Source organism: Furipterus horrens, unplaced genomic scaffold (assembly GCF_987537825.1).
Source record: "Furipterus horrens unplaced genomic scaffold, mFurHor1.1.pri manual_scaffold_2, whole genome shotgun sequence".
In the NCBI taxonomy this organism is placed as follows: Eukaryota; Metazoa; Chordata; class Mammalia; order Chiroptera; family Furipteridae; genus Furipterus; species Furipterus horrens.
The window spans coordinates 210,206,771-210,350,949 of NW_028327172.1; the positions used below are offsets into that span (position 1 = coordinate 210,206,771).

General features: G+C 46.0%; 2 protein-coding genes across 2 annotated transcripts; both read left to right on the forward strand.

Moving 5' to 3' along the window:
• The first annotated feature begins 12,525 nt into the window (after nt 1–12,525).
• Nucleotides 12,526–105,381, forward strand: PROM1 (prominin 1). Its single transcript, XM_090267054.1, has 25 exons — nt 12,526–12,705; nt 18,943–19,365; nt 49,113–49,168; nt 57,375–57,580; nt 65,690–65,810; nt 67,657–67,720; nt 68,394–68,483; nt 72,514–72,731; nt 74,508–74,582; nt 76,859–76,922; nt 80,918–81,077; nt 83,555–83,707; nt 84,951–85,074; nt 86,681–86,784; nt 88,465–88,549; nt 89,992–90,138; nt 92,782–92,853; nt 93,760–93,852; nt 95,560–95,613; nt 97,301–97,381; nt 97,499–97,567; nt 99,817–99,909; nt 103,931–104,046; nt 104,542–104,565; nt 104,966–105,381. The coding sequence occupies exons 2-25, from the start codon at nt 19,140–19,142 to the stop codon at nt 105,018–105,020; spliced, it is 2,550 nt and encodes an 849-aa protein (XP_090123180.1). The 5' UTR covers nt 12,526–12,705; nt 18,943–19,139; the 3' UTR covers nt 105,021–105,381.
• A 9,695-nt stretch (nt 105,382–115,076) lies between these two features.
• LOC150020336 (fibroblast growth factor-binding protein 1-like) lies at nt 115,077–118,197 on the forward strand. The gene is made up of 2 exons (XM_090268208.1): nt 115,077–115,155; nt 117,099–118,197. The coding sequence occupies exon 2, from the start codon at nt 117,119–117,121 to the stop codon at nt 117,842–117,844; it is 726 nt and encodes a 241-aa protein (XP_090124334.1). The 5' UTR covers nt 115,077–115,155; nt 117,099–117,118; the 3' UTR covers nt 117,845–118,197.
• The last annotated feature ends 25,982 nt before the right edge of the window (nt 118,198–144,179 follow it).

Sequence of the window (144,179 nt, forward strand, 5' to 3'; positions counted from 1 at the left end):
AAAAGACCTGGTACCTTGGTTGGTTGTGGGGTCCACGGCAATCTTTCCAGGGAAGGAATGAAGGTTGTTTTCCTGAAAGATGGCTAGAAGGGACCTTAAGGCACAATAGAAAACCTGAAGGACTTGGAAAAGACAGGTGTTTACAGGCAAGGCTGAATGGCAGGTATGTGGCTCAGCTTCTGTGCCCTGAAGGGCGGACTGAAGGTCACCCTAAATGTTCCTTGCGTAAGTTCCAGCAAAGCAGAACTAAAGATCATAAGTGATCATTTGCTGCTCTTGTTGTGTTTATGTAAATGAACAGGATAAATTAAAAATGGACTTAATGCAGTCCCTTTAATGACAAGGAGGGTAATCTTAGGGAGAAAAATCGTGATTCAAGGAAAACCACAATGCTCAGTGGTAGACTATAGAGTAGTGCAGCTAACCGTCTTTAAAGTTTATTTTTATTTAAAGTTTGTTTTCATTTGAAAGTTAAGTTAGGTCTGTGGCATCATCAAAGATGCTTAATTTACAGGCAAGAAGAATGTCAAATGCCTTGCAACTGGATGTCTTCCCAATAAGACAGTCTTGCAGATTTAGAGACTGGTTTGTGGGTTATGTTGCATAAATTAACATGTGTGTTCTGTTTCCATAAGGCATAAGCCTATGATCTTATTACCTGGATGATTATCTGTATGTATAGGCCTCACTCAATCCTGTCTGCAGCTCTGCCTCCTGAGACTAAACGGTTTGGCTGAACTAAGTGGCTGGGTTGGTGAAGTATGGGGTGGTCTGTGGGCTTCACTTTAAAACTGGTTTCTCTTTTCTATCCTAATGGCTTGGACAGAAAGGGCCCAGAGGTCTGAGAGGGGAGAAACCTAAAATAGTCCCCTCAGCCCAAACTAAGTATAGTGGGCAAAAGGGTTTTGGACAGGTGAGACGTGCCTGGCACACCTTCCTCCAAAGAAGCCTTTTTTTCCCCTAATGTGGGACGTTGAGAAATTAATCCCTGCCTTTTGTCATCTAGTGGTTATGGATTTAACGATGCTTTTAACCCTGTTACCAAATCTGTTGCCCCAGATTACAACAAAGATGCCAGCCTGTTAAACCAAGCACGCCATTGTCCGGGGACAGCCAACTGACCTGGAGTCTGCACGATCCTTCCCCATGTGGGAAGGCCACCCTCCATTCCACACCCCCACTCCTATTAGGGATTCCTGGACACAAGGGTAGGTAGGACGACGACCATGCCCAGCTTGAAGCAGCTAGAGGAACATGAGACTTCACTCATTGTCCATTATAAGATTATAAAGGGTCTTAACTATGAGAGGGGGGAATTGTTACAGAGTGGGAGCCCCCCCCAAAATAAAGAAATAAATTAGTTACTTAAAGAAAAAAGAAAAGAAAAGAATTAAAATGGGCACGGTGTGCTACACACTGTGCTAATAATGTAGTCACATGCTTTATCTCCCCAAACCCTTATTTCCAAAAAAACAGTAATCTTACAGGGTGTGTATTACCTCCCCTCTTTTATAAATAAGGCTCGGAGAAGCTGTGTGAGTTTCCCAGGGTCACACAGCTAGTTAGAAGCAGAACCAGGGTTTAAAGTCAGACTTACACATTTAAAGACAAAAATGGCTTATAATCAGTTAAATGGCTTATATTCAGTTAAATTATTTTTTATCTCTATAAATTCATCATGGACTTCTGGATGATGATCCAGCTAGATATAGACAGGCATGGATTGGTAAACCTGATTCTAACACCCCAAAGGGTGAATTAAAATAGGATGTCCTTTTTCTGCAAGGATGAGAATAACTCTGTATCTCCTTTCTGTTTGAGGTGGCTCTGAACTACACCGACACCCGCTCAGATGAATCAGAACTGCTGGCCACAATGAGATCCCATGAATTGGTGATGCCTGATTAACAATTTCTGGCAGCCAGACAACATGTGGAGCTTACCCAGGGCTTCAAAAGGCAAGAGAGGGATTCATAGCAACAATAACAGCTGATTGCAAGAACTTGTATGCCTATTACATTTATTCTAGGAAATCTTAACATTACTGAGTTCAGTAGCTATCCCATTGAGCTCATCAGCTGAAGCCGCTGTTTATGATTTACACATTTAAAGCCTCCATTGAAGCTAAGAATAGAAGAGTACGAGAACTGCCCTGGAGCTGTAGCTGATGGAAGATTTAGCTCAGCTCCTGAAGAAATAAAACTTTACAACAGTTTAAATGGAATTAAAAAAAAAAAAAAACTACCCACAAAAAGCATCTTTCCAAATAATGCCTTCTGCCGTTTAATGGGGCTTAATCACATGAAGATTTTTCTTTAAAGCATTCCCATGAACTCCTTAAACTACAGACTTCCAGAGTGAAAATTAATGCACTCTTAAGACTTCATGCTTTTTTTCAAGAAAAGTTGGTTACCAAAATGCATCACCTAAAAATCTGACCGACAGAAAAACTGTCAAAATTTTCAAGACTTTCAAAAATATATTAAAAGAGGGCTGGGTGGAGCTACCTTTATATACTACAGTGATTTTTTTCCCTCCAAGGAAAGGTTTCTTCTTTTAGCGATGGAGGTGCAATTTTCTTTTTAAAGTAGAAAATCTGGAAAATTTTTGCAAGAACAAAAAGGTACAAGACTTTGGCCCCACTGCTCCCGGAGACAGTCATGGCTAACATGTTGGTGTGTCTCCTTTTGCTTTGCTTTGCTTTGCTTCCTCTAAGCTTGCTTGTTATTGTTTCTGAGTTTGCTGTTATTTATCGCTCCTTTTGTGCTAAACAGTGCTGGTCACCTGGCAGATGGAGCTCAAGGCAGGGGCAGGAGGCCGAGCTGCCATCCACGCAATGATCCCTGGGATTCTAGGTGAGTTGTTTCTCAGCTCCAGGCCTGGCCTTTACACGGGTCGGTTGTTGACACAGATTGGGTGTTTACACAGATCGGTTCTGAGAATCTGAAAAAAAAAGCAACAAACCTTCTGTCCACAATTGCACAGAGACCCACACACCCTGCATACAAGTTCATCCCTCATGTCCAAACCCCGTAACCAGTCGGAGCCTCAGGTCCAGGCCCCCTGATCTAGGTGATTTTGCAGACCCCCGTGACAGAGTACACCTCTGGCTTCTCGGGGAGGTTTTCAAAGGCCCCCAGTTTTTTTAAACCCCTGTGAGTCCTGAGTAAGAGAAAAGGAGGAAGGAGCCTCCCTAGCACACTGCCTGCACCACCCCCTGTAGCCTGCTTGCTCTCTGTGAACCTGCCATCTGGCTGCAAGAAAAGCAGGCTTTCTGCACCATCCCGAGTCCGCACTGCTGGGGACACTCACATGAAAAAAACAGTCTGCAGTCATGGGCCGCCTAATGACATTTTGGTCAAACACAGATCACATACAAGACGGTGGTCCCTTAAGATTATGGTGGAGGTGAATTTCCGGTAAGAAATGGAAGGATCTGTAGCTCAGGAGGAATTTTTTTTTTTTTTTTTTTCTGAAGGGAGCACTGTTTGTGGGGCTTGGATATAGATTCCCTCTCACAGCACCTCAATTCTGAGGGCACTGGTCACATCCCGATCAGCCAGCCACTGGCCAGGCTCAGCCGCAAGGAGCCGTCCCCTGTGCTACACATTCAGAGGACACCGTAGCCTCCCTGGCCCAGCTCAGGGTCCTCAGAGCACAGTGCTCCACGTTCCTGGTTGAGGACCTAGGTCCTGGGCCAGGACTTGGGTCCATAGGAGCTACGTTACACTTCAGTGGCCCTTACTACTTGTAATGGTGTAAAGCGTTTTAGTTCTTCCATCAGCTCAGGGCCAGAGAGAGCCCTTTGTGCCAGGCAGGGCCAATAGAACCAAAACCAAATTTCCAAAGTCAGGACGTTGAGTCCTCAGTTCTGCACCCTCTCCACACCAAAAACCCTGTTTTGTAAACGCCTACCACAACGTTCCTTAGTCTGACCACTGCCCCAACAAGCAACAGACAAATCCACATTGCCATGACAGTCCCCTGTGTCCCTCTGTGTCTCCATTTGATTTCTGATTCTGACAGACCCTCAGGACACCTTTCAGTCCTCCCTGACTGTCGCTGTAATGGTGACCTATGCTTCACTCAGCCAGTTTCTTTCCAATATTTCCACTCAGTCCAGCCCACATCCCTGGTCATGGGGCAGCCCTGATAGCTTTCGTGTTCTATTTCTGACCCTAGCAGGAGGAAGCAAGGGGAAGGGCTGTGGGACAGTGTTTATAAAGTCCACAGCGGTGTCCCATGATGTCCTAGGCCTTCACAGCCACTCACCCTCACTCACTTCCTCACCCAGAGCAACTTCCAGTCCTGCCAGCTCCATGCATGGTGAGAGCTCTATTCTGGGGTGCCATTTTTTATCTTCTATACTGTATTTTTACTGTACCTTTTCTATGTATATATAAATGAACACTTACCCTTGGGTTACCGTTACCTACAGTATTTGGCGCAGTGACATGCCATAAAGCTGTGCAGCTGGAGCAGAAGGCTGTGTGCCATATGGCCTAGGTGTGTAGCAGGCTATACCATCTCGGTTTGTGTAAGTGCACTCTATGATGTTCACACAATCAGAAAACCACCTAATGACATATTTCTCAGAACGTACCCCTGTCATTAAGTGGCATACGACTGTCTTGTGCCAAGGTCAAGAGTAAAGGAACCATCCGTTGAGGTGTAAAATGGTCCTGATTCGCTACATGTCCTGGTATGCCTTCGATGCCACGCTGGCGTGTTGGTCACACCCAGCCCCTGACCACACAGTCTTCAGAAGCAGCAGGACAATGACTAAGATGCAAGAGTTTCTCCTCAGCCACAAGGTATGGCCACCATGGCACACCCTGTCTGCTGCTCCGGGGACACAACCAAGCCAGCTCCGGGGCAGCACAGAAGAAGAAAGCTACTGGGGACAGAGCTGGGTGCTGGCAGGCAGGGCAGAGGGCCTCGAAAGGCATTTTGGGGCCCAGGTTGAATAGCGCCCTGGGAGCGACTTCTGATTGAGAGTCTGGAAGAAGGGGGAATGGGGCGGAAGGGAAACTCCCCCTTTAAGTACTTACTGCGTCCAGTACTATGTCTACAGTAAGCCTATTATTCGGGCTTCTCAATACACCTGTGAAATAGGTGTTGTTCAGCTATTTACCCAACAACCACTATGGCAGGTGACACTGTCCGGGAACCTGGAGACATGGCAGCAAACAAATACCGAGCTCGCCCTCCCGTGGAGCTCATGTGCTCGTGGGGGAGCAGACAAGAAAGAATTGGATGAATAAGCATGGGACGACAGGTGAAAGTGACCCAGGGACAAACTGAGCTACCTCAAGTGACAGCAAGGGGTGTAGTCAGGAGGGGTCTCCACTGCTGTGCATGTCGTGGGGCTGAGGGCCCAGGCCAAGGGCACCGTCAGGCACAGCCTGAGGGGACATGTGCTCAGCCCAGGGAGGGGTGGTGGGTTATTACAGGCCCTGCCGGGCACTTTGGATGTTGTGTTGAGTGGGGGTTGATATGGGGACCATCGTGGGCTTTTAAGCAGAGGAAGGACAGGCTTTGGCTTCCATTATGAAAGCATCGCTATGGCCTCTGGGTGGTAAATTAGATCACAGGTGGTCAGGAGTGAGAGCAGGGGGCACATTATGACCCCTCGTTTACAGATGAAGATTTGGAGGCTCAGGAACATACTTCAAAAATATGATCGCACCATGACCATCCCAACTCTTTGGGTGAATGCCCTTCAGCTTTAGGATCAAGCATGAGCTCACAGATGAGATCCCACAGGGTCTGCGTGCGCCTCCCTCCCCCGATCCCCAGTGACCCTGCTGCCTTGGGCCTTCTTTCTCCTTAATCCTTGAGAGGTCCACATTCCTGCACTTAAGTGGCCTTTGGACATCTTTCCTGATACCTGCAATGCCCTCCTCCCACCTGTTCACCTGGCTAAGTCAAGTCTTTCCTCTTCTGAAACATCTTTTCTTAGGGAAGCCACTCTTGTCCCCATAGACCAGGCCAGGTGCGCTGGGTACCTCTGTAGGGCCCCTTCGCCAATGTGGCCGCATTCTCCACCTTCGGGCTCTCTGCTCACTGTGAGCCCCACCCTGGGCTCTGGAGTACCCAAGGGCAGGCTGGCTCCTGTCCTGTTCACCCGTGTGCACTCCTGCCAAGCACCTGATCTGACATATGATATGAACACTTGATAAAACGACTTAGTGAGTTGAAGAGAACACTTGCTTCAAGATTACACAGCTAATAGGTGAAAAGAACAGGATTCAAACTATATTTATTTATTTCCTTTTTATTGACTTTATTGGTGTGACTCTAGTTAACAAAACTGTATGGGTTTCAGGTGCACAAATTTTACAACACATCATTTGTACAACATATTGTGTGTTCACCACCCCAAGTCAAGTCTCTGTCCATCACCATTTATCTTTCCCCACCCTTTACCTTCCTCCATCGGTCTCCGCTCTCCTGCTCCCCACCCCTGGCAAGGACCACACGGTTGTCCCCATGTCCGTGAGTTTTTCTCTCTCTTTCTCTCTCTCTCTCTCTCCTTTTTTTTTTTTTTTTGGCTCAATCCCTCCACACCCCCATCAAGCCATCCCCCGTCCCCAGAGAGCTGTCAACTTGCTCTTTATCTATATGAGTCTGACTCTATTTTGCTTGTTAGTTCCTCTTGTTTATCTTGGAGTCTCTAGTCAATGGGGGTGCTGTGGGGAGGGGATTGGAAGAGAAGTGGATAGGAACCTTTGGTATGAGTCTTGCAGAATCTCAGTCCCAGTGAAGAGGCTGTTATCACAGTATTAGAGTCTACTCAAAGGTTTAAAGGTAACTCTGCATTTCCTACTTCCAAAACTATTTGCATTTTAATTAAAAAATAATTAATCTTTAAAATTTGCTGTTTGCCTCCCTAGAGATTATTAGCTCTATTAGGGCTTCTACATTGTAATTTTCAAGAAATTAAAAACATGATTTCCATGCAAATATATAGTGAACACATGTCAAAGATTTTACTCCATTCATTAGTTAATGAGGGAACAAGTAGGATGTTATGACTAGTTCAAACGATCCTTTGAAGAACAGACATTTATATATGAAAGCCGACATGAATTTTTGCTAATTGTAGCAAAACTTGTCACTATCCTATAAGGCAACAAATTTTTACATTTAGGATCATGTTTTCTACATGGTAGAAATGAAATGATCTCTACTGGAGAACATTCATTTGCATTGTCATCAGTTTTCTACAACGTAACTTCTATCCTGAAGAATTGTAATATAGCCTAGTCAACAGAAATACAGTCAAAGGAACGTAACTCTGTGGAATCGAATAATTTCGAGAAGGTCTGTTTGATTATGCCCCTCACTCCACCGAAAACATGGCCAGTCTTCTCCTTTGGTCATTTCAAAGTCTTGGAGAATTTCTTCTGAAGGACAGAGGTCAGAATACGTCCAGCTCCTTTGGCCTTTCTGGCCTGGAGTCTTGCAAATTCTTGAGATACATTATGTAATCTTTGTGGGATAAAATGAAAAGGGGGGGTAAGGGCGAGAGAAAGTTTGACAGAGAAATAGAAAGTATAGAAATAACAGGCGTCATTTACTCTGTTGCCTGGTGCGTGTGCCAGGCATATAGCATGTATCCTAGCATTTAATCTTTGCAAAATCTCTGTTTTGTAGGTGAGGAAACTGAAGTTCAGAGAGGTGAAGCACTGACTTGGTGGCTTTAAAGTTTCATGTTCTCCTCTGTAAGGGGGAAGCTCTGGGTTTCCTTTGATTCTCTGCCATATCTGCGTCTGGGCTACAGAAGGTGTTGAATGCACGTATAAGTGAGTGAGTGAGTGAGTGAGTGAATGAAGAAATGAATGAATGAATGAGGGAATAGGGTAGCAAAGCTAGGGCTCATGCTCAAGTCTGTTCAAACCTCTACATCCCACGCTTTCCCCTCTATACCTTAAAAAATAACTGTTCTTTGTAAGTGCCTGGATGGAACTATAATTTTTTTTATGTTGTATTATATATTTTTATTTTATTTTATGTTTTCCAGTTTTATTGAGACCTAATTGACATGTGACATTGTATTCGTTTAAGGTATAAATCATAATGAGTTGATATATATATATATATACATATATTATAAAATGATCACTGCAGTAAGTTTAGTTAACATCCATCACCTCACATGAGAACTTTTAAGATATATTCCCTTGGCAACCTTCAAATGTGCAATACAGTATTGTTAGCTATAGTCATCATGTTTTACATTACATCCCCAGAACTAATTTATCTTATAACTGGAAGTTTGTATCTTTGACCGCCTCTACCCAATTCCATGGCTCCCGAGCCCCAACCCCTGGCAACCACAAATTTAATCTCTCTTGCAGGAGTTTGGTTTTATTAGATTCCACATAGTAGTGAGATCATATGGTATTTGTCTTTCTGCGGCTGACTTATTTCATTTAGCGTAATGCCCTCAAGGCTGGAGGGGCCTATTATTTAACCCCTTAATTGATCTGGCAAAAAAAAAAAAGTGTTTTAATTAGCAGAAAGTTTACTGGATTTAAAATAAATATCTAATTATAGTATTGGTAGCAGATAAATTATGAGGCAGAAGAGAATTTCGCAGACAGTGCTATTTAAAAAGTCTCCCAATAGGGAAAATATGCACCGAGTAGTGAAAAAGAAGAAAGACAGCGTCTGATACAAGACTTTTTTTTTTTAAATAAGTAAGTTCTGAGTCAGAGTAATGGTGACTGTAGCTCCTGATCTATAGTAGGCACTGAGTAAATATGACCGACTGACTGATGCCTTGTAAGAACTTTCTGAGAGTGGTAAGAAGTGCAAATCAGTAGTTATTCAGGGGAAGCTAATAGTAGTAATTATTTCCAGAAGGGTAAATACTGCTTAGCAAAGATTAAGTTTTACTGTTTTATAAAGTACAAATTCCTGGGCGACCCTTTTATGGAACACGATTAAAGAACAAAAAGCTAGAGACTCAGAAATTGTGGCATTTCCTGCCTCCCTCCTCTGCGACCTCTCACTAGCATTTTGGTCGAAGGAAGCTCACCTTCCTTGAGATAATGAGACTGAGTGACCCCATGCTTTATCACTCTCTGCCCTGCTGCCCCCTCATCTTTCCCGCATGGTGACTGAATGCAAGCTATACGTCACTGTTTGAGTCACTGCATGCGAAAAATGAAGTCAGAGGCACAGGCAGAGATAAGAGCGAGCCCTAGAGGTGAGGCATTTCTTTGAAACAGTTACCAGAAGACGGATTCAGCACATAAAATGTGAAACTAGCCCACACCTACCCCCATTAAAGGGGGACAGAATTTTACAACTTCTCCCCAGAGTTTGCGCTCAGCATTCAAGCTTTGAGGCAGCTGGCCTCGGGGGGTCCCCTCTCTTCCTTCCCCCCCTATTTTCCAAACTGGACTGAAGTGTTCCTTGTCTGCCTTTGAATTAGTATGTAATGGGCTCGGTGGATGACTTACAAACCTTATCTGAAATGTCCCGAAGGACAAGAAGAACGTTTCCGTGACATTTGGTTATCAAACACCAGCGATGTTATTTTTGGTATTAAAGCCCAGAGGGAATGGGGCAGAAAGCAAGATGAACAGGAAATCATGAGGTGATATATGTATAAGAGAATCCTGGCCTGCATGAGGCCATTCCCTTCAAAACTAGTAGAATTTCTATTTAGAACACCCTTCCCCCCGTCCCCCACCACCCACCCCCATCTGTGTCTCTTCACACTTCTGCTGGTTTCTCCCTCTCTCCTTGGCTGTCCGGTTTTGGCTCAGTGGACTGAGCGTCGGCCTGCGAGCTAAGTGTCGCTGGTTCGATCTTCCAGTCAGGGCACATCAGAGAAGGAAAACTCTGACTCCAAAAAACCTCCGCTGCCTTGCGGCATACCTCTTCAGGGGAAAGACTAAGGGAGTAAACCCCGACAGAAAATCCGGAGCCGGAGTCCCTAAGGCGGTTTGACGTTGTAGTCAACACCGGCAACTCCTGCGGCGCACCTGAAGCCAAGCTGTATTGACTCCGTCTTTCCCTTGGACCCCTCAGCTGCGAAGAGAGGGGGCGTCTGCTGCATGGGCAACAGCAGACCCTCCATATCACCCTGCCCAGGCTCTGTAGCTTCAGCTTCACTGGAGAGGACACTCAGCGTCATCGCAAGATGTCGATTCAACACGGGAGGAGACAGATAACGTGTCACTCCCGAGTCGGACTGCACAGCCATTCTCGGCGGTGCAGATAGACTCTTAAGAAGCTACACCATCGTCTCTCGAGACGGACGGCTGCCGACGACGACCCTTGGCTGTCTCCTACACACATTTCAGGGCTCCAGTCTTAAGAAGACAAGCCAGGGGCAGCTGAGCTGACACAGTCCTGTTTTTCTAAAGGTTCATATGCTGCCATGTTTGTTGGTTGTTTTTTTTTTTTTTTAAACATAGCTGTTCATGGTAGAAAATGTCAGGTTAATTAGAGTAATATACTTGCTAACCTATTTTGTTTTAGTCTTACTGACTCAGAGGAATAGAGCCAAAGTTTTTCACAAGGAACGTCTCGTCAAAGACGTCAGATTGTTGAATGACCGAGTGTTGGCTACTCTGACAATGATTCATCTCAACGCTTCAGTTCGAAGGTCACATAATCCTGGTAACTTTGTTGAAACTCCAACTTCCTAACCCAGTCGTATTCTAATTTTTCTTTATCATGGTTCTCCATTTAACCCAGCACTGTCCAATGGCCCTTTCTGTGATGACAGAAATGCCCCAGGTGAGGAATGCGAAGCCTTGGGGGTTTGCGACTTATCAGCAACCATGTGACTTACCAAGGGTCATGCTGGCAGTTAGTGACAGAATCGGAATACAACTCCTGTCTCTTGCTAGGAGGCCATGCTACCTCATGTTTAGATTTCATTTGGGCAGGAAAAAAATGAGGAGCCATTTCAGAAAGGGAGACCTAATTTTTGTCTGTAAGGACTGAGTGTGTCTATGGGGATAACAGGGCTGGGTAGGATTAGGACCCAGAGCCAAAATGAACAGAACCAACCATGAGGTCCCTTCACTGTCTGCCTAAAACTGTTCAGAACAGATCTGAACAGATGTTACGTTGTGTTCTGTATATGATTGATTCACCCACTGATTGACTACCTATGATGGTCTAGGTGTTGGGAGTAATGAAAATGGATAAAACCAATTGAAGCACTACATTGTCCGCTGGGGAGCACAGCCCTCCGAGGTTTTTCCTTATCCTCGGGTGTGCTGGTCTGTTACCGCTGTGGAGGCCAGATCTGGGTTCGAAATCAGTGCTTTGTTTACTCGCTCTGTGACCTTGGACAATTGGCTGAAATTAGTTTAGCCTTCTCCTTAAGAAGACGAGAGAAAATGCTGCTGTCGTTGCTAAGATTCCATAAAATAGTGCCCTTAAAGCATTCAGCATACTGCCTCCTCCACAGCAAGCACTCATTAAGCATTAGCACTCACCACTACTACTGTCGTCGGTACTATTATTATTAGAAATAAAAATGAGCCCTGTGAGGCCTAATTCTCGAGGTAAAGCAGCCAAAGTCAGAGTGATGACAAGGGCCAGGACTAAATTTGAGGCAGGTTGGAGCTGGCTGCTCTCAGGCAGGAGAATTCGCCTCTGGGGCCCACCCAGAGAGGGCTGCCTCTGTGCAGGAAGGCAGGGGCTCTGGAGGTGTGCAAGCAGAGCCCCCTGACCAGCAGGGTCTTCCCAGGTGGAAACGGCAACCTGCTGAGAAGCCTCGTCCAGGTCCCACCTACGCCTTGTCACGCCTGCAGTGTGACTTTCCGAAGTTTCCAGAACTAGTATTCCTTGTCCTGGAAATAGGACATGATGAGTGTAAACTATAAACCCAACAATGCGGTGGCCCTCCCCCGTTTGGACAGATTCTGGAGGACGTGAAAGAGCCATTGAGTTCATGCTCCTGACCATCATTCAAAGTTCCGTCTATCCATCCATCTATCCACCCAGGGCACAAACATTGAACACCTGCTGTGTACCACCATCCTGGGGCACTTTTCCTCATACGTCTTATTTTCCCCATTGGACAGTGTTCTCAGTTCAAGGTAGAGGAGGATGAGCGCGACGTGAGACGCAGGTCAGTGAGGGCAGAGGGCAGAGGGAGTGAGTCCTCCCGGCAGATGGTCTGCAGGCGTAGCCGGTCGGCGGGCAGCTCAGGGCCCGGAGCGACCGATATGAAATGATTAATTACGGGCGGTGTGTTTCCTGTGCAGCGGATGTCTGTCTGTGTGCGGGGCTGCTGTACGCCGTTTTATTGCTCCAGCCACTAGCATTGTGATTGGTACACACGAAGGAACCAAATGATTTGGGTTTTGTTTGGGTAAATAGTTTTTAAAAGTCTGTGGGAAGCCGGCAATAAAAGCGTCTGCAGCGGCGGGGGGTCCACCGAGGCAGGCCTGCGCTGGAACCAGAGGTGGAGTCTGTGCGAGGAAGCGCCGCGGCATTCCCGGCGGAGGGCTCCGGCAGGGAGGAGGAGGCGTGGGAGCGAGAGTAGCGCGCGCCCCGGTGAGCAGGAAATGTTTGCTGTCCAAGGCCCGTAGGTGCCTGGGGGCAGCGCGGCGACACTGCCCTGCTGGTCCAATGGGAGCGCGTGCAGAACCGCAGGCTTAGTCTTTAAAACACGCAGCTGGGTCCCCACCAGGTACTTCGCAGCGCGCAGCTGTCCCGCCTCAGGTGAGTATTGAGTAGCTTTAAGGAAACTTCTGACTACAGGTGGCTCCACCCGCAGGTCCGGGTCCGGGAGCAGAGCAGGCGGCCACCGGTTCCCCGGCCACTGGCCTGGCCAGTGCCTTTCCCGGCCCGCCTCCTCCCGGAGCCTCTCCGGAAGCCTCCCCGGTGGTCCCCGAAGGAGGCTCGTAAATCATTCATGAGCCGGGGCGGGGAGCAGCGCTGCGAGCGGAGAGGGCAGCGGCGGGCCGCGTTGGCCAAAGCGGGAGCTGGACCCGGCGCAGGGTGAGTGGGTGCGTCCTCGCTCGGAGCCCGGGAGGCATCGGCGGGTGCTGAGCACACCTCCTTCTAGAAAGCTGGGGAACTGAGGGGTTCTTTCTGCGCCCTTCGCCTCCCAATCCTCCGAAACCCCGCCCCGACACCTCGGCCAGTGATGAGAGCCCGAGAGCTGCCAGAGGGGCTGCAAGGCGGGCGAGGTGGTCCGGCACCCCGCCAGCGGGATTCTCGGTAGGGCGAGATGCGCGCGAACTTTGCTGGCTGCCTGGTGGGTCTTCTTTTCATCCACGGGAGGGTAGCCAGCGGCGGCTGTAGTCCCCAGGCTCCGGGCGCGAGCAGGCGGCGGGACAGCGGGCAGGACCAGGACCGGGACCCCAAGGCCGTGGGCTCGATCTCCGAAGGGCAATGGACTCAGGGGAATCTCTCCAGGGGCTTGGGAACTACTCTGCGGCGAGGGCGTACAGCGGTGGCACCGGGGGCGCGGGGCACGGAGTCTCCGGATGGGTACGGCAAGGGATCGCCTTTCCCTGGTTTGCCAAGTGGAGTACGCTGTGCAAGCGACCACAGCATGCGGGGGTTCGGGGTGCAGTGGGGGCCACCTTCCGGCTTCCGCAGGGGAGCGCACGAACCCCCGACTTGAAGCATCCCCCTAACTCCTTCGGGTGCATCGCGCGCTCGGGGACCTTCAGCGATTTCGGGGTCGAGAACTAGGTGCCGGGCGCCCCCGGCGGTAGGCGCCGGCGGGGACAACAAAGGAAGCGTGGTCCGAGGAAGAGCTTTGCGGTGCGCGAGAGTCGGGACCCGAGGTCAGCTTCCCCGAAAGCCTGTTCCGAGAGGGCCAAGGGATCCGGTCCCAGGGGAGATACACCGCTCTGGGCTCCCTTCTCCCCGGTGACCTCCGATCCACGCCAACGCCGGCTGCGAAGCCCACGTGCTGGCTCCGCTCCAGGCAGCCAAGTTAGTCCGGCAACCCCCTCCCTCTGGAGTCTCGCTTCCCGACCCGCCCTGCAGCCCATTGTTTTGTGTCTGGCTGTCTGGAGAGGCTCCGGCAGCGGAGGGAGCCGGGGCAGAAGCGGGTCGGCCTGGCGGTGGCTCGGAGGGAAAGCCTGAGGAAGCCAAGGCCCTAAGCTTCCTGCGGCAACAGGTTGCGCCTGCAGCCCGGGGCGGCTGCTGACGATTCCCTGCCTGGCTTCCAGAAGTTTTCCCCGGAGCCCTGTAGGCTGCGGGCTCCTTTGTAAGGATAAGGTGCGTGATTGGTTTCCTTCAAGCTACCCCCGCCCTGTGCTGCAGCGCAGACCCCCGGGGAGACGCGATCAACTGCGACCATATGTTGGGTTGAACTACGTGAAATTTGCTGGTTTTTTGTTTTTTTGTTTTTCGGTGGGCGGAAGACTTGAATATCGGCAACTTCATATGATTCAGCTTGTGGGACCTTACCACCTTATTTCTTTTCTCACTCACCTGTGAGTTTTCTCTTTCAATATCCCTGGAGCTGTCCCGTCGTGTTAGGGTGAGAGCGTTGGCCAGCAGCAGCAGTGCAGACCCTTTGCTGGCTGCCAGCTGTGTGTGCCAGGTGCCAGGTGCCGAACCCATTCCACCTCTAACCCTCCAACACTACTGGGAAGCCCGTTTTACAGATGGGCAAAGGCAGGCGCGCAGAAGGCAAGCACTGTCACAGAGGTCGTAAGCCAGACGACGGTCTCCATCCTCGCGGTCTCTTCAGTGGTGCCTTTCAGCTTTGTTTCCTTAATGTCTCATAACATTTTTAATGAACTTTCGTGTGATTCCATGCCCACTGCTTCTGTGAGTCTAGGACCTGGCTTTAGCCAGTGCATCAGAGGATACGTTAAAATGGGAAAACTTTAAACCAGATCCTGTTTTGTTGACTGTTTAAAACATGAAGGAAACAGGTTTTGCAGGGGAAACAAGAGCTGCCTCTGAGATCAGTTCAAGGCCGGGATGCTGGGTCACAAATGACAGAAGCCAGCTCTGGTCATTGTATTGGGTGGTTTAGAGAAGTGGCAGGAAGGCTGGCCAGCCAGGCGCAGGAGCCGCAGGGAGCGGGCCTCAGGACAGGCAAAAGAACCCCTGAGTGGTGTATGGCCATGCTGTCACCTTGATGGGACTCTGCTGGTGGCTGCCGGCGCTGCACATGAATGAGATGCAGTCTCTGCCTCCACGTGTCGCTCCATGCCCAAGCCCAGGAGCAAGCATCTGATTGGCTGGCCTCACAATGAGAGGCAGGGCTTGGCAACCACAGACTCACAGAGGTGGGCTCAGAAGTTGGGCAGCTCCCATCACGCCCACTCCCACCCCCCAAAACCCCAGATGACAAACATCCAGTACCAAAGATTCTTTTAAAGGAAATTCCATCAAAAGAAGAAGAGAAAAAATGAAACTGGATGGTCACCATGTTTGCTTTTAAACCAGGGTTTGTGGACATGCCACACTCTGGACTCTAGGCTCAGAATCATGCGAGGTATTTGCTTACAATTCACATTCTTGGGCCCCTCCACCAGTTTGAACTCAGTGCATTTGGACTGAAAACCCGGAATCGTCACCCCCATAAACCAGAAAAATGGTGAGACAACTTTATTGATCAGTAATCCAGTTCCTAGGCAAGGGATAGCCCCTCAGAGAGCAGTTTCCAAAGCCTGCGAAGTCGGGGGTCCGAGCAGAAAGTATGGCCCCCCAGAAGGGTAGACCAGTTGTCCCTTGCTGACTGTAGTGAAGGGACAGCTAGCTGCCTGTGTTGGAGGAAGTAGCCAGGACTGCCCATAAACAAGTGCTTGACACAGTTTCGAAACAGGTAAAATAGACCATACTGTGAGCCCTCCCTCCACCATGTGATTCCAGCAGTCGGTGCTGAGCGTCTACTGCGTGCCTGACTCCGCAGGCGCAGAGATCAGACAGTCAGACACCCCACGCAGCTGGGCCAGTTCAGTGCACATCAGAAGGGCGGATGCGGAGCCTTTGCCTCAGTACTTCTGTCCTCGTGTGGCTGTGTTTGGGAAGCCTGAGGTGTCTGGGAAGTGGCGTAAAGGAGCCCAGCCGCAGTTAGGAACAGTGTTGGTTCTCAATCTCTCATGTCTTAAGAATCACTCACCAGGGGAGCTTGTGAAATATGCAGGTTAATGGCCCTCATCTCTAGAAAGTAGTTCCAATAATCTGCATTTAAAGTAAACACCCCCTTTTACTCCAACGCAACTGTCGATCCCTGGGGGATTTCCTGGATTTCCCGCCAGCAGTTCCGGGAGCTGCTCCCGGCCACACCTGCTACCTGTATGTGGTTTCCTAGCGAAGCACCTGGACTTGGCGCCGCTGATGAAAACGGAGTGAAAAACATTTTCCTTTTGATTTGACTTTTATCAATTGTCTAGTGTTTCAGACGTCATGGGATTTTAATATTTTCTTAAAATTTACTCTAAGAGGGACCAAAACTCTGGAGCAAGGTGAAAGGCACCCAGACCTGGGCTCCAGGTGCTGTCTCAGCCCAATGACACTCCCAAGTCCTCTGCAGTGAGAAGCAGCAGCACCTTTGGGACCTCCCTCCTCTGCTGTCTCAGGGAGGCAGTCTGAAAGTCTGTTTATTGCTGCCTCTCCCACCTCCCACGGGCCTCCTGCCACTTCTCTTCTGTTGTGTGTCTCTGTCCCTGGCGGAGGCTTGGTAGCATTACCAGGAAGTCAGCCTTTCTTAGCAGCTGAGCCTTGAATCCCTCTGGCTGCTGTGCTCCCTGCCTGTCCTTTAGCAGAGAACAAGGTGTGAGTGTGTGTGGTGTGTATCCAACCACAGGTCCACAGCTGTGCGTTTTGTGTGTAGTGTGTTAGTGTGTTAGGTCTGTGCATATGTAGTGTGTCAGTGTGTGGTGTATATGCATGTGGGGTGAGTTAGTGTGTGCGCGTGTGGCTGTGTGATGTGTGCACGTGGTATGTATTGTGTGTGCCCCTATACGTACATGGTGGGACAGAAGTAGGTTTACAGTTGTTTGTACAGAAAATAATACAATAATTAATAAATATCAATACAAGAATAAACTGTTTTGTATATTCACGACTGTATACCAACTCTTGCCTCATCCTGTATATATATATATATATATATATATATATGTGTTAGTGTATGTGGTGTGTGTTAATGTGTGTGGTGTGTGTGTGTGTGTAGCATGTCAGTGTGTACTGTGTATGTACATGGTGTGTATGTGCATGTATGATGTGTGTGCACACACCTGCCTGCCTGCTTAGACGAGCCCTATCCTACCTGAATAACCACGCACACCTCTCGTTTCATACCTTCCTCCTACCGTTTACTGCCCTGGAGATTCCTAGACCCAGGGGCCTTGTAAAAGCCGACACCTTGTTTTCTTATTTGTTCTCTCTGGAAACGATTTAGTTACTGAATAGAGCCCTGATTTCTTGTTAGAACCAGTGAAATGCTCAGGCCCTACAGAACCATGCTTGGGAGGGAGATTGCCTCTTGGAAACAGGGTCAGACATGGAAGCTCAGGGTTTGCGAGTTGGTACTGGGAGTCACTGGGGGATCCCAGCAGCCCTGAGTTGATACAGGAAGGGTTTAGGGTCATTCTGTTGTGGCTCTTTGCAGAAGTAATTGGAGTGGGGCAGGTCTTAGAGCCAGGCAGCCTCCGAGGGGATTCCGTAGGAATTCACATCTTCATTCAGATAGCTCATGAAATCCCTCCTCCTTCTTTGACTTGGTGGAAGGCAGGTAGTAGGTCCGCTGGCCCCTTGTACAGGGTGTCACTTTCTTGATGGGCCCCCCTCACAGTGTGTGTTTCAAGAGCACCTGGTCCTTATTTTGAAAGTTAGTATGTGTCTACTATATGAAGTAAAACCCGGGGTTCCCAACACCAGGACAGAGGGGGCCAGCAGAGCATCCAGTTCCTCTGGTAGGTTGTTTTGGTTCACTAGCCTCATACAACATCCCAAGCAAGTCAGCGATTTTGGCTTAGTTATTTCAATATTCAACAGCACTTTCTGAGCCCCTACTGTGTGCCCTGCCTTGTGTTCAGTTCTGGGGAACAGGGGCCACATTGGGCATTCTCAGTAGACACGGGGTACGTAGCTGCTTTTAGGATTCCTTTTTTTTCCTGCCTCTCCTCAAGGGTGGGCAGGAGTCCCCCTCTGCCCTGCCTCTCATCGCCTGGACCCCTAGTTGATTGGGTGGTGACTTGGGGGCAAAGGTTTCCATCAAGACCACCTGGTGACTGTGTGAGACAGATAAATTCCAGTGTCCCCCAGCAAGTTTGGGCCTTGCCATTGAGACCATGCTCCTCCAGTTGGGGTTGGGGGTCACTGGAGGGGTGATGTTTGAAATGAGATCAGTGAGCAAGTAAGCAGAATAAAAAGCACAGTACAATTTATCACCTGAGACAGGGAAAACCACACAAACATGGAGGGAAGAAAGCATCCAGTCTACTGCTGGGGGCCTCCGTGCCTCTGACTGGAGCCCGAGAGGGAAGCTCCGCAAGGAGAGTCTTGGTGTCCTGAGATTGGACTTGAAAGGCAAACTACTGGGTTTGAGCTCTGGCCTCACCTTGAATCAGCTGTGACCTTGGGCAAGCCACCAAGATCCTCTCTTTCAGTTTCCTCAACTGTAAAATGGGATAATGCCTTAAACAAGGCCCCGCCTGTATAGCATGTATGACAGTGTCCTGAATATAGTAAGTGCTTAATAAATATTCATTTCTGAGACTGCACAGCCACTACTACATGACCTGGTGTTTCTTGAACCAATAAAGAGTCTGAGTGTATCTCCTTGTGGAGGAGGGAGCTGCTTCCCACTTTACTGTCCCAGTGGCTCTGAGCTGGCTTCTCTTTGCTCCTTGTCCCCCCCTTCCCCCAATCCAGATTAGGCTGATAGGCTTGTTCTAAAGCCTGCAGCTTCTTCTGGGGCAGATCCTGGTGCAGACAGCTGCTGTGTTATTGACTGTCATCCCTTCTCTCTGCCAGGGATGCTGCCTTGAGTGACTGACCCCTCTGGAGATCGTGCATGCCACGCTGGCCCAGAAACAGAGGACTTTGCAGACCCAGTCCTCCCCACGCCTCTCCTACACAGCAACACACGCTCCTGGCTCATCCACAGCTTCCAGAACCTCTGAGGCAGGAGGCCCCCACTTCTACCTTATGTGTGGGGCATCTTGTTAGCCATGACCCCGACACTCAGCTTCCTGCTGCTGCTGCTGCTGGGGCTCTGCCGGATTATCATTTCAGAGGGGCCTCCGTCATCCTCAGGGAGTCCTGATGGTCTGGAATTTGAATTGCCCTCAATGAACTATGAGACCAAAGACTCTTACACACCTGGACCCATTGGTGTTCTCTTTCAAATAGTGCACGTCTTCCTCCACGTGGTGCAGCCCAATGCTTTTCCAGAAGGTAAGTGACGATCTCAGGAAAGATAGAATTGTTCTCCAGTTGTGCGCACACACGCAACGTTGTTTGTTAATGGCAAGATGACTGATACACATTAGAGTCAGTATTTTCCAGTATGAGGGTCAGGGTGATTGAACTGCACAAAAGCAGACCGTATTTAGACAGAACTTAAAAAAAGTTGTGCCAGGTAAAATAGGTTGTCAGGAATGTGACGATAAGGAATGAAATCAAACTATGGTCTATGTTGGCTTTCCAATTCTTTATTCTCCTTCTCGAACTCCTATTCTTTTTCCTTTTCTTTTTTTCTTTGTGGCTAGAGCAATGAATTATTCTCAACTACATACCAAAGGTAAAAATGACGGTAAAAACACAAATTCTCTGTCATCAAATGAGAAGTTAATAATTACGTCATCGTTTAAGAATTTAACTCCTCTCCACCCACCACAAAATGCAATTTTGACATTGCTTCGAGCAAGGACAGGCCTGACGCAACCTAGATTCCTGAGTCCCTGTGTGTTTCGGTTCTGAGAGTTAGTGAGGAAAGAAGGATGGCTCCTTTGGGTAACGTTCGTGGCACACGGGGCTGTTGCTCTTTCTACATGCAGCTTCTTGGCCTTCTGCCCATTGCTTTCCCTCTGGGTCGTACTCAAAGTCTTTGGGGGGGGGGGGGGTGTTTCCAGGCACGGGATTATGAAAATTACAAGGGTCTGTGGGAAGTGTCTGCTGCCAGGGTTTGACAGTCTTCAAATTTTCATTGTCTTCATGTTAGATCTGTCCTATGCTTGTTATTTAAACTACAAAGATTTGAACACTCTTATGATTACTAAAAATTATAAGATTGGTAGAAATATTTATCATTTTCCTTAGCTGGTCAGCTAGGTTCATAAGAGGTGCGCGCACGTGTGTGTGTGTGTATGTGTGTGAGAGAAAGAGAGAGACAGACAGACAGAGAGACAGCGGCAGAGAGACAGAATGTATTTAGTAAACTTCAGGCTTGTTTATATTACGGGCAGTTTATGGATTTTCACTAAAACACATTTATATTGGAATGTTTTTACATTTATTTGTCTTAGATTAAACAGTTGGAACAGTTTTCAGTGTAGTTCTCAATGTTTTGTTAAGTTTAAATTTCGATTTAATGAAATAAATGACTTTGAGCGCTATTGTCATTGAAGAGATTCCCGAAGACTACCTACTGTTTATGTCATTGCCTAAAAGACTAAATTTGGAAGTCCAAGAGGCAGAAGTAGAAAATAAGCTGAGCGTATTTATTTACTTTGAATAGAAATTCATTGTTTTTGATACATAGCTCTATTTGTAGGCTTGATGTAAATATTACTGAATAAACACATACCTACTGGTATTTCCACTGGCTTCTTTTTTATGTACAAGGCATAGAATTCAATTGCTGATCATGAATTTACAGTGACTTCTTAAAAAGATTGTGCAGCGCCCATGTGTCATTGTAAAGCATGCCATGTATCGAGTTAATCCTGTAATCTCTTTCCATATGTTGCTTTTTTTCCCCTTTTAGCTTTCAGAGGAAGACTTCCTCATACTATTTTACAAGGGAAAAGCGGCACTTTAAAAAGTCTTCTTTCAAATGATCAGGTCAAAAGATATCCAGTTGCCAATGCAGTCCAAGGTTTTGAGCGCCAACATTGTTATTAGTCTAGAAGGAAGAATCTGAAGAGTTTAAATCCTATGGTAATCTGAGGGAGTTAGCCTTGCTTGTCCCCTTGACCTTATTCAATACAGTACTTCCTACTTCAGAGAAATTCTCAGAAGTTTCAACAGTAGACCAGAGCAGACCAGGACTACTCCACTCAAAAAGCAAGTGTTAGGGCTATTTAAAGAATATAATCTTGAATTCTTGAATCAAGAATAAAATCTTGGAGTGTTGTTCTTTTCTTCTTTTTTCCCATTGCCCCACTATTTATATTCTTTCACCCAGTGTCTAGAGTTCATCGTAGTCTCAAAGTGCCCATGAGAGGCTTTGCAACACGGAAGACACACAGTGACCCGCATGGCTTTCCATTTGGGACCAGTGCATTTCAGGGTGGCCTCATCACAGGTAGCTGTCTGCGTAACTGATGGTGGAAAAATAAAAAAGAGGTGGATTCTTAGTGATTAACTTAACTAACTTAATATACCATCCTTAACAGAAGTCTTTAGGGAGAGCCCTCTATGGAGTAACATCTTCAGAGAAGATACCCTGTAGGTTTAGTTCCATTTGAAAGAGAACAAGTGTTTTGAATGGAGGTCCCAGTGCAGGAGCAGAAGAGGAAGAGAGGGCCCTGGAGGCTGGGCTTCTGCTCTTACGCCAGCGGACTGGGGAGTTTTCTACTTTTACATCCTATGTGCAACCAGAAGGCTATACTTTTTTTTTTTTTTTTGCATTTAGAGCTCTCTAAACAGATACGTATTTCTGATACTTAGCTGGGACCTGAGACACAGGGCTCCTTAACTTCCTGGGAGAAGAAGAGCTTAGCTTCGGTAAGACCGGGAAGATGAGCCCTGGCTGCTGTGTCTCAGTGGATTGAGCGGCGGCCTGCGAGCCAAGTGTCGCTGGTTCGATTCCCAGTCAGGGCACATGACTAGGTTGCACGTCAGGTCCCCAGTTAGGGGCGTGAGTGAGAGGCAACCACACAGTGATGTTTCTCTCCCTCTCTTTCTCCTTTCCCCTCTCTCTAAAAATAAAATAAAACAAATAAAGAATTTAAAAAAAAAACGGGAAGATGGTACCCTGAGGCAGAATGTGCTCTGGAATCCAGTGAGGGCATTTTATAAAGACCTGCTCTGGTCTGAGGCTGCAGGATGATGCAGAGTTTGGGGACATGAGAGGAGGAGTCGCTTGCCCCCTCATTCAGCTCAGAAAGGGTGTTGATGGCAGGATGACCGGCAGTATGACCCGGGGTGTTGAACACCCTTTGTTCCAGGGAGGGAATGGCCTGTCTGGAGAGTGGAGGAGGTCGTGTTTCATGGCGGACCCCTGAGGTGCGTGTTCCTGGAATAAGACTGCCCCGGTTGGGGAGCCAGAGCTGGCAGGCAGGTCAGGGGTTTTGTGGAGGGAAGGAAGCTGAGGCAGCGCGAGCGGAGGGTTCATTCATTCAACAAGCGTTTATGGACAACCCCTGCCTGCTGCGGAGCTGGGTATCGTGAGCCGGGGCAGAAGCGGAGTTGGGCTTGGGGAAGAGACTCTGACAGCAGCTGGTAGGGCAGGCCCCAGGGAAGTAGAGGCTTCTGTACTGGGTCCAAAGGGAGGTAATAATGAACTAACTCAGAACAAGTTCAACGTAATGGGGAACACGGAGGCCAGATCCACTGTCTGGCCCAAGGACTTGGTTTAAATCCTAGGTCTTGCCTTTTACCTGCTGGGACAGCTTGGCCAAGTTGCTTCATTTTCAGAGACTCTGTTTTCATAGATGTAATATGACTATAATCGTAATGCATTTCATAGTGTTTCTCTGTGAGGCTTCAGTGGATGTATTAATATTTTTATTTGAGAGGACACGTTGGCCAAACTCGATGCTGAGATTAGTTTCAGGAGGGGGCGTGGGAAAAAGGAGGTGTTTCCAGGAAGGATCATTAAAACTCCTTGCTGCTGCTCCTTGGGGGGGGATGTTCCTCATGGAGCTGCCTCGGAAGAGGCATTGCTGCTCCTGAAGGTCAGTGGCCGCGTCCCCTGGCGAGCGCCAGAGCAGGAATCGGGTGAAGAAGCCAGGGCTTGGACACAAGGCTGGTGTGCTGAGTGGTCTTCCCCCCTCCACAAAGATATCTACACCTCACGAGCCCTGTTTCCTCTGCTTTCTTCTCTCCTGCTGGCCCCCGGAGCTGCTGCGAGGTGCCCTTTGCTAGTGTTCGCTCATTTGAATCTCCAGGCATCTTGAGAGGTAGATGATGGTGGTCGATGGTGGTCTCATATTTATTCTTTATGTCCGCCCCCTTACAGATTAGAAAACGAAGTTGGGACAAGATTACATGTTCAGGGCACGCAGCGAGCCAGTGGGAGGTTGAGAAACCGGTCCCCAGGACTAGCTCCCGCTCCTATATTTGCCTGGTGGATAACTTATTTCTCTTTTACTTTAGTATAGTGCTTGTAAAATGACCGTGGGTTACTATGAAACAATAGTAATTTTCGACACATTAGAAGTGTGCCTTGCAGAAGACTATCTGGCATAGATGGTGACCAGTGCCCTTTTCAATTTGCTGCATCTGTGATGAGTCTCACAGAAATTGGGACCTGGATTACAGCCATTGTAATGGAATAAGGGAAAAAAAAAGAATTTCCCTCTGCTTTTATTTTTATGGAAATTCTCTAAAATTCTACGCCTTGTTTTGGTATATTTTATGTTAGCGTATAGGATGGCTGGTCTGCTTCTCACAGTGTTTTAAGCTAATTGGAGTCGCTCCTGGGGTTTGGCGGTGTGAGAGTGGCCTCGGGGAAGTGGTATCGTGGGAAGAGGGACGAGGGACAAGGGTTTCTGCAGGATCGGAGAGGCCATCGGGATGCTGGGTCACGTGGGAGCTCTCTGGTGCAGGTGACAGGGACCTGTAGCTAAGGCGATCACAAACAGGAGTTTATCATCAAGACTTCACGTCATCTTTTAGTTTTACCTTGTCTGGGAAGCTCTTTATCTGCCCTTCGATTCTAAATGATAGCGTTCCTGGTGAGAGCAATCTTGGCTGTAATTCCTGCTTTTCCTGACTTTGAATATTTCTTGCTGAAGGCATTCATTATCACCAAACCATTATTATATGAAATGTTAAAGTGACTTATTTAGGAAAGAGGATCAAAACTATGAACAATAAAATGGGGGAAAAAATACAAATCTATCAATAATTGGATCTAGAAAAACAAACTAAGCAAACAAGAACAGAGACAGGATCATGGGTTGATTCTGAGAGCGTTTTGATGGTTGCCAGATAGGAGGGGGTGTGGGGGAATAAGTGAAGAGCTGAGAGGATTAAGAAGTACAAATAGGTAGTTACGGAATAGCCATGGGGATGTAAAGTACAGTATGGGAAATGGAGCAGCCAAAGACCTTATATGCATGACCCATGGAGTTGAACAATGGGGGAGGGAGCTGCCTGAGGGAGTGGGGGGTACTGGGTGGAGGGGAGCAAAGGGGGAAGAATCAGGACAACTGTAATAGCGTAATCAATACAATATAATTTAAAACAAAAGACTTCACGTCATCTCACACCCAGGGAAGGGGTCAACCACCCAGGGACTAGACCTGGTGTTCTTAGAACTTTCTGCCTCCCACCTGGGGGCTCCTCTCTGTGCATAACCACTTCATTCCTCCTCCCCCGCCCCCACCTCAAGGTTGCCCAGCTCCTGCAGCCTCAGGGTGGAGAACCAGGTTGCCAGTGTTACAAGCGTCAGGCCGCTTCCTGGAGAGTGGCTGGGCGTTTTTTCCCTCAGTTCCGAAGTCCCCATTCCAGGCCTGCCTGAGCCAGTCAGCACCCATGGGCCCACTGAGTGACGGTGCCAAGGCCCCAACGCCTGGGCCTGACACTGAACCATCACTATCCTCACCGCATCACCGGCAGGGCGGTGGCTCCCACGCAAGGGTGGGCAGGCCGACAGCCAGTAAGCGTGTCTGCGCCGATATCCACGTAGAATCAGGATGTTATATTCAACACCTGCGTGTTCCTAATTCCGACAAAGCCAGCACTGTGCTTCAGGTCACGTGACTCCTACTGGCCAAGGGCCTGGCTCTATAAGGTCATGAAGGGAAAGAGCTAATATCTGTTGTTCCTCCTTCCTCATGTCATTCATGCCGGGCAGTCCACAGCGGTCACTTCTTTCCGTCCTACCTGTTACAACAGCAAAAAGCTATTATATGCTTACATGCAGAGATTTGAACAACTCCACCCTCTGCAAGCTAGGTACTGTTACAGCAGTCCCTCTCTATATCGCGGTTCACTTATCACAGCCTCACTGTATCGCGGGTTTTTTTAAAATATTATATATAATTATTTATCGCGGATTATTCGCTCTATCGCGGCATTTTGCGGTACTGTATACGTATGTTGTTAAAGTTACGTAGGTTTAAGAGTGCAGAATACGTTTAAGAACATAAGTAGTGTTTATAAAAGTGCGGAAAAGGTTAGTAAGGGAGTGGGAAAGGTTAATAAGGGACTGGGAACGGTTTATAAGTGTGTGGGAAGGGTTCGTAAAGCCTCAACATATACATAAATACTAAAATAAATGTAAGGTTCCTACTTCGAGGATTTTCACCTATCGCGGGGGGTCTAGAACGTAATACCCGCAGTAAGTGAGGGATCACTGTACTTCCATTTTACAGAAGAGGAAGTTCAGGTCCAGAGAGCCAGCTAACTTGACCAAGGTCGCGTGCTGGTCAGTGGCAGAGACAGGGTTTGAATCCAGGCAGGCTGACTGGCTTCAGAGTCCAGGCTCACAGTTGCCATTTTTATTTTGCTGATCAGAAAAGTGAGACTCAAGGAGGTTAAGGGACTATTCCAAAGTTACACACGCTGATGGCTGAGTGGCTGAGCCAGGGATTGACCAAGGGGTCTATGATGCCCGAGCCTGGGCTCATCTCTAGTGCTCCAGGTTGCCTCTGCGGAGAACACCTGCTGTTCAGACTGCATTTACATGTCCCTAGGGACCTGCGGTTGTGGGGTGGAGTTGGCCGGAAGGTGACAGACGTGCCTGCAGACTGCAGCCGGGGTCCTTCTAATCCTCCTTATACATCTGCTTCGTAGTACAGCTATTTCAGCTAAATGAAAACACTGGTCCAGTTGACTACATTCCCACAAGCTTGTCTATGAAGTCCTGCTGCACTGTGCTCCTGCCTTTCCAAAAGGAAACAAGGGAGGCAGTGTCCACGAAGGGAACTGTGCGCCTGTCCTGGAAAGACACGAGAAGAAAAGCTTCCTGTCCTTTTAGGAGGACTTCAAAACACGTGCAGGAACTGAGAGATTAAGTACAAACGTGAATAAACAGAGACCACCCCAGGAGCTGCTGGCTGAAGTCAGCATGGTATTAAGTATCACTTGTCCGTGGGGGTTGCGTGGAAGAGAAGTCCTAAAATTTGCTCTTGGAGAAGTAGCTGCAAAGTGTGGTCTCTTCAGGGCAGTTCTGGGTCAGAACCGTGAAGGGTGGACATGGCCAGGAGAGACGGCCCAGGCAGCCTGGCACACGCCCTCTGCTTGGCTGGGGTCTCGATGCGGAAATGAGCCGAACGTCTGAGCAGCGGGGAAGAGCTCACATTCTGGAGCCGCTGCCCGGGTTTGAATCCTGGCTCCGATGTTTACCAGCTCTGTGACCTTGGGCAAGTTACTTAAGCTGTCTTTGTTTTCCCTCTCTGACATGGAAATAATAATAATGGTACTTCTGGGGCCATCATAATATTTAAATAAATAATATTTATAGAATAATTACAACATTGCCTGATATATACATAGTGTTACATTAGTGTTTGTTAAATAAACTATGAATGTATACAATCCATATTCATTTAAATGTTTTTAAATTAATCTCAGGTCTTAGTGATCAGATGGACTAAAGAATAAGCATTTATTTGACCCCCCACTGTATTGTTTTCCTAGGGCTGCCATAACAAATCACAAAGTGGGTGGCTTAAAAACAACAGAAATTTATTCTCTCACAGTTCCGAGGGCCAGAAGTCCATGGTCAAGGCATTGGCAGGGCTATACTTCCTCTGAAGGCTCTAGAGGAGAATCCTTCCTTGCTTATTCCAGCTTTTGGTGGCTCTAGGGTTCTGATTTCTGCCTGTCATCACACGGTCCCCTTCTGCGTCTCTGACGCAAATCTCCCTCTGCCTTTCTCATATAAGGACAGCTGTCGCTGGATTTAGGGCCTTCCCTTTGTCCAGGGTGATCTCAAGACATTTAACTTAATTACACCTGCCGAGACCCTTTTTCCAAATCAGGTCACATTCACAGGTTGCCAGGGCCAGGACTTAGACCCATTATTTTGGGAGTCACGATTCAGCCCCCTAAACCTATTACCTCATTCTTCTTACCTTCTTACACCACACACAAAGAAGAAATTCAAAATGGATCAAAGACTTAAATGTTAGACCCGAAACCGTAAAAATCCTAGGAAGGGGAACTCTTGCACTGTTGGTAGAAATGCAGACGGGTGCAGCCACTGTGGAAAGCAGTATGGAGATACAGCAAAAAATTAAAAATGGATCTGCCTTTTGACCCAGCAATCCCACTTCTGGAAATATATCTGAAGGAACCTAAAACACCCTAATTCAAAAGAACATAAGCAGCCCTCTGTTCATTGCAGCGTTATTTACAATCACCAAGATATGGAAGCAGCCCAAGTGTCTATCAGTAGATGAGTGGATAAAACAACTACGGGACATTTACATGATGGAATTCTACTTGGCCATGAAAAAGAAGAAAATTGTACCCTTTGCAACAGTGTGGATGGACCTAGAGAACATTACGCCAAGTGAAATAAGCCAGGCAGAAGAAGACACATACCATATGATTTCACTCATATGTAGAATCTAATGAATAAACTGAACAAACAAGTGAAACAGGCAGACTCATAGGTGGAGAGCAGGATGACAGCTAGTGGAGGGGAGAGGTTAGGGGGTGGGGGACTGAGCAAAAGGAGAAAAGGACTCATGGGCATGGGCAGCAGTGTGGTCATTGCCTGGAGGGAGGGGGTAGAAGGGGACTAAATGGTAATGGAAAAAATACAATAAAGATTAAATTTTAAAAAACATGAATTTTGGAGAAACACAAACATTCACTCCATGGAAGGGCCATTATGCAGAGTGTGGCTATGAAGATATTTGTATGTGTCTTTTCGTGGTTATATATACCAACCAAATCCTTTAAACATTTTTTTTTTTTTATTACTGAGGAGAATCTGGTGAGTCCTCACTTACCCATCACCCAAGTTTCAGCAGCTTTCAACTCAAGACCAACCTTACTTTGTTTCTACCTCTACCCACTCCTTCTACTCATCTCTTCCTTTTGAAGCAGATCCTAGTCTTTCTGTCATCTGTAAATATTTCAGTATATGTCTCTAAAAATAGACACACTATAATTATACTGTAGAAAGTTAACAATAATTCTTCAATATAATCAAATACTCAGGAAGTATTCAGATTTTTTAATTGACTCATAAACGCAATTTTAAACAGTCTGTTTGAAGCAGGACCCCAATAATTTCTATACATTGCAATTGGTTGATATGTCTCCTTATGTTTCTCTTGAATTTATAGGATGCCCCTCCATGTCCTTTTTCCCTTTGCAATTTATTTGTTGAAGAACCTAGTTACTTTTCCTTTCGCATTTCCTATAGATTAAAGATTGCTGATTGTGTCATCATGATGTTACAAAGACCAGATGCACGTTCATTTTGGGTCAGGACAATTTATAGACAGTTTTGCACATTTGCACCAGGAGACATATGTCTGGTTGGCTCTCTTCATAATGGCCGCAGCATTGATGATCACTGTGCATTTATTCATTCATATCAGGTACAATCCTTTCAAAATCATTTGCAAACATGCTTTCGAATCTATTGAAACTTTTAAGAAAAAATGGGATACTTCACAAATTCTGTAACTTGAATATTTCACGTAATGAATTTTTCCCAAAAGGATGTTGACTAAAACAAACAGATTTTTTTAGCAAGGAACCTAGAACATTCTTTCACCAATCTTTTGATGTAGGGCCAAGGGCTTAACATTATTTTTATTATGACTTAATTGTTTGAAGTGGTATGATTAGTGTTTCTGCTATGAACAGCATGCACCCAAAATGCATCCTCTTTGTAGATTTATTGTTTTGGTTTCTTTGAAATGGCACAGAACAGTTGGAGCTCAGTGTTTTAGATTTGTAGTTTATTGTTTTCTCCCAGGCTTTTATGGTGTGCTCACACGTGATTTCATCCAATTGACTGGCTTTTAGTAAGTCTTAATAGAACATTTGACTTAGTTTTCAATGCTCATTTCTTATGTTCTTATTTCTTCAGTTTGTGTGATATTTAACTACTTATTAGACACGAAGAGGCAGAAGGAAACTTGGGAACAGACCCAGTGTTGGGTTGAATTGTCTCCCCCACCTAAGATCCCCACGTTGTGGTCCTAACCCCAGTACCTCTGAATGTGACCATATTTGAAGATAAGAGTGTTGAGAAGGTGAGATCATGCTGGCATAGGGCGGGCACGTAATCTGGTATGACTATGTATATCTTATAAAAGGGGGAATTTGGAGACATATGCACACACAAGGAGGACTCCATCTGAAGACTGGAATTATGCTGTCAAGAGCCAATAAACTACCAGAAACTAGGAGAGATCTAGACCAGATCCTTCCCTGGGGCCTTCAGAGGGAGCATGGTTCTGTCCGCATCTCGCTCGGTCTCAGACTTTGTGCCCCAGATTTGTGACGCAGTAAGTTTCTGCTGTTTGAGCCACTTCATCTGTGGTGCTTTGTTACAGCAGACCCAGCAAGCTCCTGCATCCTCTAAGTGCCCAAGGGAACAGAAGACAAGTGGACCGAACTTTTTTCAAGATCAGACACCTCATTCTGCTGCCTCTTGTCCCTCACGTGCCCCCTGGCAAACTGTTCTTTCTTGAACATACATATTCTGAGAATCTGGTCCCTGCTATCTCACTGTTTTGTCTGTACTGTTTCTGTTTTATTTATACACTTCTACTTTTGCATGTTTAACACGGCCTTTTAGTGGTTGGCAGTCTCGCCCTGGCTGGTGTGGCTCAGTTGGTTGGGGCATTGTCCTGTAACTGAAAGGTTGTGAGTTCGATTCACGGTCAGGGCACCTGTGGCAGGAAGACAACCAACCGATGCATCTCTCCCACATTGATGTTTCTCTCTCTTCCTTCCTCTGTCTCTAAAACCAATGAAAAGAATGTCTCAGGTCAGGACTGAAAGAAATAGTTTGCAGTCTTAGCTTATAAACTTATTGATGCCAGCCGTGCCGGGAACATCAGAGATGCTCTGTAATCACTAGCTTTTGTGTTAATGTTTTTGAACTTTTGAAGAGATTGCACTCTCCCACTCCACCACATTTCTATCCCTATCCCCTCAACAAAGGTTGAGTATTTGCGGTCTGTACTTTCTGAAATACTGGGGTCACGATGCTACCACTGACCAGTCGAACAGTGACAGCCTCAGGGCCGGGAGCCTTTCTGGAGCACGCTGCTCTGCTTTTACATTTTCTTCTAATACCTTCCTTTCCTGTCAGGTTTTCAAGGACTTTTCTTTTTATTTCTCTGCTGTCAGCTGTCAGGCCATCTCTGCTTTCTTCAAACCCCAGAGCCTCACATCGCGCACCTCACTTCGTGCAACTCTCTGGGATGTTGCCGTGGGCGGCCCCGTTTTTCCTGTAGAATTCAGAGTCTGTGGATTTTATGGTAGCTATTTATATTTTAGAGACTTGAAACTTTATTTCCATATTAGTGCTTATTTTATTTTATTTTACTTTCATGGCAAACTCAGGCTTATATTTTAGCCAAGGTTCCCAGACTCAACGGTAATTAAATATCTGTGAAGAGTTCAGGGGCAAGGAACAGCTGTGATGCGAGGACCATCTTGTGGGTCTTCACACTGAAGGGGACAAGGCATCCTGGGGACACCTGAATGGAGAAGGAATAAGTATTGAATTAAGTGCAAATCATCATATGAGTTCAATTACATGCATTGTTATTAAATGGTTATTAAAATAAAGTTTCATTAGTTATTAAAATAACTTAAAACTAAGTTCTTTATATTTTTAAATATAAAGCAATATATGTACATACAAGGCAAATGACATTTAAAGGTAATGATTGCCTGCCAGATTTTTATGGGGCCATTTACTCACTCAGTCATCCAGGGGTTGCCTAGCGCGTGCTTTCCAAGTGCCAGACTTCGTTCTAGGCTCTGCGGAATCAACATCCACAGAATGTTTTGCACGCGCGCACACACACGGACACACACACACACGCACTTACACACATGCACACACACACATGCACACACTTTCAAAAGGAATTATTTGACATAGCTCCTCTGCTCTTGCTTTTAAAACAACATATCCGATTGTTCTAGACATCCATTTTATTTCTCTTTAATTTCACAAAATGCAGAGAAGTACCAAGAAAAAAATTCATAAAACATCAGAGTGCAGTTAGTCTTCCAGAATGAATGTGTAGTGGGATTGTTTTAAATAAAAGAAAGCAAATGTTTGTGACAAAATTGGAGTCCCCGTTCCAATTTTCTTGATCCTGTTTTCTCTCCTGGCTTCCCACCTTCCCTTATCCACAGAAGCTTGTACTCTTTCATGCAGGCTTTTATGTACCCACTGTATATCAAGAGAGCATTGCTTTGTGTCTCCTTCCTCCCTCCCTCCCCCCCCTTTCTCTCTTTCTCTCTTTCTTTCTCTCTCTCTCTCTCTCTCTCTCTCTCTCTCTCTCTCTCTCTTTCTCTCTTTCTCTCTCTCTCTCTCTCTCTCTCTCTCTCTCTCTCTCTTCTTTCTTTCTTTCTTTCATTAACTCACTGTTATGTTTTTGGTTTCTATCCATGGTGAAACCCATGGATTCCAACCCATTCATTTGAGCTGCATGCTGATGTTCAGTTGCAAGAGTAAGCCACACTGTGTTTACCCCGTTCCCTGGCAATGGTATTTTAGTTCTTCTCCTCTTCTTTGTTACTGCTGCTTACTTACTGTTCCACTGATTAGATAATGCATTTTACTGGTATATTGGCAGATATTTGGGTTTGCAGTTTTTTTCAAATACTCTTACAAAGACTGCTCTTGCATGTATGTAGAGCTTTGGGAAGCTGGGCAGGCACAACCGATAGGATGTATCTTAGAAAAGGAATTACTGTGGCAAATGGCATGCGTGTTCAGAATTTTGATCGATTTACCAAATTGCTCTCTAATTTGTGCACAAATGTGTGCTCCCAGTATTAAAACATGACAATGCTTGCTTTCCCATACTTTTTCCAATGCTGGTTGTGAAGACTTTTTATCGTTGCCAACCTGATGCGTTATAGGAAAAAAGTCATGTTTTAATTTGCGTATCTTTAATCACAAGTGAGTCATATCCTTCTTCCATTCATATTTCTTTATTCAAAGAAACTTCCTGTTTGTTGTCTTTGCTCATTTTTCAGTCGAATTCTTGGTATTTTCCACTTTGATTTGTTGAAGTATCTCGCCAAATGTTGCACTTCATTTCTTCAATAAGTGACATACTTACCTCACTCAGAGTTTAAAAGTACAAAACGATATGAGTGTAACGCTCTGCTCCCTTCTTGATCTCAGCCACCCCACCACCGTTTTCAGGTTCCATGGGTGCGTTTGTGTATCTGTGTCTTTTCAGGTGTGTTTTCTACCAGCAACTATGTGTATATGGTCTTTTCTCCACCAATGACAATATGGCGTATATATTATTTGACATGTGGCTTTTTTTTTAAACCAACAACTTGGTCCTTACTTTATATGAGTACACAAAGAGCTTCCTCAATCTTTTCTTTTTTAAATTGCTGCACAGCAGTTCAGTGCTTCTTAACTAGTTCCCACTATTTTCCTGTTACGAGCGCTGTTAGAAGGAACGTTAGTTATGTCACCAATGTGCGAGTGTGCAGGATAAATTTCTTGAAATAGCATTGCCAGGCCAGTTTATAATTTTGCAGATCTGCACTTCTAATAGATATTGCCTCGTTGCACTGCATAAAGATCAAACCACTTTACTCCTGCAAGAGCCATGCAGCACGATCTCACTGGATTTTGTCCCGTGTCCTGTGACGTGAGCCTCATCTCTCTATTACAAACAGGGACATGGGGCTCAGAGAGGGGAACTCACTTGGCGGGGGTCACACCGCTTGTGCGTGGGCAGAGTGGGAATTTGCGTTCAGACCCATCTGATTTCAGCATCATTTTCCTTTCACGTCTGCTCCTTAGACCAGGCTATTGGCTAGTAAATACCTTGTTGTGAGATCGAACCATGCACGCACCTCATGGAAAATGCTTTGTAAGTTCTCCTCCTTCCCGGAAGTCTAGAAAGCAAGACAGGTAGAATGATTGTAAACGTTTGCTATAAAGGCTCAGTCCAGGTACTACTGAGTGGATCTTAGAGCGCTTCTAAGGGGCCTTTTCAGACACTGTACTGCGTGTTTCATAAATACGTCTTCCCTGCTGGAACAGGAATAGGTTCCAGAATTAAGGGCTGTCCTTTACCGGCTCCTAACATGCCTTTAAATGAAACATTATGTTCATTTTGTTCAGTCTGTTTTTTAGTAACTCTTCCCCTTTACACCTGGAGATCTGCTTAATTTTCTTTCTTAACCTTTTGATTTAGACATGTGGTTATCTCTCTCTCTCTCTCTTTTTTTTTTTTTTCTGTTAAGTTTGGCTTATAATTTATTTGATGGACACTCTTCCTAGGGCATTCGTGAATTTTAAGTCCCAGAATAGAGTAAGACAGAATTTTTGGTTACAGTCTGTATTCATCTCGGTAATAGCAAGTGATTTCTTTCTTTCTTTTTTTCTTTCAATGTTATTTTGTATCTGTTTGAGGTGGACAGCATAAGGGTTACACAGTCATATACTTTTCGGAGTGCTCACTCCGGTAATACCAGTGCCCATTTTAATTCTCATTTCCTAATAAAAGCATTTAAGTATGAAATTTCCTCTGAAGACAATTTGGCTTTATCCTGTAGACTTTGACATTTTTCTAATAGTTTATCATTTCAATTTTGATCTCCCCTTTTACCCGGTTCGATTACCGTCAACTGAGTGAATTTTACCTTTTGAAAAGGATTCAGTGACAGAGACTAGGCATGAGTCATTACAGTTTGTTTATTTAAAAATCTCCCGTCTTCAGCTGTGTATCCTGCTCCCCACCTGGCTTTGTCCAGAGCTGTGAACTGTGTGCCCAGAGGGACCGCTGACCAGCCCTCCCACCATCTCTGCTCACTGCTTCACGAAACTGCGCAATGAAACGCGTTCCTTTCTTTGGCTACCGTTTGAGGATATTGTTGACAAAGTTGCTGATTATATTCTCTGAGTTTCCTCTTGGTGAAAACACATGGGAAAAACCTTTCTTTCTAGTGTTGTTTTTCCAGAACAATTGGCCTGAGCAATTTTTTCTAGGAGGCATCTGGGGAATTTCAGGGCCGGGCTCCCCTGTAAGCCATCTGGCGCAGGACTGCCCCTTGCTTCCTGAGTTCCTTTTCTGCAGATGCCAGGCGGGGAGGGAACTGCGGCCAGGGACCCTCTGCTGTGCAGACCTTAGGAATCTCAGCTTCTGTCCCTGGGCTTGCTTTTCTTTTTTCTTGCTTCTTATTCACATTCTCTTAATTGTAGACATATCCCTGTTAGCAAAGATAGAATAGGAATTTTAAAAAATCCTAAAAGCCAAATTTGTATTGAGTGGGATTGAAAATAACTAATGAGAAAACTAGAGGAGGGGGTGAGGAAGACTCCCAGGGCAGCAGTCTGGTGAGAGGAGTCTCTTTAGCCTCCAAGGACAGGAAGGGTGACTAGTTTGCAGAGAGAGAGAGCAACTTGGGGTGCAAGCCTTGGGGAGGAAAGTTCTCGGTCAATACTGGGAGCCGAAAGGTGGTGAAAACAGCTGTTTATTGGTGTTTGACCTTTCCTTACCATTTATGACCTCATGTGGAAATCTGTGAGTTTCTGAATGGTCATTTAAAACCATTTGAATTTGATGGTGTCACTGATGCAATAGGTCATGTTTATTAACTGAGATGAAGGCTCTCTTCGAACCTGATTGGAAGTAAATAGCCTTGTATCCAGGGAAAGAGGAGGCTGTGTATGTTTTCATATCCTCCTGGAAATCGGCTGACCCAGAAACTCAGCCTAATGAGATTTGGGCAGCAGGCTTCTAAGAAGGAGCTGGATTGGGACATGCTGTGTTTAATGCAGGCAAGTCTACCATGGTGCAAGATGATCGGCTTCCCCGGGCTGCCTGTGCTGCAGGGAATGGCATTTCTATAGGGAGCCGTTCCAACTATAACCTGTGCAATTGAGGTGAAGCTGAACAGAAGAAATGAATACCTACTCTGAAATTTGAGTTAATAGCGACTTCAGAAGCAAGTGCTTCCCAAGCGTTGCATCGCCGTAACAGAGCGGAGTAGTCTTCTTAAAGACCAGTCTATTTACTCATGGGTAAATCCAGATGTTCTACCATAAGGTTTCTGCCAAATCTGCCCACTTCCCTCGGCCAGGACTGTCCTCCTAGCTGAGGCTGCCCATCACCGGACCACTGCAGGGATCTCCTAATGTACACAGACAGTGGGGACGGGTCTGCATAGTAGCCTCCTGGCAATCATAACGGTGCCACCAGCTGGCCTCCCGGTCTTCCTGGAACATGCCACACGATGTCCTGTCTCAGACCCTTAGCATCTGATTGTTCCGTTTGCTTGGGTCCTTCTTCTTCTGCATGGCTCGTTTTTCATGTTGCTTGAGTCTTTGCTCACCTGTCACCTCAGAGAGAGTGTCTCTGGCCATACTCTCTCATTCAGGACCCCTCCCCACTCCCCCACCTTGCTTCGTTTTTCTTTGTAGCACATTTCTCGGTATTATCGTTAGTATTTGTTTGTCTGGCTTATTAGACTCTGAACATCTCCGGGGTAAGACTGTATTGTGTTGTCCCCTTCAACCCTGTATCCCAAGAGCCTGGACCAATGCCACGCTCGGTCGATGGTGTTGTGTGCATTAGCGGACACACTCGGGTGCCCCCCGCGTGCTCACCGCGCTGCAGGCACCCTGGCCTGTGAGCGCCTAGAAATCTCCAAGCTCCCTCCTGGCACCGGTGCCTTTGCACATGCTGTGGCCCCCCATCTCCAAGTTCTTCACCCTCCCAGTAGGTGGCTGGCTCCTCTGTGTCTCCAGATCTCTGCCTAGGTTTTCTCCTCAGATGGTGGCCTCCCCCAAGAAAATGTAGCACGCTGCCTCCTTGCTCTTTCTCCTCCAACTCAGCGCTTCCCTGTCTCACGCTCAGAGCGACCCGCTTCTTTACTCCGTCGGCAGGGGCCCATGGTCCTGCGCTGTGCTTCTCTTCCGGCAGAATCCCAAGTCTCCTTGCACCATTTCCCAGTTTCCTCATTGTCTGATTCTATGTCGGAGCGACTGCACGCCCCTAGAAATGGTTGCCGTGGGGTCTGCAGGGCTCGCTTTAAATGTGGGTCCACAGGTCTCCGGGACACGCACCCGCCCGGCCGTCTGGCCTGCTTCTCGGTAAATCCCCCTTTCCACTCCTGACTTGGCGTGTTTTCTCTCCCTTCTCACATTTCTGCCTCGAACGCCCCTCCACCCACCAGTGACCTCATAGTTCACAAAGGGAAAGGATGGAATCACATGGAAACGGATTCGTCGCTCTCTACTTTTATTTCCAGTTTCTCTCTAGGGCGAGTCATGCATTTAGAATTCTTTCCCCCTGGATGGAATTATTAATCAAAAGATAAGATCCTTTTCAAAGTTTTTAAAGGGATTTCCAATGTACCAGAAGGTCCTGTAATTGTTTATACCACCACCAGTAATGGGTTGGGCATTTTTAAAAACAATCAGTTGCAAGGGGCATAACATCTCGTTATTTTAATATACATTTTGGTTACTAGTGAGATAGATGGTTTCCCATGGTTTTTTTTTACCCCCGTTTTGAGGAGTTTGTCTATGAAAAATGCCTTTTGCCTGGTTACGTAGCAGAATCTTAGTCTGTTTGCTATTGATTATGTGACATCAACTCCTTACAAAGAAAGCCTTTGCCTCATCTGTTTACTGTACATTGGCATTAGGCCATTTGGTTTTAGAGAATTTGTCATTTAGGGAAGATCATCTAGTCAGAAATAGTCACCCAATTTCATACTTCCATTTCACGGATGAGAACACTAAGGCCCAGAGGTGGGGGGCTTGCTCCTGTAAGAACTTATGGTCTAGTAAGAGCTGGTGAGATGAGAAGCAGGCAGGAGGAGGGCAGTCTTCTTTGTTGACTGAAATTGGATTCCTGCCGCTTGGAGCATAGCAGGAGCTCTTGTTGAATAAATGTGCTCTTATTGACTAAGTAAGTGAACTATTTAATCATTTTTTGTGATGTCATTTATTGCAAACACAACAGACATACCTTTCTTTGTTTCCACTTTATAACGAGTATGTGCCGATACGAAATGCACAGAAACAAATAAAAAGGACCCAGCTGTAAGAAAATCAGATTTTGTCTGACGTTTAGTGTACCACTGGAACGGCTGGGGTTTTCAAGTTCAACAATATGGTGATTTTGGATTTTTTTTCTTAGTTTGTAAGAGATCTGATTCCTCATCCCCAACCCTTTGGGGCTTAATAAAGAAGCTGAGGTGAAGGATGATGGGCCAGAACTTCTTGAAACAAAAAAGACCAAACTTCTTAAGAATAGTATATTTCTAGATTTTTTTTTTTTTCTTCCAGGAAAATATTCTGGCCTCAAAGAATGTTATCTTCTGAGATCTCACTTAGCTGTCCTGTTCAGGACATGCATGTTTTACTGAACACTGGCCACAGATGCGTAGCTACCAGGTTACAGGTTGTGAGATTTACGTAGGAGAGAGAACATTTTCTACTTTAAGGAATGGACAGGCTCTAGATGGAGAGACAAAATGTATTTACGGAGAAGAAGGAGTCTAGGGAACATGTAAGCCAGACAATTATTAAATGTGATGCATGAGTGACAGGCTCTAAGGGTTTAGCGGGAGGGAAGTCAGCTGAGGACCTCAAGTGTTTACTTAGAAGGATAGAGTGAGGGTTTTGGTGGGTGGGAGAGTAGCATGAGCAAGTCTCAGAGGGGTCATGATCAAGTCAGGTTTTGTCTGGAGGACCAGGGAAGAGATCTGGCTGGATCGGAGGGGTCTTGCTTAGAGGAAGATAGCAAGCATTATAGCAACTGCCTATTTATTGTCCCGTGTGGGTCTGGGCACCTGTTCAAGGCTTTTCACATATTATTTCTTAATGATGGATATTATTACCTTCATTGCATAGGTGAGAAAATCGAAGCCCAAGGATGTTAAATAGATTTCCAAGTATCAGATTTGGAATCTGAACTTAGGATTGCCTGATTTAAGGTGACCATTTCATTTTTCAACTAAACGGGACATATTAAGAATAAAAGGAACGTTGGCAATCATCAGGCCAGAAGAACAGGCCTCTCCGGGCAACCTGGACTCTCTGGGCAACTCAAGATATATATTTGGTCACCCTGACTCCAAAGCCAAGGCTTGCTTTGATTGAAAGATAATCAGTAGAGGTGACATAAAGGGGGTTGTAGGGTCATTAATCTGACAGTACTGAATACAATGGGGTGGAGTAGAAGAAGAGAGACGAGTGGCCAAATAAATAAATTAGTGGGTGACGCCATTAAAAGCAGGTTAGATGTGATGAGGATCAGAACTAGGTGGCAGAATGCTAGGGAAATAATATTTCCTAAAAATTGTTTACAATAAAAAAAATTTAAACATATCCCAAACTGGAAAAAATAATACAGTGAATCACTATGTATCAGTTGCCCAGATGGTTTGGCTAACCCTGGCTGGTTTGGCTCAGTGGATTGAGCGTCGGCCTGCGAGCTAAGTGTCGCTGGTTCGATCTTCCAGTCAGGGCACATCAGAGAAGGAAAACTCTGATTCCAAAAAACCTCCGCTGCCTTGCGGCATACCTCTTCAGGGGAAAGGCTAAGGGAGTAAACCCTGACAGAAAATCCAGAGCCGGAGTCCCTAAGGCGGTTTGACGTTGTAGTCAACACCGGCAACTCCTGCGGCGCACCTGAAGCCAAGCTGTATTGACTCTGTCTTTCCCGTGGACCCTTCAGCTGCGAAGAGAGGGGGGGTCTGCTGCATGGGCAACAGCAGACCCTCCATACCACCCTGCCCAGGCTCTGTAGCTTCAGCTTCACTGGAGAGGACACTCCAGCGTCATCGCAAGATGTCGATTCAACACGGGAGGAGACAGATACCGTGTCACTCCCGAGTCGGACTGCACAGCCATTCTCGGCGGTGCAGATAGACTCTTAAGAAGCTACACCATCGTCTCTCGAGACGGACGGCTGCCGATACGAGTTGCTCAGATGAAAAAAAATTATCTGATGTTTTCTTGTTTCATCTGTCCTCTTCTTCTTCTTTTTTTTTTTTTTTCCTTGAAATTTTTTTGGTCTGAACATTTAAAGGAAACTCGGGCATAATATCATTTCACCTTCCACCTCAATGTGAATTTCTAAAGAATATGGATATTTCTTACTAGCTACAATATCATTACCAACCTACCAAAATGAATACAAAATCTAATTTTTTACTATTAACTTTAATTATTCAGGTTAATATCCACATTTCCCTAGTTAGGTGTTGTACTGATTTCTTTCTTCCCTTGAATTAGAATCCCAGTAAAGAAGGAAGAAACCACAAAACATTGTGAGTCCATAAAACTGAGTTCAAAAGTTTTGACCTGAATAAGGACAGTAGGTTAACTGGCTAACTGGGTATCGGAGGTCAAGTTCGGTTAAAATAGTTTGGAAAAGTTTCTAGAGAAAGGTGGGGAGAAATCTGGGAACTTTTTACCTTCTGGGTATTTATTTTGAATAATTTTAGATCTTTAGAACTGTTACATGAACAGTACAAAGGAACACCCGTATGTCCTTTCCCTAGATGCACCAATTGTTAATATTTGGTCTCCCACTGAATACTTCAGCACGCAGCCCAGAAGAGTAAGTCATTTTCCTACATAAGCACATGCAAGGATGATATTCAGAAAACTGAACAGTAGGATAGCACTTTTATTTAATATATAGCGCTTACATTTCTATTTCTCAAAATTTCCTATTAACATTCATACTCCCCATTCCCTAGATCCAGTACTCAGCCAAGAATCCTGCTTTAGCTGTGTTGATGTTGTTCCCTCTAATCTAGAACAGTTCCCTAGCCCTTTCCCCCCAAAATATCTCCCAGTTTTGAACTTATCTTAATTTTTCATGATTAAATTCAAATCAGATATTTTGCCAGGGATACTACACAAATGCTGATCCTGCTCAGTGGATCACATCAGGAGGTTATTGTTGTCATTTTGTCCCACTACTGGTGAAATTAAGTTTGATAATTTAGTTAAGGTGGTGTCTTCCAGATTTTTCCATATCCTATCCTGTTTCCCAGCAATCATTTGCCTAGGGCTGTTAGCATCCACAGATTATTCTTGTCTTAATAAACCATCACTAGGGTGGGTATAAAACGCTAATGTTCTGTTATTTCTTTTTCATTCATCAGAGGGCTTTCTGCTGCTTCAGTGAGTGTTCTGGTACCAGCATGTTACAGGAGTTGGGGAAACCCACATAGTCGGGTGTGTCTCGAGGATTCATTGGGGGCTTTGTGAGTGGCCTGAACAGAGCTCAAGGGTGTGGATTCTGTGGGAGGGCAGTGAATGTATGTTTATACAGACGGCTGTAGAAACGACTGGGGAGGAAGGCCGTGTGCATCTTCTGTTGCTGCGGAGGCTTATTAAGTCCCGCCTTCTAAGTGCGGAGGCTCAGCCATCATAAAACGTTCCTTTCAATTGCCACCTGGCTGCAGGTGTCTGATCCTGGCGCTAATCAGCAGGCGTAGTTATAGATGCAACAGAAGTTGGGTTGCTTTGTGTTTAAATGGACAGAAGATGGCCCTTGGGCATTTCATTCCTTCTTTCTTCCTTTGGGGTTTACGCGGGAGGGATTCAAAGCCAACAAGCATATGTCCTATTTGTATTGGGTTTGGGATGCTGGCTTTTGGGGCCACTGGGCTCTTTCCAGTTCCAGTCTCATTCTCAGTTTCTAACTCCGCTGTTATCTCTTCCACAAGGAATAAATGGAAGACTTAAAATGCTGGGTTCACTAAACTGGGGTCAGGAGTCGGATCCCTCTGCTTGTGTGGCTTTGAGAAAAATCATTTTGTAACCAAAGAAAACCCCGGGCTTTGACCACATGGTCCCGTCAGCCAGTGTGGGTCTGCTATTGATCACAGCGAGGCGGGACCTTGTCTGGAGTCTGCACTCCCAAAGCACATACCATGAGGCCTTACATCCCACTTGACCCATGGCCAGGCCAATGTCTCCCTACTCAGTATCCTAGGGTATAAAATCAGATCATTCGGGGCTCAAGTGAGGACTTGGCACGCAGGAGGTACACCTTTATTTCTCAGAATGATGGATATTTATAGCTTTTGGGGAGCTCAGAGCTAATCATTCATTAATGACCCTCCAAGACTCAAGCTTAACATTTACGGATGAGGAAACTGAGGCACAGAATGGGTAAACAACCCGTGAAAGGCCACACAGCCATTAAACGGCAGGGCTGAAATTCTCTGCTCTTAGCCACTAGGCTCATTGCTGTCTCTCTTTCCTCATCTCCCAACTTGGATATTTTATTTAAGCCACGCCAATTATTTGTAGCTCCTTTAACCAGTCATGCTATCTCATGCCCATGTTCCCTTTTCCTGAAGTTTCTTCCTCTCACTTAATAGTTGGATACATTTCTACTCCCCTTTTCAGATGGCTCAAAGATCACTTGCCCTGGTAAGTCTTTCCTGGCTCCTCCCAACACCCCCAGCCTAGCTCGCTGAGGCTGAACCTCGCATGGCCACATCTTCCCGCAGAGCACACCTGCTTCATCTTATTTATGTATCTGTCTTCCCAGTAGACTCTGAGCCTGTTAACAGCATGGATTGCACCTTTTCTTCTCTGTGTCCTTAGCACCCAGCACAGGGTCTGGGAGAAGAGGCGGCTTTCTTAGTGTTCTTACACTTCTACACTTCCTCCCCAAGGCAGCCACCCTCTTGCGTGGAATCTGTCTTGGTCTTACGGGTAGAGAGTTTTCTGCCCCGTTTATAATGGCGGCATGCCTATGACTATTTTCCTTCCCCAGAAGCAGAAGGGTTTTGCTTCCACCCTGTCCCCCAGCAGCAATGGGTCTTTCCCTGTGTCCTTCGGGCAGGAGGGTTTGCAACCTCATGCCCACCTTAGACGCTGTAGAGCTTTGCCTTGGCTCTGGGGCCCAGAGGGTCCGCTGCCTCTCTCTCAGTGCCTTATGGCTTTTGCTTCATCTGAGAACAAGGTCTAAGGACCTAGAAGGGGGCTCCGTGCCCGTCTCTCAGCTGCAGCCCATCACCTCCTTCGTATCCTTGCCCCCCCGGGGACTTTCTCCAGGCACCTCCCTGCCCCCATCTCTCTTACTTGTACCCAGTGGAGGCTTGCAAGCAAAGGTGAGCTTACGGTTTCCAGGCCTCCCAGACCTTCCACGTGGACATGTTAGCCCACAGTTGGCCTCTAAGAGCTCGTGAACATTGTCAGTGATTTCTTCTTTCCTCCCTGGCACTCTCTGGAATTAATTGCTTTACAATCTCCGCTCTTGGGTGGGCCCAGGAAAAGCGATAACATCACTTGCTCTCTGGCCAGTTCGCCTTGCTGCTGGGAGGAATGTTGTTTTGCAGATTTTTATCTCCTAATTCCCCAGTGAACATTCTTAATATTGGCGAGTGTGACTCTCCTGATAGGATTGCCCCAGCAACACAACTTCCATGGTTTCCAGTTTGGGGTTTATTCACGTAACAAGAATTTGTGGTGTCCGCTGAGGCTGATTTTTTTTTTTTCTAGTTTTTCCTTGTTTTCTCTCTGAGTTTTTTGAGTTGCCTCCTGTACATTGAATCCAACTCTCTTTTTTCTTTTTAAAACAACGCCTCTTTACTGAGTTTTTAAAAACATCCCATGTAGAATGTATATAAACAACAACTTTCGCCTTTTGTAGTCACATTTCATCTGTTTGCATAGTATTTGAGTAAACGGTGTAATCACATCAACAAATACAACTAGCAGAAAGCAGTTTGGGAATGAACTGGAGAAACTCTGGGAGAGCCTACAGCTCAGCTGGCCCAGCGGGAGGGGTGGACAGACACACGGACACCGGCACAGCCACAGCGGCCCTGGTGCATTGTTAACAAAATGCTAGAGGGAAGCTATTTTGCCTGAACTGAATGTTTTGTGGGACAAAACTGGGCTTTTCCAGATCTTGAATATTTAATTATTTCTTTTCTAATGATCTTTTGTTGGGAAATCTCTAAAGTTTTACAAATTTCAGTCTCATTTCTTTTAAGGTTTTTTTTTATTTTTATCCTATACAAGATACTATAAAATCTGATTTACAGTTCTAGGAAGTGAAAATTCTAACTTGATAATGTTAAGAATTATGTTTTTGGGAGGGAAAGATATAGAAAAGTATGTCAATAAGAGTTCCTTTCCTCTTTAAAAAGCTTTAAGTGTTCTTTTAAAAATTAAAAGGGAAGTTAAAGTATACCCAGAAAGGAAAGTACCCCTTCCCTCTGCTCCCACCTTCTGTACCCTGTTGTGGGGAGGCGACTGTCAATAGCTGAACCTTCTGTCCCACAAAGAACAGAATAGAGTTTCATTGATTCCCGTTCTCACAGTACTGTGTGTGTGAGAGCATGTGAATCTCGGGATGGGCCCAAAAAAATGTGATTCAAACCACATTCCTTTCAGAGATCCTCCAGGCAAACTTTCCAGCTGAGACAACGGCTATAAACATAATTTGCTTTCCAGGAATGTTTTAGGGGAGGAAACCAAATACCACAGCAATCCACAGATGTTTTGCTGAGTTCCCTGCCCACTCCCTGGATTCGCCAGTGGTGATAATGCAGCTGCCTGACTTGTCCGAGGTCCCAAGTCCTCTTCCCAGCCCTTCCCATCACTAGGGAGACCCTTTGGCCCTGCGCCCTCAGGGAGGACTCCCAGCTGTCTGTGTCCAGGATTCTGAGCTCCATGAGACCCCAGAGGTCTCCGTCTTGTGCAACCTGAGCACCTGCTTCTTCTGAAAGAATCTGAAATGATTTAAGGACAAGCTGGGCCACAAACATGCTCGGCTGCCCGCTGCAAAGGTAAAATAAAACCCCAGCGCACAGATTGGTGTGCACATGTGGCCAGGAGAAAGCTATGAGGACCAGACTGGTCCCAGATGTTTTCACAAGGAAAGCTTCCCGTGCGGCGCTTTCCCCGAGCGTTTTCCTTGGTGAGAGTGTCAGGGCTGCGATTGATTCTGGTTCAGGCCTGTGTGCACCAGTGCGTCAGCCTTTCAGGGAGAAGCGGCTCTGGTCAATCACAGGAGGCCCATGCAGTCACGTGCTGACAGCTGTCACGAAGGAATAAAGCACTTCAAGGGGGCCTGGCTTGCCTTTTTAATAAAAGAAAGGGGTTTGCCTGCCCTCCAGAATACTCGATTGTATACTTGGAGGCAAGGGGAATAACTTCTGGGAAGTTCTAACGAACTCAGCTTGGCTTCTAAGGTCTGAAGCATCAATTTGATGATTAAAAAGAAACCAAACCATGACTCTTGTTCAGTCTTGTTGACGGAGGCTTTGAACTGCAGGATGAAGGGCTCCCAGAAACCGAAGAGTACAGGATGGTTGTTGTGTGAAGTGCTCATGAGAAATGCCTGTCACTCAAGTACTAAATGCAGACAGGCTCACCGCAGCCAGTCCTTGGGGGACTCAGTGGACTCTAGGACCCAAGGCCGTCACATCACTTGGGTCCCCTAAATCACTTCTTTGTGCTCAGCCTCACCTCCATCTGCCCCAGGAAAACGTGAGCCCCTGGCAAAGGTCAGCGAATGCACCCAACGGAGCAGCTGCTGGAAGACAGGCTTGCGGTACGCATCCTTCAGAGAAGGGACACTCCACCTTTCAAGTGACAAACTAATTTAGTGCGGTCATTTTTCAATGGAAATCCTTTCAAAACACATTTATGTGCCTGCCTTTTAATGCAGCGCACACCAAACACAAGTCACTCTTGGGTGGTGGTTAAGGGTCATCATTCCAGATTAGTTGTCCTCAGAGACTGTGTGTGGTCCCTGGCCTTGCACCAATCAGGCCGCTAATGTGGCCCTTTGCTCGGCAGGGGCTCGGGCTGTCAGGAGTGGACATTGATGGTGGTGAGTCTGTGTGATTACGGGGAGCAGGGCTGCTTGTGCTCAGACGCGCTCTGCCCCGACATGCTCACTGCATCCCTGTTCTGCGGGTAACGGGACCGGCTTAGGCAGAGTCATGGTTAGCTCTCTGTGGCCCTTGGCCAGGCTTTCGTTCTCAATGATTTAATGAAACGCTAATCTAGGGGCTGCTGTGGAAGTATTTAGTAGGTGGGGTTCACACCTCCATAATTAGTTGACTCTTAAGTGAAGGACATTGCTTTTAATAGTGTGAACAGACATCATCCAATTTGTGGAAAGATCGTAAGAACAAAAAACTGAGATTTCTGAAAGAAGATATTCTGCCTCAAGACTGTAGCATCAACCTCTACCGAGTTTCCAACTGGCCAGCCTGCCCTAAAGATTTCATTCCCCACAATTCCTTAAAATAAAGCTTTCTGTGTGCCTGTCTCTCTCATCTCCAGCTCTAGCCTGGTCTCCATCAGTCTCTTATTGGTTCTGTTTCTTTGGAGAACCCTGACTGACACAAAGATCCCAATGTTCTGGGGATTAGGGTGGGGGAGGTGTATTTTATTAGAGAAAAGCTTAGCCCCTGCCCCATTCCAATCCCTGGAGAACCAAATAAACCAGGTCCTCTGGTATCTTCAGGCAGAAGCTATAATCGCCAAATGCTTTCTCTGTGATACCCATGCTGTGCATAGATGGTGTGACCCTGTCAGCCGATGCCATTTTCATCAGCCCTAAACGGGTGGCTAGGAGATGGGCTGGTGGGCCCAAGTTGGCCTTTAATAATTGAGGAGCTTTCTTTGATCAAAGGTGCTGTCCTAACTCACCTCTATTCTAGACAGAGGACTCCTACCCCAAAACACATCCTTCTCATCAAATGCTGGCTAACAGATATGTATTAATTTGTCTTAAGGTAAAATGTCTAAGGCATAATTCCCTGCTTTTTCTTTTTCAGCAAAGCTCTCAGCGATCAGTACTGGTCACACCTACTATGCTGATTCAGTTACATTTAAATATTTTCATGCAATAAGTCTGCTCCTTAAACATTTTTCTTGATAAAAGGTAAACTAAGTCAAATTAGCCATATAACCAGAAATTTCCAGACTTGTTTGAATTAATGAGATATAGTCCTGTCAAGAAACAATTTTCCTTTTGGAAACCTGAATCAGGAATTTCCAAAGCATAGAAACAAAACCCCGTAAGCCTAGACCGATGAAGGAAGACCCGATTACTGCCATGAATTACCTCTGTTTATAATGTAAGATCCCTTCCATCTGGAACCTCTGGAGAAAGTGCTGGGGGCCACACGCAAACCACGTAAATGTTTATATTTTCACCAAGAAACTTTGCATCATGATTGAAATCTTTGTTCTCCTTCAGAAAGAGCAGCCTGGATCTGGAAGCTGGTGCTTCCCACCCGTCTGTGCCGTTCTGTGCCCATGACTCTTGGAAAGGGTACCGAGATCTCAAGTCAGTTTAGTCTTAATCCTTTTGGGATGCACATTTCCCAGAATAACACTGAAATCTGAGAGCATTTTCTTTTGATATTTTGGCAGTAGAGACATGCTTGAATCTGTGGCTTAAACTAGTGATGAATATGTATTTTGTAGAGTAGGGAAGAGTCATATGGATGGTGAAGCTTTCAAAAGGCTTATGGGCATTTAAGACAGGCCTACAAATGGCTACTGAAGCTTTGGAGACCCATGAATGAGAGCAGATGGAAAGAGTGTTTTACTTGAGTTATGCTGCGTGGCATTTTGCGGTGATTTTTCTGGGTTCCAATGCCTTTGCATGCATTGGGGTAGGAATATAGAATTTCAATCTTTTAAGAGGATACTTTTTAAAAATCTCAGTTTACCTTAGGGTGACCCTATTGGCGTCACCAAGTCTCTGTCAGCTGTGATATATACATATGCATACGTAGACCCTCTCCTGGGAAAAATGAGTTAATTTTGTTTGGCCACAGTCGGCAGGACAGGCTCCAGGTAGAGGGTGCGTGCAGCAGAAATATGACGGGCGTCTCAATGGCCAGAGCTCTTTTAGTGAAAGGGAGTTGATGCCATTTGTTATGACAAACAAGCCCAAGTTTCAGTGAAAAAAAAAATGCTGCTCTCTTACTGTTCATCCAATGTCAGAGTGGTAAAATAGAGAGGTCTACGCATTTGGGGTCACTCTGTCTAATGGTGCCACCACTGCCTTGGACTTCAGAGTTCCCCACTGGATCCTCTCTATTCTGGTGGGAAGTGGGTAAAGAGGATGAGCGTGAAGGGTCGGTGGAAGGTTTTAGAAGCCGGGCCTGGAAGTGGTGTGGACACGCATCTGTCCACATGCCACTGGCCAGAACTCAGGTCCCACGGTCCTGCCTCTCTGCATGGGGGCTGCGGGACCAAGCAGCAGGTCCAGGAAAATGAGGCAGCACATGGGTTCTGCTGACATTCATGTTCTGTGCCACAAGCTGAAGGACTGGAAAGGGCATAGGACAACGCCACCTCAGTTCCCTTCAAAATAGGCACCTTGGGACCTCACACAGTTCTCCCAATCACCATCAGCTGCCCCATCATATTTTCCTGAATTTCATCAATGCTCTGAAATCTCTTCCCTTTCAAAGGTGATTTTAGTTTGGGGAAAAGCCAGAAGTCACAGGATGCCAGATATGGGCTGTAGGGAGGCTGAGTCACCTGGGTGATCTGATGTTTTGCCAAAAAACTCTGCATGAGACATGATGCAGGAACAGGCATGTTGTCGTGATGAAGCTGCCAATCACCAGGTGCCCATAGCTGTGGCCTTCTGAATCATCTGAATAGTTTCCATGAAGGACTGTTCAAGCTTGATGCAAAATTTGATGCAGATCCGTTGTTCTACACACTCAGTCATTTTGAATATGACGGACACACAGTACTCACGCTCACTCAATGGTGTCTACCTTCCCCACTGACTAGTACAGTGAGGTTGTCATTGTTCATGAATGTGCATTCCAGTTCACTCTCTTTGGCTACCAGGTTACATCGATGTTGCACAGACTGTTACTGTTAAATTAATAATGGTTAAACTTTTTCCGGACAGACCTCGTAAAACTTGACTTTTTTACAAAGACTTTACAACAAAAAAACCTAAAATTAAAATACTTTTGGGAGAAAAAGTTATCAGCAATGAACAAAATTAACATTTACATAATAAATTTAGACAATGCACTCTCCCTGTCTGGATGCCAGCTATGCATATTATTATTAGATTGATGAACTAGAATAAGAGATGGCTCTTAACCTCAGTGACAGTTTGAAAATGCCCCAAATGAACGTGCATGTATAAGCCCAATTTTGTATAGCTGAAAATTTAGGGTTTTTATGCAGTGTTTGGAGACAACATGGGAGGGATGTCTTGTAATTCAGAACTCCTGGGTTATGTTCATGGTAAGATTCCTTTCACTGGTAAGATATTATATAAACGTGCAATTATTAAAGAATAAATTGTATTTGTGGTACCATATAATGATGAATTAGCAATTTCAATGTGATATTTTATCAGTGACTTTTAATGAAGTGTATGTGGTTTGCTGGTAAATATTAAGTTGTATTGTGAGAAACTGAAAACTCTTAAAAATGGCAGCCCTCTAACTTTGCCACTGGCAAAACAGGAAGTCAAAATATCTGTCCTTCAGTCTAAGAATACAGTAGCATACAGAAGTACAATAATTTATGAGTATATATAGACCTTTATCTTTTAAATATACATAGTACGTTTTTCTAAAAAAGTAATTTTGCTATTTTTTGTGGCTTTTTTCTCCAGATATTTTAAGAAAAATATTACAAAAGAAGTTTGACCTCTCAACTGATTATGAGAAGGTAATTTTTATTGATGTATTTGTTATTAAGTATGAGCAAATTTTGACTGACTTGAAAATAAATCTTTAAACAACCAGTTACGTAATCTGTGAATTTAGTAATCTTTTTTGATTAAGAATTTATATGGAATATTGAAACACCTTATAAATCTCATTTAAACTACAACAAAAATTACGAAAGGAACGTTTAAATAAACACTTATCTTTCAAGTTGCATGACATTTGAAAACTAAAATTTCCTTTAAGAAAGTATTCTGCTTTTTTAGCTAAGGAAGGAGAATTCCGTAAGCCAAGTTGACCCTTGAACAATGTAGGGGTTGGGTGCCAACCCCTTTGCAGTCAAAAATGCAGGTAAAACTTTTTGACTACCTAAAACTTTAGTTACTAATAGCTGTTAAACAAGCTCAGGAAGAGTCTGGAAGCTTTGCTAGAAATAAATGACAAAGATTTATTCAGGGGTCTTAGAGTGTGGACACTGGAACACAGCTAGGCAAAACCCAGACGTTTTCCAAAGAAGACAGAAAAGTTCAGAGTACTTATCGTTATAAGTCACATTCTTGAGACTGGTCAGCCCTGCATTCATAGCCTCTGGGTTGGTCTGAGATGGAGATCCTCTAAATGATCTGGTGGTCTGGGTACGTGCACAGGCTCTCCTTAGTCCTCCAGGGCTAGTCAGGGGATTGATGTATATCCAGGCATCAACACGGGACTTGAAAGTTCAAGAGTTTAAGTTCCCAGGCTGTTTTAAACAAGAATAGAATCATTTCCTCATACCTCAACCTGCTTGATTTTAGTAATTTAACAGTTTGACTATTTATAGCTTCGCTCTTTTCCACATAGTCTACTGTTGGCCTTATCGGTAACAGAAACAGTTAATTAACACATTTTGTATGTTATATGTATTATACACTGTATTCTTACAATACAGTAAGCTAGAAAAACATGATTAAGAAAGTGACAAAGAAAGTACATTGGCAGTACTGTGCGTATCTATTTAAAAAGACCTGCGTATGAGTGGATTTGTGCAGTTCAGACCCATGTTGTTTAAAGGTCAATTGTAGAAGCGTTTGAACATCCCTAGAAATAGGGGCACATACTTTTTTTTAAAAAAAAGATAGTTTGTCGAAAGGGAGCTTCCCATTTGAACACTGTGTTTTGAGCACTCTGTGTGTGCATGTGCCTGGGATAGGAGACGGGATGGTGATGAGGAAGACAGCCTGGGATCTCAAGAGGCTAAGAACCAGATGGCCAAGACAGTGTCTAATTATTTAAACAAGAAGGAGAAGAAGGAAATAGTAGATTTATAAGTAACATACAGAGGAACATAGAGAAAAAATAATTCATCATGACCAGACTCCGGTGGGGTGGTGACTTTAGGGCTTGTTGTGAAAAGGGTGAGCAGGGCTGGAGTAGCAGGGGAGGTGGCCCTGCTGGCATTCCAGGTTTTGGGAAGCACATGAGCCGGGAGGACAAGATGTGAAAGAATGAAGCTCATGGACAGAGCTGGCAGGTGAGGAGGGAGAGGAAGGGAAGGTGAACTGGGGCCAGATCACTGGAGGGTCTTGAACATCTCACTGTGATTAGTGGACAGTATTTTCAGAAAATTTCAAAGTACCTGGCATGTCTCTACTTAATGCCAAGGTATTGCTAAGTCACTCTGTTGGCATCTATGGTTGACTCGCTAAACAGGAGAATGTGCTCCGTTGATTTTGGTTTATGATGAGTGTAGATTGCCCGCAAAACAAGCAAACACATGTTTGTTGCATTGAATGTTGTGAAAATAAAAAGGAGTTAAATCTCTGTGTCAGGTTCTTAGTCCTGCAGAGTCAGGCACTTTGTTCTCTCCTTCCCTGGTACAGCAATGGTTGTCAAGACAACAGTAAAAGCAGCTGGAGTTGAGCTGCCACTCTCCATGACAGGATTCTTGGGTGGACAGGTCCTTAGTTGGCTTGGTATCAGAGCTGGAGCTCCTGTAAAATTGCTGCCCCTTGGTTTCTGATTTTTCTTCCCACATCAGGTGCCTTTGCAAACTGATAAAAAACCATCGAAGTATGGGCAGAGTGGAGAGAGGAGACAGAACTGAGCTCGTGTGAATGAACTGAATCCTGTCCTAGATGTCCAGGAACAGAGATTTAGTTAAGCAAAGGCACCAAAGGAGCCTGGGAACTTCGGGAAGGTTCTCGTCTGATAACTGCTGGGCGTGTGAGGTTAGATTCCCTGGGAGCAGACCCTGAGGCCAGGATTCCAGGGCAAGTCATTTGTTTGGCAGATGCGGGAGAAGATGGTGGGGAGGTGGGAGGTGCTATGGGGGAGGGGCAGGAGGGCAGCCTATAAGGGGTGTGCCATTATGCCCCCTGCCACAGGGGCAGCTAGAATTGCCATCCGCATCCAAGTTGGCCCATGGGGAGGGTGAGGGAGCTGGGGTGTCTGAGCACCGAGACTGCAGAGGTTCTGGTGAAGGCCTGCTTGGGGGTGGGGAACAGTGTTAGTCCCTCAGCGGGTCTGACTTATGGTTCTAGAAAATGCCTTTGAGCAGTTATAGGTACCGGGACTTAGAAGTCTGAAGAGGCACACCAGGATGGCTAAGGTCTGAGGGACCGGGGTGAGCACCAGTGGCATCTGCTATACTGTCCGCGCCCACTGGCTCTCTCATTAGTGCAGTCACACAGGTAAGATGGGTCTAGGTGAGTGGCCCTGGGGGGCCTTTTTAGCTCTCACTGCCCTGAGCTCAGGGTTTCATCTTCTGGTGAGCCTCAGCGGGCGAGGAGCCGGGGCAGCTGAGTGGGCGACCTTCCAGTCGGGGCTCTGGCAGTAAGTAACTTTTCTCCAGCAGGAGCTAGGTCAGCAGTGCAGACCCCTCGTCCCAGGGAAATAACCCGCAGTCACAGAACTGCCTCCTTTCCAGACTTACGCTGAAAATTAGGAATAGTACATTGTGATCCTGCAGCCCCTTCTCCTCTGTGACATTTAAAAAGTATTTTCTCTCTTTTGTTTAATGTCTTTATTTAATTGACATTTAGAGTGTCACTAGGAGCAGTGCCAAGGAGGGCCACAGACCTTTTCTCCAAGAACTTGCATTTGGGGGAGAGCAGGCTGGGGGGTGAGAGACATGCATGGATGTTAGGGTAGAGATTACATGGGCACCTCCTTAACCACTCAGTTTTGGGGGCGTTGGGCCTGCCCGGTGTGTGCCAAGCCCTGCGCTCAAGATTCAAAAACGAGACGTGCCGAGCACAGCCAATATCGCCGAGCTCCTGAATCCATCCCCCGGGGGATCAGAGAGTAAGGGTGAGCCCTTCCCGGGTCCTCCACGTGCTGACGGACTATAAACAAAGGGGAAAACACATAACATCACCCACCTCTCCTGCTCACGTGGGGTTTCTACAGAGAGAGCTTCTTAGCGTAGCTTGTCAGGTGATGGCCGCTTGATTCAATAACAGAACACGTTTCCTGTCCCCAAAGAATGCATAGTTCGGGGCAAGTCAGGTAGATGGCTAACTATCGCTCCCCCCAGTCAGCCATCAGTGCCTCCCACATGCCTACCTTTTCAGAGGACGGTATCCCAGCAACCGCCACCACCCGCCATCTCTTCTGTTCTGCACATCACCGCGTAGGGGTGGCTTCCTGAGTTAGTGAACAGGTGGTCACGGCTCATCCCCCCTCCAGCCTCTCGGTTGGTGTCTTCCTCATTCATTTCCTTCCTCAGTCGCTCCCTTTCCCTTCCTTGAAGCTTCCTGATGGGGCAGGTGCAGGGCTGGGGACCTGTTTCTGCTGCTTCTCACGGCCTCCCTAAGTGTTAACGGTCGTGGGACTTCGGTTTGGCACGCACTACGCATCAGGTCATTGTGCCGGGTGGGTTCGGGGTGCGTGGGAAAGGTGGGTTAGTTCCATAGTTCCTGCCCTCCGAGAGCGCGCACGCTGGCTGGCTGCCTGGGAGAGTATCTTCCAGGGGACTCTGGCGTCATGTTGGTGGAGGGCAGTGCGGGGTAGCCCTTGACCAAGATCACCATCTGGGGCTCCCTGGGGCTCAGAGACGAGAATAATGCTGACATGCATTGATGATCATCACTTCTTATTGATCAAGCCTTCCTCTGGCAGGCCCCGGTCTGAGTGCTTCCATGTATTAACCCACTTAATGTACATTAAATAGTCCGTGTAAAGCGCGTAGGACAGAATAATGCACAAAACAGGTTGCTTCTCACTGTTTCTCAGCTTGTCTTTGCAGTAAACGTATAAAATAGGGTCCGCGCGCATCCCCCTTCTGTCGCTAAGGTAACCAAGGCTCCAAGCAGCATGGTGCCAATGCTGAGACCCGACCCCAGAGATTCTGATGGAGTTGGTCAGGGTTGATTGCTTATTGATATTTTTGAAAAGGTCCCTGGGGGATGGTGATGGTGATTAATGGGAGCAGGGAAGCACAGACACTCAGTGGCGGATCCGGGATGCAAACATCTGCAGGGCACGGGTAATAAGCTCGTACCTGTGTGACCACCAGCCCAGGCAGGGAGAAGGTAGACATGCACCTGGCTCCGTGGAGCGGTGTTGGTACCCTATCCAATGTATCAGACCAGGCTGACGGGGGGTAGAAATTAAACACAAACTATCGGCCGACTGGTGCAGCTCGCAGGCTGTTCTGCCCTGGCTGCAGCCGAGCATGGTCAGCCCTGGGAGCCAAGAGCAGGTTTCCCAGACTTACCTACTCGTAGCCATGACGCAGGGCCACCTCCTTAAAGACAGACGCCTGCTCTTCCCCGAATCTCCTGACACCCACCTTGAGGGAGGAGCCTGAAGTCAGTGTTTCTCACGTGCACTGTGAGGTGCTCATGGGAGTGCGTTTGTCTGGGAGACATCAAGCCTGTGGGTCCCTCACCCAGGAAGGTGGGCCGCGGTCACTCAACATGCCCCCTGTGACCCTGGGGGCAGAGGTATCTGAACTACCCATGCCAACACTCTGGATTTCTCATTCAAAAGTTATTAATATCACAAATTTTTTTTTCACATCTGTGAAAATCTGACACCTAAAATGATAGCTTCCAAACTTGGATTTCTTGGACCAGACTATTTCAATAAAGTAATCTGAGGAACTATATAGAGCCACTTAATTTTATTTTGCTGCATAAAGACATGCATTAAATCAACCATAATGACTTCATTTCCCTTCATACACATTTCACCTCCCTCCCCTCCAAACTGATAGTCTTAGGAATTGAGCAAATTTTTCTACTTCATGGAGGATTGTCCTTCCTCCTCACTGAACAGTCTGTGTCTCTGGACCACTGTTTAGAAATTGTTGGTCTAAGACAGTGACTCCTATTCCCTCAACTCGTCCGTTTATCTGATTCTGAATAGGTGACTACTGTATGCCAGCTCCCGGACTGGGTACCAGGAGAGAATGGTGTGACCATCAGGGTTCTCTGTCACCCAGAGCGTATAGTACAGCCAGTCACCCTAAGTGGTGTGAAAGGGCAAGTATAGAACTCCAAGGCAGCATGAAGGAGTGTTGTAAAGTAAACCTGGTCTATCAAGGCAGGCTTCCTGGAGGAAGGAACATCCAACTATGGATGCTGAGTTTCATCAGGGGAAGCATAATGGGAACAATGTTCTGGACGGAGCCCTGAGTGACGATAGGGAGGGAGCAGATGCTTTCTGGAGATGGCAATGGCCAGGAAGAATGGGGACATGAAGCCACAATTAAATAATATTGGACCACATTAAGTCTGAATTAAACATAGTGGAGATTCGTGGAATGCCGTTAAGCAAGGCAATGACGCCATCAGATTTCCATCTCAGAAAGGACCCTTTGGAAGGTGTTGCCTTTGGCTCTGGGGTTCTAAGCAACCGCTGCTTCTCTGCTTCATGAAGACCACATGGCTAGTGTGTTTAGCATTTGTACCTTCCGTTCTCATTCCCCGGGCTTTAACTGATTAAACACCTTTTAGGAAATCCGAATGTGAATTCCAATGTGTGTTCCAGAACTTGGTTCTCCTCAAAACACTCTTCTGCTGATAAACACCCCAGTTTTGTATTTCCGACTTGTGTTGATCTTCCTCCAACCTGATGTTCTCCGTGGCTGGTCACTCACGTACCTGCTTCTGTTTCCCCGACGCATGCTTTCCCTGCCTCACACGAACTCCTCAACTGCTTTGGCTTCCGCAGCCAGAAAACGTGGTCTTGGCTCTGAAGGTAAACTCCTCGTCTGCTGTTTCACGTTGCGTTCCCTAAGGCCAGTGAGTCTTGTAAATGTGACGCTTTTGCTAGAACGTTGTACCCTTCACTGTCCTGTCTGCTGTTATGGCCCTTAAGTTATTTGTTCCACTTTTGTTTCCGTGTTGTCTTTAGTCTCCTTTCAATGGTGGTAGTTTATGGAAGAAAAGCGACCCATCTCGGCACATTTTTGATCTTCTCTTTGCAAGACATGAAGCCCTGCAGAAGCCTCAGGGTTTCAGGACGTCCGTGAGGTCCTGCCAGGTGTCAACTCTTGAAATGACATTTCTTGTCCATATGCGGTCTGCCACCATAGTTAGTCAGTAACACTGAACAGCTTATGTATCTAATATGAAATTTGTGTTTGGAGCTAAACAGAGTATATTTAAAGCATTTCAATACAATTTTCCTCCTGGGTTTGGGTTCAGTGTTTCTTAAGATTCAGAAAGGATTTTTGAAATTCCTTGAAAAATAGTAAATAATTTAGAATATTTGCTGAGAAATGATAGCAAAATGGATAAATAAGAGTTTGGGGTGTCTAGGCTGGTTTCTCAATGAGCCGATGCTGTGAATCCTCAAGGGAGTGTTAAAAGCACCCGCAAATAATGACTCTTCCTGATCATGGGTGTGCGAACCTTAGTTTAAGCAGAAGCACATACTTGATGGGGGCGCAGCAAAATTTAGCCACTTCTTTTCTTATTAGCATCGTAACTTTTGTATCTAAGTGGATGATATTCCAGTGCCACGTGCCCCTGACTTAATATTTGAGCGTTTGCCCACAGAGTTAACCGCTACGGATTGAATATTTGCTGTGTGTCGGGCACGTGGCTAGTTGTTTGCACATTAAATCATTTCATGGCGTGTCCCTTGCAACATGCTGATGAGGTAACATTTTTTGTTTTAGGGAACCGGAAGCCCCCTGCTGGGATTTAAAGCAGGTCCTCTGTCTTCTCTCCTAAAACGTCATATTTGGTGCTAGGACCCACAGTTGTGTTTTGTTTTACTTTGCTCAGCTTGGCCTCAGAATCTGTTGCTAACTAGCTGGTCAGTTAGTGGCAAACTGCCAACCTGTAATTTTCTGCCATTCTTTAAAAATGTCTTCTTTATGGAAATGTGCCTAACTGCATATGAACTGGAATGAGGTCAAGTTTTGTCACCCAGTTGCATTAATTTTTATTTATCCCAGAATGAAGCCAAGAGTGATTATGAAAACATGTTTCGGTCATATGATTGTATCTAGAGGTTGTGCCCATTGCTAGGACTCTAGGATTCCAGGTACTATCTGAGACACAGTCAGCCCAGCCCAGAGCCACAGGCACCATGTGACAGCTGCTCCTTGCTAAGTGTCTACCCTGTGCCCAGTACGTTACTTGGCACCTTAGTGCTAGTCATACATTATCTGCAATGTTCACAATGATTGCACAAGGTATGCATTATTATTCCCAGTGTGTGCATGGGGAAACTGAATGGCCCTGTCTAACTCAGAGAGTCTGAGCCTTTTCTCTAAATTTTGATGTATTCCATGTTCTTTTATAACTGCCTAGGACCTTGTCATTAATTGATCCAATCTAAACGGCCTTGAATCCTTAATAACTTCTCCTGGTTCTGTCTTTCTGGTGAAAGCACCCTATATGTAGAGCCTTCATCATGCATGTGCTTCTGCCAATATCTATTATTTAAAAATAAACAGACCATGTCTAGGGTGGACATGAAACCATGTGCAGCTTGACCCTGCATTTGGACCGTTTCCTTGGGAGTTGAAAGGAGGTAGTAATCACTTGGGTCCCATGTTCTCATCACTCAAACCTCTGCCTCCTGTTCCGAGGGGCTTCAAAATGGAAATCTACACACACACACACACACACACACACACACACACACACGTGCAGACACGCCGGGTGGCAAACGGATGAAAGGGAATGAATGGTGTGTGCACTGTGGGCCGTGGGAGTTCCGCTTGTGTGGTGTTACAGTACGTGCTGTTCCCTTTGTTTGGCTTGCAGGTCATCCACTATGAGCTCGGGATCATTATCTGTGCTGCCCTGGGGCTGCTCTTCGTCATTCTGATGCCTCTGGTGGGGTTTTGCTTTGGTTTGTGCCGATGCTGTAACAAGTGTGGCGGAGAGTTGCACCAGCGACAGAAGAGGAACGGGCCCTTCCTGAGGAAGTCCTACGCAATCTCCCTCCTGGTGACGTGTGTGTTTATAAGGCAAGTACAATCTTGCGCAGCGGCTGGCTGGGTTTTTGGTGGATGAGGAATGTCTCATGGTTTACCTGTTAAGCCCCTGAGTTTAAAATAAAACCACAACCCCCCGCCACCCCCCGCCAAAAAAAAAAAAAAAAAAAAAAAAGTAAAAACCAGAAAGGATAGAACACAAATGCTTGCCCAGGATGACCTAAAAAGGTGTCACCGTAACCACAAGTTAGCATTGTTGTCAAGCTGCCCTAACCCAAGAGCTAAGCCAACCCTTCCGGGTTTTTTCATCTTGAAGACATTCTGATAATCCCTAGACTGCGGGAGGCACCTACCTCCCGAAAAGCAGCCCCTTCTCTTAAATAGCTATTGCAGAGGCAGCCCGCAGGGAGGCAGAGCCAGTATTTGCGAGTTGATTTGTACCTCCAAAGGGATCTTGAAGCATGGGTACTGTCCCTGAATTTGGGGATTGGAGAATATTGTGGAATGGAATTAACTTCCTATTAATATGTCTAGTTTCTTCAATTTCGCAATTAAGCTACTGCCCTCTCTTGAAGTCTGGAACGCATATGGCAATTGAGGGTGTTTCTGCCATAGTCCTGCAGCCAAAAACTTTCCAATGGACTAGCAGATCTGCAGCACACTGCTTATATTTTAGGATGATGATGTTTCATTAAAGAGTCCAAATCAGATTCCTCTGCTGCTGAATATGCTCGGTGACGGTGGCCCCTGGTTGTGATCTTTGGTCATCATTCTGAAACCAGAGAGGCCAGTATTCACGCTGCCCGTCACCTACCAGACCCAATAAGCAGAGACAGGGATTGAATCTTTATGGCGCTTTATTCAGATGGTTGGCAATCTGAGAAGATGGCAAGTTTGTACCCTAACAGACCGTCTTAAGGTCCATTATAAACAGACCTTTTTTATAAGGTTAAGAAAAGTGTAGGTAAGGGGTTTGGAACTCAGGGGAAAAGTTAATCAGGTAAAAGCTGCAGCATTCTTTTGTCTGTGTCCTGGGTGGTGGTCCTTGGGCCCTGGATGGTCATCTTTGTGTCCTAGGCGTGGTCTTCTCACCCTGGATTACAATAGCCCAGGTACCATCCTGATTGCTCACAGTCCTCCCGAGGCACAAGGTGCAACTGCTTACAGTTTCCTGGAATCAAGGTGGGTCCTACCTCCAGTTCCCGAAACAACGGGTCTTTACATACATTGATTACTAAGCTTATTAACTGTTACCCAGATCTAAAATTTTCCAACATCCGAGTCTCCCATCAATTCCACATTTCTTCATTCATTCAACCAGCGTGTCATTTCAGCACAGAAATAAAAGTACCTAGACATGAATAATGTTGGGTCTCAAGGAGACTCAGAGACTACGAGGATCGGCCGTGAGCATCCTCCTGGCTGTTTCTCTAAGTATTGCATTTGCTCAGTAACCGTGATGAAGATTTTTCAAGTTGCGCTAAACAACCGTAATTGGGAATGTAAGCAGAAAGCAGAATTAAAATTATACAGAGCAATTTAAGCAGCCCTACCAGGTGAACTTCTAGCTGCACAGTCAAGAAGAAATGTTCTTCAAGTGCGGCCCTCAGGAGCTGTATGCTTCGGGGTGTCCATGCATTGAAATGCAATCTACCCTGTGGAAAGGACTGGGCAGCCCGCCCCCCTGCTGATATGGGACAGTCCCCAAGCGAGGGAAGTGGAAAAAGCGGGCTGCAGACCACGTGGGGAACATGGCAGTCACGGTAACCACAGAAAAGGAGGGAGACTCAGACCCTCGGTGACGTTTGCGCTGCGCCTATGTGAGCTGACCGCCCCGACCCTGGTAGCAGCGGGCGCCTGTGGGGAGGAAATGGGCCCTTGTGGAGGGGAAGGAAGGAAACACACTTTTTACTGCAGATAGACTTTGTCTCCTTCATTGTCTACGATATTAGTTACACTAAAAATGAAACTTGAACAAGCCAAACAGCCCCACAGCGAGCAAAGGCCGATGCATGGCCCCTTATTCCAGGGCAGTGATAATTTTTAACAAAGCCATACTTCTGCTGAAAATAGCGACATAATAGACTTTAACAATATGCTTGTAAACAAGACCCAAGTTAATGTGTGAGCTGATTTCATGCCCCCTTTTTGACCACCCAGGGTTCTTTTGTGTTCTCTCTGCGAGATGAGGGATGGGGGCATCTCTCTCTCTCTCCTCTGTCTCCCTGCTTGTCTCTGTCTCTCTTTCTCTCTCTCTCTCTATAAATAATTTGAATCTGTTTATTCACACTTAATGCTAAAAAACAAGTTAGGATTGAGACCATCTAAATTCCTGATGTCCCTGTCTCTCTGCTTTGCGTTGGAAATATTTTCAGGGGTGCACAGACCCGAAAAAACATCAGTTGCAGCCCACAGAACTGCCAGCCCCTGGGAACCTCCTATATGGCTGACACTTCCACCCTTTATTCGTGCAAAGACTTGGACAGAGGAGCTTTTCCTCTTAGTACACCCTGGACACACCCTGGACAGTAAAGATGAGGCTCAGTTGAGAAAGTGTCATTTGAAAATACTTGTCCTTAAGGGCTTCTTGTTAGAGTGATCACTAACGAACAATGTAATAGTTTTCACTTGATATAACTACCAAGGATGTAATTTCAGGAATATTCTTTATAGCGTGTAGTTACTCATTTACCCTAATAAGTGTTTTTTGTTTTGTTTTTGTTAGGGTTGGGGTGGGGTTAGTGTCAGGATGAGGGCTGAGTTTAGGTGTAGTGTTAGGCTTGTGTTGGGGTTGAATTTAGGATTAGGTTTAGGGTTAGGTTTAGGTTTATAGTTAAATTACGGTTAGGTTTCCCAAATAAATGTTTGTGTATGTAATAATGAGCTCTCAATTGTTTTGAATGAAGAATTTGACCTGTAAATAGGTTTCTATTTTTAAATTGAATTTTTATTTGCATTACATAGATTTATGTTACGTTAGAGTTCATCCTGAACTGATTAAATTATTTACATTATGTATAAATACCAAAATATATAAACAATAAGACCATAAAATCAGAAATAAATTTGCTTTTCATTTATATATAAAATAAATGCTACAATTTTTTATTCTAGAGAACTCAGACCCATGAAACAAATTTAGTTATTTATCTCCTGAGTATATTTTAGTTCAGAAAATTATTTTAAAAAATAGATTCTGCGATTCTAGAACCTCGTATGTATTCACTTAAGAGATTTTTCCCACCCAAGTAAAACTTAATAATTTGAAAATCATAATTTTAAATTCATTATAATTAAACCGAAGTTGATCAATTATTTGAGGCTAAGTGACTTATTTAAAACTAATTTATTTCATATAATACATTGAATTGATACAGTATTCCCTCACTTATTGCAGGTATTCCGTTCTAGACCCCCCTGCGACAAGTGAAAATCCACAAAGTAGGAACCTTATATTTATTTTAGTATTTATATATATTTTAAGGCTTTATAAACCCTTCCCACACACTTATAAACCATTCCCAGTTCCTTATTAACCTTTCCCACTCCCTTATTAACCTTTTCCACACTTTTATAAATAATACTTATGTTCTTAAACATATTCTACACTCTTAAACCTACGTAACTTTAACAACATACGTATAAAGTACCGCAAAATCCCGCAATATAGCAAAAAATCTGCGATAAATCATTAAATATAATATTTTTAAAAATCCCGCGCTACAGTGAGGCCGCGATAAGTGAACCACGATATAGAGAGGGACCACTGTATATGAATTACAAATAGATCTAAAGAAACTACTTGAGACTGTTTTGTGTAACTTAAATTCAGACTAGAAGTCTAAACTCCTTTGCCTCGAGTTTTTGAATTTAGAATGGGTGTTTTGATGTCTTTCTTTTAAAACCCCTATTAGTTTGCAAGTCTCTTCACCATCATGAGTCATTAATAATAGCAACACATTATTTACAAGGAATCGAAAGTAGCCCGGAAGAGTGAAGTCCAAGGTGAGGCTGGGGAACACAAAGCTTTCTGTAGTGTGAGTAGAGAGAGAGGAGAAGTAAGTGTGCCCACAACATCAGGGGATTAGATAAGGGGGGAAGGCATGTAAACAAAACCCAAATATGGAAACACAGAGAGAAGGAGCTGCTCGCCTCTGGCCTACAGTGAGCTCAGCAGGGATTGGGTACCGTTGGTAGACCATCTTTGTATGGGGAAATGTTACAATTAAAAATGAAGTTAATTTTAAAATTAGTCTTGAGTATTCTAATTTTTCATCTATCCTTTTTTATTTAAAAATATTTAGACTTTATTTCTTTTTCTGATTGGGAAGGGCCATAGGTGTTAAGGAGAAAGGTCCCGTAGCACGTGTGGAGTAGATGTGGTCATGTGCTCCCCAGGCGTGAGCTTCTCCAAAGGCAGTGGCGCGCGGCGGAGTCCCACATGTGCTGACGTGCGTTTCTGTGGCTGTCTGACCATCCGGGGAAGATGGAATTTCTACCTCTCCCTGCAGACTGACTGTTAAGCAGATGTGTCTTACTCCAGAAAAAGCCACGTTTCCTCTTCTCTCTTTCCTTGGTGCTTGGCATCACTGCAATTTTCAGAATTTCAAAAAAAGGTTATAAACAAAAAGGAACAACCATGCCTCTATGTTTCCAGTATATTTCTATCTTTCTGAGTATGCTAAATCTGCTTTGGCCAATTACCCTGGTGAAAATGGGATCCCAGTCATTTTCAGGAAGACGGCGATTTGTCAAAGTCCATCAGAGGATGTGGATGTTGGTTCCCGGCTCGGAGGCCAGAGGCTCCAGAGAAGAAACTGAGCTGATGTGCCTGAAAACCAGGAGACTTTCTTAATGTGAACGAGAAGGCTATTTTAAAAATAAATTTAAAATTATCTTTAAAAAATAAAAGATCAGTTACAGACTGAAAGCATGTATTTAGCTTCCATTGGCTAATTTTATTAAGCCAGTAGCAAGTGGTAAAAAAAAAAAAAAAAAATGCTGCAAATTTTAAAGGTTTAGTCTTATTCATTAAAAACTGTAGGTATTCACTTTTAGGGGTCTGTGTGAGAAAATTGGTCTATTCATAAGAAAATGTAATGCTAATATACCATAAAAACTAAAATTCTTACTTGCAGCTACAATTTTTGAGATTTTCTCGTACTGCGTAAATAAGTACATTGTTTGCTAGCTCTTGTGTTTAAACAGAAGTTTCAACTTAGAGACTGCAAACGGAGACCAGTGGGTTCCCTTGGTATTTAAAGTTTCTTTTTTCTTTGGTTAGTTCCTAATATTTAAAAATAAGAGATTTTACATAAGAAGACCGATTTCCAGGTGTCTGTGACAATCGGCAGCAGTGGTCTGTGATGGCAGGGGCACTTGCTAGGTCTGTAGATCAGCAGTCCCACCCCCACCTTTGACCTCCAGCTCCTACAGGTCTATGCCGTGCCCTTTGCCCTTCATGTTTCCTGTCTGCCCATGTAAGCATTTGAATTTTTCATGCGTAATTTAAATGTAAAATTTGTAACGGGGCACGGGTCTGAAAATCAGCTTTGACAGTGGCTGGATCCTATTCCAAAGTTCTGTTTAGCGTAGTTTCTTAAAATGATCAATGCTTTCATTTTCATTGAATCCATAACTGATCAGCAGAAACGTGGGTCTTTTTAAATATGTTGCATTGAAATTCCATGTCATGTTGCAATTTATTAACGATCTTGTGAGTAAAGGTGTTTATTTCATAAAAGAACAAAGAAAGTTTCTAACTTGGAGGCTCCAAACACATGGCCGGTCTGCTCCGGGACCAATTGCAACAAAGGCCACCTTCGCTGAGCAGCCACCGCAGATAAGAGACCCCACATTCTGCTAAATTGACGGAGAAGTAGTTCTCATCTCTTTTTAGAGAAATTAAACACAGATTAAAAATGAAGACAAAATAGACTATGAAGTGAGAAATAGCCCATCGGAGTTTCAGGAGAGCCTCTGGGAGTTCAAGCAAGGGGTTCCCTCTGGAGTGTTTCCCAAGTTCACTTTGACTTCTTACATGACACAGTGGGTCTGGAACATGATGAATGACAAATAATTGGGACATGCTGGGGAGAGACAGCAAAGGCCCCCATTGTGAAATCTTGTCATGGGCGGGTGTGTTCAGGTTGCGATCCTGACTTACTGTGGATGTTTGAAATTTGGCACGATCAGTAAAGCTTCAAGTACATTGTTATGACTCACCTTTATTTTTCTTCTGTCCACACTACTCCAAAGTCATTATTTTGGGTCACTTGGCTTTCTTTGGCATAAGTGCATTACTTAATAACTCATATTGCTATGGTGTAAAGTCTGCCTAATAAATACCATTGCAGACTTAAGACAGACAAAAATGGATTCTAAGGTGGTCATGCCAAATGGCACAGAATATTGTTAATATATATTTTTTAAAGATTACCATCCGCACGAACCCAAACTTTAAAAAAATCTTGGAGAACCTGTGTACATCTAGTACCCCTGTCCTTTAGAGCTTGGGAAGCACTTCTGTAGCCTGATTTTCAGTTTTGTGATACCAGCTGAAGCTCAGAAGGAACGCGACTTTCTCAAACTGACGCAGTATGAGTCAGGGGCGATCGTGGCAAAATCTTGTGTTTCTGCTCTAGTGCACGTTCCACTGGGACTCGTTACATATAAGAAATATTGTTCCATATTGTGCGTTATAGGCTTTTTTTAGATTATTATGGGGAATCTGATGCTCCTATGTAATACTGCTTTGGGGAAAGGTTTTAAGTGAGACCAGCAATGAATTAATGCTCCTTGGAATGAATGATGACTGAATGGGGCGAATGGCTGTCTCCATTTACCGGAGACCGAGAGGTTTCCTGGGAGCATGGGACTTCTGATGCAGAATCAGAGACTTTGCTACCCTACCTGTAAATATACCAATGTAGAAAGCCAAAGACATTGATTGTTTTTGGTGCAGTAGCCAAGTATTGATGATATTTTGCACCAGAATATTCCCCCAAGGTTTGTTTATTATTTGCAAAATTTTGTTCTATCCATAACTTTGATTTTGAATGGTTACAAACTAACAACTTTGTTACTGACTTCTGTACGTAAAATATTGTTATGAATTTATGTAATTCCTTACTGCCACCTAGTGGCTAAACCCAACAAGGCCTTGGAGATGAACAATGTTTAATGTTAACATTTTGTTTTTAGGTGTTGACATAAAAACAAACTGATTGGTCAAATCAATTTCAGATTAAACCAGGAGACAACATCAAAAGCCCTCAGAATGATTAAATGTAGACCTTTTTTTGGCTTGAAAAATATTCTTTATTTGCATGTAGACGAGCCTTTCATATAGTGTTTTTGAAATATATTGAAATATATTTTCCATGATGAAAAGTCCCTGTCATAAATACATATTAATGAGTTTCTATGAAGTGAACACACCAATTGCATCATTGTCTACACCTCCCCAAATATAACCACTGACTTTCATAGCATTATTTTCCATGATTTTGTGCCTTCCATAAAATGGAATGATATAGTATATACATTGTTGTTTGTAGCTTTTCATACAACATTTTGATGCTAAAGTAACACATGTTTCTTTTCAACCCAGACAATACAAAAACTAACACAGACAGTTGGAGAAACCAAAACTGTTAGAAAGCCTCAAGCCGTTTCTGTCATTTTGGTATTTTTCCTGGTAGTCTTCTTTGGGCGAGCAGAGGTGTGCATGTGGAGTGTGTTTGTGTGTGCCCTGCACAGGAGGGCACGTACTTGTAATCACACCTGTACAGGAATGAGACTGTATCACACACACTACCTACACCGTTGTCAACCACGATTCCTTCGCAGGTTAGCATGAACACTGTCCTATTGGACAGAACAGTGTGTCTTCAGGGGCTGTGTGTCTCCTCTGAGCAGATGGTCCTGTTCTGTGGGTCACATGTCGGTGGTGGGTGGATTGTGGGATCTTGGCCCGAAGGCTGTAGCAGTGGAGGGGACCGGGTGGGGAGGAGGGCCCTGTCCTTTGGGGGGCTCCACTCAGAAGCCCTGCTGTTTTCCGTCCGCAGTGCTGCCCCGCTCCGGGCCCGTCCACACCGTCACGCAGTAAATACTCACCCTTGTCCTGTGCTTTTCCTGCAGTGTTGGTATCATTTATGGTTTCATGGCAAACGACCACCTCAGGACTCAGATCGGCAAGACGCGGAAACTGGCAGACAGCAATTTCAGGGACCTGAGAACTCTCCTGAATGAAACGCCATCGGTAAAGACCCCAATCTGTATATCCCGTGGTGCTGTGTGTTTGGGGCCTTTTGGAGTTCCTGTATATATTTGAAATTTTATTTGGTCCTTCTAGAAACCCAGTGAATCAGTGTAGACAGGTGTTATCGTTTAACTTTGTAGATGAAGACATAAAGGCCCAGCAAGTGATTTCTGAAAGAGTACAAAAACCTGATTTCAAAATTGGTGTTATTGTACTGAGGTTAACATAACATTGTAGTACATATTATAAAAATGCTGAACCCTATTAAGGGTCTCATGATTTTTATTTTTAAAAGAAAAAAGTCTTTAGGTGCCATTACCCTCTTCTTTTGGGCAGTATAGTTAACTCTCCATTGTTTGCATGAAGTTACCTTTGTAATGAAACCTTTCTGCTTTATAAACACCCATTTGCTAATGTCTGTATAGATTGGGGAGTAGACCACCCCCCCGCCCCCCCCCCCCAACAAGTTGTCTTTGGGGATGGGAACGTGATGGCCTGAGGCGCCTTTTTTCTATGTCCCAGTAACATGCTGATGTCTTGCCTGTTCAGAACATTGTTTATGAAAATGAGCAGAAACCAAGCTCACGGGTACCAGCCTGGGGAGAAAGGCCCTCCTATGGATTTGGTGATAGGAACCCATCAGAGTCCTTGTGTCTCCTCACACAGATGGGTTCTTCTAAGTTTATTACAGTCTTAAAAATGCTTACACAGTAAATAGTGCACTAGTTTGTAAAAATGTGGCTGGACCTCAAAGGGCAAAGAATACAGGCATTTTTTAAAATAATTGAGATTAGAGAAGCTGATTTTATCCATAATACTGTAGCACTACAGAGAAAATAGTGTTTTGTCTTCTCAATCTGTGAATAAAAATTCATCATATTTTTACCTATCACTGTAAAGACTCTAAAGTGAAGCCTTTTTCCTCAAATGCCGGCAAACTGATACATAGCAACTGTGGCTGGAGCACTTGGGGATTGCGTTCATGAACTTGGAAAGATAGTAAAGTCTTATGACTTTGGGGGAGACTCACCTACTTCCAAGAATATGAAGCTTTTAAGAAGTCCATAAAAATAAGGCAGAGAATATATAGTCATTTTAGAGAGGGAACACACCTAATCCCAAACACAATATTTATTCTTCCTCTTCCTCTAATTGGGGAAGTGAAAAGTTGGCTAATGATGCACATTTGCACTGAGCAGATCGCCCCTAGTGATGCAAGAAGAGTGGCGCCATTGCGAAGGGTGCGGGGAAGCTGCTAAGACACAAAGACGGAACGGAAAGCTCTGGAGCAGCCACTGAATAAAACGGTCCTAGTGTCCTCGTTACCAGTGGCCTCAAATTCCTCCTCGTTCCTCCCTTCCAGTGGTGGAACGGTTTACACCCCTTGAATCCAGGCTGTCTCAGTGACTTGTTTTGACCAAAAGAATTCAGTGGATGTGACCGTGTGCTAACGCGGAGCTGCAGCTTCCCGAGGCCCTGCAGCCTCCTGCCCTCTCTCTCACTGCCAGGGCCGCAGTGTGGAAACACCAGGCTGGACGCTGGCAGGGCAGGAGGCCGTAGGGAGAGGGATCCACGCATGCCCAGCCACGCCAGCCCGGCCCAAGCAGCCCCACAGCCAATGCACGGAATCCTGAGAAACAATAGATCATGTTTCTTAAGCCAGTGAGCTTTGGGGTCTTGTTAAGAAGCCTGAGTGTCAGCAAATGTAAACATCTCTAAGAACCTGCTTCCTTTTTTTTTTTTTAAATGTTTTGGTTTCGGGATAATTTTTTGTATGTTCAATCTCTTTTTATGGTGGCTATGGATCTTCGAAGAGAAACTCTCATGTTCTTTTATTTTGCTTTAGCAAATCAACTATGTCCTGGGCCAGTACAGCACTGCCAAGGAAAAGGCTTTCTCAGATCTGGACAGTGAGTACAATGTCAAGGTGCCCCAAGTTTTTCCGCCTGTGTTTTGGCTGGAAGGTGCTAGGGCCGCCTCCCACAGAACACGGACAAGAGATGACGTAGGCCGTTCTATTTCTCTGTGAAAGGAAAGGAAATTCCCAACCAGGGGCTGCTCTGCCCGCAGAGTGACATGAGGTGACATTTGGCAACATCCAGCGATATTTTCGGTTGTCCCAACAATTGAGGGGGTTGGTCAGGGCCAGTGGCATCCGTTGGAAGAGGCCAGGGATGCCACTAAAAACCCCACAATGCACAAAACGCCTCCAGAACAGACAGCTACCCAGGCCCTACTATCAGCAGTGCCAAGGTGGCGAGCCCCTGGTCTGGCTGGAGATATTTAGGTTCGCAGGCAGTCACGGCGCGAGATGATAAACAGTGTGTTCCTAGCACAATTAAATACCGAGTCTCTGGTGATTAATTTCTCACTGGGGCCCAGCTGGTGTGGGGACTTGGAAGAGCATAAAGAAGCCTCCACAGAAGAGTATCACCCAAACAGAGTCCATAATAAAAACGGGATTTCTCGGCGGGAGAGACTGGAGGTGGTTTCCCACACCTTGCGTGGCAGAGAGCATGAGTGGGAACAGGCAGGGAGCACATGGAATGACCCTCTCACCCCCTTATGCTTCTTTGAATTTAGATATTAAGTCATTGCTAGGAGGCGGAATTCACGAACAGCTGAGCCCTAAAGTGACCCCCGTTCTTGATGACATCAGGGCCATGGCAGCAGGTAAGTGCGGTGATAGACCGAAGGGACCGAGAGGATGTTCCACCTGGAAGTTGCGGCCTTCCCAGGTTCACTCTCCCTTTTCATGGTTCCCTGAGAACTGCTGGGGCGACAGACACCATCTGTGCTCTTGCGGACAGGCCATGCACACTGTGTCACAGCAGTATTTTTCCTAAAGAGACCTGGGTTTATTTCTGGGCTTTCTATTCTGTTCCATTGATCTGTTCGTCTGTTCTTATGCCAGTACCAGACTGTTTTGATTACAATAGCCTCGTAGTAGAGTTTGATGTCAGGTATCGTGACCTCTCCTACTTTGTTCTTCTTTCTCAAGATTGCTGAGGCTATTTGGGGTCATTTTTGGTTCCATATAAATTTTTGAAATATTTGTTCTAAATCTGTGAACTATGTCATTGGTATTTTAATAGGGATTGCATTGAATCTATAAATTGCTTTGGGTAGTAGGGTCATGTTAATGATGTTGATTCTTCCCATCCATGAACATGGTATATGCTTCCATTTATTTGTATCTTCCTTAATTTCTTTCTTCAGTTTTCTGTAGTTTTCTAAGTACAGGTCTTTTACCTCCTTGGTTAGATTTATTCCTAAGTTCTTTATTTTTCTTGTTGCTATAGCAAGCTGGTGTCATTGTTGTCATACCGATGGCCTACAAGTCATTTGAAATAATAGTGGCAGAATTTGATAGGGGCCCGCCACCTGATTTTGTTGGTCAATTGTTGGAACACAGGTGTGCTCATTCATTCAGGCATCCTCCATGGCTGCGTTCACCCTAGGATGACACCCCTGTGGCCCACAAAGCCTGAGATGTTTACCACCTGGTCCTTCTACAGAAAAACTTTGTTGACTTCTGTGATAGAAAACAATAAGCCTATAGAGTTTTAGCTTTGGTGTCTATTGATTACTCTTTCCTTTTCCCCCCTGAAAGAACTCGTTCTGCAAACTAAAAGGACGCATAATGTGTTCGAAGTCACCACAGCTGATAGTATAAGTGAACAGACATGCTGATCTTAATAAACTGCATATTGGACTGCAATTAAAAAAAAAAATAGACCTCCCGGGCCCTTCCAGATGTTGAGAACACATCTGTGCTATGTACCAGGTGCTCTTCCTATGTCAGATTAGTCAGTGCTCACAACCCTGAGGTGGGGTTACTCACATTTTACAAACTCGGGACAGTAAGGCCTGGAGATGATGTAACTTGTCAAAGATCAGGGGGCTGGGAGGTGGTAGAGTTGGGGTTCAGACCCCAGTCTGGCTATAAAGCCTGTGCTGCCTGGACTGTCCTACAGGATGTTTGGGTCCATTTGGGAACATGAAGTTGTAGGGTGCCTCTGTGCCATCCATGGTCAGACAGCAGCATCGCTCTGGGGGAAGACGTAGGAATATGGGGTCAAGAGCTGGTGTGGCCAGGCGAGGAGGCCAGGTGTCCCCGTGCCCCATATACCTCGGGAGTCAGTGCGTTTGGATGATTGGTTGGCCAAGATCTCTTCCAGCTCTGAAACTCTGTGCAGGTAACGGCTGTGCAGCAGTGGACGAGCAATGCCACGTGGTTGGCACGGGCCTTGGCGTCTCGCCCCGTGGTTTGCTCAAGTTTTAACGTTTGAATTATAGTTCTCTTTGGATGAAAGGCAATCAAAGCACATTTATTTTCTTCTTCAGTGCCTCGTGTATTAGCATTAAAGTTCTATTTTTTAAAAGCCAAGCCAACTAAGTGACAGTTGAGCCTTGGGTGCTGGCCAAGGCTTTTTAAAAGGTGCTTAATAAACTGCTTTGGCAATTTATTTTGCTAAAAAGTCTTTGCCGGTTTATGTGTTTAGTAGCCTTTGGCGAGAGCAGAAACATACAAAGTTATTTGTGCAAATCATATTTGAGCTGCACGTCAGGGTCTGTAAAGGAAATGTGCCACGCGCTGGTAAAATGTTAATTAAGTAAAATGGAGATTCTGAAATATTTCTTCACTGACTTCAGATACATAATCCATGATCTTGACAGGCCGGGAATGACTCCCAGAGTTGTAACCCACTAGATATTTTATAGATATAGAATGCTTTGAAGCCTTTGGAAAATATATGCATATTTATACCTCTCAGTCCCGGGGACAAGACAGAATATTACCCATAACCCGGAGTGTCCGTAGACAGTGCCCAACTGGCCACCTGTTCTCTAGGCCACCAGTTTATTTTATTACCCATCATTATTTTGTTGTTGTTGTTGTTTGTTTGTTTCTTGCCTTAAAATGACTTATCTTAAAGTCACAGTGGAAAGGGAAACCGTGAGAGGAAAACCACACGGCATGAAAAGCTGAGGTGTGTGCCGTGGGGTGGGAAGTGCGTTCTGGTATGCTCTTCTGCCCTCTGTCATGTCTTTCTGGTTGCAGCTGTGTTCTTTTTCTTTTTTCTCTGTCTTTGCTAAGGTAGATATTTATTGAGCCTCTGATATGAGCAGGTACCGGCCCCATTCTTTGCCAATAATTCTGGGAGGTGGGTAGAAGAGATGAGAAACCAAGGCCCAGAGTGACTCCTTGATAAAATCTTAAATATCATTATAGTTTCAAATATTGTTAGGCTACAATTGGAGCAAAATTCAAGAGAAAAGATTGTTCGAAGCAAACTAAGATTTCCTATTCAGAGGAGATGTAGAATTTGGGATCCAATGGTCACACAGTCCAATCCTGGAAGCCTCCCTGGGGCTCATCAAGGCCAGGTGCTAAGGGTCCACCCTGGAGGGTGTGGGCACTGCCATCTCCTAAGAGCAGACCTGCTAAGATGCCATCGAGAATGACAGACTCTCCTAGTAACCAGACAGGACCCAGCCAGCTTCCTCATTTACAGATGGGGAAACCGAGGTCCCGAGAGGTGAAAGAGTTTGCCAGGGGTGCTGTTACAAAGCACTAGCAGACTGGGAGATGCCACCTCAAACTACTTTTGATTCCACAACACGCAAGCATTACAGTGTGTGTGTGTGTGTGTGTGTGTGTGTGCGCACGCGCGTGTGCGTGTGTTATTGTTTCATGTTCTATAGTTTCAGCTCTCAAGGTCACGTGGTAACCCAGAAAAGTTGTTGAGATGAGTTTTTAAGGCCATTCACACTTTTCCTAGTAACACCCACATGTGGCTCTGCCACCTGTTTTGTGAGCCTGAAAGACTTACTTGCTTAGAAGAAAGGCAATGTCCTCTTACTCAAACCTCCCAGCACCTTTTACTGTGGCTGTAAGTCACTGTAGAAAAGAGTTGTAAATTTGCCACCTCCCTAGTCATGAATACGGAGCTCTATGCCCCAGAGAAACCCAGGTAACAAGCAATTAGTGGGACTGTCTCTGTATCAGAATGTGTTCCAGGCTGCAGGGCTCCCAAAATAAAAGCAGATGGACTCGCAGTCACTGAGGATGTTCAGCCTGATGGTTCTAATTCCCACACTGCGTGGCCCGCACGGTGGTGGTTCCACTGTTTGCAGACGAGGAAATTGCTGAAGGACGGTCAGGCATCGGCTTCCGGTTACACAGCACGCGGGGAAGCTCGTATCTGCACACGGGCCTGCCTGAACCCCAAACAGTGCTCCTAACCGTTGCTCTGTGTTTAAATTGCAGCTCTTTGACTTCCCGTAGCTAAAATACGGCTGGGTGTGATCAGTGTTTCAGGGGGGTCAAAGCTGCTTGGGAGGAAAGATGTGAGCTTGTCTGGGCTGACCTCTGCAAGGCGGGGCGATGCTAGAGTGGTGCCACCTTGTCCTGAGGCTGCTCTGCCGATGACAGCCAGTTAATGTCATATCCGGATGTCTACACCGTGTTCCCCACGTGGGAAAGCTGAGCTGGTCATAGTGGTGGGCAGTGGAGGCCAGCAATGTCTTCTGTGTTTCCCTCTTAGACTGCCCCTCGCAGCAGGCCCTTCTGGTGGCCTTCCAGTGGCATTTACGTGTTCATCTCAAGTTCCCTTAGGGGACTTCTGTAGATGAGAAGTGGTTTGCCATGGCCAGTCCAGTGGGTGCCTCTGTTCTAAGGTGGACTGTGTTCCTACAGCGATCAGAGAGACCAAAGAAGCCCTGCTGAACGTGAACAAAACCTTAGAGGAGCTGAAAACATCAACTGCACAGCTCAGCACCAGCCTGCACGATGTTAAAACCAACCTGGAGCAATCGCTCAATGACCCCATTTGCTCTGCACCGTCAGAGACGGCCACCTGCAATGACGTCAGAATGACGCTAAACCAACTGGATGACAACACCAACCTGGGTCAGGTGAGGACAGCGACCGTGCTGCAGGGTTGTGTCTTTGGGACAGCTGGCCAGAGGTAGGTGTGGGTGCGCCTGTCAGGTGCCTGGCGGCCTGGGTCTCCGTCGGCCTTCGCAGTTAGCCGGTCGCCACGTTGGAACCGCAGCGGGGGGCGGGGGGGCGGGGGCAGAGGGGTAACGGGAAACCTTTCCTGGTGAGGTGTCTGCGATGCACTTCATGAAACATCAGAATGAATTCAACCTGTTTAAGAAAGGGAAGCAGAATGCATTTTTGTAGACTTTAAAAGTTAAAACGTATTTTGAAAGGATGTGTTTGGTATACTGACCACCTATGCCTAAATATGAAATAATTTCTCATATCCCCAAAGAGAAGATTAGGGTAAAAAAAGAATCTGAAACAACTTGAATATATAAAGTTCTACATATATAAAATAATCATATCTACTTAGAGTTTTTAATTTAACAAGACAGTGATATATACACATCACACTTATATCAAACTATTTTAATGCAGCCATATTTTCCTCACCTTCACATTTCATGAATCAGGTTTAGCCAAACACTTCACAACCAACATCTGTGTCTGCGTGTTTACTACAATCACTTTGGTGAGCATCAGACAGTTTGTTTACAGCCCAGGAGCTGCACTTGCACTGAAATTGAGATTGGGTCTTTTTGAACGTAACGTTTTAGTCTGGCGTACTTCCAAACCTGAAGGAAATCTCCGAGAAGGGTACAAGGGGCCCCTGTCTACGCCCGTTACGTAGGTCCACCAGTTACCAACATCTTGCTCCATTTGCTTGGTCACATCATTTTAGCCATTTATCCATTCATCCTCTGTCTCTTCATATTATCATATGTGTGCCTAAAATAGTGTGCATTTTGTTCTTTCCTCAACCGTTGGGATGTAAGTTACAAACAGTATGCCCTTTTACCCCTAAATATTCCCGAACTTGACACAGCTATTAAACAATGATCAGAGTTGGGACATACTCGTATAATGTTGACATAATACTACCTTCTAAACCACAGTTTGTATTCAGATTTTGCTAATTTTTCTAAAAATGCCCTTTATCACTGCTTCATTCCAGTTTAAGGTCCAGTCCAGGATCACATATACTCTTTGGTTTTGATGTCTCTAGAGCTTCTTCAATATGAAACAGTTTCTAAGTTTTTCTTTTGACACTGACATTTTTGAAGACTACAGGCCAATTATCATATAGGATAATCTTCAATTTATGTTTGTCTGATGTTCCTTCAGGATTAGCGTTAAAGTGTGCACATTTGTCAGGATATCACAAAAGCGATGCTGTGTCCTCCTTGGGGCATTGTGTCGGGAGGCCCAAGATGTTTGTCCCAGTATTGGCAAGAGATAGAACGCTTTAAATCCTGGCATAACATTGTATAAAATGAAAAATTTATTCCGGACAACGCACCAATATAAACACCGACTGTTGTACTCTTAAATGTGTTTTTTAAAAAGTCGTTTACAACTTTGTCCAACAATATTCACTACCTGAAATTGTGAGGTCATGCCTATTTGACCTGTGTTAAATTTCTCTCCCTCATTTTTACCTGACTATGGCGGGAGACTTCCAGACATCTACAGCTAGTGTTTAATACGGGCCATTCTGAGCTAAATGTGTTTTCCCCAAACAGTACTATTGTTCAAAAGAAATTTAGATCACACCCTATAATATAGAGCCTTGGGACTTGGATATAAGATGACAAATGATTTTGGGGGTAACCAGCTTGTCTTGTATTTTGTCTTACACATTTCAGCTCCCATCTTTGGATAAGGAAATTGACAATGTTACTGAAGTTCTTCGAACAGATTTGTCCAGCCTGGTCCAAGAGGTACGTGGGGGTTTTTTTTGGAAACTATACAGTAGCTTATTTTAAATAATAGAAAATAGGGAACAACAAAAAAAAAGAAGTGAAATTCTGGAGAGGGGTTGCCAAGAGGGGTGATAACCGTTACCTTCCAGGTAATTTTGTTCATCATTCCAACTCAAGTAATGTTTGTTAAGCATCTCTTATGTGCAAAGCACCACCCTAGGACCAAAGGGAGGAAAAGAAACACAGGATCTCACCTTCCCAGGGCTCAGAACCTGGTGGGTGAAGTGCAGGACCCCACAAGGACTGTGACATGAGCTGCCCCCCGCCGCCCGCGCGTGAGTCAGCATGTTGGTGCTCTGTCTCCCGGCCCGCTCGCGCACGCCACGCTCTGCCCGCCTCCCTCCCTTTGCCAGCTGCTTAGGGCTCTTTTCAGTTTCATGTTTCACTTTCTTAATGAGGCCTTTCCTGGGCATTGTGACCAGGTCAGACCCTGTTTTAACACGTTCTTACAGCGTTGCAAGTATTCGTTGTTAATTCCTCGTGATTGTAATTATTGCTTTAAGGTCTGGGTCAGCCCACTGGACTGTGAACCCTAAAGCAGGCAGGGACTCCGTTGGCCTAGATTTCTATAACCTACCAGTTGTTCCTATTTATTCAGCCAAGATCTTGAGCGCCCCGTGCATATTTCTCTGTAGAGTAGGGTTCAGTTCGAGTGCCCTGGGCCTGCAGGGAAGGGAGAGAATAGTTTTATTCTTGACTCTGTCTTTTAGCGTGGGTATGAAGATATCATCAAATGGCTATTAAACTCATCCCCATATAAACAAAGTACATATCTCCTTAAACAAGTCATGAAAACTCTTGGTCTTTGGACGCTGGTGTCCCATGGTTTGTTAAATATAGGAATTGGATTAGGAGACTCGTAAAGCTCCTTCCAGCCAGAAAACCTCCTATCACGGGTGACCTGCACAAGCCCAAAGACAGGCAGATGTAGTGGGGTCAGGGGCACAGAAAACCGGCACAAGCTCCAGTGGGCTGTGGGTGGCTTAGTCACCACTGAGGAGACAGGAGTCGGGGCGCTCTTTTGATGTCGTTGATGTTGCTAGCGTCAAGGGGAACCCCACTGGCACCACCAATACAAGGGAGTACGTCCCTGCCGAATCAGCCCTGGGCGGCTGATAAACAACGGGCATGTATTCCTCACGGTGTTGGCTGCTGGAAGTTGAGATCAGGGTGCCGGCGTGGTCAGGTTCTGGTGGGCCACCCCTTCCAGGGTGCAGGCGGTCATTTTCTCATTGTATCCCTTTAGCGTGATCTTCTCCTCCCATGGAGAGAGCTCTTTGGGGTCCCCTTTATAAGGGCACCGGTCCCACTCATGAGGCTCCGCCCTCCGGCCTGAATAGCCTCCCCCAAACCTCACCTCCTAATACCATCACTTTAGGGATTGGGATTTCAACATTTGCATTTTGAGGGGACACAGACATTAGTCCAGAACAGGTTGCAGTCGCTTAGTGTTCCCAGGTGGCTGGCTAAACGCGCCAGCTGACATAAACACAAATTAAACCCCGTCCAGGGGGAAGGCTGGCTCTTTAGTTGAATGACTTGGAAATAATGCCATTTTCCTGTCATAGATTAAGCCACACAGTGAGCTGGCTTGGCATGGATGACTTGTTTTTGTTTTAGCTCCACTATAACTTTTATGCTCTCTAAACTGTATTTTAGGACATTATTGTTTTCCGTGAGAATCGATCTCCAATTTTATTGTGTGATTGCAATGGAAAATAAGGTTGTATTTTGAGAAATCCTTACATATGAGCCATATATGAATTTATATCTGCACTGGTGCATTGTATGGATCAGGGTTTCTTAGCCTCCGCCCTGCTGACACTTGGGGTGGGCAGTTGTTTGTGGCGGGGTCTGCCCTGTGCATTGCAGGATATTTATTAGCACCCCTAACCCTGGCCCACGCAATGCCAGCAGCGCCACCCCTCCCCCACCCCCACCCCCGTTGTGATAACCAACAAGTCTCTGGACATTGTCAAATGTCTCCTTGGGGACAAAATTGTCCCCATTTGAGAAACATAGTATAGTATTGATAGATGTAAACTTTGAACATGAGTTAAAAGTTAAAAATTAAAAACTTTTAGCGTGATATTTGATGGATGCAATTGAAAATCTCCTCTAAAGGCAATCTTTATAGACTTTTAAAATTTTGCTTCTCTATAATAAATGAGTAATGGTTAACTGCTTTTCTACTCAACACGTACATCAATTTATTTTTTTCAACTATGTTTCAGGGCTATAAGTCCTTTAATGATATACCTGAGATGGTGCAGAACCAAACCGTGGACATGGTATCAGGTGAGATTCACAGTTGGAAATAATTTTGTTTTTCTCCTTCTTAAGAATTGAATGGTCAGTACAAAGAAATGTATTAAGAATTGTATTGTTCTTTTTCCCTCTTAAAAAAAATATTCTCTCACTAAGACCTAGAAAGGTAAATGAATATCAGAGCTTTTCAATGGTGCCACCTTCACATGTGATGTGGTTTTTCAAAATAATGATTCTCCTGTGACCACGGATTAACATCACCCTGTTGGTGGAGGGCCACCCTGGGGTGACAAGCCCTCTTCGTGAGCTGTCAGAGCTAACAAGAGCCAAAGTTTGAAAGGTCACATCCTGACTATTTGCCCTGGGGAAAACCTGTAGATTACTACCGCTCCTAAAAGGACTTAGAAGTGATTTTTGAAGGATTGTATAAGGATTTACTTTGTTTTTGAAGATGTTCATTCGCCTCTTATTGCTGATGTAATGATAACTTAGGCTTAAGGTGGCTCACAATTTTGGAGAGACAGCCTGGTGTTGAGCACATTCTACTGGTCTTAAATGGCCGACTCGTGTTGTATTTAGGTTTTGGTATTTAGGGTGAATGGGCAGAGAAAGAATGTGGTGTGGACAGTTCTTGGTGCAGGAATGGGGATAAACCTGAGTTATTTGCTGAAAGAAGAAATCTCTGAAGCTGTGCAAGACTATATTCTCTCTCTCTCTCTCTTTTTTTGTCTGTAGGACATTAACTAACTTTTATTTTTATTTTTTAACATTATTTTTATTGTTGACACTATTTAAGATGTCCCCATTTCCCCCCTTTGCCACTCCAACCCAGCCTCTGCGCCCCTTCCTCCTGGCTATCACCACTGTTGTCTGGGTCTATGGGTTATATATATATATGATATGGGTTTTTGGCTAATCCCTTAACCTTTTTTCATCTAGCCCCCTCCTCTCCCCTCCCCTCTTGACAACTGTCAGTCCGTTCCATGTGTCCAGGCCCCTGTTTCTGTTCTGTCTGTCAGTTTATTTTGTTCATTAGATTCCACACATAAGTGAGATCATGTGGGTATTTGTCTTTCTCTGACTGACTTATTTCACTTGGCATAATGATCTCCAGGTCCATCCATGCTGTTGCTAAAGGTAAGATTTCTCTCTTTTTCACAGCCGTGTAGTATTCCACCGTGTAAATGTACCACGGCTTCTTATCCACTCATCTACTGATGGGCACTTGGGCTGTTTCCAGATTTCGGCTATTGCGAATAACGCTGCAATGGACATAGGGGTGCTTATGTTCTTTCGAATTGTTGTTTCGGGTTTCTTAGGATATATTCCCAGCAGTGGGATCGCTGCATTCCCACCAACAGTGCACGAGGGCCCCCTTTTCTCCACATCCTCACCAGCACTTGTTTATTGACTTACTGATGGTCACCATTCTGGCAGGTATGAGGTGACATCTCGTTGTGGTTTTAATTTGTATCTCTGTAATAATTAGTGACCTTGAGCATCTTTTCATATGTCTGTTGGCCCTCTGTATGTCCTCTTTGGAGAAGTGTCTACTCGGGTCCTTTGCCCATTTTTCTTCCCTTTCTTTCTTTCTTCCTTTTTTGCCCATTTTTCAATTTTATTTTTTTTTATCTTCCTGTGGGTGAGTTGTATAAGTTCTTTATATATTTTGGTAATTAACTCATTACCAAATGTATCATTGGCAAATTTATTCTTCCATTCAGTGGGTTCCCTTTTCATTTTGTTGAAGGTTTCCTTTGCTGTGCAAAACCTTTTTAGTTTGACATAGTCCCATTGGTTTATTTTTTCCTTTGTTTCCCTTAAAGACTTAAATGTAAGTTGCAAAACCGTAAAAACCTTGGAAGAAAACATAGGCAGTAAAATCTCAGACTATCTTCTCTTTTTTTTCAAAATCCTTTTCTCAATGATTCTTTTCATCTATTGATCAAGTGGTTTGAAATATTGTGTTAGGTAGAGGTAATTGATTTTTCCCCCCTAATAGTGTTCTTTCAACCCAGTAAGATTTTTGGTAAAAACAAACAAACACAAAAAAGTATTTTTCCATGACGCAGTGCTTTGGATGCCTTCTGGGTTCCCTTTTGTTCAATCTAAGACTGCAGCTGAAGACGTTCCCATACTGAAGACAAAGTCCCCACTGTTGTATGCTAGCATCTGAAGGCTGACACATGCTGTACGTCTGATGGCCACCTGCTTACTAATCAGTGTTTACTTTCTCTGTCTCCCCTTCCCAGACCTCTTCTGCAGCCCTCCCTTGTAAGTCTGGCAAAGCCAGGTGTGCGGAGTGCGTGAGCGAGGCCCATTGCACGCACTGTCATTGCCTAAACACAAGCCAGAGTTTTCCGGGCCTAGGCGAGTGCCACTCCATCAGCTGGAGGATAAATTGCTTACTTTCATGTTCTTCTAAAACAAATGGAAACCCTTAGCTCCCATGTTTTGATCATTCAGTCCTATCTTGTGCACATAGTTTAAGCACCTACTGTGGGCCAGGTCCTGCTGGGCTCTGGGAAAGGAGATGAATAAGGCATGACCTGTGCTTCCCTTTTGGTTGGGCATGTGTACAGGTGCCATTTATCACATTTATCATGTCCAGGTATGTGCAAGGGATCCAAAGTGGGGTAAGGGTGGAAGGCTTCCTGGAGGAAGTGACTTCTGAGGCCTGGAGAAGGCATTTGCTGAGAGAGGGCATCAGGCACACACAGAGTCACTGGGAAGTTGTGTTATGTGAGAGGGCAAGCAGCCTGAGAAGCAGAAGGGCCCAATTCTGAATTTAGGGAACTGTTCATAGGAAAGGGATCATTTTAAGTACCACCTCTCTCAAACTCCCAGAAATCCCAGCGGTAACAAAGAGGTCCATGGAGTCACCTTGTCAAGGCTGCTGGGGCTTTGGGCACACAGGCCATTTGGAGGAGGCGCTGAGCCACTGTGCAATGACAGCCTCCTCCTATGAGCTGTCAAGATTTCAGATATTTGTGAACAACACACTTTGAGAAAGGTTCTCACCATGTTTATGTAGTTCCACTTTGGACCATGCCACCACCTACCCAGAATTTACCAGGAGACCTAGGATCCCATGGCGAGGACTTAACCCTGTCTCAGCTGCTGCAGAGAGATTTCAGGATCAGGACTTTCCACTGCCTTGTGTGTTCACAGTCTGTCCACGTCAAGAAGCCTTGTGTGAGTGTCAGGCCAGGGGACACCTCACACCCCAGGTGGCTTTGATCCCAGGACCTGTTGTGATGGACAGACGCTTCCCAGAAGGCTGGAACTCATCCCTGCAAGATTAGGACAAAGACTAATGAGGACCGTTTGACCACTGGGAATACTGTTGCTTCTCGCCTGTCGGAAACACAGATGTGCTTTAACAAGCCTCAGTGTGTACGAGCCACACAACAATTTAACAAAAATACCACCCGGAGTCACGTGTTCAAAAAATCGGTCCTGGAGCATTAGTGTGCTCCTGGATGCCCTTTCTTAGATGGAGGAGTTTTTATATTACTGATTTATTTTTCTGAAATTACTTAACAGAAACTTTCAGAGTTAGAGAAACCCCATTTCTAGTCCTTTCTGAAAAAGAGACATGTGGGCAAGTATTTAACTAAACTATATGAGCTTCAAGGTCACTGTTATTAAACGGGAATCAGACGATCTACCTCAGTGGAATAAATGCGTTAACATTGATAAAAGTGCCTGGCTCAGGGTAGGCACACAGTCCATTTTAATCACCTGACCGTTTGTTTCTTTTTTCTTTTAAATAAGTAGAAGAAAACTCTGGCTTGATTTCAGCACCATATCATCAAAGTCCGCGCTCATGGCTTGCTGTTTCGTTAATTGCTTTTTGATGGTCTTGGCTACGTTTACGCTTGGTACAGAACCTTTTCATGCTTTAAGTGCATACATAACACAAGAAAAAGTAGACATGGTTCAAGTTTTTCAGTTTGGTCCCGAAACAAAGTTTCTGTTTCCTCTAGGTTTGAAATACATAACTGAGGTATTTTTGTTTTCAGATATCAAAGGTACCTTGAATTATTTTGGTTCAAGTATCAAAAATATAAAGGAACAGATTTCTCTTCAGGATAAACTGTCAAGTTTCTTGGATCACATCGATTCCATTGAAAGGTACATCCAGCGCAGACTCCCCATACTGGAAGAATATGATGCGTACAGGTGAGAGCCTCCTTGGGTCTGGTAGGCTAGGGGAGGACACCTTGCTAGGGAATGGGATAGAAACTGGACATGAAAACCAGGATAATCTTTATCAGAGCAAGTTGTACAAAGAGGCCATAACCTGATGGATTCACCCTGGTTTGCACTCATTAGAAAAGTTGAAGTGTCCACTTTGTCAGGACAGATACTAAAATCAAAACCAAATGATATTTCGGGGACGCATGTGGCCGCCTGCGTGGTTGTCACGATATTCTTGACTGTATTCCTGGTGCTGTAATTTACACCTCTGTGACTGTTCTGTAACTACCAGTTTGTACTTGATTTCTTCGTCGGGGGACCACAATAAACTTCATGATTGTCTCAGCACTATGCTGTACATCTGAAACTAATAGAGAATGATATGGAATGTAAGCTGTAGTTGAAAAGAAAAAGAATCACAGATCATAAAACCTGAGAAGTAAATATATTACAGAAATTAAATAAAATGAAATAAAATTGTAACTCTACAAAGAACACGAGCACGGTTGCCGCACAGAGAGGGCATGCAAATTCAGGAAGCACTCCATATTTTTATTTAATGTGAAGACTGGGAAGTTCTCGAGCCAAATCTTTAATAAGTTGCAATTTTGATGTCATGAGTGCCTTCTAGACTCTCCGTTATAATTATCTAGAGCATGTACCAAGATTTTAAAATGTCCAAGTAATTCAGAAGGACAAGAGCATTGAGGTAAGATTCTTCCCATCACTGGTTTATAAAATAACTACAGAGAGATTGGTGCTTGCAGAAAGAATATCCCTGAACCCAGCCAGTTGTTCCAAGAGCTCAGGCAAGCCGCTCCAGTTTGCCCATGAGAAAGTGCTAGTGGTGGGGTTTGGCCCCAGGAGGTGCTGGTGGCCATCTCTGACCCAGTGCTAGGGCGGGAAGGACCTGGAGACTGGAGGTGTTTAGAGGGCCAGGTGAGATGTTAGGATCCCCTCTCCTCTCTGAAAGGCTCAGCCCCTGGAACTGTTCTTGCTGCCCAAACCCAAGAACGTTCCAGACATGGTCATTCCTATTCAGGTCATTAATTATGCAAGAGCACAAGATAAATAGTAACAACAGTCACTAGCCTTTAGGGGACATTACAGTGTGCCCACCAAGCACTGTCCATATGACATCTGAGATCAGATGCACAGACCCCCCCAGCCACCACCCCCCCGCCCCCCCCGCCCCCCCGCCCCAGGTTGTGTCCTATTTATAGCCTGGTTTTATAGGAAATTGAGGCTCAGGGGAGTGAAGTGACTCACTTAGGGCCGCAACAACATCGCAGAGGTGCGCTTTCAACCCCATCAGACTCGTCTCTTAATTATTGCCCCGAAAGCAACAAACCATTTTCCTACCCTGGGGCTAGGCTGCCCCAGTGGGTAATCAAGACAAACATAAGACAGACCCCTTCTCAGTGAACTTAGAGTTTCACAAATGGGAAGAATAATACAGTTAACAGTCGATATATTAGCTTCCCCTGCCCAGAGACCATCAGCTCATTTTTAAAAGAAATAGAACTAAGCAGATGAGGCGTGCATTAACGGTAAAAGATTTCTGAGGCCAGGTTCCATGGCTTATTTAATTATGTGTCCCCAAGATCTGGAACAAAACTCCACAGAATGGATGCAGATGACTATTATTATAATTATCAAGATTGCTCTTAATTGAATGAAAAGCTTTAGGGACCGGCTTTTTGTCTCAGGCGTAAATTCTTTATTTTTTGAGTGTTTTAAAGGTTGGAAAACATTTTTACTCTCAGCTGCCGGAAAAGCTTATTGTATGTTCCAGGAATGCCAGTAAGACCTAATGGAGGACCCATTATCCTAAGATGTCACACAGGACCATTACGAAATTGAGATTTGCATTCTGCAGGCATTTGATTTAGGATGCTTACAAAATTCTAAACTATTCAATGCAATCATCACGAAGAGAATTTCTGGTTCCATAAAGAACACAATGCCCCCTAAATATTGCTGCAACCACAAAATATTTTGGAGAAAGACCTGGGGGAATAGCCAATATTGCTTCATCTGTTGGCCAATCATGATCTGTTTACATCTCATCATGATTCTAATAACTAAGCACATACAGCGTTAGGAACCTTGAAAGGATGTAAATGTCAAGACTCATTGTTACCAGCAGCCCTGGAGAAGTTGGGCAAACCCTGCTTATGAGCTCCCCAGAAGTGAAGCCAAGGAAGAAAGCAATGATCCCATGACCATGGAGTGAGAACACTTGAAAACCAAGTTAAAAATTAAGGTTTCTTTTTAGTTGGGTTGGAAGACCAGCGGTGGGAAGGCATCTTTTCATGTCACCCTCTGAGGAATTAACGGGGGAATCTGATATTTGATTTGCAAGTGGTACTCAACGGCTTCGATCCCGGTACAACAGCTTGGGTGCTATGATGGTGTCATCTCTTCCATGTGTAGTAACACTGTACTTGTCTCACCAGGTGGCTGGGTGGCTTGGTTGCCTGCTGTTTGCTGACTCTCATCGTGATTTTTTATTGCCTGGGCTTATTGTGTGGCTTGTTTGGCTATGACCGGAATGCCACCCCCGCCAGGCGAGGCTGCGTCTCAAACACCGGGGGCATCTTCCTCATGGTGTGAGTATTTGCTCTTCCTGGCCACGTGGAGGGGTAGGAACTCAAGGAGGAGAGCAGTGACCCTGGTGATCCACGGATCTGGTGGCCTCTGGGCTGAGCATTCGGTTCCAGTGGTGTGTAGGTGTGATTGTACTTTCGTCAGTTTGAGAAATTTCATCAAGTAAAAAAGTAGAAGAGAATTCTAAATTAGTGGTACTTTGATAGACAAGTTTAAACATTGTTTATCTATGGTGGGTTCCTCTTTAAAGCAGCTATCATGGAAATGATTTCCAAGTTTGCTTTCTTTATTCTGATTATTTTTTCTCTGTATTCGTATCCATCCAACCATCCATCCATCCATTCATCCATCCATCATCCATCCTTCCATCCTTCCATCCTACCTTCCATCCATACATTCATCCCTCCATCCATCCATCCTTCCATCCTTTCATCTTTCCTTCCATGTTTCTTTCCATCCATCCTTCCTACCTTTCATCCATCCATCTATCCATCCATTCATTCATCCATCCATCCATCCATCCATCCCTCCATCCATCCATCCATCCATCCATCCATCCATCCATTCATTCACCAAATACTTGTTAAAGACTGACCTGGTATCAGACACTGTTCTGTATGGTCATCTAGCTTATTCCCTTTGAAACTCTAGGAACTTGACTTTGAACAGAGATTGCCTGTCCATCCCACCCTTCATGCTCTGCCAAGAATGCTCTTCTCCAGGGAGAAATTGGGCTGTGTGTCTCCTGTGCTTAAAGCCCTTCAGCAGCTTCCCCACCCTGGGTCCACCAGCCCCTATTCCGCACACCCCTACCTGCCTCTCGAGTGGCCATTCTCAGCACTCTGTGCCCTCTCTCTGGATACAGAACCACCTGGTTACCTTTCAGACTCTCAAGGGCATGTTTCCTGCCCCAGAACCTCCCTACTCACTGGGTCCTTCTGCAGAAAGCCTTGCTTTGCTCACCTGACTCAGAGCCCGTGTCTGAACCACGGTGCTGGCTGCAGGTGGACCCACGACTAAGCCATAAGCATTCCCTAGACACATGTGTGCTTAGGACTGAACGGCCACCGTGCTAACCACTTTCTGTCTTCCCTCCTGGGCGGGCTGACCCGTTCAGTCTACAAACAGCTGAGGATGCAGGTCCCCTTTCTACACCGAACAGGTATAGTCAGTGACTTCTGGTAGGTGATATTGAACATTGAATAAACCCTGTAGAATTCTTAACTTTATTTCTATTTCTTCCAGAGGGGTTGGAGTCAGTTTCCTCTTTTGTTGGATATTAATGATCATTGTGGTTCTTACTTTTGTTGTTGGTGGAAACGTAGAAAAATTGGTCTGTGAACCTTACCAAAACAAGAAGCTATTCCAGGTAAATGTAGTTTTTGTGACCATTATGGGAAGCTTGAGTCAAAACTTTGATTTCTCTATATCTTGTGGGTTTCTTCAAGAGCAGTGCAAAAGATGAGCCATTCGTTTTTATTCAATAACTTGAGATTCCTTCTGTTACTTCTTGAGCAAAAAATACGTTAGTATTTTGTTTGTAAGTGAGATCGATACCAGGACTTGAGGCCTGTGTATCAGTGGGCAGAGGCGGGTTAAGGTCGGTTGAGGCCCCGGGCAAAGAAGAAAATATTGGACCCCTTGAAAAAAAGAGAGAGACTGGGAAAATAAAAATACACGTTAACCATGTTTTATGCAGCGTAGTCATGAAAGCCAACTTGGTGTCATTAGAAAAAAGTGTAAAATTGGGGTTTTGCGGGGCCCTGCAGAAGTCGGGGCCCAGGGCACGTGCCTGGGGCGGGGTGCCCACTGTTAAATCCGCTTCTGTCAGTGAGGATGGTAATATTTTAAGAGAAGAAAATTTTCCTCAGCGGTAGTTCTCAAATGTGTCTGGAAATATCAGAAGATAAATTCCTGGGTTCCTCTCATCCTCTCGGAAGTTTCTGACATTTAAGGTTTCCCAGATGACAGTTATCCACACAGATGGTTTGGGGCCATAAATCTGAAGTGAAAGGGATGATAAATGACATGCCTCCTGGCAGACAGTTCGTCCCTGGCGGGCGTCTGTGGAGACAGTTAGAAACTGAACTCCAGCCTCCCTTCCTCCTTCCAAAACCAGCTACCGCTGACTCCGGGGGACGATTTCACATTTCGTTTTCAAAGAAGGAAGGCTTGGTTCACACGCCTGTCTCCTAACTTTGCCTTCCCAATGTTTTTCTCCAGATTCTGATTTTTTAAATATATTTCTGTTTTCTTGCTTTATTGTATGGTATGTATTTTCCATCTCAGACCTGTTATAAAATCAGGTGAATGGCTGTTAAAGTATCCGGTTGTTGTCATGGCATTTTAATTATTCAGTTGGTTGAGGAAAATTAAATTGAAAGCATCAATTTGTCAAATTATCTTCACTTGGCCTCTTGATAAAAAAATAGTAATAATACATCCAGCCGGACTTTATTATCTTCCATCCTGTGTTAAATCATTAAAAAATAATTCTTGAAAAATAGGGGATATTTTGAAACCATTTACACTCCTCAAGCACATATACAGCTGTGCACTCATTAACCTGTCTTAAATATATGTGATGTGAATCAGAGAAAGGATGAATGTTCATTCATCTGGCCCAGAGAGAAGCAGTGAAGAGCTTGGTCAGCTGCTTCATGACTTTCCTTTAGCTACTCTGCATCAGACTGTCTATTCTTCTCACATTCCTGATGTGTTTGTTTCACTAAAAAGTAGTTTTCTCCAAAAAAAGTGACTTCAATAATTCTTGTCGATGCTGCCTAGTGCTTGTTTGACTTATTCTAATTACATGATTATTCTCTAGTTTTAAATTGAAAATCAATGAGGAAAATCATGACATGGAAATCCCAAAAATATATTTAACAGAATATTCATTTTATTATGTATGTGTGTGTGTGTATATTAGTGTAAAACTATCTTTTTTTTAAAAATGTTTTTAAAATTTGTTCTAGATTTTGGACACACCGTATTTACTAAATGAGAAATGGAAATACTATCTCTCTGGCATGGTGCTTAAAAAACCGGACATTAATCTCACTTTTGAACAAGTTTACAGGTATTGCTAGTTCCAATGTTGTTTTTCCAGAATGAGAATTTTACTTTCCATGTATCTATAACTTTAATGATACAAGGCTTTCCCGTTTCCAAAATTAACCTGTTTTCTAGTCTTAGCAAAATAATAGTAGAAATAAGGCCAGAAAGATGATTCTTCCCTTGAAAACCTTCTAGACTGGTGGTCCCCAACCTTTTTGTCACCAGGGACCGGTTTCAAGGAAGACAATTTTCCACAGACTGGGGTTGGGGGAGACAATTTCAGGATCAGTCAAGCAAATTACATTCAAACTGACCTCCTGCTGTGTGGCCTGCTTTCTAGCAGGCTCAAAACAGTACCAGTCCTCGGCCTGGAGGTTGGGGATCCCTGTTCTGATTCCTGGAATGGTGATGTCTTAAGGTTCCTCCATCCCATGACGTCTAGGACCCTAAAATACATAACATAACAGGGCCCTTTGAAAACTCTTGTTCACAGGATCCCAAATAAATGCCACGTAACAAGAATTCAGTGGATGGATCCGAATCACAGACATGCCAATGGCCACGCAGCCGGGCTGCGCAGTGGGGCTGCCTGGGCTCCGGTCCCGGCGCTGCCACCAGGGGCTCTGTGATCCTGGACAGCTCCGCTTCTCTCTGCGCAATGGGAACTGAATTCCAATGGCCGTCCTCTAGCAGAGCCGGCAAACGAGTGGCCCATGCATCCATCCTCCTCGCCCCTTGCCCTCACAGCAGACACTGAATCAACTGTGGTCTTCTACTCAGCCCAGAGACGCCCCAGGATCCTTCCTAGCCGCGTGTTCTAGGCAGACTTACCAATTCATTAGAGTTTCTGTACACAATGAAACCATCCCTAGGCTGAGAGGTCAAGACCAAGTTCTTAGTGATTCTGCCTCCTGCAGAACCTTCTCATCTTCCTTCTGACTGTTAGTACCTTGGGCTCTCTGCTTCAACAACACCAGCCTCCTTAGGGTTCCCTGGAGAGGACCCTCACACCTCCTAGGGCCGTGGGAATGCTGCTTCTCCCAGGCTTCTCCAAGGCCCAGGAAGTGGCTGTTCAAGTGGCAGAGATATGCATCAGAGGAGGCTGACCTTTTTTGCTCAGAGGAGGGGGTTTTCCCATTTTAAGGAAGCACAGAGGGGTGAGCCCCAGTTAGATCTCTGGCCAAAGTATCCTGACCATCTGGATGTTGGTAGCCTGCCATTAGAATATGTGTCCAAACATGTGTTTAGTACATGAAGCTCAACCCAGGAGCTATGGAGGGAGATGGTTTGGAAGAGGTTTGATAGAACCTTTTAATAAAGCCCATGATATGCCTTGGAACACAACTCTCTCTAGCCATTGTTGTTTTGGGTTGTTTTTTTTTTTAAACAAGAATCCATGCCTGCCCCATGTGTAAATGTGCTATTCCACACAGCAGGGAAAGAACACAAGGAGACAGAAGAACATATTTACCAATCCTTCTGCATCTGTTCCTAAAATGTGACATTTTACAAAATGGGGAACAAAGTCAGGAATGGTGGGTGCCAGGGGGGTTTATGTGGCCACTGGTGACCACCTACTGTGTTGACACCCAGAAGCCACACTGTTCACAGATTAAACAGTTAACCCGTCTCGTCGACATGAGCCGTAGACAGAGGTGGCCACAGCCCCCTCTCTGGGTCACTTCCCTGTTTCTCCCCACAGCGACTGCAAAGACAGTAAAGGCATTTACGCCACACTGAAGCTGGAGAACAGCTACAATATCAGTGAATATCTCAACGTGCAAGAGGTATGTAATTAGAACCCGCCATGAAATTCACGGAGCTCGTTACTAAATCCAGTTGTTTTGGTGTTTCAGATTGAGGTGAAATTCACATAAAATCAACCCTTTTAAAGCGACATTTCATACATTCACAAAGCCGTGCCACCCCCGCCTCTAATTCCACAACGCTTGCGCTCCCCACCCCCTACCAGCTGTCTTTCTTGAGGCATGAGTTTCTCCAGTAGATGATACAAGGTCCTGAGGACACCTCACAGGGAAAGATTTGATCTTTCCCCAAGTGGCCATGTTCCTAGAGGAACAAACCCCGCTTGTTTCCCAGGGATATTGGCTCTCCAAGACTGGCCGCCGTTTTCTGCCAGGTCCCTGAATGGGGGAAGACACTGAGCACTACAGCCCACACCATCCTCATTCCTTATGAATCGTGGCTCTGGCCCCAGCGCTCTGGAGTGGGCTCTCCTGAGCCCTGCTGGCCCCTGGCAAGAGACGGTATGGCACCAGGGATGGAGGTGAACAGGAGGGCATGGCCCCTTTGGACCAGAAGGAGCGAGAGAGCTTGAGCTGCGCAGGCCGAGGATGCCATTAGCCTTGGCCATCCGCGCTCCCCCACCTGGAGGCCCTCTGGCCTTCTCGGCGGTGCGGGGAAGAATCCAAGGAGCCTGCTTTTGTCTGGACATCCACACTGGAAGCAGATACCCAGGGATGATGCCAGGGAAGAGGCTGTTCCTCAAACCCCACAGCTGGTCCACTGAGGCGTCACGGAAGGCATCCTGGTGGCCTAACAGTTTTCATATGTGAAGAGTTTATCTGAAGGGGCACACAAACCCGGTATTGATGATCTTCCCTAAATATTCCTTGCAGTACGCCTAAATGAAAATATAATTTTGTAAGCAAGCCCTAAATAAATGCCCCCCTCCCCAACACATACTTTTGTCCATCATGCCTTGTGGCATTTTCTCTATATGTCAAGATAAATAGGGTTGGAGAGGGCCCAGGACACACACAGGCACTACACGCTGCCTGGAACTACTGGCTGGCTCTTAGGGCAACCCCAGGTCACCCACCAGGCCTCCATAAACTCGCGTCTCCTGACCACTGGAGTCCCACCCGCATGTGCTGCCTCCTGTCCCGGGAGGCAGCCTGCCCGGCCCCTTGCAGCATCTCTGTCAGGACTCCCTCCGAAGGGTCCCCCCTGCCACTGATGTCCTGCTGCAGCTCCTGCGCCTCTTCCCTTTGGGGTCTCCGAGGATACGGATGCAGTACTTCTGCTTTGCATCCCACCTCCTCACACAGGGCTTGGCGTGGGGCATCAGGACAGAGGGGGATGGGGCAGGAAGAAATGCCAGTCAAGTGCATGTGTATTGTTTCTTGTCCTGTGTCACTTTGTTGCTCTTCTGTGACATTACTGGAGAAGCATAGACTGACTTCTGACTTTCCTCTACCCCACGCAGCACACCAAAAACATCAGCAGCGAGTTTGAAAACATGAAGGTGAAGATTGACAACATTGTCCTGCTGGAGGCGGCGGGGAAAAAAAATCTTCAGGATTTCAGCTCTTCCGGGGTGGACAGAATAGATTATGGTGCTTACCTGGCAGAGGTATGACTCGCGTGTTCATGCTTGATCTTTGGGGGGAAATTAGAGCCCAAGTTTGTTTGTTTATTTGTTTAATTGAGATGAAATTCACATAACACAAAATCAGCTATTTTTTAAGTATATTTTATTGATTATGTTGTTACAGCAGTTCCAATTTTTTTCCCCTTTGCTCCCCTCTGCCCAGTACCCACCTTTGCCCAGCAATCCCACCCTCCTTAGTTCATGTCCATGGGTCATGCATATAAGTTCTTTGGCTTCACCCTTTCCTATATTATTCTTAACTTCCCCCTGTCTATTTGTACCAACCAATTATGCTGCTTAATCCCTGCACCATTTACCCCTTTCTCCCCCTCCCCCCTCCCAGCTGATAACCCTCCAAATGATCCCCATACCTATGATTCTTTTCCTATTCTAGTTTGCTTAGTTGGATTTTGTTTTTATTTTTTAGATTCATTTGTTGATAGTTGTGAATTTGTTGCCATTTTGGTGTTCATAGTTTTGATCTTCTTTTTCTTAAGTAAGTCCCTTTGACATTTCATATAATGATGGCTTGGTGATGATGAGCTCCTTTAGCTTCACCTTGTCTGGGAAGCACTTCATCTGCTCTTCCATTCCAAATGATAGCTTTGCTGGACAGAGTAATCCTGGTTGCAGGTTGCCTTTCATTACATTGAATACTGCTTGCCAGTCCCTTCCTGCCTGCAAAGTGTCCTCTGAGAAATAAGCTGAGAGTCCTATAGGCAAACCCCTGTAGGCAACTCTCCGCCTCTCTCTTGCTGCCCCAAGAACTCTTTATCTTTCACCTTTGACATCTCAATCATGATGTGTCCTTGTGTGGTCCCCTCTGGGTCCAGCTTGCCCAGAACCCTCTGTGCTTCCCAGACCTGTTTGTCCATCTCCTTCGCAAAATTTGGGAAGTTTTCCTCATTTTTTTCAATCCTTGCTTCCTCATTCTGCGTTGGTTGACTTTTTTTCTTCCTTATGTTCCAAATCGTTGATTTGAACCCTGGTTTCCTTCCCTTCACCATTGGTTTTGTGTGGATTTTCCTTCGTTTCGCTTAGCACAGCCTTCACTTCTTCTCTTACGCGTTTGCCATACTCAAGCATATCTGTCAAGCCTGTGAGCATCTTTATCACCAGTGTTTTGAATTCTGCATCTGTTAGTTTGTCTGTCTTCCCATCTGTGAGGTTGGCTATCTCCTCATCGCTTAGTTCTCCCACTGGAACCTTGATCCGTTCCCCCTTTGGGCCATACATCTCTGTCTCCTCATTCTGACAGGCTCCTGTGTTTGTTTGCCTCCGCGTCCCAGGTAGAGCTGTCATTCCTGTTATGTTGTATGGGGTGGAGCCTTAGGGATTCATCAGTACAGGGTGACCCGTTTCACCACGTTGTGGTGCTGTATGTGGGGGAGGGGTCCGAGAGGGAACGATGCTGCCCGCCCAGCACTCACCCCTTTTCCAGGCACCTCTCCCACTTCCGTATGGGACTGGCTCCTCTCTAGCTGCTGCCCTGGCCGTCGTTCCCAGGGTGGGTGGGTCTGCAGACATTCTAGGACCATGGGGGCCCTTTAAACAAGCGGACTCTGCTGAGAGACTGGCAGATTCTTCCTCCACCCCAACCCCCACTGGTCTGCACAGTCAGAAGCAATGAGGCTTGATTTTCCCCGGTGCTGTGAAAGCTCCCCAGGTGTGCCTCCGACTTTTTAAAATGTGTGACTGCTCTTTCCACTGGCCTGCTGCTGCCACCGCTGCTGCCGCCACCACACCACGTCCTCTCCGCCCATCCTACCTGTCTGGATGAGTATTTCTTCTTTATATCTTTGTTTGCTGGACTTGCATGCAGTTTGATTTTCTGGAACTTCTGGTTTTCTCTGGTTTTGAGGTAATTGTATTCCTTCGTAGTTGTGGAGGGAGGTGCAGCATGTCTGTCTACACCTCCATCTTGGCCGGAAGTCTCCAGCTATATTTTGAGTGAGGAATTCAGACATCTAATATAATTACAGTGGTATATAGCCACCACTTCTGTCCAGTCCCAAAGCGTCTTCATCACCCCCCAAAAAGCCTTGTTCCCAGCAAGCTGTTGCTCCTCACTCCCCGCCCCAGCCCCTGGCAACCACCAACCTGTGTTCTGTTTCTATGAGTTTACCTATTCTGGATATTTTATATGAACGGGATCATGCTGTGTGTGACCTTTATCCCTTTCTTGTAGCCCAAAGTTTTTGAGATTCATCTAAATTTAGCATGTGTCAATACTTCATTTCTCTGTAGGGTTGAATAATATGGTTTTAGTTGTATAAATAAGAATGCAGCTCTGGCTGGTGTGGCCCAGTGGCCTGCAAACCAAAATGTTGCCGGTTGAATTCCTGATCAAGGCAGGTGCTTGGGTTACGGACCAGGTTCCCGAGAGGCAACCGATCAGTGTTTCTCTCCTTCTCCTTCTCCTTCTCCTCCCCTTCCCCTCTCTCTAAAAATAAATAAATAAAATCTCTCCCACCCTGCCAAAAAAAAAGAATGTTGATATTGTCACCTGTGTAAGAGTTTCCCGCCTTATGTTATAGACCCATGCTCACTCTGTTGTCAGTTAGACATTGTTGAGATTTTAAAAATGGCGTATCCATGACACAGGTTTTTCTGGTCTTTTTTTAGACAGCTAAAACACCCACAAAAGTGAATCTTCTAACATTTGCAGATGGTCTTGAAGAAAAAGCCAACAAATTGGTAAGTTCAGAGAGCCGGGTTCGATTCTGTCATCGCTGTAGATGTCCGATGTCAACATGACTCCCAGGGAAGCTGCTGCGGAGGTCCCTCACATCACAAGTAACTGCTTGTTTACAACCGCTGTCCAGGTTTCGGCAGCGGTCACTGCCGTGGGCCCAAAGGCCTGCGAGCCTGGGAAGGCTTCCCCTGCACCCAGCGCCTCCCGAGCCCTGTGCTGGGTGCTCATGCCCCAAACCACTACAGCCCTGGCTCTGCTCCCACCCCACCAACCCCTCCTCTGCCAAACACACATGCCCACGGTTTCCTTGCAGTGTAGGCAGAGAATGCTGACCGAGGACCCGGGAGGCTCCAGGTGCTCTTTCGCATCACCTATAAGAAGTGGATAAGGGAGCGCAAAGACACCATCTGAGCCCCCCAAGCTTTCCCCTTCATCAGCGGCTATGCTGGCTGGTGACTAAATGGCCAGAGTTGGTCCCTTTTGAGAAGCGGCAGAGCAGGGTGATAGGGCACCTGGGCATTTGCCCACTCCGTGTCCTAGTTTCCTCACCTGTGAGATGGGGCAATAGGATTGTTATACATTCATGTACTAAACACTATTGAAGTGTGGGTTAAAGAAAAATTGCTCAGTCAAGCCTTGGCTTCCTCATTATTAAAAAGACACTGCAGCTTCTAGCAGCTCTACGGGGGAGGGGGGAGAGGGAACGCAGTATGGAGCGCCCAGGAAGGGCTGAGGCATGTGGGTCCTTGCTGACAGCTTGGGGTTCTGTGATGTGGTGTCTGGACATCACCCCTCCTGCAGCCCCCAGGCCCACAGCTGTCATTGCCCCCAGAGGACTGGAGGTCAGAGGGAGTGCTGCATGGTCTGGAAAAGTGGTGTTGACCTTTGTTTGTTTCTTCTCTTGGTAGCCCCATGGAAGCTTGAGGTGGTCCCTGACAACGGACGCGCAGAAGATTAGGATGATTTACCATGGCCAAGTCTTGCCTCTGGGATCGTCCATGGTAACGGTTAACCTCTGGCCTTTCACTGGGACCTGAGCGGGATCCATTTCACGTAGATGGCTTTCCTTCGGCCTAGTGGTGCAGCGTATGCAGGTCACGTAGGCAAACCTGGCGGGCCTCAGGCTGAGGAATTGAGCTATTTTAAAAACAAGTGATAATAGCTGGGCTTTAAGGAAGACACACTTTCCATTTCACCCCCTCCTCCTTTCTGTTTATTTTCCTGTCTTTTTCCGCCTGAGTGTGAAAGCCTGGATGAAATATGTGGCTGCCTCATATTAATACATTTTTTTCCCAGCCCACCCCAAGCCACGCACCAGGCTCCCTGCTGAGGTTTCTGTTCTGGACCGACTTATTCTCAAATCCTTTTCCTCCAAACCCTGCCGCGAAATAACATGAGGGCAAGAGTAGGTCCTTTCCTTTCTGCCCCCACCAGCTCTGTTCACTGTCCTGGTAAGTGTTTCTTGTCTCCTTTCTTCCATCTTCCTGTCTGACTTCCCCGTCTTATTCTCCTCACCATCTTCTGGCTTCTTTCCTGAACGCTGGGAAAGGCAGTTTGTAGCAGAGAAAGAACAGGGGCTCTGGCATCAGGCAGATCTGAGTTCAAATCCTGCTTCTGCCTCTTCAATGTCATGTATTATAGCTTCCAGTGTCCTCATCTAGAAACGGTGGGGTCAGTTCCTGCCTCGCTGGAGTTGAAGGCTCCTGGAGGTGAAGGATTTCGCCTGCCAGAGGAACTCTGTAAAAAGAAGGAATTCTTGTGATGCTTACGGGGCATCTCGTTGGCAGCTTTCAAGGGGATGACTGTGTGGAAACAAGGTTACCGCGTCAGCGTGCTCAGGTTTGAAGACCTTGACCTCAACTGCAGAAGCTTGCAGAACTAGTTTTCACCACCTCTGTCTTTTTTCTTCTCCTTTTTAATTCATTAGTGTATTGACAAAGTCGTCCTATTGAATTTTCTTAATTTTCCTGCTGTGCTCTCCCCACGGTTTTCCGCTGCAGTTGTTTATGCCTAGCACAATTTGTTAACATTTTAAGTGGGTGTTTGCGTTCTCCTTAAATGCCTTTCTTCAAGGAGACACAGGATTCCCTGTCCTTCTCAGAACTGGAGCAGCCTGTCCACAAATAGTCAAGTTGTTCTGCGCACGACCTACCATGTGAACCAGGGCTTAGCCAACTGTGGCTCTGCAAACTACAGCCTGTGGGCTAAACCTGGTGTGCTTCGTGTTTTTATAAATAAAACTTTTGGAACACGGCCATGCTCACTTGTCCACAGGTGGTCTGTGGCTCCTTTTGGCTACCAGGGCAAACGTGTGCAGTTGGTACAGGGTATAACTCACAAAGCCTAAAATCTTCGCTATCTGGTCCTAAACTGATAAAGTTGGCCCGTCTCTGATCTGAACCATACACACTGAGCTGCTCTGGTTGGGCGGCTTCGTGTTAGGTAACGTCTGTCCCTTTGAGCAAACCTGACACCGTGCATGTGATGCGCTGCCCTTCGAGGCTCTAGGTTACGTATCTTCATTTCACAGTTTTCCTGCACCACAGGTCTGTGAGATGGACATTGGTACAGGCCTCTTGTTCCTTCTAGAACAACAACATCACGGAGCAAAGTTGAGTCTGATGGCCGACTCGGGGGAGGGATACACAAGGTGTGTGATCTTGCTGCTTCATGTGGTAAGTTGGAAAATATTTATGTTTCTTTACCAGACAACTCTACACCGAAGCATTCAGGAGCTTCAGCACAAAAGCGATGGATTGGGGGTAAGAGTTTATTTTCTTTTTCTGTCATGAGGTCTTATTATAAAAGTGCACGTAGACTTTCAGAGGTGTTGGTTTTGCAGGTACTTTACATTTTTAAAAATCTCAGTTATCCACCCATTTTAAATGCCAAACTGGGTTCTCCTACTGTTAGCTTTCTGTAAGTGCTTCTGTCTGTGCAGACCTCCCTGTGCGTTGTCTGGTACGTTGGGGAGCACTGTGCTTTGATGTGTAGGACGCAAACTAAGAAGATGCACCGGTCACTCTTACGGAGAGCACGCTGCCAAACAAGTAGCCCCCAAGTCTCGGTGCCTTCCGCCCACAGACTTTCATTCTTACTCTTGGGCGGACTCAGGCTTATCCACATATTGTCCCACCGAGAGGCCCAGCCTGAGGAGCAGTTTCTGCCTGGGTCACCACATGGCTTCCTAGCGGAAGTCAGGAGTTCCAAGGATGAATGGGAATACAGGCTGCCCCTTAAGCCACCTCTTAGAGCCAGCACATGGCCACTTCCTCTATGGCCCATTGGCCAAAGTATGTCCCACGACCAAGCCCATCGTCATCGGGATGGGGACGTGCGCCCACCCTGGGCCACCGTGCCTGGGAAGATGTCAATAAGCATGAACAGCGGATACACTCCACCACAGGGTTTCCTTGGATTGGAAACCTTCCCACAACGGAAACAGAGCTCCTAGGCTGTGTTGTATTCAGCCTTTACCCACAGTGACAATAGGTCGCTCAGGAAATATTTCTTACTGTGTGGAATCAGCTGCCCATGAGAGCTGTTGGCGGTCAGCCCAATGGAAAACTACGTGTCCTTCCCTGAGCTTTCCTCAGAGCCCCCCCGGGCCCCCCTTCATCACAGGGATTCTTGCTACACTTGATTGGGCCCCCACCCCCACCCCAGAAAACTGTGACCTCCTTAGGTCACAGCTGGTACTCTCTGGGGCAGCACTGTGTCTGCCTCTTTGTTGATGTACTGAGGTCCTGACTCAGTTCCCCTGAAGACTATTAGGCTTACTTTGCTCCTGACCACCCCTATACCTTTAGTCATGGTTGCTATTTCACAAGTGTGTGTCCCATGCCAAAAGAACCTGGAGACAGACTGGTGACTTCATGAAGGTCCTGCGCCACCCCAACACACCTCAACATTCGGGGCAACAGCATGGAGCTATGCATTGCCCTTCAAGAGGGGCAAGGAAGGGTGGGTCTCAATCCTTGACCCATTGGCCAGACCATGTGCCCTGAGGTCTCTGGGCACCTCTTCTCATTTGCACCAAGCTGCCACGTGGGTTGGCAGTGACCTTGTCCCCATTTGTGGAACAGGGCAAAGAGTGTGCACTTCAGAGGGAAACAAAAGGGGGTTCAAATTCCAGGTGTTATGCTTCCCAGCCTGGGGGCATTGGGCAGGGTCAGCTCCCTCCCCTGCGAAGGGGCCATAACGGTATCTTCCTTCCCCTCCCTGAGAATATTCAGTGATGCGCTTCAGAAAAAGGACCCAGCTCAGTGTCTGGCACAAGACACTCACCTCCTTCCTGCCCTCAGAGGGCTGGGCTGGGTCTCGCGTCTCCTTAACTAGCAAGCTCGGGTGGTGTGGGATTGAGGTAACTTAACAGCACTCGCATCCATACGCAGTGAAACCCTTGCCTCACTTGATAGATGTCATGTTGATTGTTGCTGTGTTTTCCAGGTGAAAGTGCACAATATCATTTCCTCTTTGGATTCTGCTCAGGACTTTATCACAAACCATATTTCCTCTGTTATTATTCAAGTAAGTTGTTTTTTTTTAATCAGTATGCCAGTAAGTGGACATGTGCCCATAACTGCATGACTCAGTAGAGGGGTGTAGTTGTCCTAATGGTTTTCCTGCTCTTTGTTTTCTTTCCAGGAAAGTAAGAAGTATGCGAATATGATAATTGGATACTTTGAACATTATCTGCAGTGGGTCAAGATCTCTGTAAGTTGTTTAGCTTTTATGAACATGGGGGAATCGTGTGTTAGGATAGCAAGTTTCTAGGATAAAATCAGAAAGAAATAAAATTAAATTCCCAGTAATTTGGTAGGAGATGAGTAAAAAGACCTTGAGTGTGGGGACCATAACTGGAGCCTTCAGAGACTCGGGACAAATGTGTCCACACTGGGCGGTGCCTCTCAGGTTGGAGGACATGCCACTCATGGTCTCCCGCAGCTCCCTGTGCTCACCTCTGTGATGGAGATTCTTGCCACACTTGACTGTGTCTCTCCGAGTGAACCATGACTTCCTGAAGTTAGAGTCCATTCCAAGTGTGGTTTGTACACGTCCTCTGTGCATGTCTGTCCATATCTCCTCTTCTTTTATGAGGACACCAGTCATAATGGATTAGGGCCCATCCTAATGATCTCATTTGAACTGACTTGCCTCTTCGAAAACCATATCTCCAAATATGGTCTTCAACTGGGGGTTAAGACTTCAACGGATGAGATTTCATGGGACACAGTTCAGTCCATAATGGTTGTATCTCCATGAGGCTATCAGAAAAGCCGAGGAGCAAGCTTCCAGTGGCTTTAAGGCGGCATGTTGCACCCAGTGCCCGACCTTTGTGGAATGATGGTGTCTTGGAAAATGCCTTTCATCATCTTGGGCTCTGGGCCGGCTCCCCTCAAGGATTCCTCCATGGTGGTCGTGGGGAGGGGGGATGATGCTTGCAGCTGAGTAACCTGGGTAGGTGCTGCTCACCAGCATGGGCTTCAAGAAGTCTGGCGACTCCGGAAAATTTGGGCTACCCCTGAGGAACCCTGAGCAGCTCTGAGCTTCTCAGATCTTGTTCTGGGCCCTTCACCCAAACTGCCTGGCTATCTCCTCCTTCTTTTCTGCCCTACCTCATATCCCAGCTACACTCACCTGCTTGATTCCCTGGAACTTTCTCCCTGCGATGCTCTCTGTGTGTCATCTCCCTTTGCCAGTCCCTGTCCCCAGTCCCGGCTGTCATGCATCTGGTGGACCATGCGCTTGGTCCTCCTTTACGAGCCAGCTTCTTAATGTCTGTGCTGGCACTCCGCACACCCCCAGATGTGAAGGCCTCGGGGTCTTCTCAGTGCTAGCACGAGGAGTATCTGTACAGGTGAGTAGTGGCGGAGGAAATGCGTTATCATCATCACCACCATGGCCACCATATGACTCCTCCACTGGGCCGCATTTTGGTCAGATTTATACCCGAATGCCATACAAATGCTCTGGAACCAAAACACACCTGGACAGGAAAGGTTCAGTTATACTCGAACCCCACGTGGGAATACTGGGTGGCCATTTGTACAAAATGGATCAGAGCCACACCGAGATGCAGAAAAACATACAGAATATGACTTCTACCCTACTTTCTGTAAAGCAAACAGTGAAGGAGCCTATAAAGAGCGTGTGTAACATTGTTTGAACTTGGAGACACATAAGGTTATTAACACAAGTTGCCTGGTAAGGTATAGAAGCCAACCGATAAAGGAAAAAGAAATAAGACTCACCCCATTGTCCATACTCCAGAATGTGTTGAATGAATGAGCGTAGCTCTCCTAACTCAAAGGGATTGGAGCATCTGCCTAGGATCCATTACACTTGTTTATTCTTACCTCATTAATGAGTATATTGTTTTCTGTCCTTGAAAATAGGGTCAGCAGGTACTTCTGCTTTTGTAAATAAAACTTTATTGGCACATGGCCACACCCATTTCTGTTACATTATCTGTGGCTGCTCTTGCCAGGGCAGAGTCAGGCAGTTGTGACACATACTTACCGGTCTCACCTGCAAAGTCTAAATTATTTACCCTCTGGCCCTTTATAGAAAAAAAATTGCTGGCCCCTGTTCTAAAATGTACACTTCTTAGTTAACTAACTTGCCATTTTCTTCCCACATCTTTGTCAGATCACAAAGGGATCAGCTAAGACATTCAGACTGAGTGAACTTTTTAATTTCCTCAGTCCTCTAGGGTGAGCCCTGCTGTTCCGCATGACAAGGGAGGAGACTGGAGCCCGAGGCTCACGGAGAGCCAGGGGCCTGCTTTCAGGCACACACTCTGTACGCTGTAAAACTCATTGGTAGAAATCAGCGGTTGGCTCCACATCTCAGAGGACAGAGATGCTTCCTGTGGAAACAGACCGAAGGACCATGGCATGCCTGGTTCTCGTGGGTCCTTGTGGCTCTGGCTCATAGTTTGCCTCTGTTTCTTTCCCCCTCAGATCACGGAGGAAATAGCATCCTGCAAACCCATGGCCACCGCTTTAGATTCTGCTGTGGACATCTTTCTGTGCAACTACATTATCGAACCCATGGTAAGAATTTCATCTTTCAAAAAATAAGGACAGGCAAAAAACTCACCATCTTTGACAGCCCCCCTCCCCAAGATTATACTATGCCTTATAATGTAAAATATAAAATAGTTTTCTGCTTGGGTCTGTTATGTTTAGACCTAAAGTCTAAAATGTAAATGAATGGGTTCTGATACCTCATTCGCTAGAAAAGTCAAAGACCCAGCTGCATCTCTTTGTTCCTTACTAGAATTATATTTACAGAATTCAGGGGACCCTCATAAAGAAAATTACTTGTCTAGAATAATTGAAAAGGAATAACTGAATAGTCATTGGTGTGCAGATGGCCAATATTCAGAAGTGTCCTTAGTGCATATCGTCGTCGTCGGCAGCCGTCCGTCTCGAGAGACGATGGTGTAGCTTCTCAAGAGTCTATCTGCACCGCCGAGAATGGCTGTGCAGTCCGACTCGGGAGTGACATGGTAGTATCTGTCTCCTCCCGTGTTGAATCGACATCTTGCGATGACGCTGAAGCTACAGAGCCTGGGCAGGGTAATATGGAGGGTCTGCTGTTGCCCATGCAGCAGACCCCCCCTCTCTTCGCAGCTGAAGGATCCAAGGGAAAGACGGAGTCAATACAGCTTGGGTTCAGGTGCGCCGCAGGAGTTGCCGGTGTTGACTACAACGTCAAACCGCCTTAGGGACTCCGGCTCCGGATTTTCTGTCGGGGTTTACTCCCTTAGCCTTTCCCCTGAAGAGGTATGCCGCAAGGCAGCGGAGGTTTTTTTGGAGTCAGAGTTTTCCTTCTCTGATGTACCCTGACTGGAAGATCGAACCAGCGACACTTAGCTCGCAGGCCGACGCTCAATCCACTGAGCTAAACCAGCCAGGGCAGTCTTAGTGCGCATATATATATATATATATATATATAGAGAGAGAGAGAGAGAGAGAGAGAGAGAGCGAGAGAGCTACAGCGAACTTAGTTTACTTTGTGATTTAAAAAAGACCATTGAGATGTTCCTATTGGGATGGTCAGTTCCAATTACCCAAGTTTATTCCTCAGCTCTATTCACTCTGCAGTACATATACACTGACTGTCCCCACATGCCAGCCCTTTCATTTCCTCATTGGCTTCCAGTTGCCATCAAAATAAAGATCCGGATCCAGTTCACTAGAATGCTCTAGGCCCTGCATGACTGGGTTCCTGCCCACCTTGGCCACATTTGCACTATTTGATCATCTTTCTCTTTGTGAGAACTTTTTTTTGTTGTTCTTTTTATGGGGGCGGGGTGGGGTACTTCTTTATATACATCTCGAGTTCCCTACCTCAGGGCCTTTGCACAGGCCGTGACCTCTGCCTGGCCTGGGGACTGGGCACGTGCTCCTTATTGCTCTCTCATGCGTCCCCTCCACACCCACACCCCTCCTAGCTGACTTCTCCAGGTCTTGCCATATAATGCCTGAGAACAGACTCAGCATTCAGTTGTCTCTTCTACATTTTCTGAACTCCATGACTTTGAAAAACTATTAAACTTTTCTGAGCATTATATTGCCTAAATGGGGTTGTTTTGATGGTGCAGTGAAGGATTACGTGTAACGTCCTTAACACTATTTCTGGTACATTACACAATCAAAAAATGTTTGCTACTCTTAGTTATTGTCTTAGCTCAGGTCTGAGCTCAGACATACCTTTTGTTTCCAGGAAGCCTTTTCCAGTTTTCCCAACTGGACTGGGCTGCCTTTTCTACAGCCCCACAGGCCTCTCCTTCAGAGATGCTGCTGCTGTTTGACCTGTGCATCGGTGTGGTTCTTTGTTTAAGACTTGTCCCCTGGGACACACAAGCCTCTCCGCTCCCTGACCACAGGGCCTGTGTGTGCACGGCTGTGTCGCTGTCATCTGACATACTGCTGGCACAGGCCATGCAGTGAATGAAGGGTAACAAGGATAACCACACAGCTGCCTGTCCCAGTGCATCCACTTTGCTCTGTTCATCCATCTTCCTGTCCCGTGTCCATATGTTCCTTTGTCTGTAGGGTGGACTTTTCTATGTAAATGGAGATGAGCCTGACACTCCCAATCCTTGGCCTCCTGGATGCCCCCCTCCTCCTTCAGTTTCTTACCCCGTCTGTCTGTCCTGCTGCTTGTAGCCCCGGCTACAGGCTCTGGTTGAAGCCCCTGGGCAGGGTGGTTAGCCTGGGTGATTGTGAATTGATCTAGTTGCATCCAGTCTCCCCTACCTGCCCAGGCCAGTCAAATTGCCCAGCCACCAGAGAGAGGCCTGCTCACAAATAACCGGAGGACCCCTGGAGGGGAGGCCTGGACGCTGCTCGGGAAGAGCGTGGGCTGGAGCTTTGCAGCGGGTGGTTTTCGTAGTGAGCAAGATCTCTGGGCGTCGACTTCGCCAGGAAAATGGACTCCAGGCCGACTCCCATGTTTCTCTTAGGTCTTGCTTGTTCCCCAAAGGACTGATGCAGCTTCCAGTGAAAGAATATACAGTTTTCATAAAGCTCTAGAGCAGCGGTTCTCAACCTGTGGGGTCGTGACCCCTTTGGGGATCGAACAACCCTTTCACAGGGGTCGCCTGAGACCATCGGAAAAGACATGCATAATTACATATTGTTTTTGTGATTCATCACTGTGCTTTAATTATGTTCAATTTGTAACAATGAAAATATATCCTGCATATCAGATATTTACATTACAATTCGTAACAGTAGCAAAATTACAGTTATGAAGTAGCAACAGAAATAATTTTATGGTTGGGGGTCACCACAACACGAGGAGCTGTATTGAAGGGTTACGGCATTAGGAAGGTTGAGAACCACTGCTCTAAAGCCTCTCCAAACAAGGCGAAAGCACAGAAATCTACCAATAACAGAGCGTGTGTGTGTGGCGGGGGGACACGGAGAACAAACTTACTAGACATTCTGGGCCAACAGGTGCTACTGCCATTCAGCACTAAACACGACCAGGAGCAAAGCAGAAATGCCGCGGCTGAGCTGGGAGGTCGCTGTTTAATCCAAGCTGCCTTTTGCCTCACGGTGCGCTGGGCAGGGCCCGGGTTACTTGCAGCATTAGCCTAAGACACGGGACAAAGACTTGAACCTCTCCTGGGACCTGGTGGGCTGTAGGGTTACAAAGCAGGACAAGTGTGAGACCCTGGCTGGCGTGTGGGATGCACAGGGTCATGCTGGCTGCACACAGCTGTGTCTGTTCTGATGGGTGCCTGCGTTGTTGAATAACGTTGGCTGTTACCCCTGCAAACGTTAGTGGTGTGGCCGCGGCACACTGAGGACAGATGCCCCACCTGAAGGAATAACCGCCACTCAGCTACAGCCGATGCTGCCTTGTGGGAAGAAGAACTCAGCATTACAAGATCAAACTTTGGACTTTTCAAGAAAAGACATAAATCCAGGTTTCTATGTGAAATCTGACTTGGAGCTATTGGCGACATTTTTTAAAAATGCTTTAACACTGCTCTTTAGACAAAACAAGGTTGTAGCCAACCTAAGAGCTACCTTAACAACTGGTTGAGCTCTGGTTCCACTAAGCATTGCTGGTCTTCACACAGTAACGCCCCGGGGCGAGGATGCTGCTGTCTGCCGTCCATATGCAGAACAAAGTCAGAAGAGCTTCATTAGTCACCCGGGTACCAAAACTACTCACAAAAAAGATCTGAGCTCAGGCCTGCAGGCTGTCCCTCTTATCGTTGGTGGCAAAGGGGACCCGTTCACAGCTATTTTGGAGTGTCCAGGAAGCAAACCCTGGCATCCCCACGACCACTTCTGTTACTCGTTTATAAAATAAATATAACAATGGGATCTCTTCAAGGTTTTTAAAAAGTTAATGCATTATAATAATTTGCAGCACTTCACCCAGTGGCTGGGCCATTATCAAGTTCACCTGTGGTTCCATTGAACAAAATTAGAACTCATTAAAAAAAAAATATTGCAGAATAGAATGATTTGTCGTCCCAAGCAGCCGATGTTCCCATTTCCCATCTTCGTGCATTTAATCCTGCCGATGTTCTTTCTTTCCCCCCAGAATTTGTTTTGGTTCGGCATAGGAAAAGCTACCATATTTTTACTGCCGGCTTTAATTTTTGCCGTAAAGCTGGCCAAGTACTACCGGCGGATGGATTCGGAGGATGTGTACGATGAGTAAGTATAAGCAGGTGGCCCTACCGACGCCCAGGGGTCGGGGGGCTCGTTTTCTCTGTCGCTGCCGCAAAGAACTTGTTCAAAGATACGCTCTGCTGAAACAGAATGGAACTTTTTTTTTTTTTTTTAACACTGGGTCACCTCTATTCAGATGTGTCTTTTGTACCAATTTTTAATGTTTTAACTATTTTTTTTCCATCTTGCTTGATCTTCTCAGCATCCTTAACTGGCTTTCTTATTTCTTGCAGTTCCTCTGTCTTGGGGACTTGGCACTTGACTTTATAACTGTTCTCGCTGGTCCATATTTGCTAGTCTGTGTTTTGACCCTGTAGTCTGCCCTTCTCTCTGTGATCGGTGACCTTGTACGCTTCTTCTCAACACGTATTTCTTCTGACCGGGTTCTGTCAGCATCGTTTAAAAAGCGCGGGGTGCAGGTGTTGAGCTATGATCGTAATAAAAAAATAATCGTCTCTTTCTTTTTTTTGTATTTTATAGTGCTGAAACTATACCCATGAAAAAGTAAGCCTTTTCTTTTTTAAACCATGTTCTTGGGCTGGGACTGTGGGGCTCTTTATTATTACACAATGGATTTCTTAAACTAAATTAATAACATCTTAAAATTACATAACAGCAATAGATATGTCCAGATAAAAAATAAATGCTGGTGCCTCTTAAAAACGAGGATGGCACACGGTGGGGAAGAAATAAATGCTTGTTGGATTAATGAAAATTGTACATGTTAAATTTATTAACGTAGAAAATGGTTGTTTTGATATTTGGTTTTGAAAGGGAGCACTTTGCCTTCTTCATAGATTTAACAGGTTGTCACATGAGCATTTATATTGTCTTCGTAACCCATGATGTCAGTATTCATCTTAGAGATAACATGGTGCTTCTGGTATATTTATTTTTGTTCCAGTATGCAAAAGGGTAATATTGGTTTTCATGGACATCAAACCACTCAAAACCTATGAACAAAGCTGTTAAACAGATCCAAGTGCACGGGTTCTTGACCTGCAGCGTCTACAAGTTTTGGAAAAGAAACCCGCCCCTCGGGAGTTTGCCGATGTGGTGATACCGTATGAAACACGCACGGAAGGGCCCAAGAGGGAAAAGCATGCACACCTGGTTTCCACCTTTAGCAGTCTGGCTTTCATCATCTGAGCCTCTGGTAAAAGTTTAAATATGTAACACATTCGCTCCTTTTCAGTTTAGCCCTTGGAACCAGACTTGAATTTTGTCACATTTCATGGCAGGAGAAGTTAGACTTGTAGTTGGAAGACGTTCAGCCAAGAGCAGACACGTGTGCAAACAATAAAAGAATGACTTCAGAAATATGACTCCAGTCTTCTTATTGAAAAATACATCTATACTATAGCGACTATTTAAGGCACTGTCGTATTTTCTTAGCGTGGCTGTAACAAAGTACACAAACTGAGTGGCTTAAAGCAAGAGAAATATATTCTCTCACAGTTACCGAGACTGGACTTCACCAGCGGTGGTTTCTCCCCGAGGGACTGAGGGTGGGCTGGTCCCACACCTGATGATGGCTGGCAGTCCTTGGAGCTCCTTGGCTTGTAGACTTATCGCTCCAGTTTCTGCCTCTGTTTTCACACTTGTTTCTTGGGAAGGCTCTGTGCCTTTTATTTGCCCCCTCATGTAATTCTCACCAAATCCCTACGAGGTCAGCAGGTCTATTCCAAATTACAAACGAGGTGGCCTGTAGCTGACAGGGGTGAGTGATACAGTGTCACGCAGCTCTTACGTGTTCAGGCCTGAGAGGACGCAGGTTCCCCAATCCTCCAGCTCCTGGCTCTCAGGACATGGACGTCAGAGGCTACAGTGGGTCTGGCACAGACCGTTTCCTGACATTTCAAACTATAACCACCTTAGAGTTATCCCGTGTTTTCTAACGATGAACTGTAATGCATATCAGCACTGCTCAAAGTGGGGCCCAAGGGCCCAAAGCAACCAGATTATCTGGGGAGCTCTAGAAAAGCTAAATCTCAGACTCCAACCCAGACACACTGAGGGTGAGGCCCATGAATGTGTATTTTAACGAGTTTTCCGGAGGAGTCCCAAACAGTAAATTGAGCCAAGCACTATTGTAAATCATCTTATAGGAAAGGTCTTGATCCACTTAGAAAAGAGCTTTTGCCCAAGGGATGCGGTTATGCCCCACCGGAAACTAGATTGCTGGCAAAGCAATCCGTGCCCACGCAAGCTCTTCAGGAGGACAGGGCGAAGGCAGAGCCAGTCCTGAGAGGGTGTTCATGGTGGAGTTTTACAGAGATAGCCACTAGCCCGGAAGCCAACCCTCAGTCTGAAATGTCCATCCCCACTCCTGTCTTCCCCAGGCAGGGGCTCCTGCATGCCCGTGTGCCTGTCCTGACCTGCTGCTACCATTCCCCAAGGCCATTGCTCTCTCCCAGCAAGATCTCAAACACTTGTACACAAAGCTCATGTGTTAAGTTCCTTTGACGCCCCACCATGCTTTAGAGGGAGAATGAATAGGTATCAGACTTGGAAGACCTCAGTTCAAGTGTGACTCTCCCGAGAAGCAACACAAGCTCCCCTAGCCTCATCCCCTCTGTTAAATGGGGAAGGGGTCGGCCCCATCTCATTGGGTGATGAGCAGCATGATACCTGGCACTGAGGAGGCTCGAAGTGGAGCCAAGGTCACCAGCCCATAATAGGTATCCAATAAGTAGCAGATCAGGTTTCTTTGTGAGGCGGTGAACTCCTTGTCACCGGGGCTTCAAGCAGAGCTTAGTCAGCCTATATAATAAGTGTGATGTCCTGAAGAGAAGTCTCCATTCGGTTCCAAAAGGAATGAAAAGGGAATGGTAGAGTAGGAAGCATCACTGTCTCTCACTTGAACAAGAATGGCACTGGCAGAGTGTTTTATAACTGTTCTTGGAACTCTAGTGTCTACTGAAGTCCTGCAAATTCGAGGGGAAGGCTTGGATGGTAAATTGTTAACTGTGATCAATTTCAACTCTTAGCTCTGCAGTCCCTGAGCATCCCTCACCATGATCCATGTGTTCCCAGAGTAGCACTGAGTGCCAGGAAGGGCAATCAGGACGCTGTCCCTTGAATAAGGGAGATCTGTGCGCTGATCCGTAATTGCTGCTTCTAATCACAGAGATGCAGACACAGAGGTGGGCAGTTATTGTCACAGTCCCTCTGAGGACAGCCTGCATTAATACTAGAAACATATTCTATCCAGCAATTAGACCAGCTGAGAATGAGAAGGAACACGAATGTCTGTTGAATGTCATGTCCATTAGCCCTTTACCAGGAAGTGTGGCCTATGACTGTAATTGATCCGGATACCCAAATATATGGCAGAGCTCAGTCTCAGGGGCTACTTTGCTGTGACCAAAATCTGCCACACCTGCTACTCAGGCTAATTTGGAAGATTTTCTGGTCAATTTTTACATAGGACTCAACAAAATACCTGGATGAGGCATATATAGTTTCCTGTCCCCAAACAGCCCAACAAAGTCTGGGCTTCCCTTTTTGGTCACGTTAACTTTTCCATCACTGTCTTGGGGATCAGGTTTTGAGCCTCAGCCCCCCAAAATCCCCAAAATTGACTTGGATGGCTGACCCCACATCTGCTCAGGGCTGATGCTGATGAGCCTCCCAGAACCCCTGGTTTCATGAGTCGGAATCTGCCTCTAAGCCACTGCCACCTGCTCTTCATTGGGGCCTATGAGCAGAGATTGTCAGTGTAATCACCCCTGAAAAGGGAAAAGCTTGTGCCCTACTTTGCCACCCAATGGTGGCAAAGAGGAGAATTCAGGTGTCCCTACGGAAGGACTGAGTTTTGGAGCTCCAGGTGATCTTCCAGGCAAACTGATCTTTGGTACTTTGCACCAAAGAGATTGAGAAAAAGACATTAGCCATGTCCAGGACACATTACTGCCAAAAAGCAAAATCACTTCAGCTGCAGTCACAGAGTCTGGCGAGACTGGGATTCTAGAGGCACCCGCTGAGTTTTGTTGGTGATCATCCACTGTGGGAACATCCATTTTGGACTTGAGATGAAGCAGAAATAACTTTCCAGTGTCTTCAACCTGGACGTTGGGACTTTACTGAAATAGCACCTGGCAGTACCCAGTTAACACACGGCTACTTCATAGGCTCTGAGACCTCGTCAGTGACATGTACCTAGCCTGAGCGTCATTTAGGCACTCAGTAAATATTTGTCAAGTTAATTACAGTGATAAATTTAAACCGATGGCATTGAACTATATCATGTCTAATACTATTCCTCCTCTCACACTCAATGACCAAAAGATTATTTGAATGTTGGGCCAATTTGGGCACTAGGCCAATTACTGATATTTTCAGCCACCACCCCCATGTGTGCAGGAAGGATTTAAGAAATGTCTGAGACATGCAAAAATTGTGGTTGGGATCAAACTGCGTTCAGTTAAAGTGGCTAAAAACAATGTAAGCATGAGAAATACCTTGCTGTGTGTCTGGTTGCAAATATATCCAGGTCTCTGAGCTCCAGAAGGACTGTAGTTCCTGCCTGCAAAGCTCAAGTCTGTGCCTCCCTGGTGGCGGCTGGGAGGTCTGGGGCCGCTCCTTTGACAACATATTTCTATGTTCCTTGAAGTCAGGTGCAAAAAAAGACTTCTGAACTATAAAGATAGTGACCCGTGTTATGCAAAGACATAGTCCCCATCCCCCTCCGGCCTTGGAATTACCCTCTACCCTCCGCCATGCATCTCCCGCGGGCTGTCTGTTCTCTCTCATTCTCACCGGCCTTCCCAGGCTCCTCTGCCCCTGTCAGCCACTGAAGTCTGACCAAGGTTTTCCCTCTTGAATTCACCTCGGAATCCTAGGCTCGGCTGCTGTCAGGCTTAGTTCTGAGTTGTGGTGTCAATCTCTTCTTCTATCACAGCAGAAAGAATCCTGGGCCTGGAGCAGGAGACATGGGCCAGCTGAGAGAATGACTTCTGGGACTTGGGAGGGCTCTCAGGTCCGTTTTCTCACCTTTACTTCAGGCATAAATAGCAGCCACTCCACGGTGTTGTTATAAAGGTCTAACGAAATGAGGAACAACGAAAGCTTTAGCCATGAAATCGTGCGGTGAGGATGCCGAGTACGAAAAGAAATGTTCAAAGGGGAAGAAAAAAACCCTCCTGCCTCGCTCAAGGTGATCCAGGGTAAGATCACCACGTGGTGGCGATATGGAGTCACCAGTGCTCCTGAACTCTGGGAACAGGCCTCTTCCCGTCACACACACGTGGAAGGACACAGCTGACCTCGCTTGGAATAACCCTTAACGGGGAACATCTGTCCTAAAAGTTGGGTAGTACAAGTCGGAGTCTAAGACAGTAAACCATTGAATCCACTCAGGATTCTTTTAAAGAAAAGCTGAGAAAAGGGGAGTCACCCTTTTTCTGCTTTTGTCACTGATCCCAACCAGCAGGTGAGGTCCTATCGCTTACCGCCTACCAGGCCGAACTCCAAAGACAGAGTTCAGTGGAAAGCAAAGAAATCTTTTATTTAACAATGTTCCAAGCCCATTTCCCCTAAGGCACCCAAAGAAAAACCATCCTGCCACCCTCGGCCAGCTAGGTTCAAGGTTGCGCCAGGAACCTCTTCTCCCCAAAAGTGTCGTAAAGCTGGGGGGCTTAGCTGATCGCAAGTCTCTGTCGCGCTTCAGGCGCCTTTCCGAGTTTGTGCATCCAGGCCTCCTGCTCACGGTGTGCGGTCCTCTTCTTCCGACCGCCACCCACAGGCCCGGCTGGCAGCCCTTGACACGCCCGCCCCGGGGAGGGGTGCGGGGCCTGCGGCCATGGACAGGTCCCCATGGGGAGCCTGCCACTGACAGACTCGAGCCTCCCCTCCGCTTTTACCATGCCTGATGTCCGGGGCCCAGGACCTCCAGCCTCCAGCAGCGGGGAATGAGGGGAGATCCAAAAAAGGCAGCAGCGTTTCTCTGCTCTCCCTATAAATGACCTTGCCAGAATCCCTTGCGCGCCCAAAGCACCTCACCCTGGTTCCTAGGGCCATGCACACGTGCACTGCTCGACCCCTCCCCCGCTTCCGGGGGCGCGGATCCTCCGTGACACTTTTAGATCATTGGAAGTTGAAAAAAGAGGGGAACAGGTTACTAAACCAAACCTCGTCCTCTGGTGACTACCGGGGTAATGAGAAGTCCGCAGGAGAGGTCACCAGGCATGGGGCTAATTGGCACAGGACGGCTTCCAGGAGAGAGTGGGAAGCAGGGAGGGCTCCCCTCTGAGTGCTTTGAGGGCGCTGAGACCAGTCAACTTGGGTCATCCTGTCTGGCAACGCTAGCAGGGGCCACCACAGAGGGCATGGAGCTGGGCAGCGAGCTCCAGGGGTGCCCACCTTCTCTTACTCTGGCGGACAAACAATCTCTGGCAAGGGAGGGTCCCCTTTCACAGTCCATTGGAGGCTGACATGACTGCCAGTCCCCTGAGCACTGACATCCTATGTAGACACCCCTTTGATTTCAAATTCAGGCAGGCCCACCTTCCAGGTCAGTAACCAGGCGTAGGGAACCCTTCTTTTGGAAAGTCATGACTTCCCAAATATTCCTGATGCTTTAAGGGCAAATCTCTTTGCTGTTACTTGCCTTGATAATCTCGTGATTTGTCCCTGCACCTAGTGTGACACAAAGGATCACATCCTTAAAGACTGGTGACCCAATGAAAAAGGAAGAGAGGAAAGAACATTTGGCTTTTGCATCTCCTGAAACATCGGGACTTAGGAGTGGTTGTAAATCTCTGGCCAATGTGCCCTGGCCCTCCTGGGTACCCCCGCTTCTCAGCACGCTAAAATCTTCCTCTTAAAACAAAAGTGTTGACAAGTCAGGATGCTGCCACCATTGGTCTCTTGGATGTAGACCCCAGCCCCTCTGAGGTTGATTGGACCACCCCAGAAAGGGAGGCTGTCCCTCACAGCAGCGGCCACTTGGGACCACCAGGATCTAATGAGGTCTCTGAATGCTTTTGCCAGCTTAATAGGTTTTAGCTGATGCTTGTTTAGACGATTCCCTCATTGTCTGACAATGAACAGGTCTTTAATGCACATGATTCTATCCAAAAAACTGACATTGCTTTGATGCAGTGACTGAGCATGTTCTCTGTATATGAGGTTATTTTTGAAGGAGAGGATGATTTCTGAGCAAGTTTGACCTGACAAAATGTGTTGTTAAGAGTATCCTCAGAACAAAATTGTATCCACCGATACAATCTCTGGTGAATACATCCACAGGTGCCGGACTGCTAGGTCAATGAACCGGATGGTAGTAATACCCAGGACAGTAAAATCAGCTTTTGAACTTGAAATCACCTGCAGTCACCAGACTGCATGAGACCTGCACTCAGCCACCAGACTTAACCTGTGTGTGGGTGGTTACCAGTTGTGTTCAGGGTTCCTCTGCGAAGGTGACATGACCCCAATCTAATCATGAGAAAAATGCCAGGTATATTCCAAATGGGAGACACTCTCAAAACACCTGAGCAGGACATCTGAAAACACTTCAGGTCATCAAAAACAAGACACGTCTGAGCAACTGTCCCAGCCAAAGAGAGCCCAAGGAGTTATGCCTGTGAGGTGTCATGTGGTATGTTGGATGGGCTCCTGGGCAGAAAAGCCCATTAGGAACTGAAAACTAATGTCTGCACCAAAGCCAGCACAGGAGTTTTTATAGCATCTTTATTCGTAATTGCCAAAGCTTGAAAGCAGCCGAGATGTCTTTCAGGAGGTAACTGGATAAATAAATGGTGTTACGCTGAGAGAGTGAAATATTACTCAGTGCTGTAAATAATGAGCTGTCACACCATTAAGACATGGAGGAACCTTACAATCATATATTGAGTGAAAGAAGCCCATCTGAAAGGGTTAAATTCCATATGATTCCAACCATGTGACATTCTGGACGAAGCAAAACTATGGAGATAGGGAGAAGGTCCGTGATTACCAGGGTTTAGGAAGAGGGAGGGATGGGTAGGGGGAGCACAGAGGATGTTTAGGCCAGTGAAATTACTCTCTATGATGCTATCATTACAGATACATGTCATTGCACGTTTGTGGGAACAACAACACCAAGAGTGAAGTACTAGAAAAACCATGGACTCTGGGTCATTGTGATGTGTCAAAGAAGACTCACCAGCTGTCACAACTGTCCCACTCTCTGGGGGATGCAGACCGTGTGCGCAGCAGTGTCAGGGGGCAACAGGGTGGAGGGTATATATGGGATCACCATACTTTCTGCTCAGTTGCGCTGGAAACCAAAAACGACTCTTAAAAATAAAATCTATTAATGATTTTAAAAAGAACATTAGATGACAAGTAAGGAGGTCTAAAGAAAGTATAGACTTTAGTAATGCTGTATCAATAGCGGTGCAACAGTTTTGTAAGTATGGCATTATAGCGTAAGAGTGTCCCCACAGGGGATGCTCGATGAGATGTGGGCCAGGGCACCAATGCCACTGATGAGAGAAGATGGTGTTTGGGCTGGATCCCGATGGATGAGCTGGTGTGTGCCAGGCCAAGTAGGACTGGAAGGGCATTCCAAGTATGGGGAACAGAAGAAGCAAAGGCAGGAAGTGGGCAAGTGCACCCAGGAAGTGCTGGGTGAGTAGCTCAGTGTAGCCAGACTAGAGTCTGTGTGTGTATGTGTGTAAATGAGTTTGGAATGACGAGCTGAGCCAACAGGGAAAGGTCTACATAGCCTGGGCTAATATTGTGCCCCTCTGACTTCAAACAGAAAGATCAAGACAGAAGTTGGGATGGGATCACAGGAAGGCTGAAGGCCCGTGGGAAGCCGGTGGGGGAAGTCCCATGTTCCCTGCCAAAGCTTAGAGAAACACTTCTCAGAAAAGAGGCCACGTGTTTTCTTTAAGTCTGCCTTGTGTTCTGACCTACAGCCTTCCTCCAGAAAAAAATCTGGCTGTGTCCTGAGGATCCAGATGAACTTCTCGTTATTTCAGAAGCCACCTTGATCTCTGTCTCCCTGCGGAACAAAGCTGCTTTATCTTGCCCACGTCCCAGTACTTTTCTAACGCACCACCACGAGTGCCTATTTGGGGAGCTCGTGGCTCTCTAAGGTGGTGGTCAGGACAATGGGGGTGGGTCTATTTGGGAGCCAGTGGTAAACGAGGCTTAGAGCCTGGAGAGTTGGCCACCTCTGATGGCATTTATGAAAAGACCCTTCGAACCTCTGAGTAAACCAGCCAACATCCACAGCTCTGTGACCCTGCAGTTCTCAAACGTGCACCTCTGAAGTGGACTCCAACCACAGTTAAGACTCCTGGCATCTTTATTGTGGGCCAGGACAGCATTTTTAGAGAATGTCAGTTAGATGCCAGCCTAGTTCCCTATACACACATTTGGATGTTGGGGCGTTTCTTTTAAAGTTCGAGGAGGAGCCCGAGACCTTCGCCCATTGTCCTTCATAAGATTTTAAAGGGTCTTAAGTCTGAGAGGGAGGAATTGTTATTTTTTACTGTTAAAATAAGTAATTAATCATTTATCTATTTAAAAAAAGAAGAAGAAGATTATATGAAAGGGTGAAGTGGGAGAGTTTGTATGTACGACCCCTGGGCATGGACTTGGGTGGGGGGATTGCAGGGGAGGGGGGGTGCTGGGCGGAGGGGAGCAAAGGGGAAAAAACTGGAACTTAATTGTAACAATATAATCAATAAAATATACTTGAAAAAAGTTTGAGGAGTCTCCATTTTTATCAAAAAATGCACGAGTATATGAAAAAATCATGACGTCTGAAATACTGACCGCCATGCCACCCACATGCCCTCAGTCAGTTGGACCGAGTGCTGACCTGCAGATGCCACAGTCCCCACCACTTCCTCATTTCCCCTGTCACAGAGGCAAGGTCGGCTGCCATTTATTATCATTTGCACACCATTGTTTTCTTTATAGCGGAGTTAAGAAAAGAAATACAATTTCTTACGCCCAAATATGAAAAGGGAAGTGACAAAATATAGTGGGGTCCACATCTTTTCTGTGAACGTGAGTCTCTTTCTCTGTGTTTAACCGGGAAAACAACAGGTGTCTGTCTTTAAAGAACACAGCTCGCGTCCCCATGATGAACCAGGTCTGTCCTCCTTCACTTTACATTAATAGCTCAGCCCCACCGTTTAGTATGAAACCCAGCAATCTGTAGGCGGACAAGTAGAGGTTCTGAGAGCTTATGTGACAGGTGGGACAGGTGGGACAGGGATTAGGTGAATGCTGTGTCCAGGGCACTTCACCTGCATCATTCTGGTACAAGATTGCCCATCGGAAGTTGACCAGAGTGAGGTTCCCACGTGTGACCCGCAGGTGGGTATGTTCAGCAGGAATTCCCAGATCAGGAACTCGCTCCCACCAGCCGTCCAGAGCCACGGATAGATTCCTCCGCCCACACAGTAACTTCTGGTGCCTCAGTGGACACAGGCTCTCAGAAGCTAGACGGCTTCCCCAGCTCCTTCCCTCACGCACCAAACACGTATTGAGAGTGGCAGGTGGGAAAAGACCAGAGCATGGACGCAGGGAGCCCCAGGTGTAAAGCCTGGGTTCCTCATCCACCCAGCTCTGGGACCCTGGACGGACCCTGAATATCCCCCTGCTTTCATTTTCCATCTGTAAAGTGGGAGGAGCCACAGTTTGCCAGGTCACCGAGTGAATGTGAGGAGAGCGCAGGGAGAGCTTTAGGTAAAAGGGACCCAGCACGGTGGTTGGCAGCTATGATTGTTTTTGCTATTGTTTATAACTTTCCCCAGAGATACTGCTTCTGGGGGCTCTGTCTCATCGAGGGGGGTCTTTGCAAGGCTGAACCAGGCTGGCTGCTGCGGGGGAGGAAAAGGACTTGGAGGAAGCAGGTCTGATGGCCCCACCCCCACCCATGGGATTTCACCAACAACTTTCCCTGCAGCGACTGGCTGCCTCCAAAGGGGCGTGGCTGGGAGGAGTGTGTGACTAGAGCCACACAGGTGTGTGCCTTGTGAAAACCCGGGGCTCCTATAAAACGGGCCTTCCCTGCCTTGCACCGCAGATGGGACAGCCACAAGCCGGCAAGCTCACTCTGGCATCTGGAATTGCACTCCGAACAAGGTAAGGGCCTGGCTCGCTGAAGAGTGTGATTGTCTGCCCTACTTCCAGCTTCCCCGAGGGCCACAGGTGCCTGTGGTCTGGATCCCACTAGGGGTGTGGGGGTGCTGAGCCCCAATGCCGTAAGGAATGAGTAGGTCTTCATCAGGTGTACCTGGCCTCCCGTCCCACCTTCATGTCTATGCCTGTCTTTCCCTGTCTCGATCCTAACGGCAGCTCAGACACCCAGGGTGGAAATGGATCAGAGCCATTTCCTAGGCCAGCCTCTTTTTAAACAAAATTCAATATTTTCTTTTAAAATGGATGGAGCACTGATAATACAAACTGGCTTGTCATCATGAATTCAGCCAAACCAGCTTCTGAGTTGTTCATGATTGCTTTTTTATTTCGTGCCAATATTGTTAGAAGGCAGAGTAAGGTGAAGGCAAGAAAGGTGGTGTAAAGGACCAGGGAGATGAGTTCTGGCTCCCTGTCCCAGCTTTGTCACTTGCCCTTCATGGGATCTTGCACGATTTATTTGCGGGCCTGAGCCTTCACTGTCATAGCTGTCACTGGAGAGATTTATTACCTGCCAGGAAGGACTCTCGTGTGGAATAACAAGGAGGAAATCAAATACTAGTCAAGCACAGAAATACTGTGTCTCTGTCCTTTCAAGCGTGGTTTTGTTGCCCACCTGATAAAATCCGTGTAGGTTAGTGTAGCATTTGAGGTTCTCCTATTTATTCAGGGATTTATCTTCAAATGCATTGATTAAGGGCATTCTTTATGCCCAGCACTTGCCACGGCAGCCTAAGTGCACAGGGGGACAGTCACCCTTCCGTACCCTGGGTCGCTTCATCCAGTCAGACTGGATGATGTCCCCTCCTGCATGCCTTTCCCTGGGCTCTTACCTCATCCCAAATGCCCTCATTACAAACCCACCCGTCTCAGAGGGTACAGATCTTGTGCACGTTTAACTTTGGGTCAGATGTCACTTTTCCTGTCACTTACTATGTCCTTTCTCATAGCGTGGCCATCTGAGTCCATGAAGACCAGTGGTTCTCAACCTCCCTAATGCCGCGACCCTTAAGTACAGCTCCTCATGTGGTGGCGACCCCCAACCATAAAATTATTTTTGTTGCTACTTCATAACTGTAATTTTGCTACTGTTATGAATTGTAATGTAACTATCTGATATGTATGATGTATTTTCGTTGTTACAAATTGAACCTAATTAAAGCACAGTGATTAATCACAAAAACAATACATAATTATATATGGGTTTTCCAACGGTCTTAGGCGACCCCTGTGAAAGGGTCGTTTGACCCCCAAAGGGATCGCGACCCACAGGCTGAGAACCGCTGAAGTAGAATGTGAGACAGAAATCCAGGACACGGGAGCTGGAGGGGAGTGGGCAGTTATCTCATTAACACCCTGATTTTTGGATAAAAGAACTGAGACCCCGAAGGGGAGGGCAACTTGCCCAAGATCAAGTTGGAGACACAGTTGAGACAGACTCCTAGTCAATACTATAAAGAATCCCCAAAGAGTTGCCTCTAAGTTTTTAAGATGTGAGACTTTCTTATTTCCCGTGATAAATTCAACACCTAGTCTAGTGCATGGCATGTAGTAGGTGCCCCATAAATGCTTGCTGAATGAGTGAATAAAGGCATGCGTGGGTGAGCAGATGCAGGAGAAAATGAGGGACTGAATGAGGGCGTGAGACTTAAGGCTCAGAGAGTGGGAAAGGAAAGAATGAAGAGTAGTAAGTTTTTGATATCCAAGACTCCAGTCAAGCAGAACTATGAATGGACAGGCCGCTTGTCTAGTAATTCCAGGAATCAGAAGGCTTCTTGCTCCCACTCCTAAGGGGGCCAGCATGTGGCAGGGTGAAGGGAGGGGCGGCCTGCAGCCCTGCACTGCTTAACTATTGCCTGGCTTTGAATCACCTGCCTTTTGTCAAACAGGTTCCCACCAAACTGAAGACATGAGGACCGCCAGCCTCATCCTGCTGTCCTTCCTCCTTCTGGCTGCTCAGGTGTTCTTGGTGGAGGGCAAAAAGGAAGTAAAGAAAAGTCGTGGCAGCAAAGCCACCTCTCCAGGCAAGCCCCAGACTGAGCAGGGAAGCCAGCCACCCAAGTACCTGACCAAAGGCAAGTTTGTCACCCAAGACCAGGCCGACTGCAGATGGGTGGTGACTGAGAAGGAGCAGGGCATTGTCCTGAAGGTTGATTGCACCCGTCAGGATGAGAAGTTTTCCTGTTTCTTTACTGGAAATCCAACCTCGTGCCTGGAATCGAACAAAAAGAGCTATTGGAAACAAATTGGCCGGAGCCTGCGTTCACAGAAGGTCATCTGTGGGGACTCCAAGAGCGTCCTGAAGACCAGGGTTTGCAGAAAGAAGTTTCCAGAATCCAATCTCAAGCTGGTGAACTCTACTCTCATTAGGAAGAAATCCAACCAGGAGTCAATGGAGCCAGCTCCCAGTCAGCAGAGCATGGCCAATGAAGCCTCCCTCTTGGAGCCGAGCAAGGTCAAAGAGAACACCCTCTCTGGCCCCGCAGAGTCCAAGACCATGGACTCCAATGATCCCGAGTGTCTGGAGGGCTCAGACATGATGGAACAGAAGAAGAGAGCCCAGGAATACTGTGGGGAGTCCTGGAGCTCTTTCTGCAAATTCTTCTTCACCATGGTGCAGAGTGATTCATGCTAATGAGATCAGAAGAGAACAGAGTCCATCGGGTGTCACGGCCCAGCCCTTCAGGATGCTGTAAAGCTCCCCAAGTTCCCTGTAAGATGAACATGTGTGCTACGAGCATGCAGGGGGTTATTTAAGCAGAGTTTGTAATTTTGTTTTAGTGTTTTGAATTTGATTTATATTCATTTCCTTAGGTGTGATCTGTGAAGGTCATTCACCGCAATGTTTCCACAGCCCGCAAAGCTATGTGTACCTGAGAAGTGACGAGCCATCTTTGAGCTGAATGAGGCAGGGGGATGATTTTCAGTGAAATGCACTTTCTGCTGAATTAACAAAAATAATAAAGCTCTGTGCATTTTTCAAAAATATGTTCATTGTTGTTTGGTTTCTCTTTGTCTAGTTCTAATGGACTCATAAGAAGGGCACTATATTCCAGTGCAAAGAATATCTAAGGAACAACTCTTGTTCCCCACCTGTCCTAAGTCATCCCATAAGGTGACAAACTCCAAATTCCTCCCTTCATACCTTCATCCCTTTGTCTCTGGTGTTTGATGCCCCCTGTACTGATTTCAAGTGGGATGCCTGGGGTCTGGGGTGAGACACCCATCTGGGACCCAGAGTTAGTAGGAGGGGAGGCAGAATTTGAACCTAGGAGGTCTGCAAGCCAAGTCCACAGGCTGGATAAATGCCCGCTACTGGCTCGAGTCTGAGCTGCCCAGTACCAGACACTGTATGTGGGACCCCTGACCTTGAAGAGCTTATTTTTGGCCTGGAGGGGAAATCTATGTAAGAACAGCACCCTGTGATAAAGGCCCAGTGTGATAAACCAAAGAGAGGAGGAAGAAACTGCTGGAAAATCTCAGGTTGAGCTTCAAGAAGGAGGGGACTTTAGGTAGGAAACAGGGTGGAACGGAGGCACGTTAGGCAGATAACAGTGAGTATAGAAGCAAAGATAGGAGAAAATAGAGGAGGGGTGGGGCCGCATGGTTGGCCTGTGGTGAGACACAGGGATGGCCCTGCAGTTAGTCATTTACATGTTAGGATGAAGAATACGAACATGGTTTAATGCATAGCTGGGGAGAGAGGACGAATGTCCCCACTGCCTTGTCACAATTCCACAAGGAACAAAGAGTGAGGAGCCGGAGCTGGTGAAAGCGCTTCTGCAGAGTTGGTGGCAGGGAGGAGTGGCCAGTGGAGGGGAAGGGCGGCATTTTACACTCACTGCCCCACCAGGACCCACACTGAGCATTGTCCGTGGCCCATCTGGAGCGTGACAGCCTCAGAGCACATCTGAATGTCATCATCATCCTCTCCTCATCACCATCATCCACACATCCTTTCTCTCTCACTTTCTGTGTCCAGGCACCGAGCTGACCCTTTCCCATGGAGCATACGTGTATTTGTTCGTTCGCTCGGTCATTTAGCACACACTTCACTGAGCACAGATGCTGTCAGACTCTTCTAGGGGCTGGGGACGCAGCAGTCCACAAGAGATGGCTGTTCTGCCCCCACGGAACCGCCAGTGGAAAACTAAGGATCAACTCACCAACATGCGAATGTCAAAGAGGGAAAGTAAAGATGGAGGAGCAGCTGAGAAGTGATGCAATATAACCAGCTCTTGATGAGGTGGTTCTGGGAGGCCTCTCTACGGAGCTAACTTTGGAGTCTAGATCTAAGTGAAGTGAGGACGCAAGCCAGGTGACTCTCTTGGGCGAGGGTGTTCTAAACGGAGGGGCAGTTAGTACACATGCCCTGAAATTAATTAATAAGCTATGAGCTTCTATTATGTGCCAGGCATCATTCTAGGTGAAGGAAGTAACAGCAAACAAAAAAGAAAAATATTTCACCTTTTTATGGTGTTTGTATTTTAATAGCCTGGTCATGCTTGACATGTTCAGAAATGTCAAAGATGGCAGTCATGGCAGGAGAGACCTGACCTGTGAACCTTACCCCCATTCCCAAGAGAATGGACCTAATACCCCAGACCCTTCCCATGGTCCTCCTGGCCCACTCACACCTCTCAGTTCCATATAGTCCTGAAATAGGAAAACACTTCCAGGCATCATTAAACCATAACCCTGCTCTGGTCTAGACGATGTGAACACGGGGACCCAGCCCGGCCAGACCAATTGGGAAGCCTTCTTCAGGTCCTTTCCAGCCTATAAAATTGATGGTTCTCCTGAGTCACACATGGCTCCGGCCGCTGGCAGAGCCGGGAGGAGGCTTGTTTCCAACATGGTGGAGTCAGCAGGACCTGGGCTACAGGTTTTTCTCTGCTGCTTCCCAGCCACGGTCCCTAGGTCAGTTACTGAGCTCTTCTGAGCCCCAGCAAGCTCATCTGGACAACGGGGATAATGAAACCGTCTTTAAGGGCTGTGGTAAGAAACACTTTAGTCAATAAATCTCGAGCACCTAGAGCCCCACCCAGTGCTCACATAGTAGGTGTTCAACACAAGTGAGTCTGAAGTCCAGAGTGCAAGACTGGTGGTGAAGGGAAGTCAAAAAATTTGTATGTGAACTCTTTAAAAGTATGAGTCTTTTCTCTAATACAATATGCAAAGAGGCACAGCCATTACCGATCACCTACTATGTGCCAGTGGCTTTGCCTCATTCTCTTAAATGTCCCCAACAATTCTGTCTGATAGATGCTATTGTCCTCATTTCCCCAGAGAAGCTGAGCAACTTGCCAGGGTCACAGAGCCTATAAAAGGCACAGCCTGTAAGTGAGTAACCCAGGTCTGGGGGTCTCCGAGCCCTCCCTGCCACACAATTTTCTTCACTTGATGAGAGGTAAGTGACATTTGTGGTCTTTAGACATGAGCCGAGCCATAGAGGATACAGAATACACCAGTCCCTTTTGTGTTCTTTGATAAAGAAAGTTCCAGAAGCTAAACGTTCCATTCCTGCTCAGGGCTCTCCCATAGTCACAGGCTGAGGGGATGTTTAAGAACACGGTAAAAGGCATATAAAGACAACACAGACTGTCTATCTAGCTTGGCACTCCATATTTTCTCTCTGAGGACTTTCTGGATACAAAGTGGAGGAGCCAGCATGTGTGTGTGTGTGTGTGTGTGTGTGTGTGTGTCTTATTAAGATATAATTCCCTTGGCTAGCAAGAGACAGAAACCTTCTCAGGTAGATACGAGGAGTTGCAGGAGGGTATGTCTGCATCCCGAGAGCCACTCAGTGGTAGAAATGTCTCATGTTTCTTATAAAACCAAATCTCAGCAGAAAACAGAGCCTCTTTCTTCTGGCGGCCCCAGGCTCACTCCATGTTGTAACTCACATCCACGCTGGTGCTGACTTGAATTCTGGAGTCCAGCACATCTCACCTGGCCTTCTACCCATCTGCCTCTTTCCCCAACGTCCCGCCTAAAGTCTTTTTGGCAGAACAAGCAAAGGAGGCGTAAGTGCCTGGGGCCGTCAGCAAATGCAGGGCCAGCCATCAACCGTGATGCTGAGTTTCATAACACCACGTGTATAATGCTCTCTCACCTTGACATCTCTCATTCAGGAACATTAGCAGTCCTGCTGAGTGAGGGATCAGGATGGGGCGTGGGGAGAGGATGCTAGAGAAAGGCGGTTTTGGGAACTGGTGAGTCTGTGGTGGGGTATTCAGGGGGAGTTTTCACCAGGGAGTTGGATACATAAATAATAACACAGAAAAGATGGTCTCCACTGTGTCTATCACTATAGCCCCAGCACATAATAGATCCTCAATAAATATTGGTCGCATGAGTGAAAGAGGAGAGAGATCATGACAAGGTAAAAGATTATGGGATTCAGTCCAACTGAGTACCTGCTCTGTGCCAAGTGCTGTGCAAGGCACCAGAGGCACCAAGATGGTGGGTAAGGCCCACCTGACTGTGGAGGCACTTCCAGTCCTCGTGGGTGAGACAGATGTGAACGACTCTTCTTCTTAAGAAACAGAGAAGTAACAAACCTTGAGCTTGGATGTGGCCACTGGACTTGCTTTGGCCAAAGAAGGAGAAATGAGCAGGTTGTGGGGCAGTCTGTGTTCTCACCCCTGTGCCCACCTCGGAGTAAGGCTCCATACTTCGTCTTATCTCTGAAAAAGCAAACTTGCAACGTCCCGTTAGCGAGGGTCTATGTTTTACTGAAGACATCATGGAGCGTCGTAGCTTTGTACCCCACACAGCAAAATGTATGACCAATGCCTGTGCTTGGACCACAGGATGGCTCACTTCTTTGTTCCATGGCTTCAACCCCTCCCCCATATGCCCACCTCATATTTTCTAAAGCCCTCCCTTTTCTTTTTGCAAAGCAATTTAGTTCTCCCTCCTAGCCTCTCAGCATTGGCAGACTGGCACGTATCACAGTTCTAGGCCAATGAGGTTGCCCTATTTCAAAGAGGAAGCAGGTGCTGAACCTAACCATCAGTTTTTTTCCGTCTTAGCCCATCGTCTTTCCTGGCACTTCACAGAGCGGTTCATTGTGGCCTCAGCCAATCTCTTACCTTCCCTTCTCTGAGAGGGCTCTCGAGGGAACAGAGCAGGTCATTGACTTTGTGCCTGGCCTCCTGTTACTCCCGGTCAGACACCCTCCCCGCTTCCTGTTGGCTCTGCCCTGTCATTTAGAGACGGGTTTGTCTGTTCTTGCACCTGGGCCAGGGCAGCCTCCCCAAGGGTCCATGGTGTCCTTAGTGAACTTGCCGGCTTCGGGGACTGGTAACTCTCTCTGCTTCTACACACCAGTTCTAGGCATCCGAGGAGCTTGGGGAGTGGACAATGTGCTCCCACTGGGGCTCTGGCTGGCTTTTCTCCCCCAAGATGGTCTGCAGAAATCAGCTCATGATGTCACAACTATACAGGTAGAATTTACATTCTCCCCCAAATGAAATAATAACTCTTTATACTCTTTCTAGCAATGGTAAAGCAACCAGTAAATATTGCTGGTATTTTCAATATAGAAATGAAGAAAGCAATGTTGAATGAGTGACATACCACAATTAATGAATAGTGTCCTTTCACCAAACGAGGTTGGAATGCTTTTCTGCCACTTGTCCCAGGTGTGGAACTGCTGGCCAGACTCTGCCTCACCCCTGGGACCTCCTGGGGAGGGAGAAGGCCTGCATGTCCGAAGCCAGGAGCAGGGATCCCATCCTCACTTCGCTCAGGCCTCTTCAAGTTTCCCCAGACTCTAGACAGAGGCCTATGACAAAGCCCCTCTGGTCAGAGAGACACGTGTGTGAGCAAGGCCTTGTCTGCCTTTCCAAGCTGGGTGGGCTCCAAGCCCAGTGTATAATGGGGGGAGGGCTGTGGCGGTGGAAAGTGTTCCCAGAGCAGGACTGCCAATGGCACCCGTAACAGCTCCTCTTTTCAGGAAGAAAATAAAATGAACGAATCTTGAAGCAGGTGCGTCGACCTCAGTGCTTGGTGTGCCTTTTTTCTGGAAAACAAATAAACACTAAAATGAAGGAAGGAGAAGATAAGACGCACCACCTACAGACGTTCTTCCTGTTCCAGAGACAGGGCTGGCTGGGAGCTGAAAAGGAAGTAAGACAGTGGGGGCCCTCATCCAAGGCGGGCACGCAGGGCTCAGGACATCTCGCACCTTCGAAGGGTCACCTGCTCGAGGCCACAGAGCTTGGCTGTGCATTGCAGTCCCACCACCCTGAGCCCATCACAGAGCCAAGGCCAACGCCCCATGATACTCCTTGTGCATTTTATTTTCTATACGTGTATTTCTTTCTTTCTTTCTTTCTTTCTTTCTTTCTTTCTTTCTTCCTTCCTTCCTTCCTTCCTTCCTTCCTTCCTTCCTTTCTCTCTCTCTCTCTCTTTCTTTCTTTCTTTCTTTCTTTCTTTCTTTCTTTCTTTCTTTCTTTCTTTCTTTCTTTCTTTCTTTCTCTTGATCCCTCCACCCTCTATATTTTCTGATACTTTGACATCTTGGGGCCTTGCTGACCCATGAGAGTCTGCCACTCCCAGGGCTATAGCCAATGTCTAGAGATAATAGAAGACCTACCTGGAAACGCTCCTTTCACATGCAAACCAGCCAGGGCAAAGCCCCGCACACACACACCTCCTTCATTGGGCTATCATGGGACTCTTACACTCCAGGCTACTCTTCCCACACCCTCGTCCCCGCAGGGCCAGGTTCCTACACCTCAGAACCTGCTGATGTTATTCAAACTAGCCAGTCCTAAGCCTCTGAGCCTGCCTCCCCCTGTTGCCTCCTGCAGAAACCACAGTACAGGCTCTTGCTCTTCTCTCCGCCTCCTGACCATCCCCCTTGCTTCCTCGTGTGGCCCGTTAGAGTGTGGTGTGCCCCCTCCTTTGGGGCAATGTGAGTAGTAACAAACATTTTTCCAATGGCAGCCATCTCCCTGTCTGTGGGTCTCCCCGTCCCTGAATAATAATGAAATCTACATTATAAAATGCCAGGCCTGGGCGGAGAGGCAGCTGGAATTGGTGTGGACAATAGGTGAATGTTGCTTAACGTTGCCCCGGATGGGGGGCAAAAGGTCTCTAACAGCCTCAGTCTTCGGGCATCCTGAAACTTCTGTCTTGCTGGAGTTAATGGAAGCAGAGTGAGGCCCAGGGAAGAGAGATGAGTCACCCCCAGTTTGACAGCTCTTATACACAGACAGCATTAGTGAGGTTCCTCATGTGTTCTTGTTTTGCAGGGAAGTTTGTCGGAATCCAAAGCTTGTGCGTGTTCTTTCCCTGAAGTCCCACAGCCTTCTTAAATGACGATCGTCTATCACGCGGGACAAGGAGCAATAAGCCCTGCCCTTCCTCCTGTGTGTCTGCTCTCCTTTCCCCCTGCTCCCACGCTCCACTCTGCGGACACCAGACCTGCGCGTGTGCCCCGCCCCAGGCAGTTTGGTGACACCAGCCAGGTGTCCTGCAGTGTAACTCAGGGGAGGTGCATCAATCCAGCAAGTTAAGGGTTCAGTCCCATGAGACTGCCCCTGACTTCAGATGCCAATGGCAAGTAGTAGGTCCCCCCGAGTACCCACACTTCCGTTGATTTGTCTACAAATCTGAGGTTCCCACAACCCCTTCCGCAGGTTCTATTGATTTGCTAGCATATCTCACAGAACTCACGGAAACACTTACTTACATTTGCCAGTTTATTAAAGGATATAATGAAGGACATAGATGAATAGCTAATTAAAGGGATACATAAGGCGAGGCCTGGGGAAGTCCCTAGTGTAGAAAGTTCAGTCTCCATGAAGTTGGGATGCGTCACCCTCCCTGTGTGGATGTGATCGTCCACCTGGAAGTTCTCCAAACCCCATATTTATGGGATTTTAAAGGAGGCTTCCACACATAGGCATGACTGACCATGAACTCCATTTCCAGCCCCTCTGTGGAGAATGGGAAGGAGGCTCAAAATTCCAAGTTTCTGCTCATGTCTTTGTCTTTCTGGTGACCAACTCCCAACCAGGAACCCACCTGGAGCCACCTTATTAGAAGAAAACACAGTCCTGTCACCCAGGAAATTCCAAGGGATTGAGGAGCCCTGTGTCAGGAACTAGGGTCCAAACAGTAGGACAAAAAATACTCTTAGTGCTTTTTTCACTTAGAAATCCACAAAACTCTTAGGAGCTCGGTGCCGGGAACCGAGGGCAGAGACCAATATATAATTTTCCTATTATTACACAAGATCGAATCTCTGAAATCTGAATCTATTTGACAATAGGTTACACACACTCCTGCTTTCTTCAGTGAATTCAAAAGGGGTACGTGGACCACGAACCAGGCAAACAAAATAAGAGTACCTAAGCTTTTAGTGATGGCCAGAGGCGTGTACTCATCTGTCTGGAGAACACAGGAGCTTTGGTGTCCAGATAATACTTATTTTGGTGGTTCAAGAGAGGTTTGGTTTATTTCTTTCTAGCTTTTTAGAAACGTAGAGTGACACTAATTTTTATTAGTGTAATTAAGTCAGATGTCTTTATTAACAGAAACGAACAGTCCTTTAAAAATACATGTAGTATAGTGGTTTAGTCCCTTTAGAGGCCCAATGGTGTGGACTGGAAGTCCGGTTTTGCTGTTCCTGGCTGCAGCGAGTGGGCAGTTCCTGACCTCTCCTGTCCTTGGTTTCTTATCTATAAGATGGGAACACAAACAGCGCCTACTTCTTAATGCTGTTGTGAGACGGGGCAAGGGTTGCGAGGGTGGGAAAATCTTTATCATTCCTCAGTCAGGAAACCTTTATCATTCTTTCTAAATTCACGTTCTCTCTCCTGCCCGGGGCTGACTTAGCCACCCACTTGGCATCAGCCGGCTGGGGCTTGCTGGTTCACACTCTTGCCTAAAGCACCGGGAGAAGGGAAGGCCAGCCAGTCCTGCCCCTCCAGGCCCCAGGCCTGGCCCCAACACCTTGATGTCTCCTCATTTGCTCCAGCCAATCAGCACAGCGGCCGCCCTCACCAGGTACCTGGCTCCCACCTGTTCCAGGGAGCCACCGCGAGCCAGCGGGATGCAGGAGGGCGATCTTCCCGCCCCATCTCCTCTACCTGCATCCGTCACCAGCCTTCACTGACTCTTGACCCCACCTTTGTGGTCATCTCGCCTCATTCCTTTGGAGGGCCCCTCCCCTTAAAAGGCAGCTATCTTAATTCCTAAGCGAGGGACGGGGTGGGAGCCACTGGCAAGAGGGCCCTTTTTACAAGGTTGGCCTTGTAAAAAGCCCAGCTTTTTATTTCCTTATTTTCCCTCAGACCCAAACTGACTTTTTCTGCTTCACTGGCAAAGATTGTCATGGGGAGGCAAAGCCCAGAATACAAAATGGAAACCTGGGGGAGACTGCTGGTTTGGTGTGGACACAGTGGGAGGAAGGCGTCTGGGCCTGCCGGTGACTTCCAGGCCACCCCCACCAATCCCAACGCTGGACTCCTTAGAGCCAGGAGCTTCACCCAATCTTGAGACTCCCCCTTAAGACTCCCCCTTAATGTCTCTGTTAAATAATATCACTCGTTAATTAAGATGTCTTGAGTACTTACAAAATGGCAGACATCCTACTAAAATGCATGTCACATTATTTTCACATTTAATCTTATCTCCTGGGAGGAATCATTGTATCATTGGCCCTAATTTTCAAAGGAAGAAATTTAGGTCTAGGGAGAGTGATTTACACAAACGGTAAGTGATGGAGATGGGGAGCAAAGTTCTTGGTATAACCTCTCTGCTGTGAGTCAAATAGAACATTCTAGTTTCCTTAGCTGAGGACAAAGTAGAATGAGGGAAAATGCCCATCTTGATGATAACTTTCCGGCCCATTTTATCCTCATAGCAGCTCATTGGGAAACCCCACCATTTATTTATTCATTCATGCATTCAACCAACAGGTCTTGAGTCCGTCTATAGGGTGGACACCATATTAAGGCACAATGATCAGGCATAAATCCCTGCCCTCATGGGGCTGACATTCTAGTGGGGTAGGAAAAGACAGACAATAAATAATAAATATGAGAATATAATAATATAACTACATAGTAAAGTAAGCACTAAGAGAAAAGGTAGAACGTGATAAGAGGGATTGAGAGCACGTTGCATTTATAATAGGGTTTACAGGGTAGGATCCATTGAGAACATTGTGAGGGTGTGAGCTTCCTGCTCTCTTGGGATAGAATTTTCTAGAAAGATGAAATGGCCAGTGTAATGGTGCTGAGCCTGAAGTATATACCTGGAGCAGCTGAGAAGCTAGCAGGCTGGTGAGAAGAGAGGGAGGGAGTGAAGGAGGAAGAATGACAAGCTGTGAGGTCTGAAGAGGGAACAGGTCATGTTCTGTAGGATCTTGTAAGTGATTATAAAGACCAGCTTTCACTCTGAGTGCCCTGGGAGGCCATTGGAGGGGTGACCTGATTGCTCTGCCCCTATGCTGAGAATAGCATGCAGGAGGTCTCGGGTGGAAGCCGAGTCCCAGGTAAGAGGCATTTAGGAGAATGTAATTGACAGATAATAGTAACAAAGGACCGGAGTGAGAGCGGGGACGGTGGGGAGAAGGCCCTGGATTTTGGATCTCCATTGAAGCTACAGTTGGCAGGATTGGGTGATGAACTGGATGTGGGTCATGAACAAGAGGAGTCAAAGGCGTGTGCCCAAACTGAAAGGACAGAGCTGTCCTTACCTGAGACAGGAAAGCGATGGTGGTTGCGGGGGATAAGGGGCTCACTTTTGTTTCTCAGCAACCGTGCCAACGTGCAGTCAGGCGCAGCTGCGTTTGGGGCGGGGCTTCCCCGTGGCCCACGGTGCCATTCTGTCCTGGCGGTGGGGCTCCCACAACACCATACGCCCCGGCTCCCTTTCCAGCACCACCGCCTGGTCAGTTCCCACTTCTCTTTAAAATCTTAGGGGAAGGGCACTTTTCTGTTAATCTCTGATAACACGAGGTGCGCAGTGGCAGGCCTCCCTCCTCTGAGCAATCTCAGCCCCTGTAGACAATGCCACCCAACGTGACCCGTGACTCTATGCTGTCACTGCGGTTCACGGCCTCCTTGCTGTTTGCTAGCTGTTGTTTTTCCAAGGCAAGCTTCACGCTTCATCCTTTGGATCTCACAAGGTACCTGCCTTGGCTCTGAATGGAACTTCATCGGAGCTGATACGTTGAGTTGCTTTTATATGCTGTGGCGAGTGACCATCGCCATATCACAGATTTGGGGGCATGGAGTCAGCCTGTCTCTAGTTCAAAGGTCTTATTACCTGATGAGAAACTGGGGTCCCACAGCGGGGAAGCAACTCATCCAACATACTTTAGGGGGTTAGAGAGCCAGGGCTAGGACATGGTTGCTCTGATTTTTAGATTGGTGATCTTTCCCCCACACTCAAAAACCAGGCCGTGGGCAACTGGCATGTCTTTAAACAGTCCCCAAATGAGACTCTAATTACTTGAGAGTGGATACCAAAGAAGGTGTTCTGAAATAGACATTCTTACACTCTGTTGCTGGCTGTGCCGTTGCCATAACATTTTGGCAATATCTAATCAAACTGGTAAATGAACAAACCTTTCAACCCAACAAAGCCATTTCTAGATATTTGCTTTGTAATAGCATCAGATGTGTGGGAAACAACGCTTACCCAAGATTAGTCATTGCATCAAAGTAATGAATGATTGTTGTTATAGCAAAATCTGGAAACAACCTGAAAGAATATTCATTGGGAAGAGACGATATAAATCATAGTCATCCGTGCAAGGTGTGCATCATGAAAAGGGATGCAAAAGGAGAAAGCAACTGTGGAACAGTGTGTGTACAAGATGGTCTCGTTTATATAAGAAAAATATGGACATATGGCTACATAAACATGTTTGTATATACATAATACATCTCTGGAAGGATACACAGGAAATTAATAACAGCAATCGTAGCTGAGGAGGAAGACTGGGGAGGGAGGCTTATCTATTTACACATATTTGAATTTCTTTATTATTTTTTCATTAATATAATTATTCAACAAAATACATTCATATAATTTAATACTAAATATTACAAAAATATTCCAAGGAGGTCTTGTCACTCCCTTTTTCTTGCAGATGATCTGGATGAATAAGCCTGCAGTGCCCAAGGCAGAAAATCTGTCAGGGACCATTTCCCTGAGGAAGCTCATCCATTTTGACTGTCCTCTGCATGTTCATGCTTGCTGGTGACTGTTGACAAATCGGGAAATGACTCCCTGACCCAGGTGTCCTAGAGGCCAGACCTCAGGAGGGGATCAAGAATGTTTTCTTCCACCTGTTTCCTGAAGGGCTTGGTCCCAGACTTGGGCACATGTGATTCACCCACTTCTCCATGAAGAAAGAGGACCTAGTAAGGCAGCCACCAGGTCACACCCAATGAATCAGGATGGAGGCCGTTGGATGGGATCTTGGAGCTGGAAATGCTGCATGCTCTGTGATTTTCCCTCACAACCTCTCAGTACCATCGACACTGGATGCTAATACAGTGGTTCCTCAGGAATGGAAAGAAGGGCTGAGTTGTGCTTAAATGTTGCTGTGGAGCAAGAACAAAATCCGCAGAGACAACCCATGTATGGTGACAAACACCGTTTCATTCAGCCAATTGGACATTTCAGCACTGATCCGAGCCTCGGGAATGTGGAGACAGGGCAGTTAGGGGTCCTCCCTTTCGCAGCTTATACTAGCGGGAGGGACACGGTAGGTAAGTTTTCTCTCACAGGAAAAAAAAGCATTTTCTTTGTTTTTTGTTTTTATTTTTGTTTATTTATTTCCTTTTCAACAATAATTTTTTTATTTTTAATTACAGTTGTCAGATCGATACTAGAAAAAAATCATTTCTCCATCCTGTTGCTTCTTTTGAGTAAGAAAATTTTATAATAACAGCGTGTTCTTAAAACAGCTGTAATGAAAGTTTTACTAGCAGGTGATTTTCTCTCGACTGATCCTGATTGTTTGAAGTTGGAGGAATCAATCTGGCAGCTCCATCTGGGTAATGGAGTCGAGGTTTCCTCTTCTTATTTTGGGTAGATATCACTGGCCTCGTTTGGTAACTGCTTCACAGCGGGCATTCCCTAAGTCTGACTGATAGACCCGCCCATCAGCACTTTTTACCCTGGAGGCAATCACTGTATTATTGTTCAGTAAGAATCACAGTGCTCTGACATTTAAAGATGAACCAGACAACCCATTTGCGGCCCACTATTCCAGAGATGATTGTTGGATTATTAGAGCTTCCCTACTTAAGAAATCTGGAGGAAAACACTGAGCGATCAAACTCCTGTCAACAACGTTTGGGCCTGAAGACCGCTGTGAGGACATCAACCCTCTCTGTCCACCAGGCCTTCAGGGCAGGGTTGAAACACCTACTCGCTGAACCCCGTAGTGTATCACCTCCTTTCATCACTTTTCCTGGGGCCTCCTGAGTAACTGCTGTGATTAAAGGAATTCATAATCCTGGAGCATCTTCAATGTCCTTTCAGCTCTGGGATAGATATGAATGAAGTATGTGCTGTGTGCTTTCCAGTGCCAACCCTTTGCCTAAGTCAACGGAGCAAAAGGAGACACTGGCCTTTTTTTAATTTTAATTTTTTATTTAAGTATAGTTGGTATATAACAGTATATTATTTTCAAGTGCTATTGTTGTTATTATTCAAAATCCCTCTTAGATAAACACTACCTCCCTCTTAGACCCTGGCTGGTTTGGCTCAGTGGATTGAGCGTCGGCCTGCGAGCTAAGTATCGCTGGTTCGATCTTCCAGTCAGGGCACATCAGAGAAGGAAAACTCTGACTCCAAAAAACCTCCGCTGCCTTGCGGCATACCTCTTCAGGGGAAAAGCTAAGGGAGTAAACCCTGACAGAAAATCTGGAGCCGGAGTCCCTAAGGCGGTTTGACGTTGTAGTCAACACCGGCAACTCCTGCGGCGCACCTGAAGCCAAGCTGTATTGACTCCGTCTTTCCCTTGGACCCTTCAGCTGCGAAGAGAGGGGGGGTCTGCTGCATGGGCAACAGCAGACCCTCCATATCACCCTGCCCAGGCTCTGTAGCTTCAGCTTCACTGGAGAGGACACTCCAGCGTCATCGCAAGATGTCGATTCAACACGGGAGGAGACAGATACCGTGTCACTCCCGAGTCGGACTGCACAGCCATTCTCGGCGGTGCAGATAGACTCTTGAGAAGCTACACCATCGTCTCTCGAGACGGACGGCTGCCGAGACCTCCCTCTTAGATAAATACTACAGTCAAATCTGTTTCTTTCCATTTCGAAATCTCTAAAAAACGCTCAATTCTCTTTAAAAACTTGCGCACCACAGGGAGCACAGCAACAATGGACTGAAACATTGTACGGCCATCCGACTTCTCCACAGTCCCCAGCGTCACTCCCTCCTGTCACCCACCTGTCGGCATCTGCACGTGTGGCAATGGATCTGCTGCTTCGGATACCCCAAGAAACCTGGTCTTATCCCCTTGGCACTGCTCTCCCTTTACGAGGCCAAGCCTTTCAGCCCAGTGGACTCTGATGCCTGTAAAAGACAGGTAATGAATACCCGGCCCGCCTAAAAGACAGAGGACTGGGCCAGATAGTCCCCTGAATCCCTTTCCCAATGTGCAGATCTCTTATCCTTGCAGTGTTTGCCTCGGTTCTCCTTATTTTCACACAGCACTGGAGGCTTTGCAGGAGTGGGTCTAAGGGTCTAATATTCCTTCCTTACCTCTGGCCACATTGTTCATGCAGGACAACCTGGGAGAACACACTTGAATTCCTAGGACCTGACACAAGCTCAAGTTCACCTCTACTCGTCCGTATATAAGGTCTTCCCTTTATCCCACCAGATACATTTAGATACTTTGTGTCCAGGAGAAAGCCTGCTAGACTATAGGGAAGCCCCAGTGGTGAAAGTGATGTTAAAATGGTTTAAATTGCTGTTGTTTATTGACTACATACACTGCCATGGCACCAAGCTGAGCATTTTACATGGGTTCTTTCCTTTAATCCATGCAACAACTCTGTGGAGGGGAAAATTTCATTCCCACTTTGCAGGTGAGGAAATTGGCTGTGAGTGACTAAATGTGCCCAAAGTTACATAACTGGGAAACAGGCTTTTCTATGTTCATTTTTCTATATAGTTTTGACTATGGAATAATGTGAATGTCCTATCTATTCCAAGGGGGAAAATCTTATCACCCACCAACAAATTGAATTTCAAAAATCAAATAGAAGCCCTATGTCCTTACCTATGTCCTAATCCTATATCATCAAGGAAAATATCAAGAGTGTCAGCATCTACCCTGTAGAATTATTTTTAGGATCAAATGAGAAGTATACAGAATGCACTTTTTTAAAGTTATTTCTTTATTTGTTTATTTATTTATTTTATTTTTATAAAGAGGGGAAAGGAGAAAGAGAGGGAGAGAAATGTCACTGTGTGGTTGCCTCTCACTCGCAGCCCCAAGTGGGGACCTGACGTGCAATCGAGTCATGTGCCCTGACTGGGAATCGAACCAGTGACACTTGGCTCGCAGGCTGATGCTCAATCCACTGAGCCACAGTAGCCAGGCCAGAATGCACTTTTGATGCTGCCTGGACCTTAGCAAGCGGAACTGTGAGCGCTATGACAAAGTGAAAAGTACAAGTACATTGGAAATGAGTAGACTAGGATTCAATACTTACTCCTGGGAGTACAACTGATAGCATAGGAAATTGGCTTCATTTATCCACTCAACCAAGGCTTACTGAACACCTACTATGTGCCCTGCCCTGTTCCAGAAATTGGGGTACATTGGAGAACTAAACAGGCAAGAGTCACAGCCTTTGAAGAGCTTGCATTCCAGTGTGGAGAGGGGCTGATAATAAATAATAGGCATAAAAATAAACAAATTATGCTGCCATGAAAAGTATAATGCATTAAAAAATAAAGCATTGAGTAACTGGGTAAGGGAGATGGAGACTTGAGTTGTACTTCTATAAAGAGTTATCAGAGTATACCTCAATGGAAAGGAGACATTTGGGGGGAAATTGGAAAAGGGGAGGGACTTAACTCAGAAAAAGGATTTCAGGCAGAGGCAAGAGTGGGTGCCAAGGTCCTGAGGCAGGTTCTTGTGTGCTAAGAACCAGCATGGAACTCAGTGAGACCATAGGAGGGAAAAAGGTGAAGGAAAAGTAGGAAATTAGGTCTAAGAGGACACTGGGGCTGGACACCCACAGTAGGGCTTTCAGCTTTTACTTACAAGAGATGAGGAATTATTGCAGAGTTTTGAGCAGAGGAGTTTCCTGCTCTGATTTATGTTTTAAGAGAAAATCTTTGGCTGCTTTGTGGCAGATATATTATAAAGCAGTAAGAGCCAAAGTGGGACCAGGTAGGAGTTTGTTGCCAGAATCCACTAAAGGGTGAAAGTATCTTGGATCACAGGGACAATAGGTAAAATAACAATATATGTGCAAATTCTGTATATATTTTGAAACTATAACTGATTGGACTGCCCGATATGGGGTGTGGTATATAAAGCAAAAGCCACTGGAAGGAGAAAGTTGCCAACAACCGAGAGAGGTGAAGCCTGAGAATTAAGTTTTGAGGGACATGGATGGGGATTACTCCCTTTGGAATACATCAGATTTTGAAATAGCTCTTAAGTAGCCAAGGGGAGATTTTAAGAGATAGTTGCATAGTTGAGCCTAAAGTTCAGGAAAGAGGTCTGGAAAGCAGATCTAATTGTAGGCACCATCAGTATATGGATGGTTTCCAAACCATGAGATTAGGGAAAAACAAGGGAGCAGTTGGAATCCAAGGGCTGAGACCTGTGTTCCCAACATGAAGAGGCCTGGGGAAAAACAGGAAGCAGCAAAGGAGGCAGAGAAGGAAGAGGCAATAAGATGCAGTATCTTGAAAGACAGGTGAAGGAAGTGTATTACTGAGCATGCAGTGATCAACTGTGTCAAATGCCAAGGAAGGTGAAGGACCCACGACTTTAGCAACACGGGGTTAGTTATGACCTTCACAAGAGCTCCCTTGTGGGGAGATGCACCAAAAGGCGGATGGGGTGAGTTCAAGAGAGAATGGGAGGAGAGAAATAGGAATTAGTAAGTTCCATTAGCTCTTCCACGGAACTTAGTTGCAAAGGGAAGTTAAGAAGTGAGGTTACTGATGCAAGAGTCCAGAAAAGTTTTTTTTATTTTTATATGTCAGTGTTTTGTTAAATGGGAAAATTGACTGTATGTTTGTGTCATGATAAGAATAATCTAGCAAAAAGAAAAGAAAAGAAAAAGCATTATAGAGAATAGAGGGGAATTTTTTGGGAAAATGTTCTTGAATAGGCTAGAGAAGTAGGATCTGGTCCACAAAGTGAGTGGTTTTCGGGACTTCTGGCCAGGATGGAGGCATAGACAGACATGTTGCATCTCCCTCCACAACTAAGAGGGGATACAACTACCTCAAAATAGAGACAACCAAAGTTCCAGAAAACCGAGCTGCATGGAAGTCCAAAAAACAAATATATAAAGAATAAATACTCATCCAGACAGGTAGGAGGGATGGAGCTGGGACAGAGAGGACGCGGTGTGGTGGCGGCAGCAGCGGTGGAAGCGGCAGGCTGGTGGAAAGCACAGTCAAACATTTTAAAAAGTTAGGAGGGACACCTGGGGAGCGCTTCCAGCACCACACCAGACCACACAGCTCATGGCTCCAGTGCCGGGGAGAATAAAGCCTCATTGCTTCTGACTGTGCAAACCAGTGGGGGTTGGGGATGGACGAAGAAACTGCTGGTCTCTCAGCACAGTCTGCTTGTTTAAAGGGCCCCCATAGTCCTAGAACATCCGCAGACCTGCGCACTCTGAGAACAACGGCCAGGGCAACAGCTAGAGAGGTGCCAGTCCCATACGGAAGTGGGAAAAGTGCCTGGAAAAGGGGCACATGCTGAGCAGGTATCATTGTTCCCTCTCAGACCCCTCCCCAACATAAAGTGCCACAATGTGGTGAAACAGGTCGCCCTGTACTGACAAATACCTAAGGCTCCGCCCCTTACAATGTAACAGGTGTGACAGCTCTACCTAAGAAACAGAGGCAAACAAACACAGGAGCCTGTCAAGATGAGGAGACAGAGAAGTATGGTCCAAAAGAAGGAACAGATTAAGGTTCCAGTGGGAGAACTAACCAATGAGGAGATAGTCAACCTAACAGATGTAGAGTTCAAAACACTGGTGATAAAGCTGCTCACAGACTTGACAGATATACTTAATAATGGCAAATGTATAAGGGAAGAAGTGAAGGCTATGCTAAATAAAATGAAGGAAAATCCACACAAAATCAGTAGTGAATAGAAGTAAACCAGTGTTCAAATCAAAGATTTGAAACATAAGGAAGAAAAAAAGAGTCAACCAGTACAGAATGAGAAAACGAGAATTGAAAAAAATTAGGAGAGGCTTAGGAACCTCTGGGACAACTTTAAATGTGCCAACATCCAAATCATAGTGGTGCCAGAAGGAGAAGAGGGAGAGCAAAAAATTGAAAACTTATGTGAAAAAATAATGAAGAAAAACTTCCCAAATTTGGTGAAGGAAATAGACGTAAAGTCCAGGAGTCCAGGGAGCACAGAGAGTCCCAAACAACCTAGACCCAAAGAGAACCACACCAAGACACATCATCATTAAAATGCCAAAGTTTCAAGATAAAGAGAGAATCTTAAAAGCAGCAAGAGAAAAGCAGAGAGCTACCTACAAAGAGTTGACTATAAGACGATCAGCTGATTTCTCAAAAGAAACTTTGCAGGCAAGAAGGGACTGGCAAGAAGTATTCAATGTCATGAAAAGCAAGGACCTACAACCAAGACTATTCTATCCAGCAAAGCTATTATTTAGAACAAAAAGGCAGATAAAGTTCTTCCCAGAGAAGATAGAGCAAAAGACATTCATCACCACAAAGCCATTGTTATATGAAATGTTAAAGGGACTTATTTAAGAAAAAGAAGATCAACACTATGAACATTAAAATGACAACAAACTCACATCTAACAACAACTGAATCTAAAAAATAAAAACAAAATCCAACTAAGCAAACAACCAGAATAGGAACAGAATCATAGGTATGGGGATCATTTGGAGGGTTATCAGCTGGGAGGGGGAGGGGGAGAAATGGGGAAATGATGTAGGGACTAACAAGCGTAATTGGTTGGTACAAAATAGACAGGAGGGAGTTAAGAACAATACAGGAAAGTGTAAAGCCAAAGAACTTATATGCACAATCCATGGACATGAACTAAGGGGGTGGGATTGCTGAAGGGAAAGGGGGTACTGGGAAGAGGGGAGCAAAAGGATAAGAAATTGGGACTACTGTAACAACATAATCAATAAAATATACAAAAAAAAAGTGAGTTGTTTTTGATATCACCCAAGGTGGTAGTTGGGAAGGGAGTGTGTGGGTACAGATGCTGGAAGATGGAAAACCTCTCTGGATCTCATTTTTTTATACATAACTGGGCTTCTAAGGCTCATCTCACCCACAGTTTGTAGTGGCTAAATGAGTTTGTATAGGTGAATGCTTAGTTCCCTATTGCACTCAACAGATGACAACCCCTGACTTGTCTCGTTGTCTTTTAGTTACCATTTCCAGCCCGAAAACCTCTCTGTTGAGAGGCTGCACTTCTATCAGATAAAATTCGAGAAGCTAGCGAGATTAGGCTTATCCATAAATACTTGTCAGATTTTAAAGACATTTCATTCTTAACAAAATTCCTCAGATACTGCATGAAATACGTTCTATTAAAATATTACATCAAAGGCAATAACAAAATCTGGCAGAGAAGAATATTCCATATCTTTACCATCCTATTTGGATAGGCTAATTTTCAACCTAAAGATTTAGTTAGATGTTCCATAGCCTTGATAACAGAATTGAGGAACAATGCTGCTCCAGGCTGTGGATCAGAATCTGTGAGAAACCACCTTCTTCTGTACTTGATTTCAGAACATGGAGCAGCCAAATGGAGGAGCCAAAAATTTGAAGTCAGCCAGGTTGCACTGATTCACTTCACTGAAACTGTGTTGAAGATCAAGTCCCCAGGAATTAGGAACCCTGGGCTCCAGCCCTGAAGTTTACTTGTCCTATTGGACTTGACCATGGGCAAGACCTTTAACTTGCTGGGCCTCTGTTTCTTAATCTGTAAAACAAAGGTCTTGGAACTGTTGGCATCAGATCAGCTTTCAGGGCGCACGATTCATGGAGTCTGAGATTGTGGGAGATTTTACGGGCAGTAGAAAGGGACTGATCGGGGCCACCACTGTCCCACTGTGGAATTTGGGCAAATTGGGCAACTTCTAGTCTCAATTTCCTCATCTTTTTGCTGTGTTCTGAGCACTGAGTGCAGTCCTGTAAGGAGAACCACTTCGTTAAGGGTACGTGGCAATTCCAAGCGCAGGGGCCCAAACAAGTGGCCTCAGCCAGGAGGGGGTGGGGAATATCAGGATCAACCTGTGAAGTGTATTCAAAATAGTCATGTCTTCCCTACCCCTCAGCAGCGGGGCCATGCGGGCAATAGGTTTCTTCTCTTTTCCAAACTATTGGGCTGGTAATGGTTGCCTAGAGCCTTGTCTTGAGAAGAACAGTAAGGACATGAATGGACCTCATTAGAAAGTTTGGGGGTTGATTAATGCTGTCTGCAATGTATACGGGATTAGTGAGAATCGCTATGGCTGCTTGCGATCTCAATTTCAATCTGTCACAACCTGTCAGAATTATCTTCCAGTTCCATTTTCTTTTTCTTTCATTATTTATTTTCTCCTCTTTAAAACTCTGTGCTCTCCTGAGATAGCCTTAAGTAGTCTTTAATTTTAAACTTTAACACTGAGAGAAGGCAAGTTGGTAGACAGGTGTGGCAAAGGCCGACTTTCCTCCTCGGTTTCCATGGCAGATTATCTGCAAAGACAATCACTAGGCTCCTCTTCCCATCAGGACGGGAGTCAGCTTCCCTAGCCCTGAAACCAGGCTGGCCTTGTACCTTGGTTTGACCAACAGAAGCAGCCAATGTACCGCTCTGGGACTTCTGGGTCTAAGAAGCCACATAGGTTCTTCTTTCGCTCAGAGGGGATTCCTGCTGACCATGGAAAGAAGTCCAGTTTACCATGTGATCAGAAAAGACGACATGGACAAGAATCTAGATTCCAGACACATGAGTGATTCCAGCTGACACCATAAGAAGAGTGAGGTCCAATCACCATAACAGCTTCCAGACATTCAGGCCACTTCAGTTAAGGCACCAGACCAGACACGTGAACGAGGCCCTCTGGAATCCTCCAGTCCCCTATGAGCCACCCCAGCTGAGACCACAGTGGGGCAGTCATATGCTGTTCCTCGGGACCCTACTCAGACTCCCAGACTACAGGATTGTGCCACCAAAATGGTTTAAAAAATGGGGTTCAGATGAGCGATCACCTTACCCAAATTCACCGAAATAGTGAAGAGCGGAGCTGAGATTAGAACACAATTCCAGATTCTCCAAAATTGATGATGAAATTCTTATTCTTTCTCTTCATACATTAGTTGCATAAACAACTCGAATTTTCAAAATTTTAATTATAGAATGATAGGCTACAAAGCACAACCATGTTTAGCTGACACCACACAATTCAGCTTTCAATTATATACCAACTTACTCTGCTCCTTAATTACTCGATCAGACATATTTCATTTATAATTTCTCAGAAGTCAGCAAAAGGGAATGTGCTTCCTGACAGAAGTTGGACATATAGTCATTAGATTTATTATAGGTGGGTCTTACTTTTCATAACAGAGCCCAACTTTTAGAAGTTTTATGTAAACAAAACCTGCATAAATCAAACCGTATTTTAATAAAATAGAAGTCTCCACTTCAAGAAAATCTCAGTGAGCTTTTTATAGAGCTTATGTCATTTTTAAGATGATGAGTCAATTCAGGGTCATTTTTCTATCCCAGAAACTGAGCTTTTTTGTTATATATTCTTAAATGTTGGCACAACTTTAAAAGATGAAATATGTGCAGTGCATAGAATAACTCTTGACCTTAAGAAAGCGCTAGAAAAAAAATGCTACCTCTTACATGCATGTTATGTGTTGAACTGTTCCTCCAAAATGTTGAAACCTGAATCCCCAGTACTTATGAGTGTGACCTGGTTTGGAAATAGGGTCTTTGCAGATGTTATCAAATTAAGAGGAGGTCATCAGTGTGAGCCCTGATTCAATCTGACCGATGGCCTCATCAGAAGAGGGAAACACAGAAGAGACAGAGTTTGCAGCACTGAAGCTGCAAACCAGGGAATGCCAAGGCTCAACAGCCATCACCAGACACTAAGAAGAGGCAAGAAAGGACTCTACCCAGGGTCTCAGCGTAAGCACAGCTCTGCTGACATCTTTTTTTTTTAAGTATATTTTATTGATTATGTTGTTACAGTAATCCCAATTTTTTCCTTTGCTTCCCCCATGCCCAGTACCCCCTTTCCCTTCAGCAATCTCACCCCCCCCTCTTAGTTCATGTCCATGGGTCATGCATATAAGTTCTTTGGCTTCACCATTTCCTATATTATTCTTAACTTCCCCCTGTCTATTTTGTACCAACCGATTATGCTTCTTAGACCCTGCACCATTTCCCCATTTATTCCCCTCCCTCTTCCAGCTGATAACCCTCCAAATGATCCCCATACCTATGATTCTGTTCCTATTCTGGTTGTTTGCTTAGTTGGATTTTGTTTTTATTTTTGAGATTCAGTTGTTGATAGATGTGAGTTTGTTGTCATTTTAATGTTCATAGTGTTGATCTTCTTTTTCTTAAATAAGTCCCTTTAACATTTCATATAATAATGGTTTTGTGGTGATGAACACCTTTGGCTCTACCTTGTCTGGGAAGCACTTTATCTGCCCTTCCATTCCAAATGGTAGCTTTGCCGGATAGAGTAGTCTTGGTTGTAGATCCTTGCTCTCCATCACCTTGAATACTTCTTGCCAGTCCTTTCTTACCTCTAAAGTTTCTTTTGAGAAATCAGCTGATCGTCTTATAGGCAACTCTTTGTAGGTAACTTTGTTTTTCTCTTGCTGCTTTAAGATTCTCTCTTTATCTTGAAACTTTGGCATTTTGATGATGATGTGTCTTCGTGTGGTCCTCTTTTGGTCTAGCTTGTTTGGGACTCTCTGTACTTCCTGGACTTGTATGTCTATTTCTTTCACCAAATTTGGGAAGTTTCTCTTCATTATTTTTTCACATAAGTTTTTAATTTCTTGATCTCCCTCTTCTCCCGGAACCCCTATGATTTGGATGTTGGCACATTTAAAGTTGTCCCAGAGGTTCCTAAGCCTCTCCTAGTTTTTTTTAATTCTTGTTTTCTCATTCTGTACTGTTTTTTTCTTCCTTATGTTCCAAATCATTGAGTTGAACCCCGGTTTCCTTCCCTTCACCATTGGTTTTGTGTGGATTGTCTTTTGGTTTTTTTTAGCATAGCCTTCACTTTTTCCCTTATGTGTTTGCCATATTTAAGCATAAGTGTAAAGCCTGTGAGCATCTTTATTACTAGTGGTTTGAACTCTGTGTTTGTTAGGTTGGCTATCTCCTCATCACTTATTTCTCCCACCAAAACTTTGATCCATTCTCCCTTTGGTCTATACTTCTCTGTCTCCTCATCTTGACAGGCTCCCGTGTTTGTTTGCCTCTGTCTTAGGCATAGCTGTTGCTCCTGATATGTTGTAAGGGGTGGAGCCTTAGGCTTCCATCAGTACAGGGCAACCTGTTTCACCATGTTGTGGTGCTGTATGTAGGGGAGGGAGCTGAGGGGGAACAATGCTGCTTACTCAGCACTCACCCCTTTTCTAGGCACTTCTCCCAGTTCTGTACGGGACTGATGCCTCTCTAGCTGTTGCCCTGGTTGTTGTTCCCAGAGTGGGTAATCTGTGGATGTTCTAGAACCATGGGGGTCCTTTAAACAAGCGGACTCTGCTGAGAGACTGGCAGTTTCTTCCTCTGACCTAACCCCCACTGGTTTGCACAGTCAAAAACAATGAGGCTTGATTTTCCCTGGTGCTGAGACCACGAGCTGCGTGGTCTGGTCTGGTGCTGGGATCACTCCCCAGGTGTCCCTCCCAACTTTTAAAGTATGTGACTGTGCTTTCCTCCGGCCTGCTGCTGCTGTCACTGCTGCCACCACCACACTGCGTCCTCTCTGCCCCGGCTCCACCCTTCCTACCTGTCTGGATGAGTATTTATTCTTTATATATTTGTTTTTTGGTCTTCCATGCAGCTCAATTTTCTGGAACTTCTTGTTGTCTCTAGTCTTGAGGTAGTGTATTCCTCCTTAGTTGTGGAGGGAGACACAGCGTGTAAGTCTAGGCCTCCATCTTGGCCAGAAGTCTCTGCTGACATCTTGATTTTGGAATTCTAACCTCCATAACTGTGAGAGAACAGATTTCTGTAGCTTTGAGTCACCCAGTTTATGGTAATTTGTTACAGGGTCTCTAAAAGTTTTTGAAGGAAAGCTTGGAGGAAGAGAAATGAGGAAATAGGACAAAAGACTACTTTTTGGCCAAATCAATAGATATTTCTACTGCCTTTCTTCCATGCCACTTTCACTGTAGGGGTTTAAAAAAAAAAACAAAAAAAACTAGGTAGATCCTTACATTCCCAAGTTCCAGAGCAGCTGGAGTTACTCATGTGACGGATCTGCAGCCAATGAAACATAAGAGGAACTCTGGTAGGAGAGTCTGGGAAAAGTTTCTTGTTTTGTTTTCTTTGTTTGATTAAGGCAAAGGCATGGCTAGGCCAGCCTTCCTTGTTCTTCCTCCTTCAATTCAAATGTCCTATTTTGGGATAGAGCGCCCATCTTGCAACAAATAGGTAGCAAGCAGGAGAGAAAGACCAAGAGCATCATATTGCATTGTGTGCACACAGTGACACACTATGGCCACTGGTCCTGGCAGGAGACCTCTCCCCAAGGACCACTGTGCTCCCCAGGTTCTAGTAACAACCCTAGGCAGAGATAACAGCTCCCCACTGTTGCTACCCTCTGGCACTTCACCATCCTTTATTGGTCCCATTAACCTGTCCACACCTTTGGAAAATGATGTCTCTTAAAACTCTCTTTAATTACCCTTTGAGTGTCTGTTTTCTGCTGATAAGCTGATCTATACAAGGTATACAAGAGAAGGTCTATGAAGAGGTTTCCTTCTGGGAGGGTTTAATCAAGAATTCAAGAGGAGAGGGACCCTGGGTGCCCAGGGAAGATAATTAGGTTTGAAGCACCAGTTGGAAGATATGAGCCCAAAGGACAGAAGCCGGGGTGTTTACGGAGAGTGGGCTTCACTATAGAGAGGAAACCCCTGATGTCTTGGGCTGTCAAATTCACTAGAAGAGATGCTTCATATCTCTTCTGATTGGTACAGCCACACTCCAGTTTCATGAGATTGATTGGGGAAAGAAGGGTAGAAGCACCATCTCAGCATTCAGAATGTACATTTAACTTATACTTTTATTTTGCTTTTGTATGGTACCACTGCCCTTCCCTGTGGGCACTGCTGTCAGTCTAGGTAGGGATCCTCTCTGTTTTGGTATCTTAAAATAAACCTTCAGTCATTTCGCAGGGAGGAGAGGGGTAAGTTTAAGGAGGAGATACGAGGATTTCAGCTACTTCTTTTTTTTTAAATCTCCATCTGAGGATATGTTTGTTGATTTTAGAGAGAAGAGGAAGGGAGGAGAGGGGGGAGGGAGAGAGAAACAGCAGTGTGAGAGAGAAACATCGATTGGTTGCCTCCCATATGCATCCCGACCAGGGGTCAAAGCTGCAACCATTTTTGGCGATGCTCCAAATAGCTGAGCCACCCAGCCAGGGCTCAACTAATTCTTATGAAACTGGAAAAGCTGGTGTCCCTGCTGCCTGTCATCTACCAGAACCTATATGCAGGGACAGGGATTGAATCTTTTGGGCACTTTACCAGGTGGCCAGCGATCTGTGAAGACAGAGGGTTTTTACCCTAACACAGTGTCTTAAATTCCATTTTAAACCAACCCTTTTTCTAAGGAGAAGAAAAGTGTAGGTGAGGGGTTTGGAATTCAGGGAAAAAGTTAATCAGATAAAAGCTGCAGCATTCTTTCATCTGTGCCCTGGGCTGTGTTCTTTATCTGGGTCCTGGGAGGTAGACATCTCACCCTGGAGTACAATGGCTCAGATACCATCTTGAATTGCTTGCAGTCTTCCTAATGCACGAAGGTGGAACTGCTTATGGTCTCCTGGAGTCAAGGTGGGTCATACCTTCAGTTCATGGAACAATAGCTTTTACATGCATTGATTACTGAGCTTGTTAGCTATTACCTAAACTAACATTTTCCAGCTCCTGAGTCTCCATCATTTACACAGTCCTCTAAGGAATCCGCGCTCTGGTCCGATGCATCACTCTCCCTTCACTTCCAGGAGCATTTTGTTCCAACAATTCCTGTCCAGGGATTGGCACTGTATTTCTTAGCTAAGGCTGCCTTAATAACGTACCGCAACCCGAGGGGCTTCAACAGGGACATTTATTTTCTTACAGTTCTGGAAGCTAGAAGTCCAAGATCAAGGTGTCAGCAGGGTTGGTTTCTTCTGGTGCCCCTCTCCTGGGCTTGTGGACGGCTGTCTTCTCTCTGTGTCCCCACATGGCTGTCCCTCTGCGTGTGTCTGTGTCCTAGTCTCCTCTTCTTAAAAGAACACCAGTCGCGTAGGATGAAGGCCCACCCTAACGATCTCATTTTGAGCTACTGAGAATTAGGATTTTAACATATGAATTCGGGGGGATGTAAGTCAGCCTCTACCATGTAGTATAAAATTGGATTACTTTGGCCTGCCCTGTGCTAGCTTAGAGTTAGCTCTTTGGATTTGCCAATGCCACTCAACCAAATGCTTTTTATCTCCCAGAACAGTTGCCATTAACGTGTCTCCCAAAGTTTT

Excerpts from the sequence above, each read along its gene's own strand:
- PROM1 (XM_090267054.1), top strand. The coding sequence starts at position 19,140 with ATGACCCCGACACTCAGCTTCCTGCTGCTGCTGCTGCTGGGGCTCTGC. Across the intron at positions 67,721-68,393 it reads GGCTTTCTCAGATCTGGACA|ATATTAAGTCATTGCTAGGA; the intron begins GTGAGTACAATG and ends CTTTGAATTTAG. Across the intron at positions 97,568-99,816 it reads TGCAGTGGGTCAAGATCTCT|ATCACGGAGGAAATAGCATC; the intron begins GTAAGTTGTTTA and ends TTTCCCCCTCAG.
- LOC150020336 (XM_090268208.1), top strand. The coding sequence starts at position 117,119 with ATGAGGACCGCCAGCCTCATCCTGCTGTCCTTCCTCCTTCTGGCTGCT.